This window comes from Phacochoerus africanus, chromosome 10, assembly GCF_016906955.1.
Source record: "Phacochoerus africanus isolate WHEZ1 chromosome 10, ROS_Pafr_v1, whole genome shotgun sequence".
Taxonomy (NCBI): domain Eukaryota; kingdom Metazoa; phylum Chordata; class Mammalia; order Artiodactyla; family Suidae; genus Phacochoerus; species Phacochoerus africanus.
Genome location: NC_062553.1, coordinates 71,377,343 through 71,520,853, shown reverse-complemented (window position 1 = coordinate 71,520,853; position 143,511 = coordinate 71,377,343). Strand labels below are relative to the sequence as shown.

The window sequence follows — 143,511 nt, the reverse complement described above, 5'->3', positions numbered from 1 at the left end:
TTCTTTAACATTGATACCGAACAGGGCTCTGTGGGGCTCCTCGGCACACAAACCTTTCTGCATCTTCCATTTCTTGTTTTAGGGACCAAGCTTAGGCTCCATGATCTTCCCTGAGTTCCAAAGGGCAGGTTCAAACAGTTGCTAATCAGGGAAGGGAGGAGATGCAGAGACCAGGGAGGAACAGCCAAGAGACAACAGTGCAGGAGTTTCTGATGTGGCTCAGCAGTAACCTGACTAGCAACCATGAGGATGCAGGTTCAATCCCTGGCCTTGTTCAGTGGGTTAAGGATCTGGTGCTGCCATGAGCTGTGGTGTAGCTCACAGAAAGGGCACAGATTTGGCATTGCTATGACTGTGGTATAGGCTGGCAGCTGCAGCTCCAGTTGGACCCCCTACCCCAGAAACTTCCACATGCTGCAAGTGTGGCCCTAAAATGACAAAAAAGAGAGAAAGAAACAATAGTGCAGCCTTGTGGCAGGGTCCTGGTCCCTCCTCAAGGAATATCGATAAAGATATCCGTGAGTTCTTCTGCAGAACTAAAACCCCCAACAAATGGAAGATGTCAATGAAGCATTCTTTATTCTGGAAAGAAGACCACCAGACCAGCTTTGAAAACAATGCAAGCTTGCCTCTCCTCTGATCCTTATCTACGGCCCTATTTTTCACTTCCAAAACTATAACTTCCCAATCTCTCCTAAGGGGGGGCACAGTCTTTAAGGCATAAGCCTGTTGTGACTCCTCTTTCCCTGGCAAAGCATTAAAGCTATTTTTACTCCTTTGCCCAAAACTCTGTCTCTGCCTTTCTGTTTGGCACCAGTGAGCAGAGGCAAGTTCCAGCCATAATATCATAATAATAGAAGGATAAGTTCTTCTACTTATCTCAAATACATCATCCATCCTCCCGAAGCCTTTCCTCATTCCTCAAAATGAACATGACCTCTCCTTGCTTTAGTCAGAACCTCCTTGTGCCCAGCCCAAGACTTACTTGTAGTACAATCCATTTCACTAAGTTCTGACCCCAGGAGAGAGACACAGAAGTATATATGTTTGGAACTTTTGTAGGGCTAATTTAGCTAGGAGATGCACCCTTTTGCTCTTCCCATCTTCTTTCTTCCAATTAATGTACCTGTAATAGAGACTTAATGGCTCAAGACTGGTGCTCAAGCTGCCGTCTGGACTACTAGAAGACTTTCTGCTCCAAAAAAGGAAACCCATATAAAGATATAAGTCAAAAGAGTGTGCCTCTTATGCAAACACAATTTAAAATAGCCTTCTAGTCTAGGGCCCTTCAGTAAAGAAAAATTTTAAGCCATTTGAATACAGTTATCATGATCCATTTTATAATTATAATAGGGCCTCTTTTGCAAAAGTATGAAGAATACTTTCTTCTCTAGAACAATTCCCTCTAGGTTAAAGATCATTTGGGCATGGAAAAAGATGGAAAGTACCTTTACTAATTTTTTTTCATTTTTTTTTTTTTAGGGGCTGCAGGTGCTTGTGGAGGTTCCGAGGCTGGGGGTGTCTAATCAGAGCTGTAGCTGCCGGCCTACACCACAGCCACAGCGACGCGGGAGCCGAGCCTTGTCTACGACCTACACCACAGCTCACGGCAAGACCGGATCCTTAACCCACTGAGTGAGGCCAGGGATTGAACCTGAAACCTCATGGTTCCTAGTCGGATTTGTTTCCGCTGCACCACGAGGGGAACTCCTACCTTTACTATTTTAAGACTAAATACAGCAATAGTGTTTTCTTGGTGTTGATCTGGATAATACACACTAAACATATGTACATTGCATTACACATAATATAGCCATTATTTAACATTTTAAAACTACATATGTATTTCTTTTACATTTTTTTTTGTCTTTTTGCCATTTCTTGGGCCGCTCCCACGGCATATGGAGGTTCCCAGGCTAGGGGTCAAATCGGAGCTGTAGCCGCCAGCCTACGCCAGAGCCACAGCAACGCGGGATCCGAGCCGTGTCTGCAACCTACACCACAGCTCACAGCAACGCCGGATCGTTAACCCATTGAGCAAGGGCAGGGACCGAACCCGCAACCTCATGGTTCCTAGTCGGATTCGTTAACCACTGCGCCACGATGGGAATTCCCTCTTTTACATTTTTTATTTCTTCTATTATAGTTGATTTACAATGTTCTGTCAATTAAAATACACATGTATTTAACTGTTCTCAGTCTTAGTATTCTCATCTATCAAAAAAAAAAAATCCTGCTTCAGGGTGTTTAGGGGTAAAATGAGCTGACCTATATACCCTTCTTAGATTAGCTTGTGAAGGCTTTTACCATCAGAACCAAATACTCTCACCTGACTCATTTTCCTCAGCATCTTCCCTGCCGCACTCCCCACCCCCAACCTTCAGTCACACCAGACTTTGTCAAGCATTTGCCCCTTTACGTTGGCTATTTTCTTTATGTAGAAGACTTTCTTTCGCTCCTCCTTTCAGAATTTCAATCTATTAGTACCATGACTGTAAAATTCTGATCCTCTGGGTTAGGATGTCTTCTCTATTGCTTCTACTGCTGTATTATAGGAACATGTTTATTCATTTTAAGAGTGTTTGTCTATTTCTCTCCTTTATTAGTTTCCTCAGGGCAAATGCCCATGCCTTATTTATTTTGTATTCAAAGCATTTACCCTAGTGCCTGATATACAGACTGTGAGTAAAAGCTTGCCACATGGCCTGAATATTTTATTCATAAGTCACATTTTAGTGACTTAGTACATAAGTACAACGTTCATAGTACATAAGCTTATGATTTTGATGGGAATTACATTAAATAATTTCAATATCTTTTGTTTTGAGAATGCTTTTTATCCTCACTGATCCAATCGACCAAATTTTTTAAATTTAAAATCTGAGTGGGCTTTTTTTAAAAAAAGATTTATTGCTTATATTTACACTTTAATAACCTCACAAGTACCTGATTCAATGATTAATAAACAAATAATCATTATCCAAATGTTGCTGAAAAACTCAACGTGGTTTGCACATTATTCTTGATTTTGCTTGTGCCTCCACGTGATTACTAAGTTGTCTTGTTTTTGGCTCATTCCAACGTGGCCACAGATGACCTGGACCAAAGCTGGTGTCTGTGAAATTGCTTATGTTAAGCAGGGAAATACCACTGTCCATCTACTGGTGCCAGACCAGCTTAGCAGCTGACAACTATCAGGCTACTTTTTTCTACAGGCTACAATCAAGACTGCCTGGATTGAACGTTCAGCTTCCTCACCTGCTATGAACTTAGACAGTCAACATGTTTGTGCCTGTTTCCTCATCTGCAAAGTGCAGATAATTATAGTGCTTATTTTAGAGGGCTGGTCTCAGGATTAAGCACAAGTCAAGTGCTTGGAAGAGTGCTTGACACAGGGTGAGTGATCAAGTGTCTATATTAACAACACCTTATTTCATTAATTCATTCCCCCAATACTTATCAATTTCTGCAATACAGAAGTGACCCGTCATATATAAATATATATATATATTCACATTCTTTTTCTCACATCATCCATCATGTTCCATCACAAGTGACAAGATACAGCTCCCTGTGCTATACAGCAGGATCTCATTGCTTATCCACTCCAAATGCAATAATTTGCATCTATTAACCAATAGCTGGTTTTTTAACTTTTTTTTTTTTGTCTTTTTAGTGCTGCACTCATTGCATATGAAGATTCCCAGGTTAGGGGTCAAATCTGAGCTGGCAGGCCTATGCCAGAGCCACAGCAACGCTGGATTGGAGCTGCCTCTGCGATCTACACCACAGCTCACGCACAGCAAAGCCAGATCCTTCACCCACTGAGTGAGGCCAGGGATTAAAACCCGCTAGTCAGGTTAGTTAACTGTTGAGCCATGACGGGAACTCCAACAGTTGGTTCTTAAATACAAATTCATTTAGCATTTTATTTTATTTTATTTATTTTTAGGTCTTTTTGTCTTTTTTGTTGTTGTTGCTATTTCTTGGGCCGCTCCCACGGCATATGGAGGTTCCCAGGCTAGGGGTCGAATCGGAGCTGTAGCCACCGGCCTACGCCAGAGCCACAGCAACGTGGGATCCGAGCCGCGTCTGCAACCTACACCACAGCTCACGGCCACGCCGGATCGTTAACCCACTGAGCAAGGGCAGGGACCGAACCCGCAACCTCATGGTTCCTAGTTGGATTCGTTAACCACTGCGCCACGACGGGAACTCCTCATTTGCATTTTAAATCAATGGACAACACTACATTTTACCCAGACCACCGTTTTCCCTCCTTGTCTGTGTCAGGCTGGGTAGAAACAATTAAAAACAAAACAAAAACAGGTATTTTAAATTATATAGGAAAACTAATTTACACCCCACATTGATATTTTTCCCCTTCTCTAAAATAGGATAGTGCTATCTATTCTCAACGGATATTTTTAGTTTCTAACTTTAAGGCTTTGGGATTTTAAAAAGAAAAAAAAAATCTATTCTCATCTGTCTGTTTCATAAGGAATGTTGGGATAACGAAATAAGTTACTGGGGGAGTTCCCGTCGTGGCGCAGTGGTTAACGAATCCGACTAGGAACCATGAGGTTGCGGGTTCGGTCCCTGCCCTTGCTCAGTGGGTTAACGATCCGGCGTTGCCGTGAGCTGTGGTGTAGGTTGCAGACGCGGCTCGGATCCCACGTTGCTGTGGCTCTGGCGCAGACTGGTGGCTGCAGCTCCGATTCGACCCCTAGCCTGGGAACCTCCATATGCCGCGGGAGCGGTCCAAGAAATAGCAAAAAAAAAAGACAAAAAAAAAGTTACTGTGTGAACAAAATATTCGCATTTCAGATTACTTAAACGCTAGATAGTAGCAGCCGTTGGCTGGGGCGGGGTGGGGGAAAAGAAATCTTGCATAAATCACAATGGAGCATTTCGGCACTGAGAGCAAGTTTGACACTCTGAGGCTCCCGTAGTCAAGCTCTCTTTAGGAACCAAGATGGCGCCTCCTGCCGAGCTTCCCATGTGCTGTTTCCGGTCATATACGGAAGCGCGATTCCTGGCGGTAGCTGAGGCGGTAGGCGGTTGCCAGCCGTGTGGGTTCTCTTAAATTGCTCGCTGCGTAGCCAGTCAGCAGCGAACATGTCTAGCAGAAACAATAATAAGCTGCCCAGCAACCTGCCGCAGTTACAGAATCTTATCAAGCGGGACCCGCCGGCCTACATCGAGGAGGTGGGAATGCGGTGCGGGGACGCTAGAGGCCCGGGCGCGGGTGGTAGGGACGCTGGCTGGAGGGAGGCGTGGAGCGGAGCTGGGATCCTGACTCGCCGCACGTTCTCTTATCCTCGAAAGGAGGAAAGGGATGAAGGGAGAGACGTGTTATAGTTCGTTCCTCACCTCTTAGAATTCTGCTTCTTTGGGTTTTCTACCTGCTCGGTAGACCTCGCTGTCACAGAAACACCCTTTAAAAGAACTCATTTTGCTTTAGGGGGAGAGCCAAATGGTCCACCCCCAACCTCTGACTTTCAGGCAAGTTTCTCAGCCTTTTCTTTTCTGAAACGCCTAAATCGAACTTGATGAAACTTAAGTTAGAATGCTTTTCGACCGACGTCTGTTTGCGGGAGCCCGCGCTGTTTCCAGCACTGTGTTGGGAGGAGAGGGATTCTCGGGTATTAGGGACAGGCCGGGAATTAGCATATCTAGTAAAAACAGAATTCAGTCTCATAGGAAGCTGGCATGACCTGGGCGTCGGAATTTATCTCTAGAATGAAGTTGAAAATTAGATTAGGTTCAGATTTTAAGAGACTTTGTATACCGACCGCATACGAATTGTGAGCATTAAGGGTGTTTGACAAAATGAACGTGGTGGCTTGGCAGGTACTTTTTTAAAATTTATTCACTTTAATTAAGGTATATTTGATTTACAGTCTTGTGTCACTTTCTGCTGTAACAGCAGAGTGGGCCAGTCATACATATGTATACATTCCTTTTCTTATATTCCTTCATGGTCTATCCCAAGAAACTGGCTATAGTTTCCTGTGCTATTCACTAGGACCTCATTGCTTATCCATTATAAATGTAAAAATGGCAATTGCTTTGTCAGGACACCTATTTGACAGGCATTAAAAAGATTTGCTGCAATTACTTGTCTGTGCTTCTTACTGGAATGTGATTTGTTCAATGGCTGACACAATTATTCTTTTTTCTTCTTTTTTGGCTGCCCCGTGGCATATGGAGTTCCTGGGCCAGGGATCAAGCCCAGTTGCCACATCTACAGTTGGGACCTACGCTGCGGCAATTCAGGATGCTTAATCCACTGTGCCAGGCTGGGGCCGGAGACTGCGCCTCAGAGACACAGACAATCCCATTGTGCCACACCAGGACCACAGTCATTCATCTTTTGATCGCCCTCTCCTCCGTATTTTCACATACAAATATTTATGTCAACGCTTTTTTTTTGTCTTTTTTTTTTTTTAGGGTGCACCCTCAGCATATGGAGGTTCCCAGGTTAGAGGTCGAATTGGAGCTACAGCTGCCAGCCTTCGCCACAGCAATGCCAGATCCAAGCCACATCTGTGACCTACACCACAGCTTACAACAACACTGGATCCTTAACCTGCTGAGGGAGCCCAGGGATCGAACCCCGCGTCCTCATGATTCCTAGTTGGGTTCGTTAACTGCTGAGCCATGAAGGGAACTCCATAATTTCTAAGCACCCAGGATAGAGTGATAAATAAGATACGAAAGCCTTCTTCTCTTGGGCTTATGTTCTAATGATGGTAGACATAGTGATAAGAATTATGAAGAAAGTAAAACTGGGTAGGAATACATTAGAATTGGAGGCTGTCTCTTTGGCTCCCTTGAACAGAGATAGCTTCTCTGCTATGATGATATTGAGACAGATCAAGAGCATTCTAGATGGGGGAACAGGAAGTGGAGCAACTGTTGGTGGAAAAGAAGTTGAGAGGCCACCATTGTAGCTAAAATATGGTAAACACGGAAAAGGACAGTGTAAGATGACATGGGAAATGCAAACAGAGTTGGATCATGTGGGGGCCTTTTTTTTTCTTCCTTTTTTTGCTTTTTAGGGCCACCCCTGCGACATATGGAAATTCCCAGGCTGGGGGTTGAATTGGAACTGCAAATGCCAGCCTACACCATAGCCACAGCAACTCAGGATCCAAGCCGCATCTGTCACCTACACCATAGCTCACGGCAATGCCAGATCCCTAACCCACTGAGCGAGGCCAGGGATCAAACCCACAACCTTATGGATATTAGTTGGTTATCCCACTGAGTCAAAACATGAACTCAAGGCGGAGGCTTTTAAAACATGGTAAGGTTAAGATTTTACTTAAGGGAGCCATTGAAGAGTTTTAAGCAAAGGTATAATCTGATTTATCTTAAGATTTACTCTCGAGGTGAATGATAGAATGAATTGTAGAGCAGCAAGACTGGAAGCAGGGTAACTGGTATAATGGCTGTTGGAATAGCTGAGGCGAGGTGTGGCGATGCCACTCAAATTACCAACATAAGTGGAGAGAAGTGAACAGACTGGAACTACATGAAAATAGAGGTAGTAGGACTTCCTGCTGGAGTGGATATGGGGGATAAGGAAAAAGGAAGGAAGGCAGGATGGGGAGGTCTTTTTAATTCTGCATATAGGTATGTGGCAGATATTATTACCTGCTACGTGTGAGGCACTGGGCTAAGGTAGTGAGCTGTACAGATAAAAACACATTCTCATTAAGTTACATTCTATCATCTAGGGGAAGAAATGGGATAATACAAAGAAATACTCATTCTCTTAGTGAGTGTCTCTTCTCCCTCTCCCTCCCCCTGCCCCTCCCTCTGTCTCTCTCTGTCTCTCTCTCACATGCTCACAGACACACACACACACTTTAAAGCCGTGGGCTAGGCTTGAAGAGTGGATATAGGGCATGGAGCTGAGGCCTGGTGAGTTCCAACATCAGATTGTTGGGCTGTTGTTAGGATTAAACATAATTAAATGAGACGATGTACATGATGAATTTGGCACAAAGCAAGTGCTGAATAAGTGGGAGCTGTAATTATTTTCGTGTGTCTGTTGCTTTTGCCTGTTAATACATCTAAAACTCCAGGATAAAATCTTTATTATTACTTAAAATGAGGGGAATTTGACTGAAGAGCTTTGTGTACTTGAGATATAATTTATGTTTTCTGACCCACTATTTTTCTGCAGCTGTCAGTGCTCTGTATACAAGACAATAGAGTAGGGGTTATTCAGGTAGTAGATGGCTGGTATAGAGCCCCATCTAAGTGTTTTTTTTTGTTTTTTGGTTTTTTTTTGTCTTTTTGCCATTTCTTGGGCCGCTCCCATGGCATATGGAGGTTCCCAGGCTAGGGGTCAAATTGGAGCCGTAGCTGCCGGCCTACGCCAGAGCCACAGCAACGCGGGACCTGGGCCGTGTCTTCGACCTACACCACAGCTCACGGCAACACCGGATTGTTAACCCACTGAGCAAGGGCAGGGATTGAACCCGCAACCTCATGTTCCTAGTCAGTTTCATTAACCACTGCACCACGATGGGAACTCCCCAATCTAAGTTTTTGATTCTTGTTTTACTGTACTACCTAAATTTCTAATGATAAGAGAATGGGTCTTTAGATTACCTGTGAAGTGCTCAGGTTTTTCAAAACTAATTTTGAGGAATGCAGATGAGGAAAATGTAGTGTTTCTTTATACCATGGCCGCATCCATATGGCTGTCAAAGATTTCTAGGTAATTTTTCATCCTCTCCTGAGAAAGTCATATAATAGAGAGTGACCAATTTAATTTTATTTTTCTACAGTTTCTACAGCAGTATAATCACTACAAATCCAATGTGGAGATTTTCAAATTACAACCAAATAAACCCAGCAAGGAACTGGCAGAGCTGGTGATGTTTATGGCACAGGTAAGACAATTTTTGTGTAAAAAAAAGACCAATTGTTACACACAACTTGCGGAAATTTTTTTCTGCTTACTCACAGCCTCATTGCATTTGAGAGTGGAAACTTCAAAAAGAATTTTTTTTCAACTTTCCTTTTTTGCATATTTTACTTTCTCCTTATGTTGAGGTAAAGGATTTTTTTAGAGCTTTTCACAGAACCAACCAGAGCAAGGCTTTCAAACTGTTTCCTTCAAATTCATCATAAAAGCAGATTCTAAATCATGTGTAATATGACTTATTAGACTAGAGGATATTTGAGAGGGATCAGGGCAATTAGCACGTAGAAGAAAAAGAGATGATCTAGAACCATCTACTTTTACTTTCCTTTTGCAGAACATCCTAAATATGTACATGTGAATAATAAGAAAGAAGGAAAACTTCAGAAGAGCCTTTGCTTTGTTACAGATTGGTCACTGTTATCCAGAACATTTAAGTAACTTTCCTCAAGAACTGAAGGATCTTCTCTCCTACAACCACACTGTCCTGGATCCAGATCTCCGAATGGTAGGACCAGTACTTGGATTGATAAATTGTGCTATGTTCATGTGTGCACGTAATAAATGTTTAGAGGAAAGCAGTCTTTCAGCTAAACATCTTTCTGAAACCTAAATCAGAATGTCACCTGTTCCTTGAAATCTTTCTCTAGCTTCTCATTTCTACGTAAAGTAAAACTCAGACTTATTAACTTAGCCTATAAGTCCCTACATGATTAGCTTCCTGCCTGTGTTCTTGACCTCATCTCCTTTTCTGCACACTCCTCTGATCTCTCTATTCTGCCAGCAAGCTGACCCTGCCGGGATGCTCTTTTCCTTCTTTTGCTTGGTGGTGCCTTCTACTCATTCAAATCTCATATGCACAAATAATCCTAATTACAACTTAAGAGTTTTTATAGGAGTTCCCATCGTGGCGCAGTGGTTAACGAATCCGACTAGGAACCATGAGGTTGCGGGTTCGGTCCCTGCCCTTGCTCAGTGGGTTAACGATCCGGCGTGGCCGTGAGCTGTGGTGTAGGTTGCAGACGCGGCTCGGATCCCACGTTGCTGTGGCTCTGGCGTAGGCCAGTGGCTACAGCTCCGATTCAACCCCTAGCCTGGGAACCTCCATATGCCATGGGAGTGGCCCAAGAAATGGCAACAACAACAACAAAAAGACAAAAAAAAAGAGTTTTTATAAAGCTTAATGTGTACATTTATCCATTAAGTAGCCATTGGAGCATTTAAACATTGTCACCTTAGTGGCAGAGTGTCACCCCCTCCACCAGGCCAGTGCTCCAGTTTCACCTGCTTGTAGGAAATGTTGGCTGCTAATGACCCCCAGCTGCCCTTTTTCTGGAGCACCGTCTTCAGCTGAATGGGAGCCCTAGCATGTGGGAGGTGGCCCTCCCGGGCCTCACCAGCCCGGAGATTCAAGAGCCCAAGCCCTTCCTACAAGGTGGGTCCAACTGTGTTTTGCAATTTATACTCCAGGTTTTCTCCATGATCAGACTAAAGCTAGTCTTCAGCCAAGGACATATCCTTGCTCAGCTTTTCTCTCCCTTAACCTGCTTCCTTTATTTCCCTTATAGAAGAGAGCATATCATGGACAAACCACTGTAATGAATTCGATTGTTGTGTTTTTTGTTTTTTGTTTTTTGTTTTTGTCTTTTCAGGGCTGAGCCCAAGGCATATGGAAGTTCACAGGCTAGGGGTCAAATCGGAGCTATAGCTGCTGGCCTATAGCACAGCCACAGCAACATGAAATCTGAGCTGTGTCTGCGACCTACGCCACAGCTCACGGCAGTGCGGATCCTTAACCCACTGAATGAGGCCAGGGATTGAACCCACGTTCCCATGGATACTAGTCAGGTTCATTACTGCAGAGCCACAGTGGGAACTCCCATACATCAGCTTTTCAAACACCTTTACAGCTGGTAAAACTTAGACAAATATTATGATCACAAAACATACTAATATCTGGAGTTCCCGTCGTGTCTCAGTGGTTAACGAATCTGACTAGGAACCATGAGGTTGCTGGTTCGATCCCTGGCCTTGCTCAGTGGGTTAACGATCCGGCGTTGCCGTGAGCTGTGGTGTAGGTTGCAGACGTGGCTCGGATCCTGAGTTGCTGTGGCTCTGGCGTAGGCCAGTGGCTACAGCTCCGATTAGACCCCTAGCCTGGGAACCTCCATATGCTGCGGGAGCAGCCCAAGAGATGGCAAAAGACAAAAAACAAAACAAAACAAAAAAACATGCTAATATCCTATGCTAAAACTTGCAGAAATGCTGTCTCTAGATTCAGGCTTGTTTCTTATTCTTATATTTTCCCAGGCTTTCTGTGATTCTTCTATTTTTATACTTCTCTAGGATTTTATTAATTTGATTAGCTCCCCCTTCCCGCAAAGAATATAATCTCAAATAAGCCAAGGTTTGGAGTCTCTGAGTAAATCTTTTGGGACCTGGGACCTTAGGCAGCACAGCCTAAGAGGCTTCAGACTTGAACCGTTACAGAAGCCTTTTCTTTTTTTTTTTTTTTTTTTGTCTTTTTGCCATTTTTAGGGCTGCTGCTGCGGCATATGGAGGTTCCCAGGCTAGGGGTTGAATGGAAGCTGTAGCCACTGGTCTACGCCAGAGCCACAGCAACTCGGGATCCGAGCTGCGTCTGCGACCTACACCACAGCTCATGGCAATGCTGGATCCTTAACCCACTGAGCAAAGCCAGGGATCGAACCCGCAACCTCATGATTCCTAGTCTGATCCGTTAACCACTGAGCCACGACAGGAACTCCAACAGAAGACTTTTAACAATGTCAAAGGACTTTTCAAGTCCTTGTGGGCCATACAGATTTGAGGTTTTGAGTGTAGAGACTTAGTGTCTTTCTAAGTAATTAGGTTTTCTTTAAGTTTTGTGTGGCTGACAATACCCAACCACACTGGTCTGCAGGCATTATTAAATAAATATATGTATGTGTTTGTTTCTCTATAGTGTTTTATGATGATTGGGGGGTTGCGTTTTTTTTTTTTTTTTTTAAGGGCCTAACCTGCGGCATATGGAAGTTCCAAGGTTGGGGATCTAATTGGAGCTATAGCTGCTGGCCTACACCACGGACACAGCAACACAAGATCAGCAACACAGGATCCGAGGAGTGTCTATGACCTACACCACAGCTCATGGCAACACCGAACCGTTAACCCACTAAGCAAGGCCAGGGATCAAACCTGTGTCCTCTTGGATGCTAGTCAGATTTGTTACCACTGAGCCACAAAGGGAACTCCCAGATTAAGTAGATTCTTAAGAACAGGAGATTTCTTTTGCTAGGAAACAGGATTGAATCTGTGTAATTAGCATTCCTCTTTAGAGGAATCATTTAGAACACAGTTGTGGAGCCACTTTTTAATTAGCTATTGTGATAATTACCAATCCTTAACAACCACTAGTCTTCCTTCCTTCCTGGAGTATTTACTATTTTTCCAGTACTTACTGAATCATTCCCCAATTTTTGTTTATTCTTTCCTATTTACATAGATATGAATGGACTATATTTCTTGCAGAAGTGGCACAATACCCATTTATATTAATATTTACTTAATAAAATCAGTGAAACAAAATTTTAATGTTTCTCTAACATTGTAATTACCAGAGTTCCCATTGTGGCACAACGGAAATGAATTGGACTAGGAACCATGAGGTTGCAGGTTTGATCCCTGGCCTCACTCAGTGTGTTAAGGATCCCATGTTGCCATGAGCTGTGATGTAGTTCACAGATGCTTCTTGGATCCACGATACTGTGGCTGTGGTGTTGGCCAGCAGCTATAGCTCCGATTTGATCCCTAGCCTGGGAATTTCAGTATGTCGCAGGTGCAGCCCTAAAAAAAAAAAAAAAAAAAAAAAGCAAAAAAAATTGTAACTACCTTTTATGTACTTTTTAAAAATCAGTTTCTTTTTTTCTTTTTACAGCTGCACCTGTGGCATATGGAAGTTCCTATAGCATGTGAAAGTTCCCAGGTCAGGGGTCAAATCGGAGCTGCAGCTGGGGGCTATGCCGCAGCCACAGCAATACCAGATTTGAACCGCACCTGTAAGCTACAGCACAGCTTGTGGCAACACTGGATCCTTAACCCACTGAGCAAGGCCAGGGATCAAAATTGCATCCTCAGGAGTTCCCGTCGTGGCGCAGTGGTTAACGAATCCGACTAGGAACCATGAGGTTGCGGGTTCGGTCCCTGCCCTTGCTCAGTGGGTTAACGATCCAGTGTTGCCATGAGCTGTGGTGTAGGTTGCAGACGCGGCTCGGATCCCGCGTTGCTGTGGCTCTGGCCTAGGCCGGTGGCTGCAGCTCCGATGAGACCCCTAGCCTGGGAACCTCCATATGCCGCAGGAGCGGCCCAAAGAAATAGCAAAAAGACCAAAAAAAAAAAAAATTTTTGCATCGTCAGAGACAAGGTTGGGTCCTTAAACTGCTTGTTGCCATCTAGCCAGTCCTTTTCGCAGTGCTCCTGATTTGTTTGAAAGCATCCTTGCATTCTGGCAAAAATAGTTCTAAACCCTTTCTTACTGTATTTCCTTCCCTAAGACTTGAAATCAACTATTCTTCAAAGGCTACTTATTCCATGCAATGGAGAATAGTGTTAGAGGCCAAAATTTGAGAGGCGGGTACTCATGAAGCAAGAGTGCTATACCTGCTGTCCGACCATTCTTATTAGTAATAATACTTCAAAGAAGGCCTTATAAGCTCACAAATTCAGGTTGATTGTTCCAGTTTAGTGTGTTATGTTATTGTTACCCACATTTCTTATCTCTGTGGATTCTCTGATCTCTAGGGTTTTATGACATGTTGGCACATCCTTGACCTCTGTATAAAGGAGCCCTCCCTCAGTCACTACATATCAATCACATTACCCTGTTTTACTGCCTTTGTATCTGAGATACACCTGTCTTCATGCTTACTTGCTTGTCTGTTCCCTCCTTTGTGCCACCCCCAGCGTAAGGTCCATGAGGGCAGAGCCTGTCTGTTCTGTTCCGATGCCTTGAATAGTCCTTAGTTAATAGAAGACATTAAGCACTTTTGGGATATACTTGCTCCATTTTCTCATCTTACTTTCTCATCATCTTATAGTATGTTTTCTTTTCTTTCCCGAGACATTTTGCAAAGCTTTGATCTTGCTGAGGAATAAGAATCTCATCAATCCATCAAGTTTGCTAGAACTCTTCTTTGAACTTCTGCGTTGCCACGATAAGCTCCTGCGCAAGGTAAAGACCAAAATTGCCTTTTTCCCCCATATCTCATTCTTCCTTGAAGTGACATAAAACTTGTAGAGTTTGGAGTCTTGATGCTCTATATTATTGGGTACAGTTAAGAATAATTTTTATAGGAGAAAACATCGACCATTGTGTGCATGCAATATGATGGTAATCGCTAACAGTTATTATCGAGTGTTTCATTTTTGTCAGGTTACCATTCTCAGAGCATTTTATTGGTTCCTCACAAAGCACTCTAAGATAGAGAAGATGATGATGATAATGATAGTGATGATGATGCTTATTTTATAGATTAAAAAGGCACAGAGAGGAGTGTACTCCTGAGTCACAGATTTTGAATAGCGAGGCAGGAACATAAACCCAGCAGTCTGGCTCCAGAATCCAAGCCCTTTTCTTCTGCACTGTACCGACTAGCTAAATCAGAGCATAGACTGGGCACTTGTGGCTATAACTTCTCCCACCATCTCCCCACCAAAACTAACTTTTTGTTATTAATATTTCCTTATGACTTTGTGTTTGCTTATATATAAGACAGACCAGAAGCTGAAAGTTTATGAAAGAATTTTAAGAAAGAGAAGCTAACATTTACATTCATTCATTAACTTAATTATGAGACTACAACCATTTAATCTTGGCAGTTGTACTTCTTGGTCTAACTCGTGGAATAAAAGTGGTCTGGGGTACCAATGATATATGTATAAGTCCCAGCATTGTCTCACATGCAGCTAGAGCTCAATAAATGGAATGACTTTCCTTTAGAAAAAAAAGAAAGAGCTATAATTCACATACAATTGATCCATTGTAAGCTTACAATTCAGTATTCTTTAGTATATTCACAGAGTTTTGCAACCATCGCCACTGTCAATTTTAAACAGAAAACCGCATTCCCATTAGCAGTTACCTTCCATCACACATCTGTCCAAGCCCTAGGCAATCACCAATGTACTTTTGGTCTCTATAGATTTGCCTATTTGGGATATTTCATGTAAATGGAATCATATAATATGTGACTGCGTATTGTGACCAGCTTCTTTCACTTAGCATAATGTTTTCAGGGTTCATCTATGTTGTAGCCTGTGTCAGTACTTCATTTCTTTTTGTGGCCAAATATATTCTATTGTCTGGTTATAGCACAGTTTTTTATTCACTCATCAACTAATGGGGGTTTGGATTGTTTTCATTTTCTGGCTGTTATGAATAATGCTGCTGTAAGTATTCGTGTGAGCTTTAGTTGGAAATGTATTTTCTCTTGATTATCTGAGTGGAATTGTTAGGTTTTTCTAATTCCACTTTTCACCTTTTGAGGGTAACTTTCCTTTTGCTTTAACTGGTTTTGGTTTACTTGTTTTTGGTCTCTTTTTTGATAGAATGAAAAGTGAGTAAAATTAAAGCCTCCTGTGCATTTGTACTTTTCTTCAAATTAAGCAAGGTTAGAAATGTTGGTTAATGTGTATATGTTTTTCTTTTCCTCAGACTTTGTATACTCACATTGTGACTGATATCAAAAATATAAATGCAAAACACAAGAACAATAAAGTGAATATAGTAAGTACCCTTTTCTTTTCCATATTGGCAGCATTTTACCATCAGTATATTAAGTCTTCTTTTTCATCAGGTTTTACAGAATTTCATGTATACCATGTTAAGAGACAGCAATGCAACTGCAGCCAAGATATCTTTAGATGTGATGATTGAACTCTACAGAAGAAATATCTGGTAATAGATACGCACTTGCCTCTTGAGAAATCATCTTTTATTCATTTGTAATTACCACAGAATATATGCACAAATATTTTTTAAGTTTATTAACTTGATAGAAATGAGCTCATGCACTATGTATTTTCAGAGGCTTGCTTCTTTTCTTTCTCTCTCTCTCTCTCTCTTTTTTTTTTTTTTTTTGTCTTTTTAGGGCCGCACCCATGGCATATGGAAGTTCCTAGGCTAGGGGTCAAACTGGAGTTTCAGCTGCTGGCCTACACCACAGCCACGGCAACGTGGGATCCTAGCCACATCTGTCACCTACACCACAGCTCATGGCAACGCCAGATCCTTAACCCACTGGGTGAGGCCAGGAATCGAACCTGCATCCTCATGGATACTAGTCAGATTTATTTCCACTGAGCCACGATGAGAACTGCCACAAATATTTTCTTGGTCTTGCTCTATCGCTGCTATAGATTAAGTTAAAAGTAAAATACAGGAGTTCCCATCGTGGCTCAGTGGTTAGTGAATCCAACTAGGAACCATGAGGCTGCGCGTTCGATCCCTGCCCTTGCTCAGTGGGTTAAGGATCTGGCATTGCCGTGAGCTGTGGTGTAAGTTGCAGATGTGGCTCAGATCCCACGTTGCTGTGGCTCTGGTATAGGCCGGTGGCTACAGCTCCGATTAGACCCCTAGCCTGGGAACCTCCATATGCTGCGGGAGCGGCCCAAGAAATGACAAAGAGACCAAAAAAAAAGAAGAAAGTAAAATACAGAGGCAATCCAAATAATAGCATTGGCTACCGTTTCTTGAGCACCTGTACTATGCCTTACCTTTTTCAACCTTCGGAACAGTGTAATGGAGCTCAGCTGGGATCATCCCCATCTTACAAGTAATGAAACCTATTCCTAGTAAAAGGCAAAGTTGAAATTCAAACCAGATCTGTCTGACTCTGAAATCCAAGTTCTTTCTACCCTGCCTCTCTGAAGATTTTCAAATCATTTTATCCTCTGTACACAAATTAGTCTTGTTTCATAAACTTTTACTTGGTGGTGCAGTGCCCCCAACTCATGTCTTTTGCTTTGCTTTTTCACTATTTTTTTTAACATGAAAGTAATATTTGTTGCAGGAGAAAATTTGGAGAAATCTGAAAGTTTTTTTTAAATTAGTGAAAGCTCCACTACCTAAAGATAATCACAGTTAATGTTCTATGACATTTCCTTGCATTTTCAGTGTGCATTTTAAAATATGATTGGGGAGTTCCTGTCGTGGCACAGCAGAAACGAATCCGACTAGGAACCATGAGGTTGCAGGTTCAATCCCTGGCCTCGCTCAGTGGGTTAAGGATCTAGCGTTGCCATGAGCTGTGGTGTAGGTTGCAGAGGCAGCTCAGATCTGGCGTTGCTGTGGCTCTGGCGTAGGCCAGTAGCTGTAGGTCTGATTAGATCCCTAGCCTAGGAGCCTCCATATGCCATGGGTGCGGCCCTGAAAAGACAAAAGACAAAAAAAATAAATAAAATATGGTTGGAATTTTGCTATATTGTAGTTTTTATTCTTTTTTCCCCCTCAGTTATCTTTTTTTTTTTTTTTAAGGGCTACACCTTCGGCACATGGAAGTTCCCAGGCTAGCAGTCAAATTGGAGCTGTAGCTGCTGGTCTACGCCACAGCCACAGCAACGTGTGCTGTGAACCACATTTGCCACCTACACCACAGCTTATGGCAACACCGGATCCATAACCCACTGAGCAAGGCCAGGAATCGAACCCATATCCTCATGGATAGTAGTTGGGTTCATTACCACTGACCCACAATGGGAACTCCTCCGCCCAATAATCTTGAGTAGGATGGTATGTCATTAAAATTCTTCAAAAAATCCATCTTAATGGCGGCATGATTTTCTGACACAAGACTGGACTAAAATTGAATTATGTGTTTACCTGTAGTTGATTATTTAGCAACCTGTAGCTTTTAGAAATACTATAAACTATGAATTGTAACATGTTAGAAATATTTATGATATTGTATGTTTTGTGCCATTGTCTATGCTATCAAAAACAGTAGAATAAAAATTTACATTAAAACACTCAACTGTCTTCCCCTAGGAATGATGCCAAAACTGTCAATGTGATCACAACAGCATGTTTCTCTAAGGTCACCAAGGTGAGCGCCTCTAAGACTGCTTGGCTCTCGTGTGAGTGGTCTGCTTCTCCCACTAGAGGGCAAGGATGGCTGTGCCAGGAAGAGGTGGTGTGTGAACATGCACACCATTCTTTGGCTTAGGTTGCTTCCCTGGTTTATCTGTGCTTTAGCGGAATCAAACAAAATTAAACGAGTTTTTAAAATACTTGGTATTAAACTATAGCCTTAGAATTTATTTTATGTTTTCCCTTGTAATTCTTGACTGTTCTTTTATCAGGCGCAAGTGCAGGACGTGTTTAGACTTTCTGTTAGAAGGGCTGTAATATCACTTTTCACTTGGGGGAGATAGAAGTTCTTGACTGTCTACTTGAAAGATAACTATGGGGTTCCCATTGTGGCTCAGCAGTAACAAATCCAACTAGTATCCCTGAGGACGCAGGTTTGATCCCTGTCTTCATCAGTGGGTTAAGGATCTGGTGCATTGCTGTGAGCTGTGGTGTAGGCCAGCAGCTGCAGCTCTGATTTGACTCCTAGCCTGGGAACCTCCATATGCTGCAGGTACAGCCCTAAAAAGACAACAGTAAGTAAGTAAGTAAGTAAGTAAATAAATAAATAAATAAATAACGAAAGATAATAACCATGAAGAGCTTGGCTAAGAAAAATGAGCCTAAATCACACCACTCTTGGTTTTTTTCCTTCAGCTCCTAGTTCATATGTATGTATCAAACACAGGCAAAAGTATTTATTCTTTGTTGTAAGCTGGAATGAGTAATTGGTTTTGTTTGAACTGGTCTTCAGATATTAGTTGCTGCTTTGACATTCTTCCTTGGGAAAGACGAAGAGGAGAAACAGGGCAGTGACTCAGAATCTGAGGTTAGTTTAACCACAGATGCTTCTGAACTTTACAGTTTATCAGATTTTATTATTGGGTTCTCAATAGAAATTATAAAATCCATGACTACTCAAATTAGAAAGAAACTTAGATGCTACCTTCATCCATTATTGTGTTCCGCCATACAGGGATTTTATTCTATTTAGCATTTATCACTTATATTCAGTAAGATTAGTTAAATAATAAAGCTTAGATTCATTCAGCCTTGTTCTTAGTGCTAAAGCTATACCTATCTCTCACTGTATAACCTTAGAATAAAAATTATTGCCAGCATTTTTTGAGGCAGAGTGTCAACGTCATGGAAATTTAGAGTAGAGGAAGGGAGAAGAGTAGTATAGCAGCTTTAAAAGGAGAAATCAAGGTTTAAGATATCATGAAATTTCCTTTATTAAAAAATATTTTTTTGGGAGTTCCCATTGTGGTGCAGCGGAAACAAATCCGACTAGTAGCCATGAGGTTGCGGGTTCACTACCTGGCCTCGCTCAGTGGGTTAAGGATCTGGTGTTGCCATGAACTGTTGTGTAAGTCGCAGACATGGCTTGGAATCCCATGTTGCTGTGGCTGTGGCGTAGGCCGGCGGCTACAGCTCCGATTAAACCCCTAGCCTGGGAACCTCCATATGCCGTGGGTGCGGTCTTTAAAAATAAAGTATTTTATTAATAAAATTATTTGTTTTATGAATAAGATTATTTTCTTAATATTGTTTTATTTTTAAAATTAAAGTTATTTTAGTTTAGTAATTTATTAACGCAATTATTGTATTTATTAATATTAATTTCATTAATAGTTTTATTTTTATTTTTAATTTTTATTTTATTGATATTTTTATTAAGATTTAAAAATTCTAAAAAAAGCTCCCTTCTCACTTGCTATCACTAGCATTTTGATAAGAATACTGGAATATAGAATAACAACTTTTTTTTTTTGTCTTTTGTCTTTTTTGTTGTTGTTGTTGTTGTTGCTATTTCTTGGGCCGCCCCCGTGGCATATGGAGGTTCCCAGGCTAGGTGTTGAATCGGAGCTGTAGCCACCGGCCTACGCCAGAGCCACAGCAACACGGGATCCGAGCCGAGTCTGCAACCTACACCACAGCTCACGGCAACGCCGGATCGTTAACCCACCGAGGAAGGGCAGGGACCGAACCCGCAACCTCATGGTTCCTAGTCGGATTTGTTAACCACTGCGCCACGATGGGAACTCCAAAATAACAACTTTTAAGTTGTTTTAAGTTTTAAGTTGTTATTACTTTATTAAATGATTTACAAATAATACATTCTTACTGTAAAAAAATTCAGATACTACAGATAAAATAAAAATTTTCTTGTCCTTTTCTTATTTCCACTTCCCAGTTTCTTCCTTATAGATAACCATTTTGTTTCCCATGTGTTTATATATGATGTGTGCATATATTGTCTTACATGTGTAGTAGTGTTTTAAAATAGATATAAATAATATACGATTTTGCAGCCTGCTTTCTTTGTGGTGACATATATAGATATACCAGTGCATTTAGATATTCTTTTAGTGCCTATAGATCTGCCTCATTCTTTTAACATCTATATAATATTTCAGAATATGAATGTACTATAATTTAAGCATTTCCCTATTGATAAATACTTATTTACAGTTTTTTTCAAATAAAAACAAATTTGCATTCTTCCTCTATTATACGTCAATAAAAACTAAAAGCAAAATATAAAAGCAGAACTCAGTGCTGCAGTGAAAATCTTTGTATTTGTGTGCCTGTTCATGCACGTGGGTGAATATTTTTTTTAATAGCTGCATGCAAACAGTGTAAGTACAAAGAAGTGATTGAAAGAATTACTCTTTGCTTCCATGCAGATTTTCCTTGTATACAGTTTTACAAAGTAGTTTCTTCTTCAGGATGACACACCAACAGCAAGAGACCTGCTGGTGCAGTATGCCACAGGGAAGAAAAGCTCCAAAAACAAGAAGAAGTTAGAAAAGGCTATGAAAGTGCTCAAGGTGAGACTTCTACCTGGAATATGAAGTAGAGATCATTAGAATGCAGAACATGTGGTCCTTAGGGAAAGCTTTTAAGAATTTAAAATAAAATAGCATTTTTGAAAGACTTAGAAATGTGTGATGAAGTTTAAGCACTAATTTTTAAAAATTTTATTTTTATCAGAGTGTAGTTGATTTACAGTGTTGTGTCAATTTCTGCTGAACAGCGTAGTGACCCAGTCATACATAGATACATTCTTTTTTCTCATAGTGTCTTCCATCATGTTCTATTCCAGGAGACTGGATATAGTTCCCTGTGCTGTACAGTAGGACCCCATTGCTCACCCATTCCAAATGTAATAGTTTGCATCCACCAATGCCAAACTCCCAGTCCATCCCACTTCCTCCCTCTCCCTCTTGGCAACCACAAGTCTGTTCTCTATGTCTGTCTATTAATGTTTTGTAGATAAGTTCATTTGTGCCATGTTCTAGATTCCACATATAAGCAATATCATATAGCATTTTCTTTCTGACTTCACTTAGTATGAGAATCTCTAGTAGCATCCATGTTGCTGCAAATGGCATTATTTTGTTCTTTTTTATGGCTGAGTAGTATTCTAAGCACTAATTTTCTTGGTGAATAAATGTTCTCAGCTCTAGCAAAACTGTGACTTGAATAAATTAATTGATGAATTTTTAACTTGTTTTGATCAGAATATCTTCTCAGAAGAGTATACAAATGAAGTACATTTTTTTATATTTTGCAATGATTATTTGAAGGTAATTTGGCCTTTTGTGTTTTGGTGTGGGGGGGGTTCCTTTCTTTCTTTTTTTCGTTTTTGGCTGCCCCTAGGCATGTGGAGTTCCTGGGCCACGGATCAGATCAGCAACGGCAATGCTGGATCCTTTAATCCACTGTGCCGGACTGGGGATCAAACCTGCATCCTTGTGCTGCAGAGATGCTGCCTGTCCTGTCCAGCCCTGGTGTATTTCGTAATGTTTGTATTTCCAGATCTCTTTAGGTCTCACAGGTGATAATAGCTGGAACTTTCCCAAGATTTAATCTTAGAGACAAAAAACACCTTTAGTTCTAGTTGAAAGAAAGTTTTTTGAAACAAAATTTTTTTTTCTTTTTAGATAGTATGGCAGCCTTGATAACAGCCTTTTGCAGTTAATTCCATGGGCTTCATCACTGTAATCCAGAATATTAGTGTTTTCCTCTCACTTTCTTTCAGAAACAAAAGAAGAAGAAAAAACCAGAAGTGTTCAACTTTTCAGCGATTCATTTGATTCATGATCCCCAAGGTACTGTAATTATGACCTTCCAAGTTCCTTGTTGGCTTTATCTGCCTATTTAGCTTGCTACCTTCAAGACTACCAGGGAATATAAAATCCCCTGCACTTAATAAACAATCAGTAAATGCTTAGTTGTTACTAGTTAGTTGTAGCCTAGAGACTTACGTGTTAAAGCAGTGATTTTCACTCTACAGCAAAACTAAAAAAAAAAAAAAAAATGGAGGAACCACTCTCTTTGCAGTTCATGTCTTTAATTATACTATAATGGTAGGACATCATACTTGACCAAATGAACTGGTTTGTGGAAACCAAAAGTTTGGGAAACCTTGTTCTAGAACACCACTTCTCAAACTTGAGTTTGAGAAGCACATTGAAATCACTTAGGAAATTTATAAAACTCTGCTGGTACTTGGGTCCTATTATCCCCGCAACCGCTTAGTTTAGTGTGGGGTATGGCTGGGCACTGGCTATATTAAGTTAGATTATATTAATTTGAATGTTCTCGGTATTCTAATTTGCTGACTCCTCTAAGTCGGTGCTTGTCAAAGTTTAAGGCACATACAAATTACCTTTGGATCCTGTTAAAGTACAGATTCTGATTCCGTAGGTCTGGGGTGGGACCTGCAGTTTAGTATTTCTAACGTGCTATTGGGTGGGCAGCTGCTGGTGATCTGCAGACCACGTTTTGAGAAGCAAGGCCCTAAGGAATGTTAGTGGAGCATCTGTCAAACAGTTATCAAGATGTTGATGCTAAAAACCTTGGGAATTCTTAAGGCCTACCTTTGAGCACCATTGAAGGCGTATTCAGCTGTGTGTAAGGCTTGTCACCTGCTGTCATGCTGCTGTTTTTACCATCCTGGTTCAGCAGGGTGATTTCAGGCACAGCTATTTCTGAGTCAGTGATCACTCTACCTTTGGATAATACTGTACAGACCATGGGCCCATATATTTTTCTGATATTCTCCTTCCCAGATTTTGCAGAAAAGCTACTGAAGCAGCTAGAGAGTTCTAAGGAGAGGTTTGAGGTGAAGATGATGCTCATGAACCTCATCTCCAGATTGGTGGGAATTCACGAGGTTGGAATTACATTATGTTTATCTTGGTAAACTTACAAGTAGAATTATCCTTGGTAAGAAGAAAGCCACTGGGATAGAGCAGTGCTTAATTTTATCCTCCCAAACCCTTTAAACCCATACAATTTATGAAAGAAGAAAATCTTGTCGCTCTGAAAAGAGCTGCTTTTATCACTCTGCTTTCTTATCACTAAGTATGGAAGTTAAATTGTAGATATATTCAGTTTATGGACAGGCTGTTCTACTCTATTTAATTAGTTTCACGTGTGTATTTTTCTCAGCCAAGATAGCCTATATATTTTTATCAGCTACTACTGCATTTTGCATTTTGCCCCTTCACAGCTTCCTGACTTCCAGCCCACTCTAGTAGGAGATTGTCAGGTTTGCAGAGCTGAATTCTTTGGTTATCCATTTTATATTAAATTAGATTGCAAGAGCTCCTTAGATGTTGCTGAATAAATTGCTTTTTCTCCATGGGCTGCATTTCTAAAGCAGGATTGCCAGGTCAGTTCTTGTTACATGTGTGCAGTAATCTCAAGTCACACCTGAATTTGAGCTCAATAGAAAAGCAAGGAGTTCCCGTCGTGGCTCAGTGGTTAACAAATCCAACTAGGAACCGTGAGGTTGCGGGTTCGGTCCCTGCCCTTGCTCAGTGGGTTAACTATCTGACGTTGCCGTGAGCTGTGATGTAGGTTGCAGACTCGGCTCGGATCCCGCGTTGCTTCGGCTCTGGCGTAGGCTGGCAGCTACAGCTCTGATTCGACCCCTAACCTCCATATGCCGAGGGAGCGGCCCAAGAAATAGCAAAAAGACCAAAAAAAAAAAAAAATAGAAAAGCAAAAGTGATTTGCAGTTGAAGCATAGTTTGATGGAAATGACACTGGAGTTTCACACATGACTACAGTTGAGCATCTGTCTTTATACTGAACCCCCGTCTTCTCTTTCAATTATCTGGCCCTGGTTTTGCTCTGTGGCCAAAATAGGATTAAAAAAAAAATTTGTTCTCACAGGATGAACTTTGAAAAAGACTAGGCCATTTCCATAGTTTCTCCTCTTGAAGTTAAAGATTATAATTGCTTTGGTAACCAGATCTTTGTCACCTTTATTTAGGTCGACTCCAGAGTGTGTGTTTTCTGTCTAAGATATGGAGCCCAGAGTAAATCCTCCAGTGTGGTTGGACTGGTATCCAGGAATAAAACTAGAACTGGGGGGGGTTTGGTGATAAAATTACTCTAGGTGCTATTTAGATTTGGATTACTATATCTTTGGAGATTAAAAAGTTGGTTCTGCAGCTCTACCAGTTTAAAAGTAGAAGAATGTTGCACTTTTTTTTTTTAGCATATAGTTGATTTACATTGTTGTGATAGTTTCATGTGTGCAGCAGAGTTATTCATTAACATATACTTTTTTCATCTTCTTTTCCATTATTGGTTATTACAAGATATAAGAACGTTATATTTTGATTGCCTTTCCCCCCTGGTTTATTCTGCATCCACTTTCTTCTTCTTTGGCATGATGAGGATAGCAACGTAGCCTTCCTTTCCTTGGTTAGGACATCACATTGAATCATCCTGGGGCTTGAATGCTTGAGAAAAAAACAAAAGTAAAAAATGATTCCCAGTTAGTTGAGCTCAGTAATACAGTTGCATTATGGGGAAATGAAACTCTATAGCTTAGCTATATAAATATTAAAAACCAGTGCCTCTTCTTCCCACAGCTTTTTCTCTTCAACTTCTATCCCTTTGTGCAGAGGTTTCTGCAGCCCCACCAAAGAGGTAAGCTTCCCACTTGCCACGTTCCTTTGGTAGCCTTGGAGTTAGAATAACCATTCAGAGTCTTATTCTGTAATTATTAGCAAGAGTTAGGAGTAAAGTGTGTTCTGTTTCAAAAACAAGGAGAGAGAGTAGTTCCTTCATGGGTCAGTGAGTTAAGAATCCAGCATTGTCGCTGCTATGGCTCTGGTTACAGCTATGTCATAGGTTCGATCCTTGGCCTGGGAAATTCTACATGCTGCCAGCACAGCCAAAAAAAGAACAAAGACCAAGGAGAGAAACCTTTATGTTTTCTTTCCAGATTCTGTCATGAGGTAATTATTCTGCTCATCAGCTTTAAGAAACAATTATTTTTTGGGGAAAAAAAACACCAAAACAAAAAACTGAGTTCTCAAAGCAAGTTTTGTTTGTTTGCTTTTTGTTTTCTTTTTATGGCCGCACCTGCAGCAAATGGAAGTTCCCGGGCTGGGGGTTGAATCAAAGTCGCAGCTGAGGCCTGCGCCACAGCAACAGCAGATCCAGGCTGTATCTGTGACCATAGCTTGTGGCAGTCCCGATCCTTAACCCACTGAGCGAGGCCAGGGTTCGAACCCGCATGCTTGTGGATGCTAGTCGGGTTCTTAACCTGATGAGCCACAACGGGAACTCCAGCAAGTGTTTTAATACCATAAATATTCATGTGGAAAATTCTAAAAAATAATTTTGACCTTTTACTGTAACTTTAAAACAGATACCAGGATTTTATCTTACTGCTCTCATTGCCCTCATTTCTATTCTTAATTAAAAACAACATAAAAAAAAAAAAGAAGGTGTTCCCATTGTGGCTCAGTGGTTAATGAATCTGACTAGGAACCAATGAAGTTTCGGGTTCGAACCCTGGCCTCGCTCAGTGGGTTAAGGATCCGGTGTTGCCATGAGCTGTGGTGTAGGTTGCAGACGTGGCTCGGATCCAATGTTGCTGTGGCTGTGGTGTAGGCCAGCAGCAATAGCTCTGATTAGACCCCTTCCCTGGAAACCTCCATATGCTGAGGGAGCAGCCCTAGAAAAGGCAAAAAGACCAAAAAAAAAAATGACATCAAAGTGGGAAAGAAGAGATGGTGGTTTTTGCCTTTGGACTTGAACCAAAGTAGGAAGAACATTTATTGAACATCTGACATGAGCCAAGCACCGTGCTAAGTGCTCTATATACATCATCTCATTTAATCCTCACTTCAGTCTTGTGAGGTGCGGAGAGAAAATAAAAGGCCAGAGTCACTCAGCCAATAAATGGCAAGTTAGGCTTTTCTTCACTTATTTCATTTGCCAGAGGCCTTCTTTATATATACTACCCCTTTGGAGGGAGAGTGTGTTTATATAGGTATGTTTGTGTTTATTCATTTATTTCATGATTCCTAGCTGAGTACTGCCTTAGACACAGGTGACCATAAAGTGACGTCCTTACCTGCATAGAGCTTACATTCTAGAGAGGGGTCCACACTATAGCCAGGTGAAGATAAGTTTTTTGAGGAAGAAAGAAGCAGGTAAGGGCAATAGAGAGTTCCGAGATGGGTTCTATTTAGATTATGTTGTTGGAAAGATAATTTGATTAAGGCAACAGTTGAGCAAGGACCCGAAGGAATGGAGGCAGTAACCCATGCCGACGTCTGAGGGTTGGGTGTTTGGTGGGGCGAGCAGCAATAGCACTGGGGCTGGCTTGTGCTTGCCGTGTTTGTTGTGGTTCTGAGAGGCTGAGCAATAAACGGACCGTGACCCTTCTGATCTCTTACATTTTTAGAAGTAACAAAGATCCTTCTGTTTGCTGCACAAGCATCTCATCACTTAGTACCTCCAGAGGTGAGAGCTCTTAACCTTACTTCTCTCTGGATCTCCGTACCTGCATAGCAGAGCCACTATTAAGTATATTGTGGTGGCTTTTCCCACAAGGGATTACTGTCCTTCCCGCCTTTCACAAATTGAGTGGAAGAGGCACTACTTCTTAAGGAGATAACATGTAAAAGTTTAGTTAGAGAAACAAAAAAATTTTATCACAAAAAGTAAAATTTGGAGTTCTTGCTGTGGCATAAGGTGATCAGCAGCATCTCTGCAGTGCTGAGACACAAGTTTGATCCCCAGCCCAGCAGGTGGGTTAAAGACCTGGTGTTGCCGCAGCTGCGGCATAGTTCGCAACTGCGGCTTGGATCTGATCCCTGGCCCAGGAACTCCATATGCCGAAGAGCGGCCAAAACATAGAAAAAAGAGAAAGTAAAGTTTGCTTTGGACAAATCGTTGAAAATTCTGGTTTTGTTTAATTGCAGAATTTTATAGCGGGGAAGGCAGGAACATCAGTGCATCTGTGGTGATTATTTTTCAAAGCTGGTGAATCCTTTCTTTGATTAAAACCCTGTTGGATTACATTGGGTCAAAGCAATTTTTAAATCCATATTGAAAACTAATATTAAAGGAGAACTAAATTTAATCTGAGCAAAGCCAAGAAGAAAGCTGACACCCAGAGTGGAGTCGTTCTCTTTCTTCCTTCCTCAGTCCTGATCCTTCTGACTCCCAAACCGAGGGTGGAGCAAATAATCTATTGTCCCTTTGTCACCCGGTGTGTGAGTAGGTGTGGATGTGTTCCAGCACTCATGTCTCCTTTCCCTCCCATTCAGATCATCCAGTCTTTGCTCATGACGGTGGCCAACAACTTTGTTACCGACAAGAACTCTGGGGAAGTCATGACCGTAGGGTATGTAGAGTGTGGCTGGAGGCTGCGGATGTGAGTTTCGGTACTGGGCTCGCTTTCCATTAGTGCGATGTAAAATCTCAGCTATAATGTGCCCTCTGGGAAAACAGTTCAAAATATACTTCAGTCTTCTCAGGAGGCTTGGTCCTTTTAATTTACTGGTCAAAGATACTTGTCCTCCTAATCAACATTTTGGTTTTTTTTACTGGCTTTGTTCTTTCAAATGAATGAATGTGTAACAATCTCAATGTTTTTCTCCTGTCTCCTACCCTGAATTCCTCTCTTCCTTGGCACAAATGATTTGTTATTGAATCACTTTTTAATCCCAAGACAGTTGGGCGGCTCTTGTGATTAATTCAGAAATACTTATGAGTGTGAGCACTGGTTTAGGGATTGTCTGATCTGCCCTGACAACTAGGCAGTATGAACAGCTATTTTTTATCTCCCTTGGAAAATATTGCTAGGATAACAGCCCTGAAGACTTGCAACTTTTCCTTGTTTAACCAGTACCATCTTCCTGGAGTTGGCAAATAAATGCTGCCTATTGTTTATAGGCATACCTTCTTTTAGGGGTGGGGGCTGTGCCCAAGACATTCAGAAGTTCCCAGGCCAGGGATTGAACCCGAACCACAGCAGTGAAATGCCAAATCCTTAACCTCTAGGCCACCAGGAAACTCCTAGACATACCTCCTTTTGTTGCTCTTCTCTGTATTGCTCTTTGCACATACTCTGTTTTTTTACAAATTGTGGTGATTACAACCTTGTGTGGAGGAAGTCTGTCAGCATCATTTTTCTAACAGCATTTGCTCACTTCGTGTCTGTGTCACAATTTGATAATTCTCATAGTATTTCAGACTCTCTGCCAGCAAAAAGTTACACTTTGCCGAAGGTTCAGTTGAAGGTTAGCATTTTTTAGCAATGAAGTATTTTTAATTAAGGTAATACATTTTTTAAGACGTAATGCTATTACACAATTAATAGACTACAGTATAGTTTGAACATAACTTTTATATGCACTAGGAAACCAGAATTTTTGTGTTACTCACTTTATTGCAGTGGTCTGGAACCAAACCTGCAGTATCTCTAATGTATGCTTTACTTTGCCGCACTGACACTGTTCCTTATTCCACTAGTAAAGGAAAGGCCAGTTAACTGTCTGGAATCAAAACTCTTTGAGGCTGCTCACCCTCACACTCTGCTATGCTGCAGTTTTGGAGACCTAAGCCATATGAAACCCAACTTAGATTCCTTTTGATTTAGAAAATCTTGTCACGGATGCGCCTGGGATTTGGCGTTGCTGTGGCTGTGACTGTGGTGCAGGGCGGCAGCTGCAGGTCTGATTCAGCCCCTAGCCTGGGAACTTCCATATGCCGTAGGTGCGGCCCTGTAAAGAAAAAGGAAAAGAAAAGAACATCTTAGGTGGAACCACATGAAACCGTGATGAAACTGAATTTTTTTTGGGGGGTGGGGTGGGGTGCCATGCCTTCGACCTGCAGAAGTTCCTGGGCCAGAGATCGAACCTGTGCCACAGCTGAAACTAGAGCCACAGCAGTGCCAATGCCAGAACCTTAACCTGCTGAGTCAAGAGGGAACTCCCTGTTTTGATTTTTTTGTATTTTTTGATTTTTTTAAATTAATTTTTTCCTTTTCTAGAATCAATGCTATAAAAGAGATAACAGCTCGATGTCCTCTAGCTATGACTGAAGAACTTCTCCAAGACCTGGCTCAGTATAAAACACACAAAGATAAGAGTAAGTAGTGTGTTATTCTCGGATAGATCAAAAAGGATAGAGTAACTCATTTTTACCTCAAGAGACCCTGCTCTGAAGTTTCTGATTATAGGTATTGTTTTCCAGATGTGATGATGTCTGCTAGAACTTTGATTCAGCTCTTCCGAACACTGAATCCTCAGATGTTGCAAAAGAAATTCCGGGTAGGTGAAGCATGCATCTGTTGATCAAGGGTTTGGTCTCAAAAAGTGAGACTAATTTCCTAGAATTTAGTAGTGTTTCTCATGCTTCCATTAGGAGTATTGGTGATACATGTAGGTTTTTTTCTTTGTTTTTGTTTGCTTTCTCAGGGCTGCACACAAGGTATATGGAAGTTCCTAGGCTAGGGGTCGAATCGGATCTACCACTGCCAGCCTACACCATAGCCGCAGCAACTTGGGATCTGAGCCGCGTCTGCAACCTATACCACAGCTCACGGCAATGCCGGATCCTTAACCCACTGAGCAAGGCCAGGGGTCGAACCTCCATCCTCTTGGATACTAGTCAGATTTGTTTCTGCTGAGCCACGATGGAAACTTCCCAAGTTTTATTCTTTAAGCTCAGAATAAAATTGGTTGAATACTATTGCTTAAATATTTTGTAGTCGGTACATGCCTTTTGATGCTGGCTGAGTGTTACAGACCTGTTAAACTGGTTCAAGTCAGTAGCTGATGCCAGTGCTGAACAGGCTATTCCCTCACTGGACACTGCCTCTTTTGAGTTGGGCAGGAAGGGAAGTGCATGTATGTAAGAGAGAGATGATGTGATCTCAAGGCTTAAAAATCCAAGTTTCCTGATTTGAGTCAGAAGAAAGCAGGAAAACAAAGTTTTCTTTCTAGGCAAAGTTCTGGCTGGAGGATTTACCTTGACCCAAGACATAAGTGAGCTGTCTTTGTCATTCGATTGCTTCCACTTTTTGTGACTCTCCCTCTGAATTCAAAATCCTAGAGAATCCTTTTCATGAAGAGTGTTTTGCAATCTAAGCACCTGATTGAAAACTAGATTCTTTCCTTTAGGGTAAGCCTACAGAGGCGTCCTTAGAAGCAAGAGTGCAAGAATATGGAGAACTAGATGCTAAAGATTACATTCCAGGAGCAGAAATCCTGGAAGTTGAAAAAGAAGAAAATGCTGAAGAGGATGGAGGTTTGGTTTTGTTTCACCATTATCTGGACAGAATCAGTCCTCTATTTGTTTTGGTCTTGAAATTTCATACTGTTTGGACATCCATTCAGCAGGTACTTACTGAGTAATAACTCTATGGCCGGCACTGTCACAAGCATTGGCGGTCAAGTGAACATGGTTCCTGCTCTGAAGGACCTTTCACCCTAATGTAGGAAATGTCTTTTCATGTCCTTCAGAGTGGCTGCCCCTTATCAAGGGCATACTGTTTGACATTTGGGAAAGATAATGGGTTTTTGTTTGGTGCCTAGAAAAAATGAGGCAGATTAGCCCTTAGCAATCCTCCAAAAGCAGAATGCTCGCTGAACTTGTTGAAGAATGCTGAGGAACTCTAATCTGATTTCAGGCTTAGCATTGATTTTGTTGGTTGCCAGGGTCCTCTCTTCTTCCTCTTCCTTCTTTATTTCAACAACACTTTCATAAAAATTAGCTAAGAGCCAACCACTGTCAAAGCCAAGATGAAAGATATGGTTCCTGCTCTTGAGGGTCTTTCATAAGCAGCTAATAAAGCATTAACAAGGCTTATGATTGGAGGAGAAGATAAGGGCTGGAGAGAGGTCAGGTCTACCTTAGAGGTTCAACAAACCCTTTAAGGAAATAGTGACCCATGAGCCATATTTTGTATAATGAGCGAGCGATGGTAGCATAGTGGAGACTGCCCAAGCAGACTGTGAGCAAAGTCCTGGAGGATTTAGGAGATTATTAGAATATAGTCTGCAAGGTGATGCATAGCAAGCTCTGAGACTAGAGATAGGGTTAGGCCTTACCATGAGTGGCTGTGTTGTGTGTGCCATACCTACAAGCCAGGATGCTGTCTTACAGAACATGGGCATCCACCCACAGACAGCAGGTATCCTTGATTTTGAAAGTTTACTGTGGTGACTCCATTGGGAACTCTGATACCTCTTTACTGAGGATCTTGCACACCTAAAATTTTCTACCTAAGTTCTCTGAATGACTTGTTTCTTTTTTGGCCACGCCCATGGCACGCTGAAGTTCTGGGCCAGGGATCTAACCCACGCCACAGCAGTGACAGCATTGGATCTTTAACCTGCTGAGCCACTATGGAACTCCTAAATGACATGTTTCTAATTTCTCAAACGTGTAGATATGCTTAGACTAGTTAGATAACTTGCCATGTCGTCAGTGTAAGTGTGTAAGTCCAGTTTTGTTTGTTTGGTTGGTTTTTTGTCTTTTTCAGGCCTCATTGGCAGCATATGGAAGTTCCCAGGCTAGGGATTGAACTGGAGCTGCAGCTGCCAGCCTACACCACAGCCATAACAACTTGGAATCTGAGCCTCGTCTGTGACCTGCACTGTAGCTCACGGCAGTGCCAGATCCTTAACCCACTGAGTGAGGCCAGGCATCAAACCTGGGTCCTCATGGATACTGGTCGGGTTCATTACCTCTGAGGCACGACAGGAACTCCTGTAAGTCTAATTTTGATGGACACAGTTGGTTTGGTAGCAAGAACATGGGCTCTAGAGTCAGACATGATTTCTCTAATTTCAGCATAGGCTGCATTTCTAGTAATATAGTCTGAGATAGGTTATTTAACTCGAGAATCTGTTCCTCTTTTGTTGAGTCATGAGGGTTGAAGAACAATTGTAAAGTTTTGGCTCATGGTAGACACTTGGTCAGTGCTTATTCTTCATTCCTTGACTTAGTTAAATTGATACTGTTTATTTAACAGTAATATTGCACAGTTCTTGGTGAGCATCTGTTTGAGGTTCATTACCTGAGTTTTCTTTTACTTGATACATCTCAGTGTATCGTGAGCATTCCCGTGAAGTGGGTGCTCACGGTGCGCTCGTTTTCCCACAGACGGGTGGGAGAGTACCAGCCTCAGTGACGAAGCAGACTCCGATGGTGAGTGGGTTGACGTGCACCATTCTTCCGATGAAGAGCAGAAAGAAATTGTAAGTCCTGACATTGCCCTTTCAAGTGATGGGGGCTACGCTCTCCCTGGAGTTAATAGCTGTTGACGCCTCTGTTGTGTACCTTCAAGTCCGAGAAGCTGAACAGCATGCCTTTGGAGGAGCGGAAAGCCAAAGCTGCAGCCGTCAGCACCAGCCGGGTCTTAAGTCAGGAAGACTTCCAGAAAATCCGAATGGCCCAAATGAGGAAAGAACTCGACGCGGCCCCCGGGAAAGCCCAGAAGAGGAAGTACGTGGAAATAGACAGTGACGAGGAGCCCAGGTAGGACGGCGCGCACCCCAGGTCCGCAGTCAGCTTGCGTGATTATGAAAGTATCGGGAAAAGGAATTCCACCCTTGTTTCATGTTATGTTCTTTTCTTCACCCCAGAGGTGAGTTACTTTCTCTTCGGGACATTGAACGCCTTCATAAAAAGCCAAAGTCTGACAAGGAGACAAGACTAGCAACTGCAATGGTGAGTGAGGCATGTCGTTCCCTAGCTCTTTAAATGGAAAGCACATGAAGTAAAATACCATCCAGGACCCGTATAGGCACAGAACTGCAGTAATTTAATGTTTTAAATCAAGGAAGAGTTAACATAGAATACAGTGCGCAGATATGAGCTGTTCTGTTAGATGCATTTTAACCGCTTGGTAGGCATGTAACCCACCATCCATGGCAAGTTCTAGAGCACAGAAAGGCACCGTTCTATGTGCACGGTCTCAGGGAGGCTCAGTACAACAATCCAGGCTATTAGAAAAGCAAGGGAGTGTTTACAGCCGTTGATGAAAAGCCAGTCGGGTGGAGCCTGCCTCGGGCAGGTGCTGTGGCCGGCTGGGATGTCCCCTGCCTGCCTCTCCAGCTTCATTTTCTCCACCTTGTTTCAGCACGATTCCGATGGGCTCCACGTCTGGGTTCCATCTGTACTGGGGCTTGTTCCCACGTCCTCTCTCCACCATGCCTTTGCATGTATCATCCCTCCTTCCTGAAGTGCTCTGCCCTTCTCTCGTTTCCCACCAGGAAGGCCTTCCTCCTGTGAAAAAACAGCTCATGGGTCTCTTTCTCAGAGGCCCCCCTGTGCTTACCAGGCGGAATGAACACCTTGTCTCCCACGGAGCTCCCCTTGCCTCATCACAATTCATCATGGTCCCTTCTCCCCTGATTGACCTGAGTTGCCGGGGAGCCGGGCCTGTGTTCCCTTCACCTTGGTGTCCTTGGCATCAGTAGAGCTGGCACAGGGGAAATGTATATGTCGATGAGATAACTCCTGCCGTGGTATCTGTGTGTGTGTGTGTGTGTGCTGATAGGCTGGAAAGACAGACCGGAAAGAATTTGTGAGGAAGAAGACCAAGATGAATCCATTTTCCAGTTCCACAAATAAAGAGAAGAAAAAGCAGAAGAACTTTATGATGATGCGGTATAGTCATAACGTCCGGTCCAAAAATAAGCGTTCCTTCCGAGAAAAGCAGGTGAGTTCAACTTGAAGATTGACTGGGTTGAGTGTATCATCATCTACGACTTCTCCACATGTCAGTGGAGCTGTGTCTTCTGAGATCCTTGTACTTAGGGTTGATGGGGGGATTGTGGGGAGCATGGAGAGGTGGAAAATGGTCAGTGTGTGTAAATCCTTGACCTGACTTCGTGAGATTCAGCTGTATGACCAAAGGCAGTCCCTTTTCCTCCTCTATAAATAAAGGAGTGCAAGCTGAATAATCACTAAGGCCCATTCTGCCAAAATTCTCTTGCATCTGTGAAACATAAAAATTATATATATATATACACACACATATATAGTCTTTTTACGGCCACACCCACAGCATATGGAGGTTCCCAGGTTAGGGGTCAAATCAGAGCTGCAGCCGCTGGCCTACACCACAGCCGCAGCAATGTGGGATCCAAGTTGTGTCTGTGACCTACACCACAGCTCATGGCAACGCCGGATCCTTAACCCACTGAGCAAGGCTAGGGATTGAACCCGCATCCTCATGAATGCTAGTCGGGTTCATTACTGCTGAGCCCCACAACGAGAACTCCAAAAATTAACTGAATAATAATTTTTAAGTGCCTGGCCCAAAGAGCAGTAAGTATGTGTGGCAGTATTTCAGAAACAGTTTTAGGAAAGGGGTACAAACAAAACAGTTCTGTTGCTGGCGTGATCCGTCCTCTGTGTACGCTTATACAAAGCCTTTCTGTTTATAGGTCTTTAGGATTTCATTTTATCCATTTTCAGTCTTTGATGGGTAGTCCTGTGCTGCTGTCTTGGCTTGCTTATTTCATAATTCACTGTAGTAAAACAAATTTATGTTTTTGTATCTTGCTCTACTGGAAGTGTACCAGAGTATATAACGAAATGTATTCGGAGGAATCTCTAGGAAGTCAGGTCAAAGGTGAAGTAGTGTCACATTCTGAACCAGCATTCCTAAACTGCTAGCCAAGGACGAGCCTGCCAGGCCCGAGTGTAACAGCCAGCTCTCCAGGGCAGTGCTCTGAGGTCTGTGTGGGAACTGAGTCAGTATGAACTGAATTAAGGTACCTCTTAAAGCATACCTTGCTGTGTGACCTTTTTAGTTCTAAACCGTTCAGCAACATTATGTAAAGTAATAAAGTACAGTGTTTTGAATAAAAGTGGAAAGTGGAGGTGAAAGGAAAGGTGCTATTTAAGATTTTAAATAGTCTGAATTTGCCAATTCAGTTTAAATTCATAGTTAAAGCGATTCAATCCTTTAGTTTGTCCTTTTCCTGCCCTTTGTGAGAGTTTAGTTTTGAGGAAATAGTAACCACCCTGTTGACAGGCCTTGCTTCGTTGTGAGTTTTTTGTGGACTTGCTGCATTTTAGGTAGGGGTGTTCCCCCAGCCCTACTTCCTCTGTGTTTTAACAGCATTTTTTTCTTTTGGCACAACGGAGAAGCCTTACTTTGTTCCCGTCAGCACCTTGTGAGGTATAAAATATTTCTCTCAAAGATTAGAGAATTTTTTAAGATGAGGTTAAAAGCTCATTGGATATATGCACTCGTCAGTTCAAGAATGCTTTCTCCTTCTCCAATTTTCTTGCCATTTATTAGAATTTCGGTGTTTGTTTCCTTGCCCTATATTTTCTTTCAGGTCTCTTCATTATAAAACTTGACTCCAAGCCTCTAAGTTTTTCCGTTTTCTCCTTCACTCTAGGCCAACACCATCCAATAGAAATATAATGCAAACCACATATGTAAAATTAAAATCAAAAAGTAGAAAGAGGTGAAATTGATGTTAGTAAAATATTTTATTTAACTCAGTATACCCAAAATAGTATTGTTTCAGCATGTTATCAATATAAAAAGTCCTCCTGAGATAATTTTACCTTCTTGTTTTTGAGTTAGTTGAGATCCAGTGTGTCATACACGGTGGCACATCCCAATTTGGACTAGTCACGTTTCAGGGCCCAACAGCCACATGTAGCAGTGGCTAATGTATCAGACGGTACAGCTGTAGAATGTCACCACAAAGAGATGAGACTAGAAAAGGAAAGCAAAGCACATGATAAGAGAAAGAGAGGAGACCCTCCCCCGACCTGTCGCCTTTGGTAACCATAAATTTGTTTTCAAAGTCTGTGGGTCTGTTTCTGTTCTGCAAGTAAGTTCCTTTTGTATCCTTTTTTTAGATTCCAGATATAGGTGGTATCATGTGATATTTGTCTTTCACTGTCTAACTTCACTTAGTATGATAACCTCTAGGCCTACCCATGTTGCTGCAAGAGGCATTATTTCGTTCTTTTTATTGCTGAGCAATATTCATTGTATGTATGTACCACATCTTTATCCATTCCCCAGTGTTCATTGCAGCACTGTTTACAGTAGCAAAGACATGGAAGCAACCATAATCTTTTATTTGATACTCTGTTTATTTTCTTTTAGGAACTATAAAACTTGGTAGGAATGTTCATAGGTTCACTTTGGACATTGGTCCTATGGTCATGTTTACATATCTTTTTCTTTATCTTCCAGCTGGCACTACGAGATGCACTTTTGAAAAAGAGAAAAAGAATGAAGTAACTTCCAAGCAAGTTTTCCATTCCAAGAAGAATGCTAACCTTGTGTCATGACTCTGAAAATTAATAAATTAAGAATGTTTGTTTACTGTAAAAAGTCTAGAAGCACCATATTGTGAAAACCATAGTAAATGTGGTAGCTTTTGGTGGTGTTATTTTAGAGATGGGTAGTGGTGAGAGTGTTTGAAATGTTAACAGCAGCAGTGTTGTAAAATCATTTTCATTTAGTGTTTATGCGATATACATATTGCACTAAATGAAAATGGTTATAAATACATATACAGTGTTCATTATATATATACACATATAGAGAGAGTGCCTTTTAATTGTCATTGAAGATATAAAAATAGAGGAGCCGTAACTCCTCAGTCAAGGCATTTACAGCCTGTTTGTGGGATGGGTCGAGGGACAGGCGTGCATATGTTTGTTTACACTGCAGCATACATGGTTCTCTAGTAGAGAAAGGTCCATGACTCTGTGGGGTCACCAAGTCCTTATGCACTAACTCTGCAGGGCATGGAAGTTACATATTCTCTTAAAACAGGACACTGTTACAAAAGCAAGAGGATCTTACTTGTAAATAGGCTTACATGATGAAAACAGGTCCCTGCTGTACAGATTTTGAGTAGACAGTTAGCTTTTTTGGTCTATTCATCCAAAAGATGTAAATTTTTTAAGGCCAAGTACCAGCTTTTTGGTTAAGACCTTGCTTTTTTCCTTTGGTCTTTTTTTTTTTTTAGGGCTACACCCGTGGCATGTGGAGGTTCCCAGGCTAGGGGTCAAATTAGAGCTGTAGCTGCCAGTCACAAAAATGAGGGATCCAAGCTGCGTCTGTGACCTACAGCACAGCTCACGGCATTGCCAGATCCTTAACCCACTGAGTGAGGCCAGGGAGCGAACCCAAGTCCTCATGGATACTAATCGGGTTTGATGACCACTGAGCCACGACGGGAACTCCCAACTTTGCTTTTAAATTGCCTTAAGTATGTAATTTTTTTTTTTTTAATGCCAAGTACAGGCTTTTTGATTAAGACCTTGCTTTTAAATTGCCTTAAGTAATCTTGGAATGGCTTTAGTTCATCATTTGGGCTGCCCACTCTGCCAGAGAGGAAAAAGAGATCAGATTGGTGTCCTCAGCCTTCCTTCATCCTGTAATATTTTCAGCCCACTGTTTGCCCTGTCTCAGTAAATCTTTTCTGGTGTTAAATAGGTGCTCTGTGTGCTGAGTGGGGTGTGTTGTGTCCCTTTCCTAGGCATGCTTGAGTGGATTCAGGGCCATGAGAACCATGGTCCGTCAGTTTGCAAGTTGTATTTGGAAATAATTCGGTACCCTTTGTCCCTGATTTCTTAGATACTACTTGTTAGTTGGGAAAAAATTGCTTCAAACTAGAGTCAAAGACAGTTTTCCGCTTACTCAGCAACTTCTAAAACCACTTTTCTTATTCCTCTTCCAGCATCTTCTGTTCACTCTCTGAGTTCAACTTCAGTTTTATTTGAATGAAACTTTGTACCTTTCTCTAAGATGCCCTGTACCCGTGGAGATTCGTTGTGAAGACCTTGAGGCTTAATGATTAAATTGCACTGGCCTAGTGAGAGGAGCCGTCAGTCAACCCCCAGCAACGTTAGTGTTTCTCAGGAAGTGTCTGATGCAAATTTGAATGTTTTAGAACTGAAACTGCTCCCTTTTCTTTTGCCTGTTTGAATGAAGCATCTCCAGATGTATCTAGCTCCAGGGAGAGGTGAATAAAATTCAGAATGGCCTAGCAGCTAGTATCTACAGCTTTGCCGTGTGAACTGTGTTGGTGCCTGGAACTTCTGTCCTTCCCCTAAACTTGCCCAGCCCACTTAGTGCCCAGAGGCCAGAGTCCATTCTGTGTTCTGATGGTCGTTCGTCTATTGCTCTTAACTGAGGTTTATATGGAAGCTAGGTATCTGGCTTAAAAAGCTATATATATAGTCTTTTACTTCTTTCATCCCATACTATCATCTTCCTATCTGATTCCTTTTTTTATGTTATAAGCCCTCTTGAGAATATTTTGTTTATTCTAAATCTGGAGGTCAGATCCTCGTAATGTTGGATGTTACCAGCAAAGGTAGAGTAACCTTCAGGTTGACTTTAACCTTGAAGAAGTCACTAGGGTGTGAGCTTCAGCTTTTTAATCTCAGATTTTTGTCAGCATTGAGAATGGTTCATTTCAGGGATGAACTTCACATTATCCAAGCTCATAATATATATCAAGTAATGCCTAAATCTAGAATGCTGATGTATATTTCATCTTAGCAAGTTCCACTAGACATAGACAGTAAGCTCCACTAAAGTCAGAGTTTGTTCTATGCTGCATCTCCAGGGCTAGTTCAGTGCCCAGTACATCGGTACTCAACAAATATTTGGATACCTGCTATAACCCCCATCTGTCAGTCTTCTCTCTATAAAGAACATACCACCCACCTCCTTGATTATTTTGAGAATTTTGAGAACTAATGTTTATAAGCACTTAGCGTGGTATTTGCCAGAAAGTAAGCATTCAGTAAATTTCTTATTAAAGATTAGATATCTGTTTTTATTTTATTTTTTGCTTAATTTGCTTGAAACAACAGTTGCAGTTGCTACAAATATTTGTTGTAGCCCTTACCCATTTAGGGGGAACTAGTTTGAAATATAAAGGTGTATATTGAATGTTGGCTGTGTACAAAGCACTCTGCTAGAAGCCATGTTGGTTGCAAATACAATGTCCACGCAATAGAGAAACGCCTAATCCAGGAAAGGAAATAGACTCACAAAATGACTACACAAGGCACAGCACAGGGCTAGGGCCGTCTTGGGAAGGGACAGCTGAGCTGGCAGAAGGGTGAAAGGCCTGTTTGCTGACACCCGGATACTTCTGATGAACGAGGCAGCAGTAGCAGAGAAATTCCTGAATCACAAAAGAAAAGAGTTTGAAAGTTGCATTAGGAATTCCTGTCGTGGCACAGTGGTTAACGAATCTGACTAGGAACCATGAAGTTGCAGGTTTGATCCCTGGCCTTGCTCAGTGGGTTAAGGATCTGGCGTTGCTGTGAGCTGTGGTGTAGGCCGGCAGCTGTAGCTCGGATTTGACCCCTAGCCTGGGAACCTCCATATGCTGCAAGTGTGGCCCTAAGAATCAAAAAAAAAAAAAAAAAAAAGAAACTGAAAAATGAAAAAGAAAATTTATCATCTATGTACAAGGTTACATGGCAGCTCAGTAGCACACCAGAATATTTAACCAGTCGGGATATTCTGTTCTTCAGACTATTTTAGGTAAACACATTTTTAAACTGTTCTACCAAGTGACAATACAGTTCTACCAGGTGACATCCTTTCATTGTATAGAAATAAAACTACAAATTAACTATTGCTTATATATCTTTATAATGTATGTTATGAGATTTTAAGAAGATCTTGCATATGAATAGGAAGGTAAGGCACTGACATGGAGCTTTTTTTAAATAAGAAAATGACCTTTTCCTTTCTATTACAGAATCTTTGACATGCAAGCAGGAACAGAGAGCACAGCCAATTTCATACTATTTAAACAGCATATATTTTTGTAGGGTACTCCCTATATGATGATTTTACTTCCTCCTGCAGATTCTGCTTTTGTTGTTTTGTCAATCCAGTCTCAACATGGAGATGGTTAATTGATTTATCCACGTGATAGAATATCACGCAGTCACTAAAATGTTCACAATAGGAAATGTTTATTATAAATGAGAAGAATGAAATACAAAAATATTTATAGTATAATCCAGTTACCCATGTGAGAAAATCAGAAATAATAAAAGCCCAAGAGGAATGCTACCAAATATTAAAGGGGTTTGCTCTGGCATTGGGATCATGTTTGAGGCTTTTTTCTATCTACTTTGCTTTCTCCATCTTTTACAGTGTATATGTTTTTATCTGTGTAATTACATAAGAAACACTAACTTATTTGAGGCTGGGGAATAAAGTACCTTAAGACTCATGAAAAAAAAAAAAAGTTTTAAACCACGAGAGGAATGCATCTAAACCAAGGCAAGGGTTGGTTTGAAGTTATTCTGGAGGAGTTGTAATCCTACTTTCTAATTACTCTCTCTAGCAGGTGTGGCCCTAAAAAGCAAAAATTAATTTCTTTCTTAGAGTCTAGTCAAAGAAAATGGTAGAAAATATGGTAAAAGATATGTTTGGGACTCTTTCTGCTGCAAGTTATGCATCTAAAAATAGTCTAATTGGAATCTCACATAAAAAGTCTACAGGTAGACAGTTGCTGGCCTGAGCTTTTCTGCTCTGTCATTCTAGTGTATTGAACCCAGACTCTGGATTTGAAGGCTGACAGTTAAACGACCACAGGCAAGTTACTCAACATTTCCGTGCTGAGGTCTCCTTGTCTGTAAAAGAGATGATAATGGCTTACTTTCATAGACATCTCTTCCAAGTTTAAGGGAACAAAAATGGGCATCGCCATGTCTATTCCTTTTTTTAGGAAAGCAAAAATTTTGGCAGGATCCCTCCAACAGCCTTCCCTTATGTCTCATCAGCCAGGACTGGGTTATATGGCCAAGCTACCAACAATGGAAGCCAAGAAACCAGGAAACAGGATTGTTTCCAGGAACTGGGCTTCTGTTGACAATGCAGAGAGGGAAATAGGTTTGGATTGGCCACTAGCAATGTCTACCACAGGCTAACTGCAGGGAAATATTCATTGCAAAAATAAAATACTTGAAGTTCCCGTTGTGGCGCAGTGGAAACGAATCTGACTAATAACCATGAGGTTGTGGGTTTAATCCCTATCCTTGCCTAGTGGATTAAGGATATAGTGTTGCCATGAACTGTCGTGTAGGTCACAGACGCGGCTTGGATCCCACATTGCTGTTGCTGTGGTGTAGGCCAGCAGCTGTAGTTCTGATTCGACCCCTAGCCTGGGAACCTCCATATGTCACAAGTGTGGCCCTAAAAAAATAGCAAAAAATAAAATACTCATTTTTAGTGGCAAAAATGTGTACAAGAGAATATCTCAAAATGGGTTAGGCAATCTGGGATGGAATATTCAACTATTAATCACTGATCAAAAATTATTTTAAACAAGATGTAAACACTATAGCAATGTGAGAAATATTGTGCCATTATTTTCAAAAGCAAAGTATAATATGGTTTTAAAACAAACATTTTTCACATTTATTTTTTCTTATTTTTATTTATTTATTTATTTATTTTTTTGCTTTTTTAGGGCTGCACCCGTGGAGTTCTCACTGTGGTGCAGGGGGTTAAGAACCTGACTGTGGAGGCTCAGGTCACTGTGGGAGTGCGGGTTTGATCGCTGGCCCAGGAACTTACATGTGCCATGCAAGTGGCCAATAAAAGGAAAAAAAGAACAGAACTAGAGGTGTTTTATATTTTTTTTAAAAATGGGCCATTGGCACTCCTGATTCTCAGGTCTTCAGACCTGCACTGAATTACACCACTGGCTTTCCCAGTTCTCCAGATTGGAGACAGCAGATCAGAGGGTTTTTCGGCCTCCATAACCTCCTGAGACAATTCCTATTAAATATAATCATATACATGGGATATATACATATATGCACACACACACATATCCTACTGGTTGTGTTTCTTTGGCGAACCCTAATACATGCTTTAGTATGTAGAGAAAAAGAAAACTCAGTGATATTCCCGTCACACTATTTTCATATGCATATACTTTAAAAATTTTAAGTTGTAAGAAGTTCTATTATTTTATGTATCTTAAAGAGAAATTTGCTGACATTTGAGCTACAACACAATGCTTTCTTATTAGAATTTTTTTTTTTTTTGTCTTTTTAGGGCCGCACCCACGGCACATGGAGGTTCCTGGGCTAGGGGTCTAATCCAGGCTGTAGCTGCTGTCCTTTGCCACAGCCACAGCAACACTGGATCCGAGCCATATCTTTGAACTACACCACAGCTCACGGCAACGCTGGATCCTTAACCCACTGAGCGAGGCCAGGGATTGAACCCGCAACCTCATGGTTCCTAGTCAGATTTGTTTCCACTGCGCCACAATGGGAACTCCCTTATTAGAATTTTAAAATGTATAGGTATTTAAAGAGTTGTAAATTTTTTGTCACAGATATTTAAAAATCAAATTCCTACACTTGTAATGTTTAAAAAGGTGAAAATTTAGTGAATGTATTGCAAGATCTTTGCAATCAAAATAAAACTCTTGGAGTTCCTCTTGTGGCTCCATGGGTTAAGAACTTGACTAGCATCCATGAGGATGTGGGTTCGATCCCTGGCCTCACTTAGTGGGTTAAGGATCTGGCGTTGCTGTGAGCTGAGGTGTAGGTTGCAGACATGGCTCGGATCTGGCATTGCTGTGGCTGTGGTGTAGACCGGCAGCTGCAACTTCTATTCGACCCCTAGCTTGGGAACTTCCATATGCCATGGGTGTGGCCCTAAAAAGACAAAAAAAATTCTTGCCTCGATTGACATTTTTGTACATGTCTCCTTGGCATATGTCTTACAGTTTTTTCTTTATCCAAAGTTTACACAGAAGCCTAGAAATGGAATTCCTCCTGGGTTATAGAGTCCATGTGTCTTCCACTTTGCCAGGAAATGCTGAGTTGCACATTCCTACCAACTCATATGAGTTCCTATTTTAGCACATCCGTGTCAACACTTGGTGTTATTAAACTCTAAAATTTTCATCTGTTGTAATCTGTAATCTGTTGTTGATGAAATGGTATCATTGTTTGCATCTGCATTTCAGTGATTACTACTGAGATTGCTTCACATGGATTTTTGCCTTTTGGTTTTCCTCTTTCTATAGTCTTTTTTAAAAAATTGACTTGTAGGAGGTCTCTGTATATTCTGGATACCAATTTTTGGTCTTTGTCAATTACTTATGTTGCAAGCATCTCCACAGATGAGCAATACCATCTGTGTGATAAACTATGTTCCCATATATACTTTGGATCTGGGAATTTTTAAAGCAGCCCTGGATTCTTTTTTTTTTTAATAGAATATTTTTTAGAACAGTTTTAGGTTCACAGCAAAACTGAGCAGAATGCAGAGTTCCTGTATACTTCTGCTCCTCCCACCTTGCAGAGCTTCCCCCATCATCAGCGTCCTCCACTAGAGTGGTACATGTGTTACAAGTGATAAATCCGGCACTGACACATCCCAAATCCCTAGTGTACATAAGGGTTCACTCTTGGTCGCTCCATGGGTTTGGATGAATGTATAAAGACATGTATCCACCATTATAGTATCATACAGGGTAGTTTCAAATGCCCTAAAAATCATTTCTAACAATTCATCCCTCTCTTCCCCTTAATGCTTTTTTTTTTTTCTTTTTTGGGGCCGCAGGTGCAGCATATGGAAGTTCCCAGGCTAGGGGTCAAATCAGAGCTACAGCTCCTGGCCAGAGCCACAGCCACAGCAACATGGAATCCGAACCGCATCTGCAACCTACACCACAGCTCATGGCAATGTCGGATCCCTGACGCACTGACTGAGGTCAGGGCTTGAATCTGTATCTTCATAGATCCTAGTCGTATTTGTTCCTGCTGCACCACAATGGGAAACCTCCTCCCCAACTCTTGACAACCACTGATCTTTTCACTAGAGATTTGCCTTTTCTAGAATATCATAGAATTGGAATCATAATAGTATGTACCTTTTTCAGATTGGCTTCTTTCACTTGGTAACATGCCTTTGGGTTTCCTCCATGTCTTTTCCTGCTTTGATAGTTTCTTTTTAGTGGCAAGTAATATTCCTGTGTTTGGATGTACCACCATGTATCCATTCACCTGGTTGTTCCCAAGTTCTGGCAATTATGATTAAAGCTGCTGGATCTGAGTTTGCATCTCATTTGGGCAAATACCAAGGAGAGTGATTGTTGGATTGGATGGTGAGAGTAACTTTAGTGTTGTAAGAAACCACCAAACTATCTTCCTTCTACCTTCCAAAGCCATATCCACATTTTAGGTATTTGATACCACTCCACTCATCGTGACCCACATCTGTACTAGTTATCCATTGCTGCATAACAAAATACCAAAAAATTTAGTGGCTTAAAGCAGTGAACATTAGTTCACAGTTTCTGTGGGTCAGGAATGGCTTAGCTGAGGCTAGAGAGTCCACTTCCCAAATGGCTTACTCATATGACTATTAGGAAAGTGCCTTGGTTCCTCTCTGGCTCCTGGTAGAAGGTCTCAGTTCCTCAAGTTAGGGACCTTTTCGTAAGACTTCTCCCTCTCCTCCCCCCCCGCCTTTTTTCCCTCTTGGCTGCACCCACGGCATTTGAAGTTCCCAGGCCAGGGACTGAATCCATACCACAGCAGTAACCACAACAGTGACAACACTGGGTTCTTAACCTGCTAAGTCAGGGAACTCCCATAAGACTTCTCTATGTCTTCGGAACATGACAGCTGGCTCCCTTCAAAGTCAGTGAGCTGAGAGAGAGGACGCAAGGAGTCCAAAATGTCTTTCGTGACCCAGTCTTGGAAGTCAGACACCATGACTTCTTCGATACTATAGTCTATATGTTAGAAGCAAGTCACTAAATATAACCCATGGTCAAGAGGAGGAGAATGAGTCTCCACCGTTGGAAGGGGGATGTATTGAAGAATATGTGGATCTTTGGAGTTCCCATTGTGGCACAGCAGAAAGGAATCTGACTAGGAACCATGAGGTTGCGGGTTTGATCCCTGGCCTCGCTCAAGTGGGTTAAGGATCCAGCGTTGCTGTGAGCTGTGGTGCAGGTCACAGACGTGGCTTGGATCTAGCATTGCTGTGGCTCTGGTGAAGGCTGGCAGTTACAGCTCTTATTAGACCCCTAGCCTGGGAACCTCCCTATGCTGTGGGAGTGGCCCTGAAAAAACAAATGACAAAAGACAAAAGACCAAAAAAAAAAAAAAAGAATATGTGGATCTATTTAAAAATTACTACACTGCTTTTAAACTGAACAAAATGAGATGCCAGCTATAAAAACATAACATTTTATGTTACATTTTATAATATAACAAAATACATTATAAATGTATAAAAATGTATAAAAATACACACCTGCATACACGCACACCCATACGTATATTTTTTTTATACCGCACCTGCAGCATATGTAAATTATAGGCTAGGGATTAAATCAGAGATGCAGTTGCTGGTCTACGCCACAGCCACGCCAGATCCAAGCCTCATCTGTAACCTATGTTGCAGCTTGTGGCAATGCCAGATCCTCAACCCACTGAGTGAGGCCAGGGATCGAACCCACATCCTCACAGACACTGTATTGGGTTCTTAACCTGCTGAGCCACAACAGGAAATCCTATATCCCCTATTTCTGATATAATCCTCTACCTTCTTATATTCTTGATGTTAGTATTTTCCAAACTATACAATCTGTTCTATAGATAAGCCATGAAATCAGCATACAGCAGCTCTCAAATCTGCACATTATAGAAGCAGCAGAAAGGACAGGGCTCAAAGTTTTGTATTTCCAGAACTCCCTTTTAATCTTTGGTGTATTTATGTTTTTATTTTTGTCTTTCTAGGGCTGCATCCAAGGCATATGGAGGTTCCCAGCCAGGCTAGGGGTCTAATCAGAACTTTAGCTGCCAGCCTATGCCACAGCCACAGCAATGCGGGGTCTGAGCCGTGTCTGCAACCTATACCACAGCTCACGGCAACGCCGGATCCTTAACCCACTGAGCAAGGGCAGGGATCAAACCCACAACCTCATGGTTCCCAGTCGGATTTGTTAACCACTGAGCCACAATGGGAACTCCTAATCTTTGTTTTAAGGTGTCCTGTAATGTGTGTATAATGTTTTAGTAGTAGAGGAATAGATTATATGAAATTATTTTTAGTTAAGCTTAATTGTAAAAAACACCTGTTTTACCACACCATAGATTTGGTAATAACCCAATACATTTTTACTATGGTTGTTTTAAAAAATTCCATATTTGCTTTACATTTTTATCTTTTTAATAACACTCTTGAAATAATGCATGCACATCTCTTTGAACACAGCTAATTGCTTCTTTGTTGATTCTCTCAATGTACCTATGGCTTAAGAACACATCTGCTGTTATTCAGGCTTTACAAATAAGCAAATTAAGACCTGGGTCTAAAGTTAAATTTTATAGAAAGATCAAGAAGAAATGGGGATTGGAGTTCCCGTCGTGGCTCAGTGGTTAACGAATCCGACTAGGAACCATGAGGTTGCATGTTCCATCCCTGGCCTTGCTCAGTGGGTTAAGGAACTGGCGTTGCTGTGAGCTGTGGTGTAGGTCACAGATGCGGCTTGGATCTGGCAGTTGCCGTGGCTGTGGTATAGGCCGGTGGCTACAGCTCCGATTAGACCCCTAGCCTGGAACCTCCATATGCCGTGGGAGCGGCCCGAGAAATGGCAAAAAGACAAAAAAAAGAAAGAAATGGGGATAGAGGCTTGACACTTTAACCCAGTGACATGTAGGCCACAAAAAAGGAAAAAATCAGTGAAATCTAAAATATGACAGAGTTGGAGTTCCTGTTGTGGTTCAGTGGTTAATGAATCTGACTAGGAACCATGAGGTTGCGGGTTCAATCCATGGCCTTGCTCAGTGGGTTAAGGATCTGGTGTTGCCATGAGCTGTAGTGTAGGTTGTAGACATGGCTCAGATCCTGCACGATTCGACCCCTAGACTGGGAAACCTCCATATGCCGCGGCAGCGGCCCTAGAAAAGGCAAAAAGACAAAAAAATATATATATATTATACATATATATATACACACACACATATACACACACACACACATGACAGAGTTCCCTGGTGGCCTAGCATTTAAGGACATGACATTGTCACTGCTGTGGCATAGGTTCGATCCCTGGCCTGGGAACTTCTGCATGTCTGCCAGTGTGGCCAAAAATAATAATAAAAAGCAAAATAAAATATGACACAAACGAACCTATCTACAAAATGAACAGACTTACAGACATACAGAACAGACTTGTGGTTGCCAAAGGGGAAGGGAGTGCGATGGACTGGGAGTTTGGGGTTAGTAGATGCAAACTATTACATTTAGAACGGATAAACAACGAGGTCCTCTTGTATAGCACAGGGAACTATATTCAATATCCTGTGACAAACCATAATGGAAAAGAATATTTTTTTAAAAGAATGTGTATATGTATAACTGAATCACTTTGCTGTACAGTAGAAATTAACACGACATTGTAAATCAACTAAACTTCGATTTAAAATAACGGGAAAAATCATGTGATAGACTATGATGGAAGATAATATGAGAAAAAAACGTATCTATGTATGACTGGGTCACTTTGCTGTACAGCCGAAACTGCCATAACATTGTAAATCAACTATACTTAAAAATGTTTTTAGGAGTTCCCGTCGTGGCTCAGTGGTTAACTAATCTGACTAGGAACCCTGAGGTTGTGGGTTCGATCCCTGGTCTCGCTCAGTGGGTTAAGGATCTGGCGTTGCTGTGAGCTGTGGTATAGGTCACAGACATGGCTTGGATCTGGAGTTTCTGTGGCTCTGGTGTAGGCCAGCGGCTATAGCTCTGATTAGACCCCTAGCCTGGGACCCTTCATATACCGTAGGAGCGTCCCTAGAAAAGCCAAAAAAAATTTTTTAAAAAAAGTATTTAAATAGGAAAAAATCAGAAATAATGATAATGTATTCTAGTTGTTGGGGGTGGGGATGAGGAACTGAAAAAAGAGAGCTTTCCAAGTTTCCTCTACATATTTTAACACACACTCAGCCATGCTAACCATTAAAGAAGGTCTCAGCTTGTCTGGTAACTTTCCTAATACTTAACACGTTTGCCTGCCATATAAGAAAAGCAAAAAGCTGATGTTTCAGGTTAAAGGCTGTGAAGGTGCAGTTTGGATTCTGACAGCCTGACTGTGAGGCTAGTTCACCGGCTGTGACCTCGAAGAAATCATGTAACATTCCTTCCTCATCAGGAAAATGGGGACTTGTGAGCCGAACCTATTTGTTGGCTTGTTTTGATGGTTAAATGAGCGAGTGGGTGAAAACACTTGGCACGTAAATATTGGCTTTTTGACTTTTTAAAAGAGACCGAAAAGAAGTGCGAGTGTTGAGCTGAAAAAGCTCTCCTTCCCCTTTAAAATCCAGATAAACCTCTGAAGAATTTAAATAAGAGCAAATGAGGTTCGGGTGGAGTGTCCTTTTCTACCACAGTAGGTCCGTCCTGGTTCCCTCTTTGCAGCTGAAAATCATTTGTTAAACCCCCTCCAGGCCGCCGTTTGCAAGCTCGCGGACCACGTGGGTGGGGTGGGGCGGGGACTCGGGGGGGGTAGGGGAGAAGCAGGCGGCTGTACTTATTTCGCAGCGCCCAGGGATCCCGGGCGGGTTAGGACTCGTGGCTGCGGTGGGGGTGCGGTGGATGAAGGCCCTGGGGCGGGAAGCGCGGATGCCTGGAGCGGGAGGCGGCTCTTCTCATGATTCCAGATCGGGGGCGACTTAGCCCGTCGAGCCGCTCGCGGACTCCGCCTCCAGCACCGCCACCCTCGGCTCCGCCCCCTCCTCGAGCGCTTATTCCAGGCACTGGCAGGGGCCACAAGGGTCCAGTTGTGGCTGCTCGAGCTATGAGGGCTGAGGCCCCTGGTGCGCGCCCGGCCCTGGCACTGCTGCTGCTGTTGGCCGGGGCCAAGGTATCGGCCGCCGACTCGCCCACCGCCCCGCCGCTCTTCAACGTGAGTCTGGACGCGGCCCCGGAGCTGCGCTGGCTCCCGGTGCTGCGGCACTTTGATAAGGATTTGCTGCGTGCCGCGCTGGCCCAGATTGTCTGGTGAGAGAGGCCAAGGGGCGGGGATTTGCGGGGACAACGGCTGCGGGAGGCGGAGTGAGGGAAAGCCCAGACGCCTACTGCCCAATGTGCTTCAGTCCAAGACTCTTGCCTCCTTTCCTCCCTCTGTGACAGCCTTGTCCTGCACCCCATCCCCTTCATCCCCAGCGTTTGGAGTGTGCAGGGGTGGCGGGGATCAGAACGGGCATTTGCTACTGCTTTAGGCAGTGTCGATGTTGGGGATGATCCGGTGCAGCTGCTTTGACTTTCAAGTTCAGTGTCACCAGTGGCACGCCCGTCCACCAGCCATTCTGGATCAGAGTGGTGCTCAGTCGCCCCAGCTGTGTTGTGGGCTGCTCAGCCCATCCACTCCTAGCGGGTCTCCTGAGCCCCTAAGCTCGCTCCTTTGGGGATCACTCTCGGCCGCCCTACTTCCCTCTCTCTGAGTGTTCTTTTCTCTTCTGGACTCTGAGTTTTGGAATGTCTACTCTCTGGGGAAGGGAGACACCTGGAACTCATCCCTAAGGATGAGAGCTTTAGGAACCCCTTACCGCCCCCCCCCCAACACTCGCATTTCCCTTCTCCTCTAAGCAGATCAAACACCCTCGTTGTTGTTCTTCTAGGGATAATGTCCCCGAGTGGGTCCTCACACTGATCCGAAAGGCGGTCTGGGAGCTGGAGTTCTTCCTGCCCCAGCCCTTCATCGACGAGATCCGCGGGATGTGCGACGCCCTGGACTTCAGCCTGGGCGACTGCATCCTCCTCAACCTGGCCTACGAGTCCACCGCGTGAGTGCCCCGCGCTGGCGCGGATTAACTTGAGACTTGGCAGGGATTCCTGCCACCCCTGAGTGGGAGGAGATAGGTTTTCAGTGTGACGAAATCCGGGTGGTGACAGGGCTCCCCAGAAAGCTCCAGTGCTTCCTCTTTGCTTCTCTGAGCAGCTTATGAGCTTAGAAAATGAAAGCAGTTTCCCTGACCTCCGTCCTGACCTGTGCCTCTTCCTGAAGCCCCCTTTCTCCTTGCATCAACCCGGGTAGCAGCCCACTTTCAAATCTCTGCTCCATACATACTTTTGCGGGACGTTTCTGGAACTAAGCTCACTCTCCGCTGGGCCTTCTATTTAACCCAGTGACCCTCCAACCTTATAAGGCAGGGAGTTGTCCCCCTGTGTTTGTCCCGCCCATGTTCGTCAGGGCTAGCGATCCCAACCGTTCTTCCTGAGCCTGTTTCTTCCAAGGCTGGGGTCCCAGGCTACACTGTTCTGGCTGATAGATAGGACCAGCCAGGGTTCAGTTGACAGAGTGGGGTGATGACCCCTGGAGTGCACAGGTGAAAGCAATACCAAGCGTGTGGTTGATCCCACAAAGTGCAGGGGGAGCCTCAAGCTCGGTGGTTCAGTAACAGGTCCTGGAATTAAGAGACATTGGACTTGGTTTCTGTCTTCAGGACTTAACAGTTTTTACCACCAGACCAGCCTCATCTAGTAACATCTTGTAACTCCCTATAGCTTCTGGCTGCCCAAAGATGTTAAAAAATAAATATTTTTCCTGTATCATGACATCTTCCCAGAACACCTTGGCAGAATAGGTTAAAAAAACCACTGACTGCGGTGAGCTGTGGTGTAGGTCACAAATGCGGCTTGGATCCCCAGTTGCTGTGGTGTAAGCGGTTGGCTACAGCTCAGATTTGACCCCTAGCCTGGGAACCTCCATGTGCTACAGGTGCAGCCTTTTAAAAAAAACTGCTATAACTTGCCTTGCTCACCTTCCTCTTCAGGGAACTGTTTTTAAGGCGCAGATAAGACACACGTGTTAAATGCTAGTGCTTTTCGTTTAACCTAGTTTTGCCATGCTTCATCTCCTATCCATCTTTTTCCTATTCTGTCATGTGGCTTTCTCAATGAAAAAAATCAATTATTTTTCATTTTTCACCTACTTTGCTTGGAGTCATTGTATTCAAACCGACTAAAGCAAAAGTTTGAGTGAAAATATTCTAACTTTTGGATTTGATATTAAAGTATATATTAGGAGTTCCCGTTGTGGCGCAGTGGTTAGCGAATCCGACTAGGAACCATGAGGTTGCGGGTTCGATCCCTGGCCTTGCTCAGTGGGTTAAGGATCCAGGCGTTGCCGTGAGCTGTGGTATAGGTTGCAGACGTGGCTCGGATCCTGCGTTGGTGTGGCTCTGGTGTAGGCCAGCTACAGCTCCGATTGGACCTTTAGCCTGGGAACCTCCATATGCCACGGAAGTGGACCAAGAAATGGCAAAAAGACAAAAAAATAAATAAATAAATAAATAAATAAAAAATAAAAATAAAGTATATGTTAAATTGCCTGACATGGAAAAAACACTGTCAGACTTCACTAGCATTAACAAAGGACATGTTTTGACTTTATTTCTGATATCGGTCTTTTTGAATCAGATGAAGACTAGATACAGTTTCTTGAGCCTACTGGGTATGAGACACTGGAGATTTCAGTATTACCTCTTGTGATGCGGAAACCAAGTGTCCAAATGGGGTCAGTTTGCTGAAAGTCAGGTGTATGGTGAGTGTCAGAGCTGCTACTAAAATCACCTATCTCCGGAGTTCCTGTCATGGCTCAGCAGAAACAAATCTGACTAGTATTTGACACAGGTTCGATCCCTGGCCTCACTCAATGGGTTAAGGATCCAGCATTGCCATGAGCTGTGGTGTAAGTCACTGATGTGGCTTGGATCCTGTGTTGCTGTGGCGGTAGTGTAGGCCAGCAGCTGCATGTCCCATTGGACCCCCAGCCTGGGAACCTCCACATGCTGAGGGTGCGGCCCTAAAAAGATAAAAATAAATAAATAAAAACTTGTCACCAGTGCCCTGTTGTGCCTCTCTCAAAGTAGAGCCCAGCTCCCCACTTATCCCCTGTGTTTGTGTCATGCCCACATGCTGTTTCCCCAGTTTTGAAAAATCCCCTTTGAGAGAGAGTCTCCAAAATTTAGCTACTTTCAGTGTTTTATCAATGCATTTCTTGACATTTCCAGAAACCTTGGAAAAAAATTAAAACCCGATCAAGCTTCCTTTTCACTTTTAAAAAATTTTTAAATTAAAAAAAATTCTTTTTTAGGGTCCCAGTGGCATATGGCCTATGGAGGTTCCTAGACTAGGGGTCAAATTGGAGCTGCAGTTGTTGGCCCGCACTACAGCCACAGCAATGCAGGATCCAAGCCCTGTCTTCGACCTACACCACAGCTCACAGCAACACAGGATCCTTAACCCACTGAGCAAGACCAGGGATCAAATCCATGGATACTACTCATGGATAGTGGTATGCTCATGGATACTACTCGGGTTTGTTACCACTGAGCCAAAACTGGAACCCCCAAACCTGATCAAGCTTCCTTTATAAACAAAAAGTAAGTACCTTTTGTTTTCTCTTAATTATAAAAAGTACTGTGAAATCATAGAAAATTAGTAAATGCAGGAAATTATAAAGAAGTTTTAAAGAAGTTTAACTGCAATCTTGTTACTCAGAAATGACCATCCATCCTTCAGGATATTTCCTGTCAGTGTCTGTGTGTGTACATACATACATTTCTTCTTTCTCCTGCCCTAGAGTTAGACATGATGTTTCTAAGTATTTTTTCATGTAACATTACATATTCTCAGAGGATATGGACATTTATACATCTTAATGTCTTCCTCTTTTCCTCAAAATACATCTCTCTGGCTGCGAATTCCTTTTTTTTTTTTTTTTTTTCCTTGCCTGTGTCATGTGGAAGTTCCCTGGTCAGGGCTCAGACCTGAGCCATAGCAGTGACAATGCCAAATCCCTTAACTGCTAGGCCCTCAGGGAACTCCTCCCTGGGACTTCTTAAAAGATCCTTTTCTTTTATTAGCATTGTGCAGGGAGCTCTCAGGAGACAGAAAAAGTGCCAAGCCCCTAGATAGTGCACCCTTTTGCCAAGGAGACAAAATGAAACAATTTGTAGAACAGAATCGTTTGGTGCCATTGTACTTGTTCTGAGAAATTCAGAGAAGAGAGAGTTGAGCTTGGACCAGCTTTGAGTGGTATGTTAAATACACTGCGTATTGCCAAGCAGAGGACCAAGCAAGGCTCTGTGGTCTAGAGATGAGCCCAGAATGGGTCTCTTTCAGATTGAGATTTAGGATGAAATTCTCATTTAGTACGTTTTCAATGTCTTGTGTGCTGTGGGCAAGGTTCTAGTCACACTGAACCAATACTGTTGTGTTCAGTTGTCTTTTTTCATCTTGAATTATGGATCCGTTTTCTTGGACAAGAATTATGTAGCATATTTGCTATATGGGGAAGAAAAAACTGTTTTGAGGACTTATTTTATTTTTGCTTTTTAGGGCCACACTCATGGCATATGGAGCTTCCCAGGCTAGAGGTCGAATGGGAGCTGTAGCTGCCTGCCTACACCACAGCCACAGAAAGGCAGGATCCGAGCCTCATCTGCAACCTACACCTCAGCTCACGGCAACACCAGATCCTTAACTCACTGAACGTTAAGGCCAGGGATTAAACTCACATCCTCATGGATCCTAGTCGGGTTTGTTAACTGCTGAGCCTCAAAGGGAACTCTGAGGACTTATTTTAAAAATGAAAAACTCTGGAGTTCCTGTCGTGGCTCAGCAGTTAGTATCCATGAGGACATGGGTTTGATCCCTGGCCTGTGCTCAGTGGGTTAGGATCCTGCGTTGCTATGGCTGTGGCATAGGGCTGGGAGCTACAGCTCTGCTTCGACCCCTAACCTGGGAACCTTCATATGCTTTGGATGTGGCCCTAAAAAGCCACCCCCCCAAAAAAAAAACCCCACCTCATTTCCTTTTTCTTGCTTTTCATATTCATTCATGTTGGATTTTTCCCTTTTCCCAGATTCTGCACGAGTATTGTGGCTCAGGACTCCAGAGGCCACATTTACCACGGCCGGAATCTGGATTATGTTTTTGGAAGAATCTTACGCAATTTGACTGTGGATGTGCAGTTCTTAAAGAACGGGAAGGTATGGTCCTTACAGTGTAAGATTCAAAAATCAGGGAGACTTGCTGACCCAAACCAGCCATCATTTGGGTGGTCTGCAGTTTAAACATGTTATCAATTTAAGATAACATCAACCACAAGAAGGGTTTACATAGAAAAACAAAAACCACATCATGTATGCTTATAGAAAGAAGGGTTATTTATTATTATTGAGCATCTACTTAACAGAGGCCAGTCAGCTTTCCCTATGGAAATCTCTGGGGAGGGTCTGATCAGTTGCTCGCTTATGCCAAGTCAGCTCTTTTCCTCTGCCTGCCTGCATTCAGGCTGCTTCTCGAATAGGGAGGAGCTGAGTGGTGTCATGTCTGGGAACGCCTAATTGGGGGATCTGGATTTGAATCTTGTGTCACTTCCTTTGTGAACTTGGGAAATCGTTTAAACCAGTTTTGCAGATGAAAACTCAGGTTAATACTTTATGGAGCTATAAAGATTAAATGAAGTAAATGAAGTAATCTACGCAAAGCATGTGGTAGATACCTGATAAATAGTGGCCAAATAATAAATGGTCCTTCACTCAAGTATGATGAACCCACACCACTCTTTTTTGTATGATCTTTAAGAAATTATACTTGGATCCTTTTATTCTCATTATAGTTCCTTTACTACAAATACGTACTATTGGCACATTTCTGTGTAAATATCTAGAGAGACAGCATTAAACAATGTTGACACAAAGCATGTCACTGCCATGAACCAGCATGCAAAAGTCTGATCTTGGGAGTTCCCATCGTGGCGCAGTGGTTAACGAATCCGACTAGGAACCATGAGGTTGCGGGTTTGGTCCCTGCCCTTGCTCAGTGGGCTAACCATCCGGTGTTGCCGTGAGCTGTGGTGTAGGTTGCAGACGCGGCTCGGATCCTGCGTTGCTGTGGCTCTGGCGTAGGCTGGTGGCTACAGCTCCGATTCAACCCCTAGCCTGGGAACCTCCATATGCCGCGGGAGCGGCCCAAGAAATAGCAAAAAGACCAAAAAAAAAAAAAAAAAGTCTGATCTTGGATTGGCACAATGTTATAAATCAACTATACTCTAATAAAAAAAATACAAAATAAAGTCTGATCTTGGATTTGGGGGACACTTTGAAAGGACTTTATTTCATTTGTTCTTTGCATTTAAGGGTTGTATCTCAAATACTAGAATCTCACATACCTAATACTCATTTGGTCATCTGCTTTTACAAACAAAAACTTTCTCATAGAACATTCACACAGTACAGAAATATTTAAGGTGAATGTTTCTTCTTTCGTAGTTTTATTCCTTTTTAAATTTTTTTATTTTTTATTTATTTCTTTTGCCTTTTTAGGGCTATACCCCTCAGCATATGGAGGTTCCCAGGCTAGGGGTCTAATTGGAGCTGTAGCTGATGGCCTAAGGCACAGCCACAGCAACTCAGGATCCAAGCCATGTCTTTGACCTACACCACAGCTCCCGGCAACCCCGGATCCTTAACCCACTGAGGGAGGCCAGGGACCGAACCCACAACCTCATGGTTCCTAGTCAGATTTGTTTCCACTGTGCCACGACGGGAACTCCCCAGTTTTATTCCTTTACTTCACCACCATTACCAATTTGATTCTAGCTGAAGGTGTACTTCAAAATGGTTTTAAGTGGTGGCAATGACAGAATATACATGAAAATAGATTTTGACAGGATATCTGCTAAAGTGTTAGTAATTATTACTGAATGAGAGGACAATAATTATTTTCATTTACTGCTTTCTTTCTTTCTTTTTTTTTTTTTGTCTTTTTGCCTTTTCTAGGACCGCACTCCCAGCATTTGGAGATTCCCAGGCTAGGGGTCTAATTGGAGCTGTAGCCACCAGCCTACACCACAGCCATAGCAACGCAGGATCCTAGCCGCGTCTGCAACCTACACCACAGTTCACAGCAACGCCGGTTCCTTAACCCACTGAGCAAGGCCAGGGATCGAACCCACAACCTCATGGTTCCTAGTCAGATTCGTTAACCAGTGGCGCCATGATGGGAACTCCTTCGTTTACTACTTTATGCTTTTCTCCATTATTCTATAGTGAGCAGAAGTTATTTTTAAAATGACAAAGGATTAAATGCAATTTAAAAAGTACTTCACCTGTTCCCTCTAGACTCTCCCTAACTAGCAGTGTTTACTTCATTTGTTTCTGTTTATCCCCCACGGGAAATGGTCTATGCCGTGTAGCTTTTCTCTGGGCTCAGGCTATTATTACAAATTTTAACGGTTTGCATTTAGGCACTGTCTTTCTGCTGCGGGCCCATGGCCAATAAATTGTTTTGCTTTAATTAAGAACAGATTATCCAACCAATAATTTAGCTCTTATTCTTGTCTAGTGTTCATAATTTTGTGTTTTCAGGGGTTCCCATTGTAGCTCAGGGGTAACGAACCTGACTAGGAACCATGAGGACTCGGATTCAATCCCTTGCCTTGCTCAATGGGTTAAGTATCTGGCGTTGGCCATGAGCTGTGGTGTAGGTCACAGATGTGGCTCACATCCTGAGTTGCTGTGGCTGTGGTGTAGGCCAGCAGCTGTAGCTCCAATTAGACCCCTAGCCTGGGAACGTCCATATGCTGCAGGTGCTGCTGCTGCAAAAAAAATAAAAAACAAAGAAAAAAGCAAAAAAAAAATATGTATATATATTTTTTCAGATCTAGAATCTGTTTTGATCTTCAGGGCTGGCAACCGTGTGAGGCAGGCTGAAGTCAACATTTTCATCCTTCTTTTCCAAATGAAAGGGCTGGGCCTTACAGAGACTTACTTGCTCCACATCACATGGGGCAATGAGGCAGAAGTGAGACCGAACCCAGGCCTTGAGGCTCGGAGACGCTTTTCCCCCCAAACTCAGACTATAAATTAGAGTCTCTTGCTCTACAGTTAAGGCGTACAGTTAATGTTTATGTTAAATGACCTGGCACATGCAATTGGAAAGCATAGACATTTAGAAATATAATTTTTTTCAGAGTTACAAGGTACAATGTCTTAGAAATTATATCTGATTATTCCATATTACAAGATGTCTTGGAACCGACAAGTGACTTTGATTTTCATAATTTTAATTTGCTGAGCTCGTCAAAGGTGACACCTGTGTGAGGATCAGCGTATCGCGTGGATGGAGTGACCACATGATTACTCCCCGCCCCCCATTGTTATATTTTGTAAGGGCTTTAGTATGAGGTAGACTTAGCCCTATTTTCCTGCTGTGAATGGAAATAGGGAGAATTCATGAAAGGCTCTTAGTGAGTCTCAGGGAAGAGGTCATTCATAAAATTAAGGCCCCTGCATTTTCCCCTTGGACTGTAAAGTTATTTCACTACCAAGATAGTAACTTCTCACTTATTTCTAACTTGAAATTCAGTTTTCTAGGAAAAAATAACCTTATGCCCATTCAGTTCTCAAAATATAAAAATTTTAGTTTACCTTGATTGAACCACATGAGCTGGACACTCTCCTAAGTGCCTCTTTGAAAAATGAAATCTGGTGTCTGAAGTAATTGATAGATTTTTCTCACCAAGGATAGAGTGGGATCTTGCAGTCATTGGAGCTCATTTCCTTAATTTAAAGTGAAAGTGACCCCTATAAGTCATGGAATAATCATGAGGATTAAATGAAACATGTATGTATAAGAATTTATATTTAAAATTTAAGTTTGATTAGTACTGTAACCAGTCTTACTGGAACTCCCTTCAGCTTGTAAGATACATGATATTTATCCCTATAACCAAGACAGTGGAATTTTTTTCGTTTTTTAAAGCTTTATTGAATATAGTTGATTTACAAGATTGTGATACTTTCTGTTGTACAACAAAGCAATTCAGTTTTACATGTACATATATCCAATCTCTTTCAGATTCTTTTCCCACATAGATTATCACAAAATATTGGGTAAAGTTCTGTGTGCTATACAGCAGGTCCCCTTTGGCCAATCATTCCATATGCCTCAGTGTGCATAGGCCAATCCCAGACTCCCCAGTCCATCCCTCCCCCACTACCTGTCCCCTTTGTTAAACATACATTTTTATTTTTTATTTTATTTTGTCTTTTTAGGGCAGTACCCACAACATATGGAAGTTCCCAGGCCAGGGGTCACATTGGAGCTGTAGCTGCTGGCCTACACCACAGCCATGCGGGATCTGAGCCACATCTGTGATCTACACCACAGCCCGTGGCAACACCGGACCCTTGACCCACTTATCCGGCCAGGGATCACACCTGCATCTTCATGGATACTAGTCGGGTTCATTAGTGCTGAGCCATGGTGGGAACTCCTCAATATACTTTTTCTTAACACACTAACTGGTAAAATTTAGCAACAGGTCTAATCACTACCATAAACTCAGCGTAGCGATAGGTATGAATGCTGTTTCTGGCTGTGTAATGTACATCCTATCAAGACAGGTAGGATGCCATCATGAATGTGAAAACATCCGTGCTTTCTCCCAGTGACAGAATCCCAGGCACTGCCATGACACATGAGTCCTGGCGTGCATTCATCACGGAGGGAGTGACATTTCAGTTAGAGGTTAGTGAAAATAAAGATGTCCCATTTTTCACCCATCCGGGGTCCTAGATCCACTGATGACTATCCACAGACGCCCCCAGGTTAAACTTTCAGAAGGCTGTTTCAGATTTTTATTCTCTTATGTTGGACTTAGAGAAAAAAAAAAAATCGGTGAAACTGTGGGACAAAACAGCTGATTCACTGTACATTCAGTTGGAATGATGACATGTTTTTTTCCCTCTTGATTTCAGATTGCATATACAGGAACCACTTTCGTTGGCTATGTAGGCTTATGGACTGGTCAGAGTCCACACAAGTTCACGGTTTCCGGCGATGAACGAGGTAATCCAGACACACTCCCAAGCATTTTCAGCCGTGTCCCTGCTGGGTTTCATCCAAATACTTCTTCACTCACCTGCGAGAACATTCAGCGCCACACTTAGCCCTGCCTGCTTCTGTGCAGTGGGGGGGGGGGGGAGAGAACGGGACAGTGTGCATGGTAGCGGTGAAGATGGTTCCAGGCAGTGACAAGGGCTGCCAGGCAAGTCAAACAGGCAGATGTGCTGGAGAACGAAGGAGGGATTGGAGCGGTTGCCAAAGGCACAGGGTCTGGGAAAGCCCGGCTCCCGCGATCCATGTCTGCAGAAGCTGGGGCAAGACCATTCCTGGAGGTGGCCAGAAACAAAAGCCCGTGGTGTGCTCACAGCATAGAGTAGGGGGTGGGGGGTGACCTTAGAGATGGAGCGGGGGGCTGAGGCCACGCTGCAGGGTCATGAGGAGCAGCTGGGGTTTTAAGCCAAACTGAGACTACGGGAAGGTTATAGGCCAGGCAGCGGGCAGAAGGGATTCACTGGTATATTCTTAACTAGCATTTGGCTGCTCTGTAGATACTAGATGGTATTGGGATGAGATGGAAGCAGAAGACCGTCTGGAAGCTCTTGCAGAAATCAGAGGATGGTCTTATACAAGCAAGAGCTGTAAAGCCCTTGAGTTTTCTGCACACTTATTCATAAGTTTTCTCATTAGACCCTCACAACACAACAGTCCTAGTCCTACCGGGTCATCTGGGCTGATGTTATTAACCACATTGATTATGAAAAGAGGAAATGGAGGCTGGGAGATGCAGAAGCAGCAAGTAGATGGGGGAGGTGAGTCTCAATGGGATCTCCTGGGTCTCTGCCCCCGGGCTGTCTTGTACAATACCCCTCCCCCCAAAAAAAAAATCCCAGGGGACACTGCTCAGTTCTCCAGTGTGTGGGGAACCCAGAGATAAACCAGTTCTGGCCTCAGAAATTTGCAGCTGAATGAAGGAGAAAGATGTGTATAAGGAGTCTCTTTATAGTGTAGTGTCGGTCATCTGATGATCCCCTGGTCAACTTGTTTCCTTTTCTTACGCTTATCTTTGCACATAGCCTTGATCAGGAAGACACTGGCTGAGCAGGTATCCATGTCACAGTGGTCACTTCTTTATTCTCATGCATTTTTAAAAATATATATTTTCTAGGGCCTCACCTGCGGCATATGGAATTTCCCAGGCTCGGGGTCTAATCTGAGCTGTAGCTGCCAGCCTACGGCACAGCCACAGCAACACAGGATCTAAGCCAAGTCTATGACCTACACCACAGCTCACGGCAACGCCGGATCCTTAACCCACTGAACGAGCCCAGGGATCGAACCCGCAACCTCATGGTTCCTAGTCGGATTCCTTAACCACTGAGCCACAACGGGAACTCCTCATGCATTTCTTCCACATTTTCTCAAATATCAGCTATGAGTGAGACTGGTTCTCCACCAGTGGTCCCCAGGCCACAGCATGACAACTACTGAGGTTTTGCACAGAATGACTAAACATGCATGTATTTATTAATATATATGTTATAGATATTTATATATTCTATATAATATATATTTATAATATATTATTGTATATATTTATTAAAAATTATTTCCATCATTTTGTGACTCAAATTATTTAACCAATTAGAACTCAGATACCAGCAGTTTAGAAATGAGTTAATTTTATAACATACACATTTAATCAAACACTGACCGATTGCTTTCAAAAGAACTTTTTTAAACCTTATTCTAATGAAAACCAGTTTGGCCTTCAGTCAGCCAAGACAGTTAAAATGCCTGAACAATTAGATAACATCTCTTGGTTCACAGATAAGATCTTCAGTTAAGTTTCTGGATCTTAGGAAGAAGGCCAGCAGTGCCTCTAGGACAGGAATAAGAATCAGGGAGTGAGGGAAACTAACAGATGGTGTGGGTGTAGGAGGCTTAACCACCTGCGGGCAAGGTCACAGACTCCAGAGCCAGCCTGCCTGGGGTCACACGTTGGTGCTGTCACTTGCTAGCTGGTGGTCACAACCAAAGTGCTTAACCTCCCTGTGCTTCAGTTTCCTCATCTGGAAAACAGGATAATAGCTGCCACCAGGATGAAATGAGTGCATGTACATAAGGTCCTCAGGGCAACACCTGGCACAGAGTGAGGCCCATAGAAGCCTTTGTTGTTCTTGTCACATCCTGCGGCTGGACCTTTTCTGAACCCCAGGATGAAGTATCCAGCCGCCTCCTCAGCCTCTCCGCTCAGATGTCTCCCAGGCATCTCAGACTTAACAGGTTTATGCAAATCTCTTGCTGTGTTCTTTTCCCCTTTTCTTGTCCTTACGCCTCCTCTACCCATATTTGCTCTTCTCCCGATTTTCCATGTCTCAGGAAGTGGTGCTTCTCCTCAGCCAGTTGCTACCAGACCTCTCTGGCCACCCGCAGTCCCTTAGTTTCATCAGCTCTGCCGTCAAGACGAGGCTCTCCCGGTCCTTCTCTACCTCCACCGCCAGGCTGACTGCCATCACACCTGAGTTGCCGCAAGCTCTTCATCTGGTCTCCCTGTCCCTGTTCTCACCTTCCTGGACACCTCCTTCACCCCCCAGCTGCCCGAGCCCATCGGTCCCCTGCTGAAAACCTCCCGGGACTGTCCATTTGACACAGCAAATCCAGAGTCCTGACTCCGACCTCCAAACTCTACACGCTTTCAACTCCTGCACCTCCTTTCCTGCCTCTCCTCCTCCCTCTCTCTGCCTGCCCCTCACTAGCATTTTTCCTGGACATCTGCTGAGGCTTAGGGCCCTGCTACCCACACCATCTATCTGCAGTGCTCTGTGCACCTTAGCTAGGTGTACACAGCTCAGGCTGTCCTTACACGCCCCTGGAACGGTGTCCTCTCTCCCCACTCATGGTTACGTTATTGCTTTACTATCTTTATTACAGTTATCAAAACCTTGTTTATTTAATGGTGCAGTAATTTCTTCTGTAGACGGTTAAATTCCAAGGGTCTGGACCCCATCTGGATACTATCATAGATGTCCACTGCGTGTTTCTTGAATGACATGTTTTCTTAGGAAATAAAATATCCCCAATATATAATTTTAAAGATGTCAAAAAGCATTTAAAAACAAAAAAAACCAAACCATGAGGCATTCCTGTTGTGGCTCAGTGGGTTCAGAACCCCACATAGTGTCTGTGAGGATATGGGTTCAATCCCTGGCCTCACTCAGTGGGTTGAGCATGTGGCATAGGCCGGCAGCTGCAGCTCTGATTCGATCCCTAGCCTGGGAACGTCCACATGCTTTGGGCACAGACCTAAAAAAAAAAAGAGTCCAAATCATACTTAAAGTTCTGAGAGATACACGTGTTCCAGAGTCTTCCTAATACTTAGTATTACTGAGAAGTATCACTTCTTTTGATAGCTCCATAATTTTATCTTGCCTGAAGTAATAAGTAGAATGATTGCCTTCAACATAATTGCTTTTCCAGGTAAAAGATTGTATCTATCTATATAGAATATGTATACACACAGACATGAAGTATATATACATATATGTACACTCACACATATGCAGACACATGTTTATCACTCTTCATCCATCACCCTTTCTTCTCCATCACCTTGTACTATGGGGAGGAAAGACGATTTAAAGAATTTTAAGAAGTGTCCTTGAAGTTCCTGTTGTGGCTCAGCGGTAACGAACCCGACTAGTATCCATGAGGTTGCGGGATCTATCTCTGGCCTCGCTCAGTGGGTTAAGGATGCAGCGCTGCCGTGAGCTGTGGTATAGGTCGCAGATGTGGCTTGGATCTGGTGTTGCTGTGGCTGTGGTATAGGCCGGCAGATAAAGCTCTGATTCGACCCCTAGCCTAGGAACTTCCTTATGCAGTGGGTGCGGTTCTGGGGCAGCATTTGGGGCCGATACTCACTGTTCCATCCTCAACTTGGCAGATAAAGGCTGGTGGTGGGAGAACGTCATTGCTGCCCTTTTTCAGAGACACTCACCAATCAGCTGGCTTATCCGCACCGTGAGTATGTTTACTGTCGGGCCCATCCCACCTGAATGTCACAGATAAAGTCGGACACTAGTTAAAGTTGTAAGGACAGATTTTTTTTTTTTTTCCCCACTGTACAGCAAGGGGGTCAGTTTATCCTTACATGTATACATTACAATTACATTTTCCCCCCAGCCTTTCTTCTGTTGCAACATGAGTATCTAGACAAAGTTCTCAATGCTATTCAGCAGGATCTCCTTGTAAATTTATTCTAAGTTGTGTCTGATAAGCCCAAGCTCGCGATCCCTCCCACTCCCTCCCCCTCCCATCAGGCAGCCACAAGTCTCTTCTCCAAGTCCATGATTTTCTTTTCTGAGGAGATGTTCATTTGTGCTGGATATTAGATTCCAGTTATAAGTGATATCATATGGTATTTGTCTTTGCCTTTTTGGCTCATTTCACTCAGGATGAGATTCTCTAGCTCCATCTATGTTGCTGCAAATGGCATTATGTCATTCTTTTTTATGGCTGAGTAGTATTCCATTGTGTATATATACCACATCTTCCGAATCCAATCATCTGTCGATGGACATTTGGGTTGTTTCCATGTCTTGGCTATTGTGAATAGTGCTGCAATGAACATGCGGGTGCACGTGTCTCTTTTAAGTAGAGTTTTGTCCGGATAGATGCCCAAGAGTGGGATTGCGGGGTCATATGGAAGTTCTATGTATAGATCTCTAAGGTATCTCCAAACTGTTCTCCATAGTGGCTGTACCAGTTGACATTCCCACCAGCAGTGCAGGAGGGTTCCCTTTTCTCTACAGCCCCTCCAGCACTTGTTATTTGTGGATTTATTAATGATGGCCATTCTGACTGGTGTGAGGTGATATCTCATGGTAGTTTTGATTTGCATTTCTCTTATAACCAGCGATGTTGAGCATTTTTTCATGTGTTTGTTGGCCATCTGTATATCTTCTTTGGAGAAATGTCTATTCAGGTCTTTTGCCCATTTTTCCATTGATTGATTGGCTTTTTTGCTGTTGGGTTGTATAAGTTGCTTATATATTCTAGAGAGTAAGCCCTTGTCGGTTGCATCATTTGAAACTATTTTCTCCCATTCTGTAAATTGTCTTTTTGTTTTCTTTTGGGTTTCCTTTGCTGTGCAAAAGCTTTTCAGTTTGATGAGGTCCCATGGGTTTATTTTTGCTCTAATTTCTATTGCTTTGGGAGACTGACCTGAGAAAATATTCATGATGTTGATGTCAGAGCGTGTTTTGCCTATGTTTTCTTCTAGGAGTTTGATGGTGTCCTGTCATATATTTAAGTCTTTCAGCCATTTGGAGTGTATTTTTGTGCATGGTGTGAGGGTGTGTTCTAATTTCATTGCTTTGCATGCAGCTGTCCAGGTTTCCCAGCAATGCTTGCTGAATAGACTTTCTTTTTCCCATTTTATGTTCTTGCCTCCCTTGTCAAAGATTAATTGACCATAGGTGTCAGGAGGACAGATTTTTTTATCAGTAGTATAATCTTGCAATAGGGGAAAATTTTCAGCATGAATGGGACTCAACTTTGATTTGTCCAGAGGTGACTGGGTGTTTTAAAGGAGAATGAGGGGGGGAGTTCCCATCGTGGCTCAGTGGTTAACAAATCCGACTAGGAACCATGAGGTTGCAGGTTCCATCCCTGGCCTTGCCCAGTGGGTTAAGGATCTGGCATTGCTGTGAGCTGTGGTGTAGGTTGCAGACGCAGCTCAGATCCCACATTGCTGTGGCTATGATGTAGACCAGCGACTACAGCTCTGATTAGATCCCTAGCCTGGGAACCTCCATATGCTGCTGGAGCAGCCCAAGAGATGGCAAAAAGACCAAAAAAAAAAAAAAAGAGAGAGAATGAAGGGATGGGGCGGGGGTGAAGGGAGCACGGTGGAGTCAGGTGACAATTAGAAACAGTAGAAAGGAGGAGTGGTCCACATGAGGTCAGCTAGCCTTGCCTGCCCGCAGAGACCCGGACACTGCGGCCCTCGCTTCAGGTCCTAGCTGTGTTGACTGAACAACAAAAATGCAGGTTGCAGTAGCTGTAAGTTGTGTTTGGGGCAAAAGGAGGTGATAGCCCGGGACGTAGCATTACTGATAGCTCCGAGGAACTGCTCCGAAGAGGTGGGGAAGGTCAGTGTCCATGTGATTTGGGTGAAGGAGGTCCCTGTCATCAAGCACAGGTTTTTTCAGAAGGTCACTGCTGGTGTCATGAAGGTTACTGCTGGTCACAAGGAGCAGTTGTCACCATGAAGGATGTTAGCGCTTTTTGAGATACAAGGAGATGCAAGAATGGGGCTCATAAAATCTTATCCCGAAAAGATCTAACTCTCTCAAGTCCTGTTCTGCCAGTTTTCCCAGAGCACAGAGTGCCTCCGTCTGGGTCTTCACCCTGAGCTCCTTTCAGGGGGCATCGAAGGTCAGCGGCTGCAGCGGCTCATGATTTAATCCTTATAGAGGCAGATGGCAAGTGCCAGTTTTTACCTGGCAGCTGTAAGTCCTTTGGGAAAGCCGTGAGTCTTTCCAAGCAGGTGCTGTAAAGGGATTAGGATCATCTTAGGGAGGCGACCTTGAGCTGTTAGAAGCTCTGAGAGTTTTGTCCAAGTCTTTATAGGCTTGAGTTAAGACAGGGTTGAGGAGAGAGCTCCGAGGAGCCTGGCTAGAGGTTGATCAAAGAGAGAATCTTTGTCACAGGCTAGAGTTTCCCCCAGTATCTGATTGAGATAAGACATAATGGGCATTTCTGCAGATATATAGATGTGCCCTCCTTTCAAAATCTTCATTGCAAATATCTTGTTTTTTAATCATAGTAGAGTTGATTTACAATGTTGTGTTAATTTCTGCTGAACTGCAAAGTGATTCAGTTATACACATATATGTACAAATATATATACATTCTTTTTTATATATGTTTTTTCCATTATGTTTTATCACAGGTGTTGAATATAATTCCCTGTGCTATAGAGTAGAAACCAGTTGTAGCAAAAATCTTAATCTCTGTTTGCAGGTATCTGAATTAGCAAAACAAATGCATGAGAAAGTAGCTCCTTGTGCAACCAAAGGAACTTCAGCTTTCCATGACCTGTTAGCAGAGTTCCAGACCGCATGTAAATTGCAGTCTGACCATAGAAAGCAGATTTTCAGGAGCACATCTCTGGTGCAAGGATCTGGCCCAGCTCAGCTTTAGCCATTTTAGCCCTTCTTTGTCCTGTTCCAAATGATCAGTCCGCTCTGGGCTTGAAACTCTCCTAAACTCTTTACTTGAATACTCCTAAAGATGGCGACAAACTGCCTCCTTCACACTTTTTTCTTTTTTCTTTTTAGCGCTGTACTCATGGCATGTGGAGGTTCCCAGGCTAGGGGTCGAACTGGAGCTACAGCTGCTGGCCTGTGCCCCAGTCCCAGCCACACAGGATCTGAGCTGAGTCTTTGAGCTACACCACAGCTCACGGAAATGTGGGACCCTTAACCCACTTAGCAAGGCCAGGGATCAAACCCACATCTTCATGGATACTAGTCGGGTTCATGACCACTGAGCAACAATGGGGACTCCCCTTCACACACTTTTTTTTTTTTTGTCTTTTTTGCCATTTATTGGGCCGCTCTCGCGGCATATGGAGTTCCCAGGCCAGGGGTCCAATCGGAGCTGTAGCCACCAACCTACTCCAGAGCCACAGCAATGCGGGATCCGAGCTGCATCTGCAACCTACACCACAGCTCACGGCAACGCCGGATCTCCAACCCACTGAGCAAGGCCAGGGATCGAACCCGAAACCTCATGGTTCCTAGTCGGATTTGTTAACCACTGTGTCACGACAGGAACTCCTCCCCTTCACACATTTTTAAGATGACTTCTAAAGTGTTTTATCATAAGGTTAAAAGGCTGCAAAAAATAATCTAGTGTATCATACATGTTGACGTTGAAGAATAAAACTGTAATTTAAATCTACCCAGTGGAATCTAAACACCAAAATGATTTTTTTAAAGGAGAGTTATATAAATAAGACTGAAAAAAAGTTCATGTGTTTAGCTACTAGTGTGTGAGTACCAGTTTTCAGCTGGAAGAAGATAACTCAACCAGGAGAATGCATTTGGCAGGTTGTGTAGAGATTTCTCAAGAGGACACCTAAAGGAGATGTTGGGATTTTTTTTTTAGGTTAAACTATCAATTTTTAGTTGCTGTGAATATTATATGTTAGATGTGTACAATATAGTGATTCATAATTTTTAAAGGTTATACTTCCTTTGGAGTTATTATAAAATATTGGCTGTGTTCCCTATTATATAAAATGCCCTTATAGCTGATTTGATACCAAAGGAGTTTGTTCCTCTTACTCCCCTGCCCCTATACTGCCCCTCCCCCTCCCTCTTCTCAAAATGATTTTTAAAAATCTTAGATACATTTTACATACAGTGAAAAGCACAGATACTAAGGGTTTTTAGTTCAGTGTGTTTTGGCAGTTGTACACACCCATTTAGCCATCCATGGAACCACCAACAAACTAAGATCCAGAACATTTCCAAAGGTCCCTGGAAATTTCCCTCGTGCTCGTTTTTAATCAATTTCCAGCCTCCTCTGATACCCCACCCTCCCCCCAGGAACCCCCTCTTTGACTTCTATCACCACAGAAAGTTTTGCTTTTCTAGAATTCATGTACATGAAATCATAGCCTATGGACCCTGTCTTTCACGGAACGTAATGTGTTTCAGATTCATCTATGCTGTTTGTATCTCTAGCTCAATCCTTTTTATTATTGAAGAAGATTCAGTTGTATGAATATGCCACAATTTATCCAATTTCTTATTGATAGACGTTTGGATTGTTTCTAGTTTATGGCTATTAAAAATAAGGCTGCATAGAAATTCTTGTACAAGTCTTTTTGTAAACATGTACCATTTCAGTTGGGTAAGTACTTAAGAGTGGACTTGTTGGATATAAGGTAGATGTATATTTAATGAGGAAATGCCATAACATTCCTCTATTTAAAGTATACTACTCGGAGTTCCTGTTGTAGTGCTGCGGGTTGAGAACCTGACTAGTATCCATGAGGATGCAGGTTCGATCCCTGGCCTCCCTCAGTGGGTTAAGGATCCAGCATTGCCATGAGCTGTGGTGTGAGTTGCATACTCGGCTCGGATCTGTAGTGGCTGTGGCTGTGGTGTAGGCCGGTAGCTGCAGCTCTGATTCGGCCCATAGCCTAGGAACTTCCATATGCCGAGGCTGTGGCTTAAAAAAAAAAAAAAAAAAAGAAGTATATAGCTCACAGGCTTTTAGTATATTTGCAGAGTTGTGGAACCATCACTACAATCAGTTTTAGAATATCTTCATTCCTCTAAAGAGAAACCCTGTGCCCACTAGCAGTCCCTGCCTGTTTCCCCCGTTCCCTGAGCTAGATAAAGTACCTGTCTTCCCCTGAGCGTGCCACTTGGGTGAATGAAATCAGTCACCACTGCCTTCGGTATTTCTTATGATGTTCTTTTGCTTTGTTCTCATAGAATTCTGTTAGACGTGATGGATTCTTTGACAGTAGGTGGGGGATGTTACAGGTGACATAATCCAAAACATATTCCATCCCCTCCTAGTGCCTCTCCTAGAATGTGGCTGAGTTCAGAACAAACCAACCCAAGTCTAACTACCCTAGCCTGACGGCAGTATGTGTAAGGCAGGGGAAACGCCGCATAGCTTGCCATGGTTAATGGTTTATGGCATTGAATGGTGGCACCTTTGCAGACACCAGTGTTTTATTTATTTATTTATTTTTATTTTTTTTTAATTATTATTATTTTTTTCCCACTGTACAGCAAGGGGGTCAGGTTATCCTTACATGCATACATTACAATTACATTTTTCCCCCAGCCTTTCTTCTGTTGCAACATGAGTATCTAGACAAAGTTCTCAATGCTATTCGGCAGGATCTCCTTGTAAATCTATTCTAAGTTGTGAGACACCAGTGTTTTAAATCATCCTTTTGTTGGAGCCTCTCCCCACCCTTGGCAGCGTGCCCCGCCATCACTCAGGAGGAGTGAGCAGGTTGGCTGTACTTCCACAAAGTGGGTGGAAGAGTGTTGGTGAAGGTGCAGGTGGGAGGGGGCCCTCTACCCAGGACATGCTTGAGCAAAGCAGCTCGGGGAAGGAGTACACATGGGAAATGAAGATTTGGAAAGTGACCCCTTAACCCTCCGTGCTGCAGACCCGCGGAAGTGTTCGTGGAGCCCAGCTCAGCACCCCACCCTGGTGTAGCCTGCTGTCCCTTTACCTCTGGCCCTTTGCCCATCTCTCGCATGGAGCTATGGTTCTTCCCTGCTTCCATCCCCACCCCGCGGCCAGCGCTTTCACTCTTCTAAATTCTGTTTGTCTCTCTGACGTTAGCTCACGTGACGCCTCCCTGGGAGGCCTCCTCAATGGCCTGGGTAAGGATGGGTCCCCTGCTGTGACTTGCACAGCATCCCCTTCTCTGTTGACACTCAGGACATTTGTCACCATGGCCTGTTGACGTTCATCCTTGGACGTTTGAGGAGCACAAGCACTGGGTCCATCGTATTCACGGCTCTATCCCCACACCAGCACAGTGCCTAGCACATAGTAGGTGTTCAAGACATAGATGCTGAAGAACTTGTGAGTGCAGAAACACAGGGGGACCTTTGTGAGGGTGACTCGCCTTGAAATCATGCAGCCTGTGTTTGGTGAGGCGAATCTCTCACCAGAGAGAACATGTCAACGTTCTCTCTGGTGAGAAAAATCCTGGTGCTCTCAGCTCTCCATTGAGGCTTCCTCCATCTCAGGAGCCCTGATGACAAGAAAATGAGGTCAGAGCCGTTCAAGGTGATAGCCTTGGTCTCGCAGAGCCGGAGAGCGTGCTTTGGACCCCGTGTCCTTCAGTTGCGTGGATGACTGCCGCGCATGGCGATGCTCATGCAGGTTTGTCTTTTTGTTCAGACCCTGAGTGAATCAGAAAGCTTCGAAGCTGCTGTTTACAAATTGGCCAAGACGCCCCTTATCGCTGATGTTTATTACATCGTTGGTGGCACGACCCCCCGGGAGGGAGTGGTCATCACAAGGAACAGACGTGGCCCAGCGGACATTTGGCCTCTAGATCCTTTAAACGGAGCGTGAGTAGAACGAGAGGCTCTGGTCATTTTTTTTGTATCAAGAGTCTGTCTTTTTTTTTTTTCCTTTTTTTGGTCTTTCTGCCTTTTCTTGAGCCGCTCCCATGGCACATGGAGGTTCCCAGGCTAGGGGTCAAATCGGAGCTGTAGCCGTTGGCCTATGACAGAGCCACAGCAACTCAGGATCTGAGTCTCATCTGTGACCTACACCACAGCTCATGGTAAAGCCGGATCCTTAACCCACTGAGCAAGGCCGGGGATCGAACCCGCAACCTCATGGTTCCTAGTCGGATTCGTTAACCACCACACCACGACGGGAACTCCTGTCTTTTTTTTAATTGCTGAAACTAAAGGTTGGTTGGTTTGTTTTGCTGTTTAAGGGCTGCTCCTGCGGCATATGGAAGTTCCCAGGCTAGGGGTCACATTGGAGCTACAACTGCTGGCCTACGCCACAGCCACAGCAACACCAGATCTGAGCAGCTTCTGTGAACTACATTGCAGCTTATGGCAACGCTGGATCCTTAACCCGCTGAGTGAGTCCAGGGATTGAACCTGCATACTCGTGGATACTAGTCGGGTTCATTACTGCTGAGCCACAATGGGAACTTCCTGTTTTATTTTTAGAAACTTTAGCTATGTCCCAAATGACCTTGGCTAAGACTGGATGATGTGCTCTGCTGCAGGTGGTTCCGAGTTGAGACAAATTATGATCACTGGAAGCCAGCGCCTAAGAAAGATGACCGCAGGTGGGCTCTACACCCCTTCTGTTTGCAGCATTTTCCTGTAGTCGGGAGCGTGTGCCCCTCTTAGAGGAGGAACTGCAGCGGACTACAGGCGCTGTCTCCTCCCAGAAAATGTACCCAGGCTCCTGGCCAGGATGGAAGAGTGCAGACTGTGGTGGCGAGCATGGCCAGGAGCTTCTGGGCAGTTGACTGAGTGTTGGGAGGACAAAGCTGGTTCTGGCCTCAGGGTCAGGAGCTCAAGAGTCCCCCACTGGCTCTGCTCGTGACTCACTAGCTGGCCTCTTGGGCCTCTGTTCACCCATCGGTAAAAGGAAAGGATAGAACCAGATTCATGGTTTTCTATGTAAGACTTTTTTGGAAGGAAAATACCTCCCCACACTTAAATACACAAACTGTTCGGGGGCTTTAATTTCCCTTCTAATTTTGAAAATTTATAAGTTGGTGTGTCCCCAAAGAGCAAGTAGTTATATATTTTTCCTTGGCCTTGCTGACCCAGGTGTTTGGTGGCAGTTAATTCACAACACCTATTTTTTTTTCTTTTTTTCCTGCTGTACAGCATGGGGACCAAGTTACACATACATGTACACATACTTTTTCCTCCCATTGTTGTGTTGCGATGTAAGTATCCAGACATAGTTCTCAGTGCTACACAGCGGGATCTCATTGTAAATCTGTTCCAGGAGCAATAGTTTGCATCCGTTAACCCCAAGCCCCCAATCCCTCCCACTCCCTCCCTCTTCCCCTGGCCAGCCACAAGTCTGTTCTCCAAGTCTTTTATTTTCTTTTATGTGGAAATGTTCATTTGTGCTGTATATTAGATTCCAGTTATAAGTGATATCATATGGTATTTGTATTTCTCTTTCTGACTTATTTCACTCAGTACGAGAGTCTCTAGTTCCATCCATGTTGCTGCAAATGGCATTATGTCATTCTTTTTTATGGCTCAGTAGTGTTCCATTGTGTATATATACCACATCTTCCTAATCCAATCGTCTGTCAATGGACATTTGGGTACAACATCTATTTTCACCATCCTGGCTTCCCTGAGCAGATGGGGCCACTGGGCCAGGCTGTTGAATTAATTCCACCATGGGGGCCTGGGACCAGGCAGGAAACAGCTTTGGGGCTAGAATCTGTTTTGGGGAAAGGGAGAGAACGAGGCTAGGCCTTGCACAGAGCCTCCTAAGATGAGAGCTGGTGGGATTCAGGCTTTCCTGAAGTGCCGAGTGACCTTTGACCATTGTCTGTACAGAACACCTGCCATCAAAGCCCTTAATGCCACAGGCCAAGCCAACCTCACCCTGGAGGCGCTCTTCCAGGTAACTGTGTCATGGTGTCCAGGTCTTACCCGGGGTGTTTGGTGCCTTGTCAACGGTGATTTTAAAAAGACTTCTCCCCTGAAATCAAATGTGATAGATGAAAATGTTAAAGTTTTTCCTGATTGAAAACATTTAAAAGAAAAGCCAGATGGCATTTTCTGAACTGTAACTATGTAGGTTAAGTGATCCATCTTCACCTGTTTTTCCTACATGTTTGTTTGTTTTTTTAAAGTCATTGTTGTAGCATATATTTACTCATTTCAAAGAAAAAAAAAGGGATTCAAAAGTCTGACTCCGTCACCCCAAGGTTAGGTGGTTATTTTCTTTCCTATAAATATTCTGCATGTATTTCTCATCCCTTTTTTTTCTTTTTTCCCTTTGGCTTTTTAGGGCCACACCCGCAGCATATGGAGGTTCCCAGGCTAGGGGTTGAATTGGAGCTACAGTTGCTGGCCTACACCACAGCCACAGCCACGCCAGATCCAAGCCACATCTGTGACCCACACCACAGCTCACAGAAATACTGGAACCTTAACCCACTGAGCGAGGCCAGGGCTCGAACTCACAACCTCATGGTTCCTATCGGATTCGTTTCCGCTGTGCCATGATGAGAACTCTTTTTTTTTTCTCTCCTCCCTTTTAATAGTCTTTATTATTTCATCAAGGTATAATCGATGTACAGTACTATATGTTTCAAGTTTATAACAGTGATTCACAATTTTATAAAGATTATATTCCATATATAGTTATTATAAATGGCTATCGTTCCTGTGCTGTATGATACATCCTTGTAGCTTATTTTATACATAGTAGTTTGTATCTCTTAATCCCATACTCATAATTTGCCCCTCCCCTCTTCCTTCTCCCCCACTAGTTTTTTCCCTATATCTATGAATCTGCTTGTTTTGCTGTACCCATTCATTTGTATTATATTTTAGATTCCACATAGAAGTGATGTCATATCGTAGTTGTCTCTTCCTGTCTGACTTATTTCACTAAGCATATTGCCCTCCAAGTCCATCCATGTTCTTGCAAATGGCAAAGTTTTGTTCTTTTTTATGGCTGAGTAGTATTCCACGGTGTGTGTGTACATATATACAACACATCTTCTTTATCCATCCATTGATGGACACAACAGGTTGTTTCCATGTGTTGGCTATGGTAAATAGTGGTTATGAATATTCATGTATGAATTTTTCATAGTCTTTTAATATGATTTTTCCTCTGCAGGTTTTATCAGTGTTTCCAGTTTATAACAAGTAAGTGGTATGTTAAGCATATCTGTTCATACCTCCCCCAGTCATTGTAGGCTCTCTCAGGTGCTCTGGCTCAGCAGGGATCTGAGGGCTCCCACAGGGCAGGCTTTCTAGGTGCCGTGGATACAGCAGTGACAAAACAGTCTCTGCTCTCCTGGGCCTAGTATTCTACTGGTGGGGGATGGGGAGGAGGCAGGGAGGGGCAGATGGACAGATGTATCCTAAGTCAGGTGAGAAGTCCCTGGGGCAAAACACAGGTAAGGAGGATGGAGTGATCCAGAAGGAGGAGGGTGTGACATGTCCATCCTAAATCCGCTGGCTGGGGACAGCATTTGCTGCTTGTGAGCTCCTTAATTTCACCATAACAACTCAACTTCAGATGCCTTTGGCTCTCCTTCATTTTCCTGGGGAGTTTTTGCGGCCCCTGTGCTCTTTTCACAGATGATTCAATGCCTAAGTTAATATTTCTCTTTTAGGGGGTTCCCTGGTGGCCTAGCAGTAAAGGATCTGGCATTGTCACTGCTGTGGCACGGGTTCAATCTCTGGCCCAGGAACTTCCATATGCGATGGATGTGACATATATATATATATGTATTTATTTTGTCTTTCTGTCTTTTCTAGGGCTGCACCCGAGGCATGTGAAGGTTCCCAGGCTAGGGGTCTAATTGGAGCTGTAGCTGCGGGTTTACACCACAGCCACAGCAATACCAGATCCGAGCTGCGTCTATGACCTACACCACAGCTCACAGCAATGCCAGATCCTTAACCCACTGAGCAAGGCCAGGCATCGAACGCACAACCTCATGGTTCCTAGTCAGATTCGTTAACCACTGAGCCATGACAGGAACTCCCTATATTTATTTCTTTTAAAAAATATCATTTATTTATGAATATATATATGTGTGTGTGTGTGTATATATATATATATATATATATACACACACACACACATATATATATTTCTCTTTTAGTCTGTGCCCTTGCTAGTAGCACGGCTTCAGGGATACAGCCTGGGATTTTACCCACCTACTTTTCTGAGGTGAACCCTGAGCCATGGCTCCCCTGCCACAGGAAGCTCATAGTTAAACTTGCCATGCAGCCCCTGAAAACTCATACCGGAAGCTCTGAAGGTCCACAGTCACCACCACAGCAAGGCCAAAGAGGCCAACAGCCCACCTTCATGGCCCCATCCCCATCAAGGTGTTGCCTGATGGCCTTGTCCATACCCAAGACCAGCTCACTAGGAAGCTGCTTTTGCTTAGTGAGGGAGGGCTTAATTTGCTAAAGTAAAAGAGGAGGCAGGTCAGTAGAGAGTCTGTCTCCTCCTTTTACTGCAGTAAATCCCAAACCCCAGCATTTCCTACTTTCTCATCCTCCTCACTTCTTTTTCCAAGTCAAAATGATACTCTTCAAGAACCAGCCAATTAGTTCAATAAAATTATAAAATAAAAGTATTATTTATTTACTTTTTAGGGCCACACCCACAGCATATGGAGGTTCCCAGGCTAGGGGTCAAATCAGAGCTGTAGCTGCTGACCTACCCCACAGCTCACTGCAATGCCAGATCCGTAACCCGCTGAGCAAGGCCAGGGATTGAACCTGCGTCCTCATGAATGCTAGTCAGATTCATTAACAACTGAGCCATGATGGGAACTCCTAAAAAAATTTTTTTTTTCTTTTTGTCTTTTTAGTGCACCCACGGCATATGGAGGTTCCCAAGCTAGGGGTCTAATTGGAGCTGTTGCTGCTGGCCTACGCCAGAGCCACAGCAACATCAGATCCAAACTGCGTCTGCGACCTACACCACAGCTCACTGCAATGCCGGATCCTTAACCCACTGAGTGAGGCCAGGGATCGAACTTGCAACTTCCTGGTTCCTAGTTGGAATCGTTAACCACTGAACCATGATGGGAACCCCCTACAAAGTATTTTTTAAATTAAGAAATATGCTAGTACAGGTAAAAACTTATGAAGTGACTTTCGTTTCGAATACCCAATTGATGTTTTTCTTTGGAATGATCCTTTTTTACACAAATGTTAAATAGTAGTTTTCTTGACAGCCTCTAGAATGACTTCTGTATATCTGGGTGCTTTAAGCCCCAGCTGCAGCATAGGTTGCAATTGTGGCTCAGATCTGATCCCTGGCCAGGAAACTCCGTATGACACAGAATGGCCAAAAAAAAAAAAAAAGAAAGAAAAATAAAAAAGATTCCTTAGATAAAAACAGTATTTTCAAAACTAGTATTACTCTTTTCTCTTTAAAATTTTTTTCTTTAAATATGCCATATAAGATTATTGCTAAAAAGTTAATTCCATAAATAATAGTCTTAACAGCCAAATACAGAAAAATAAGTTAGTATTTTCCCACTCTAACAGATGAACTGTTTGGCTAACAAATGATACCCAGTGCTGTGCTAGTGAACTTGGCTGGCAGAGAGAACAAAAACAAAAGACTCTCCCGATTTGCAGCATTTATTGACTTCCATGGTGTCAATGCCCATGCCTGGCCTATTTCAAACTTACAGTTGGCTCATAAACTTCCTGCATATTTAACCATTGGCTCTCACCAGTCTCTTGGAATCTGCTCCAACCCACCACTGACCTCTTCTAATAGGGCACAGACTTGCCCTTTCAATATTCATTTAAAAAATAGATAAAAACTTATTTTTGTGTTCTTACGGTTTTTTTTTAGTTACATAAATGATGAATATTTCTTTTAAAAATCAGTAGTATAATCAAAGTTTTAATACTTATTTGTCTTTTTGCCTTTTCTAGGGCCGCTCCCACGGCACATGGAGGTTCCCAGGCTAGGGGTCGAATCGGAGCTGTAGCCGCCGGCCTACGCCAGAGCCACAGCAATGCAGGATCTGAGCCATGTCTGCAACCTACACCACAGCTCACAGCAATGCCAGATCCTTAACCCACTGAGCAAGGCCAGGGATCGAACCCGCAACCTCATGGTTCCTAGTCGGATTCGTTAACCACTGAGCCACGATGGGAACTCCAAAGTTTTAATACTTATTTTAATCAAGGATTTTCCATGCTGTGAATAACCCTAATAATTTTAGATAACTGCATTATAGCCAATTGAATGTAGTATAATTGAGTTAAACAGTCTATAGTTAGTTTTCCTCTGTTAAAACTGGAGTAAACATATTTGTACATTCCCCCGTCTCCCACTTTTGTATTATTTTCTTTGGCTGAATTCCCAGAAATAGGATTTCTGAGTTAAAGGCTATGAATGTTTAAGTGGCATCTGAAAGATTTTGTCAACATGGAATTGTTAGAAATTATGTTCAATTGACCATAAAGCGTTTTTTCCCTATTATATAATTGAAAACCCAGGAGGAAGTGCATTGAAATGATAATCATCACTGAACCAGAATTAACCCACCTCCCTGACTCTAAGGCCCTTTCCATGTAATGATTGCTGTCCGCTGAGGCTTTTCAATATGTGAATAGAAATAACAGAAGGAGTTGTCTCTATGCTGCCCCCTTGTGCTGGGCTACAAAACTACACTCCCTTGAAGTACAACCCTAGCCTCTGCTGTGGCTGTAAGCAGAGAAAATATTAAAACAGCGATGGAGAATAGGATTATGAGCCCCTGTTCAGGGAACCTTTATTCTCCTTGGATGAGCTCTGCACGTGCTCAAAGCGCTGTCTTCAGCTCAGTGTATGACTCAACTGGGGTGTGCCAGCACCTATTCCTAAACAACCCTGCTCCCGATGCCTTGAAAGCATCCCAGCTGGGGTCTGGGGCAAAATGTAGATAAGGAAGTGATGGGGACCTAGTGGGTGTGCGTGTGTGCACAAGTTATTTGGGTCTCTTGCTCTACAGAAAATTGAATAAGTGACATTGTACTTTTCATCCTCAGATCTGGGAAAGCAGCTCTAGGGACTCCACCCCCCTCCACCCTGGCCTTCCTCTGACTCTCTCATGATAGAAAGAATTCACACAGAGTCTGGCCCAAGTGCCCAGGACCCCGGAATTCTCAGCCTGAACTGCACCAAAGCCCTTCCCAGGGCCTGTGTGGTCCCTTCCGGGTGGTGTCTCCTAATGGCAGCGCACAGCCGTCTTGGACATCCTATGCCTGGGGGGTGGCCAAGGGAGGGGCTGTTTGATGGGAGTCATGCATGAAACCTGGATGCGAAGGCCGAGGGTCCATCTGTGCCCCTTGTGGGGTAAGCAGAGTAAGGCTGAAGGTCAGGGCCAGCTCTCTATGACTCCCTGGAGCTCTGAGGCATCTGAGAATTTTTTTTTTTTTCTTTACTTTTTAGGGCTGTACCTTCAGCATATGGAAGTTCCCAGGCTAGGGGCCAAATCGGAGGTACAGCTGTCTGTCTACAAAACACATCTCATGGCAACACCAGATCCTTAACCCACTGAATGGAGCCAGGGATCGAACCCACATCCTCATGAATACTAGTCGGGTTCATAACCTTCTGAGCCTCAGTGGAACTCCCAAGTCTGAGAATTTTAAATTTGAACTTTGCCTTCCACAGTGTTGTCAAAATAGGAAAGAACATTTTGTGTGGCTGCTTGAATTTTAAATTGTAAATATTCTGAAATATGTGGGTCTCAAGTTGTCTTCCTGTCTTAGGTCCCAAGTGTTAGGGAAGGGCTTAGGATTTTTTCCCTCTTTGGAATATTAGAGAAAATGGTATGTATATTGAAGTTCCCTGGTGACCTAGTGGTTAAGATCTTGGCGTTGTCACTGCTGTGGGTCGGGTAACTGTTGTAGCTTGAGTTTGATCTGGGAACTTTGGCATGCCTCAGGCACGGCCAAAGGGGGAAAAAATGTGTATTTAAAATTCCTCTCATTATTTTCAGCTACACAATTTATACTACGGTCATGAGTGCTGCCAGCCCAGACAAGTATATGACTAGGATCAGAAACCTGGGTTAAAAGCAGAAGAGTGACTTCACCTATGCTGTGAAAGGTTTGCTCAAGTCTGGTCTTTTGGTGAGGGGGATGGGGGGTGAACACGTGCTGACCTTTCTCCTAGAAGATAGAAGCATCCTTAACATTTATACACTCATGATATTTTCTGGCAGGCATTCAGTGGTTGGTTGTCATTTGCATCAGGTTAATGTCACCATTAGGTATTTGTTTTGGATTGTTTGTATAAAAGGTTATCCTCTGGTGCCCAGTGCCCTTTGCCCCTTATTAAAACCCACTTTCGGGGCAGAGCGTCACCCCTTCACTTAGACAGAGGGGCAAACATCTGGGAAAGCTTAAGTGTCTCCAAAGCAAGAGTGGGGCAGGCCTCACTCCTTTGCAGCATCACACAGATGCCAAAGGACGAAGGACACTCTCAGAATTTATTGTGGGCATCAGTGTGTCCATAGGTAAGAGGAAAGATGTGAGGGAAAAAGCAAGAGTCCTTTCTGTTGTCCCTAAAATCCAACCTCTCGGCAGCCACCTACTGACAGGACACCTTTCCCTATTGCAAAGATCTCCTGGGTTTATAAGCTGAGCCTGATGGTCATTCACTTATGAGGATGTTTAAGTGCATTTATTTATTTTTTTCCTTACAGATGATTTTTTAATGGAATTTTTGAAGAGCTGCACTTTAAAAAATAAAGTGCAAAGGTTGTATTTTAGGCTCCTTCCTCATTAAACTTTCCAACTTCTGAGAGTGGGGCAGGAGGATGACTTTGGAGCTTGTTTTGGAAAAGTGGGTAACAGGCTCTTGGATTCACATTCTTCCCTCAAGGTTTGCCTTGACCTTCTCTTAGCTTCTGCATCCTGGCTTGAAAAACTCAGAGATAATTGGTCTCGGAGGACAAGCCGTACCCTCTGGCTCTATTCAACACTTTTCACCCTCAACTATAGCAACATACGTTGTCATAAAACTTCAGCTTATAAACAAATGAGCAGGCAACGACACCTCAGCTGGAGTCCTTCCTGCTCACCTGGTTTCATCTTGGTTTGTGGAGGATGATGTCATCCCTTATATCTTGTCGTCTGAGATCACCTTAGCTAAGGAATTGTGGAATTAATTGAAGAAACCTCAGTTAAAATTGCAGCGGAGACAGGCCTAGAGGGGAGCTCTCCCCCAACCCCTGATTCCTCCCCAAGCATCATCAGTTACTCAAACCGGAAGAGCACATGCACACATCTCAGCCAGCACGGCACAGTGAGTGCTGCCGTCCAACCGGAAGGAGAAAACGCCCGGTCTGACAACAGCCCAGCCAGTCAGACTGTGGCTGTCCAACCAATGAAAAGCCTCCATACTTCGGACTCCCAGCTTCTTCCAATGAACTGTTTGTTTTTATAATCCCTCTCAATTCCTCACTTTTCCCTGTAAAAGCAAGGCCTTCTGCCTTGTTTTCTGGATTTGCCTGTGGTCCGCAGTAATTCACCGACCCTGAATTGTAATTTCTGTGGCTAGTCCTAAATAAACTTGTTTTTGCTGGCAAAACAAGTGGCTGCTCTATTACTGAAGTTGTCTGAATCTTATGATGCTGTTGGGCAGCTATCGCTTTAGCAGTGGTGTCAGCAGTTACTCCGGGTAATAAAAGGATAGATTTCTAATCATACGCTCAGTGGTGCGTCCTCCAAGCCAAGGAAGGAGGAACCATCTGCCAAAGGGACAAAACCGGAGTCGTGGACCCTATCAGGTAGTTAACGTGAGGTTTTTTGATGTAGGCTTAAGGGTTGTTTTTAGATGCATAGACATGTGAAACAGCTTAGCTCTCCTAATGGGCATCGTCCTCCCGTTCGTCTGCTGTCTAGACATTTACAAGCCCAGGGATGACGTCATCCTCCACAAACCAAGCTGAAACCAGGTGAGCAGGAAGGACTCCAGCTGAAGTGTTATTGCTAGTGAATTTGTGGAGATGGAACCATTAGCACTTGTCAACCAGGGGTCAGTCAGTGATTTTTTTTTTTTTTTTTTTTGGTCGCACCTGCAACATGTGGAAGATCCTGGGCCAGGATTGAACTCACGTCACAGCAGTGACAACCTCGGATCCTTAACCCCCTGCACCACAAGGGACATCCAGGGGTCAGTGATGTTTTGAGAGCATTTTGGAAGGATCCCTCCAAGCCGAAAAGACCATCCTTTAACGTGACAGGGTATTTGGATTTCAGTTGTTTTGGGGACAAAGGTTATATAAAATGTAAGGGTGTGGTGGTTGTAGTAGAGTCATAATTTTAAGTTTACCTGGGATGATACTGCCATTGCTACAGCTGGTGGGGGTGTTCAGGAAGAAACGGGGTGTGAGGAGGGTTTTTGTTACTTTTTTGTTTGGGCTACACTGCCACATGTAGAAGTTCCTGGGCCAGGGAAGGAGCCTGTGCCATGGCAGTGACAACGTTGGGTCCTTAACCCTGTGTACCACCAGGGAACTCCAGGAGGGATGGTGACAGAAGTTTCACTCTGTAGCTGATGTTGAGGGGAGTGAAATTAGCAGTGGCATTAGGAAAAAATGAACAATTTATGACTGGATGGACTAGCGAGTCACTGCTGTCATGTACAGATTGGAGTTTGTGGTGGCAAACCCACCATCAGATGTTTCCCCTTTTGCAATATATTGAGAAGTGCAGATAAGCGCATTGTCTTTCCAAGAAAGAAAATAAAGTAACAAACACTGGGGAAAAGGTATACAGGCCTGTCTCCTTCAACCATCATCTGTTCAACTCCTAGAAATCTTTACTTTCAGGTCAGCAGTTGGTGTGCAGTCAGGGTTTGGGGCTTCTTTATTTTTTTTTTTAATTTTTACTTATTTATTGTTTTGCATTTTAGGGCTGTACCTGAAGATATGGAAGTCCTCAAGCTAGGGGTCAAATTGGAGCTGCAGGTCCCAGCCTACACCACAGCCACAGCAACGCCAGATCCAGGCCGTGTCTGTGACCTACACCACAGCTCATGGCAATGCCGGATCCTTAACCTACTGAGCGAGACCAGGAATTGAACCCACAGCCTCATGGATACTAGCTGGGTTTGTTACTGCTGAGCTGTGATGGGAACTCCATGGTGCTTTCTTGAAATGTGATACATGGATCCAAATGTTTGTTCCCTGGATCTCGTCTGCACACAGGTTGCTAAGCGACACTTGGTAAGATGAAATCTCTAGGTTGTAAGGGATGATGCTTAAGGCCTTGGTGTCCTGGGAACATCCTGTGAAAAAAATTGTTCTACTGAATCATGGTTATTTCCACAAGAACAATTAGGTCTTTACAATGTTGAAGTAGAAATGCTTGTATTCTCTGTAGATTGAGAGAAGCGGGTGGTGAGTGCATTGAGCATTCTATGAGCATGTCAAAGCGTGAGAGCTTATGGGTTGCAAAAAGGGTAGATAGACCTAAGATTTAGAAGGACCAAAGGCAATGCCTTTGGCCAGAGTATTTGAAGGGGCTCTACAAATTTTGCCAATAGGGCCTTAATGGTGCTATTCATGCATTTGTCTAGCCTAGAGGATTTTGGCTGGTAAGCACAGTGAAAGCATAGAACTGGCCAGACTTGTCCAAGCACCTGATTGGTGAAGTGAGTTCCTGGTGGGTGTGGGTTTGAGGTGGGATTCTCTGGGTAGGGATAAGCTTTTGTAATAGAATTTTAGGCACAGAAGAGACTGTGGCTTATCTACAAAGGAAAACATCAGTTCCGTGAGAAAACATACAACCATTGCCAAAACATATTTATGTCCATGAGATGGGGAAGCTGGAGAATACCCACTTGCCAAAACTCGAGTGGTCTATTGGGTAATTTAAAGTGTGCTGGGGTAGTACAAATAGGCTTCCCGAGACTGTATTTTGTTTTCGTTTTTTTGGTCGCACCTGTGACACACAGACTCCTAGGCCAGGGACCGAACCTGCACCACAGCAGTAATGATGCCAGATCCTTAACTGCTAGGCCACCAGGGAACTCTGCCCAGGATTGTATGTTGGATGGATGTGGCAAATCTTTAGTGTGGATACTTTTAGTGGAATGTTTTTCCACCAGTATTAATTCATAAAGTTTTTCGCTTCATCAGTAGACCAATGATTCAATGCATGTATAGGACAGTAGACCCTTGAACAACACAGGGAACCGACCCCCAATCCATACAGTTGAACATCTGTGTCTTCAACCTGCAGTTGAGGTTCTGCAGCTGCCAATCGTGGATCGTGAAGTACTGGAGTTTGTATTTATGGTAAAAAATCCAGGTAAAAGTGGACCCATGCAGCTCAAACCTGTGTTGGTCAAGGGTTAACTCTAGTCAGTAATGGCAATTTTAGAGTTTCTGGCAGGCCTGAATTATCATTTGGTCCAAACCGGAAATCTTTCTTTCTATCCTACCAACAGTGGTAGATTTCTGATTTTTTTTCCCCTTTATTGGGGCCAATTGTTGAGCATCTCCAATCAACTTTTCTAGTTTATCACTTGGAGAAACACCTGTTTGGGCCATGGTAAAGGTTTGGCTGCTGGTTCCTGTGCGAGCAGCATCTTTAGTGGTGATATCAGGAAGGTCAGTCCCTTTAGTTTCCAGGGAGTCCGACTTGACTGCCCAGAACTTTAATAATAGAGTGTGAGTTCCCTTGGTGGCGCAGTGGTTAATGAATCCGACTAGAAACCATAAGGTTGCGGGTTCTATCCCTCATCTTGCTCAGTGGGTTAAGGATCCGGCGTTGCTGTGTGCTGTGGTATAGGTTGCAGACGTGGCTTGGATCCCGTGTTGCTGTGGCTGTGGTGTAGGCTGGTGGCTACAGCTCTGATTAGACCCCTAGCTGGGGAACCTTCATATGCTGTGAGTGCGGCCCTAGAAAAGACAAAAATATGTGTATGTGTGTGTGTATATATATAGAGAGAGTGGCTGGTAGAAGGATAGTGTCTAACAAATCTTGAATATACGGGCCACTGAAAATTTTATCCTTGTTAGAGATAAGGAACCTTCACTCTTTCCATAATGTTCCAAGGCTACTCCAAAAGCTTATCTACTGTCTATATAAATGTTTGAAGTCTTGTCCTTGTCCAAAACAGAGGCTTGAGTTAGAGTTTAGAATTCAGGCCATTGTGCTGAGTAGCCAAGCCCAAAGGTGCTAGCTTGAAGACCTCAGAAGAAGTTGCAGTTGCATACCCAGCACAATATTTACCATTTTCATCTTTTAAATAAGAACCATCAGTAAACCATGAGAAAGCAACATTTCTCATGGTTTAAGCAACCCCTTGTTAAAGGGGTTTCCTGCAAGTCACAAGGGGGAGTCAAGAGATGGTCTGTCAAAGTTAAATGGTCATGAGGAGTTTTCTCCATAGAGCGGAGGGGAAATGGGGGGCAAGGTTAGGGTTATTACAGAAAGCAAGAATGATATGGGGTGCAGTCAACAGGAGAATTTCATAGGGAGTAGGATGTCTCATTGAAAGATTTGGCTATGATTGGAATTCAGATGGGCTTTCAACAGCATGAAGAACAAAGACAGTGTGGAATCAATGATTATTTCTTGATGGCCTTTACTAAAAGGGCAGTGGCAGGAATGGCTCAGAGGAAGGTGGATATCCTTGAACCACAGGGTCAAGCTGCTGACTGTGATATCTTCTTGGTGGTGGAGACCTTCATGTTTCTAAGTAAGCACCCTGAGGGCATTTCCTTCCTTTTCATAGACTTAGAGGAAAAGGAGGAGTTGGTAATTAGTGTCCAAGGGCAGAGGGATTCATTAAGCTTTCCTTCAGGATTTGAAATCTAGATCATCCTGATCTTTTCAAATACTAGGATCAGGTTTAGTGTTTTTCAACCACATATAGGGGTTGGACTAGGGGAGAAGAATTTGGAACCCAGTTATAACAATAGCCAGCTAACCCAAGAAAGCCAGTAATTGGCATTATTTGGGGTCTTTGGGAAATTCAGGATGCCATGAAGCCTGTGTGGATCTATGTATAGTCCTTGTCGTGAAATCATATGTCCTAAATAGCAAACTTGAGTCTGAACAAACTAGCTTCTCCTTAGAGACCCTATGTAGCTTTGAGGCTAAAAGCTTTAACAGGTACATACTGTCCTCCTGTGAGGAAGCCCAGGAAAGGGGAGCAGAGAAGTGGGTCATCTACATATTGCCATAGATTAGAGCCTCTAGGAAAGCTCATACCATCTAAATTAGCTTTTAGGCTTTCTGAGAAGGAAGGAAGACTTTTTAGTTAAACCCTGGGGCATTGCTGTTCAAGCGTATTGTTGTCCTTCCCAATTAAAAGCAGAGAGATATCAATGGCCTTATCCACAGGGATGCTAAAGCAGGTACTACAGGGAGTTTCTGTTGTGGCTCAGCAGGTTATGAACCGAACTAGGATCCATGAGGTTGTGGGTTCGATCCCTGGCCTCAGTGGGTTAAGGATCTGGCATTGCCGTGAGCTGTGGTGTAGGTTGCAGATGTGACTCAGATCCCATGTTGCTGTGTACTGTGTGCTGTGGCTGTGGCATAGGCTGGCTGCTACAGCTCTGATTCAGCCCCTAGCCTGGGAACTTCCTTATGCCGCAGATGCAGCCCTAAAAAGACAAAAAAAACAAAAAAACAAAAAAAAAACAAAAAGGAGAAGAAGAATGTACTACAGAAATCAGTCACAGGGGGAAAACTTGCTTTCAGAGGAATGGTAGCTGATAAGGTGTGAGGGTTGCAGGAACAGGGTGAAGAGGGTTACAGTGACATTGTTTATGGTGTGGAGGGCATGGACCAATCTCCATCCATGGTCGCTGGGTCACCTGATGGGTGGAATAGGGGTGTTGTAGTGACTGTTACTGGGGGTTATAAGTCCTCTATGATTGGTCCGATGCCCTATAAGCCCTCTTTATTTACAGGGTGTTGATTAATTCTGGGGAGAGGCTTTGAGGGATCAATTTGGATTTTTTTTAGCCCTCGCTTTATTTTTAAATTAAGATACAGTGATTTATAATATTATATGTAAGTATTAGATATAAAACCTAGTCACCATTTGTAAAGGTCATGCTCCATTTATAGTTAGTATAAAATATTGGCTACATCGCCTGTGCTGTGGCTTATTTTATTATTAGTAATCTATACCTATTTGATTTGATTAATTTTAATGGGCCACACCTGCAGCATATGTATGTTCCCAGGCTGGGGGTCAAATCAGAGCTGAAGCTGCCACCCTACACCACAGGCACAGCCCAGCCAGATCCAAGTTGCATCTGGGACCTGCGCACAGCTCATGGCAACGCCAAATCCTTAACCCATGGATCACAGCCGGGGATCAAACCTGCATCCTCATGGATACTAGTCAGGTTCTTCTCTGCTGTGCCACAATGGGAACTTACTTATTTATTTAAACCAGATGCATGGCATATGGAAATTCCCAGGCGAGGGGTCAAATCAGAGTGGCAGCTGCCCGCCTGCACTGCAGCCACAGCAACGCAGGATCCAAGATGACCTACACTGCCGCTTGCGGTAGCACTGGATCTTTAACCCACTGAGTGAGGCTATGGATCGATCCCACATCCTCACATAGACAATGTTGCAGGTGCTTAACCTGCTGAGCCACAATGGGAACTCACATTGAGAACTTTTGGGCAGGCAAATGGTTCAGGTAATCTAACTTTCTTGCTGCTCTTAAGATCTTTGTCCTTTGTGCCATGTGGTTTGACTCTGATGTGTCTGGATGCAGATTTCTGTATAATTATCCTGCTTTGGAGATTTGTTGTGCTCTCCAAATTTCAAATTTATGCCTTTTATTCAATTTTGGAAAATACTTGGTTGTCATCCAAGAATTGCTCCCCTACATCCTCTTGCGTCTTTTCTCCTGACTCCAGGTATGTGTGTTACACTTTCTATCCTTTATATCTCTTAGTCCTTCTGGTATTTTGGGGAGAAAGTAAGAGGAGTGACTTTCTCTTTCAATGGTATTTTCCAGATAATTTTAACGACTTTTTTCCCTGTAAATCAGAATTTTTTTCAATGGATTTATTGTTTTTAATATTGAATTTAATTTTTAAAATTTTAGATGGTCTATTGGTACTTTTTCCAGCCTGCCAGGATCTTTTTTTGATTACATTTTGTTCCTTGCTCTGGTATGTTTTGTTGAGCTTCTTAACCTGTATTTTTTTATGTTCTGCTTTAAAATTCCATCATCAATTCCTGAGGTGTCTGATTTTACTGTTTTTTGTTGACTCTCCCTCATGAAGATTTCATAATTTTGGATTGTGAGCTTTGGTTCCCCCGGGAATCCTGAAGGCCTTGGTTGGCGCTGTGCCTTCCAGAGAGAATGTATGTTTGTTAATTTTTCAGGTTATGGTTTCTTAGAACATTCAGGTAGTGTAAAACTAAACCTCAGTTTACATCATGTGGGGCAGGCCTGTGCTTATAAATTCACAGAGAAGAGGAGTTCCCATTGCGGCTCAGTGGGTTAAGAACCTGACTAGTATCCTTGAGGATGCAGGTTCAATCCCTGGCCTTGCTCAGTGGGTTAAGGATCCAGCATTGCTGGGAGCTGTAGTGTAAGTCAGAGATGCAGCTTGAATCCAGCATTGCTATGGCTGTGGTGTAGGCTGGCAGCTGCAGCTCTGATTTGACCCCTAGCCTAGGATGTGTCGAGTGTGTGGCCCTAAAAACACCAAAAAAAAAAAAAAAATCACGGAGAAGAGCCTTCCCCCCTCCTGAGACATTTTAACCCTTGACCTTATAGGTACCCAAGTCCTTGTCCCTTTATCTTTCACCTCCCAAGGCAATTGTCCAAGAACCCAAGGTTCTAGGCTCCTGGGACCAGCAGTGTCCTCAGAGCCACCCTGTATTCAGAGCCTCCCAAGTTTCCTCTTAATTCCTCTTCTCTTTTTACTCCCTTATTCTCTACAGTTTTACTTCCTCTCTTGCAAGCTCAGCTAGGCATTATGCATTTAAGAAAGATATTTGTTTGTCATTTCTAGGTTTTTAGTGGGAATCTTTTTCAGGATATTTATTCCTCTAAAATATCCAGAGATGAAAAAGCTGTATGAGTAATTTTTTTTTTTTTTTTTTTTTTTTTTGCTTTTTAGGGCCACACTAGTGGCATATGGAGATTTCCGGGCTAGGGGTCCAATCAGAACTACAGCTGTCAGCCTGCACTACAACAGGCTGTGTAATAACATCGGACTTAAGAGCCTGTGTGAAAATATCAGGCTTTAAGAGATTTCAGAAAACAAATACAAAACAAAACAAAACAAAAAAACAGGAGTTCCTGTCGTGGCGCAGCAGAAAGGAATCTGACTAGGAACCATGAGGTTGTGGGTTCAATCCTGGTGTTGCCATGAGCTGTGGTGTAGGTCGCAGACATGGCTCGGATCTGGCATTGCTGTGACTCTGGCGTAGGCTGGCAGCTATAGCTCCGATTAGACCCCTAGCCTGGGAACCTCCATGCGCCGTGGATGCGGCCCTAAAAAAACAAAAGACAAAAAAAAGAGAGAGATTTCAAAGGCAAAAGGGATTAGAAGGGCAGAGTGATATTTTATTTTGACAAGTCACCTTCTACCAAGAAAATAGCCATAAACTTTCATGTATTATATAATTTCTAACGTCAGCATTTGATCTAATATTTAATAACATAGCTTTAAAAATATAATGCAAATTTCAGACATATAGGAGCTCCTGTCGTGGCATAGCAGAAATGAATCCAACTAGGAACCATGAGGTTTCAGGTTCGATCCCTGGCCTCGCTCAGTGGATTAAGGACCCACTGTTGCCGTGAGCTATGGTGTAGGTCACAGACCTGGCTTGGATCTTGTGTTGCTGTGGCGTAGGACCCCTAGCCTGGGAACCTCCATATACTGTGGGTGTGGCCCTAAAAAAAGCAAAAAAGAAAAAGATTCAGACATACAAAGAGCGATTACTAAACCTGTATGTACAGTAGAAATGTTTAAAACATTTCTTTCAAAGATGAGCAGGTCAGGAAGAATAAATAAGGATAAAGAGGATTTGAACAATATAGTTAACAAGCCTGACCTACTAAATACACCTAAGTAAACAGAGGATGCATTTTTTGTTCAAATCTCCCTGGAATATTTCCTACCTACCAGCACACACATAAGCATCTTAGGTTTGCTGAAAAAAAGTAAGTTTTCTGGGAACAGTGATTAATATTTTAATATATGAATAGTTTAAGTTAAAACCTAAGGAGAAGGTGTCCAAAGTGGGAATAAGCCAGAAAAGGCAGGATGTTTCAAATCAAGTTTTGCAAACAGAGAGACATTGGCCACAGGAAGAATGCCTTGGCTTTCTGCAGGGGCTCCAGCTGGGAGCCATGACTCAAGCTCTGGAGCCATGACTGGAGCTCCCAGGCCCATCTGTGTTGCCAGCCCTCTTCTATTTCTAGGTTAAGGAGCTCAGCTGTCTCAGACGTGTCTTGAGACGCATAGCCTCCTAATCCGGGAGAGTAAGAGGACTTAGGAGAGGAGACGGGGCAGGGGTGAGCAGCAGAGAGGCTGCCTCCAGGAGGTGGGCCTGGGTGTCAGGGAGACACCCCAGCTGAGCAACATCCCCTTCAAATCCTCTTTGCAGCCCTGATCTGACTGAGGTCAAGGGCTGCCTACCACCCGGAGGCTGGGAGCCCTCGATGCCTGGCCACAGCCATAAATATCATCACGGTCTTTCTGGGAGAAGGCCTGTACCTTCTTCATCTGACTCTAGAGCTGGAAGAAATCAGATCAGCCCAGGAGCCTTCAGCCAACTCTGGGGACAAGATGGATCGCACCTGTGTGTGAAAGATGTCCCTGCCTCGTGGTGGCCCAGAGTGAAAAATACCAGAGAAGGTAAGAGCTTTCTTTCTAGCCTGAAGTACAGAACCGAATGAGACCAGGAGGGTAACTACTATTTCACACAGGAAACAGATGCAGGTTTGGCCTGGGGACAGAAGTCGGAGAAAGCCCCTTTGTTATCTCATCCACTCACGTGGGGAGGGTCCTTGCTGTGTGGGTTTTGAGGTCAAGTCCTGGCTGATGGATATTCCTTCCATGTCTTGGGTTCATGGAGTAAGTGGATAAGCAATTATCTAAATTTTTTTTAATTCATTTTTGTCTTTTTTAGGGCCAACGCACTCGTGGCATATGGAGGTTCCCAAGCTAGGGGTCAAATCGGAGCTGTAGCTGCCGACCTACACCAGAGCCACAGCAATGCGGGATCTGAGCCGCATCTGCGACCTACACCACAGCTCATGGCAATGCCGGATCCTCAACCCACTGAGCAAGGCCAGGGATTGAACCCGCAACCTCATGGTTCCTAGTCGGACTCGTTTCCGCGGTGCCACGAGGGGAACTCCCAATTATCTAAATTTTAAAAAATGATAATATCAGACATGGATGATACTGAGTCACATCCTAGGAGGACAAAGACTCTCACCCATGTGGTGTAGATGTGGCAGTTGACTGAGAAGATGGCCCAGCTGGGGCATCACCAGCCATAGAAGCAGTGAGTCATGGCCAAAAGATGCTGATTCAGCACTCAGAGGCCATGTCAAGCTCAGTTTTCATTTCTGACCTTATGAAGTTTTCACTTTTTCAGTTTTTGCCCTGAGAATTATTTTACTTCTTGCTATTCTGTGCACTTCCAAAACCCCAAACATTTTAGTATACAGCATGGCTCTATGACAAGTTACCAATGGTCAAAGCGAGTTGTAAGTGAGTCATTGGTTGACACAATTGTGGCCGAAGTTCCTTCTACCTCTAAAACTGCAGGTTTCTAGGGGGAGTTTGGTTGGTTTGGTCCTGATGGCTTCTCATTTTACTCCATGCTCAGATTCTGACTTTATGACACCTCTTACATCTGGGAACCATTCATGGAACAACAACAAAAAATAGCATAGTGCTTTTTTCTTTGATTATTTCTTTGTTTATTATGTTAACCAACATAAGCAAGGTGAAGCTTTCATTCTGATTTGCAAAGGAAAAGATAACAAGTCTTTGACAATCCCTGATACAATAACCTTCAAAAATAGAGGAAGGAGAGTGGGGTAGAAGTAAGGGAGGGAAGGAGTTCCCATCACGGCGCAATGGTTAACGAATCCAACTAGGAACCATGAGGTTGTGGGGTCGATCCCTGGCCTCGCTCAGTGGGTTAAGGATCCGGTGTTGCCGTGAGCTGTGGTGTAGGTTGCAGACGTGGCTCAGATCCCAAGTTGCTGTGGCTGTGGTGTAGGCCGGTGGCTACAGCTCCAATTAGACCCCTGGCCTGGGAGCCTCCATATGCAGAGGGTGTGGCCCTAAAAGGACAAAAAGACCAAAGGAAAAAAAAGAAAAAGGGAAAAAGTGTAGACGTGGAATCCACAGTCAACATCTAGTTGGTATGTTTCACATTGCTTCCTGAGGAAGAGCTAGAGAAAGTTTCATCTATGTTGTGTACAATTAAATCTGGCATAAAGGTGATTCAATTACCACTTGATGAATCTCCACTCTGTATCAGGCACTGTGCTAAGTCGTGGAGGTGAAATGATGAATTTGCTTATATACAAACTTTGCTCTCAAGGAACTCAAAATCTAATGATAGAGAGACACAAAATAGAAAACGATAACATGTTATTTATTGCAGTGGTGAAAATGTTGACTAAAATTAACTATCAAGAAGGGGAAAAAAGGGAATTTTATCTGCGCCAAACTGAGGATTATAACTTGGGAAGGAGATTCTCAGAAAGCTCTGAGAACTGTTCCACCTGTAAGAAGTTGAAGGCACAGTCATACACATTTTGGAGACAAAAGATCATACACCAAAATGCCTAGTAGAATGCTTCGCAAGGACTCATAGTCAATTGTAGGTTATCCAATAGGACTTCTGTCAGTTTTACTCTGCATATGCCTTGGGCATGCCTATTGTTTTTATGGATCTATAGATATGATAGATAGTTCCAAGTCATTTCAAGACATCATTCTTTTAGTTGAAGTTTTGAATATACATTGAGAGGCAGAAGAGATTATTACTCTGTACATGAAACAGGACATAATCACTATCGCCAACAACAATAGCAAAGTCAGAAGATTTAAGCCATGAATCCCCAGGGCTTAACCACTTACCCAGGATTTCATTTAGACTAGAAAGGGGATTTTTCAATGCAGAAATCTGACTTTTTTCATTTTTCATTTTCTGATTTTTTCATTTTCATTTCTTCATTTTCTGATTTTTAAACAGTTATATTAGAGGACTATGTGTTTTCTTTTCTTTTCTTGTCTTTTTAGGGCCACACCTGCGGCATATGGAGGTTCCCAGCTAGGGATCCAATTGGAGCTGTAGCCCCCAGCCTACACCACAGCCACAGCAATGCCAGATCCGAGCCACGTCTGTGACCTACATGCAGCTCACGGCAACGCTGGATGCCTAAGCCACTGTGTGAGGCCAGGGATCGGACTTGTGTCCTCATGGATGCTAGTCAGATTTGTTTCTGCTGAGCCATGATGGAAACCCCAGGACTACCCTTACCCTGGTATGAAAGCACAACATTCAGTCTGGATTATAGAACAAGTTTCCCGTTGCAAAGTAGTTCTAAAAATCAAGAACTGTTTGGTTTTGTAACATTGCTTTCCCATTATAGAAACTTCAGAATTGGGTAGATTGATCACATTTGGTAAACAAATCGGGAGATCTAGGCTGACAGGGAAACACTTTCTAGAGTACAGGAACATTTGACAAGTCAGTGAGAGTAATTATGAGGGGCCTATATCCACCTTTTATTGACCGAGGAATTTGATGACAGATCCAGCAAGTGGTTAAATTGCCTCCAGGAGCTATACCTGTGACAACTTTACTAAAGAATCTTCCTCCCATCTTAAACATTGGAGCAAAAGGATAGCTAGAAAAAAAAATGATAATTTAAAATTTTGCGAGGTGGATAGGTATTAGGTAAACAGTACAATTGAACTGGTAGCATGGGTCTTACAGGCCTGGTCTGGACTGTTGGGTTAACTGTCTGTTATCCTCTTCTTACCCTAGCTTCATAATGCTGGTCTTAGTTGAAGCCAGGTGTTAGGAACGAGAATCAAAGTCCATCCAGGTGGAGGTGCCTTTTTAAAATGAGATGTATGGAGTTCCCGTCGTGGCATGGTGGAAATGAATCTTAACTAGTATCCATGAGGATGCAGGTTCGATCCCTGGCCTCGCTCAGTGGGTTAAGAATCTGGTGTTGCTATTAGCTGTGGTATAGGTCACAGACGCGGCTCAGATCCTGCGTTGTTTAAGGATCATTGCTGTGGACTGTGGCGTAGGTCTCAGGTGTGGCTTGGACCTGGCGTTGCTGTGGCTGTGGCGTAGGCCTGCATAAAAGGTGGAAGTCCTTTTGCTGAGTTCAATTTAGTTTTGGAGCATAAACACAAGTCATTTACAAGTATTTTTGTAAAAGCTGCAGAGTAAGGCAATAAACTGTCTATAAATGACAAAGGATTTAAAAAGTGTGGTTCAAGTCCTGATTATAGTACAGTTGTCAAGGAAATCTGGCTATTTCTGTGATATACAAAGTTTTAAGATAATGACTAGAATTATGGCTGACAACACACCAGGACATTTCAAATTTTAGGAATTTCATATAATTTGTAGGACATTTATATTAATAAATGTTTACCCACCTAGGATAACTTAAGAAGGTTTACCATTATTCGGGAATTCCCGTGTGGCTCAGCAGAGACGAATCCAACTAATATCTATGAGGACAGGGGTTCGATCCCTGGCCTCGCTCAGTGGGTTAAGGATCCAGCATTGCTGTGAGCTGTGGTGTAGGTCAAAGACGTGGCTTGGATCCAGCATTGTTGTGGCTGTGGCATAGGCCAGCAGCTATAGCTCTGATTTGACCCCTAGCCTGGGGACCTCCATATGCTGAAGATGTGGCCCTAAAAAGCAAAAAAAAACAAAAAACAAAACAAAAAAAGTGTTTGATTTATGAGCACTTACTTTTAAGTCAATTAAGCAGAGCTCTTTTACAAATTAATTTCGATAACACCATCTGGAGGTAGGGTTCTCTTGTATTTATAACATGCACACAGACATACATCCACCCAGATAGACACAGAGATCTCACAGTTTTCTAGCTTGAGTTTTAAAACCACCTACCCCCTCTTTTTTTTCCTTTTAAAATTCCACTAATTGAGCCAAGGCTGTGGTCTCTATCAGTGTGAGCTGTGTTTACATTTTAAGGACATGATAGGAATTATAACTTTAAGCTTTCTCTTAGGAATACGTCTATTCCCTCAGGGACAGAATTTTGGAGAGATATTTTATCAAGCTAGCTTTCTCTACAGTTTTGGAATGTTAACATCGTGGCCATTTAAGAGTTGAGGGAATTCATGTTGTGGCTCAGCGGTAATGAACCTAACTAGTATCCATGAGGACGCTGGTTGGATGGCCTCGCTCATTGGGTTGGGGATCTGGCATTGCCATGAGTGGTAGTGTAGGTTGAAGATGTGGCTTGGATCTGGCGTTGCAATGGCTGTAGTGTAGGCCAGCATCTGCACCACTGATTTGACCTCTAGCCTGGGAACCTCCATATGCCTTGGATGTGACCCTAAAAAGATTAAAAAAAAAAAAAGGAGTTAAGTGCTTGCAAGCATTGGCTTTGTTCCAGTTGTACAGGAAGCCAGCAGGTAGCTGCACATACGGGAGCCGTTTAGCCTTTGAGGCAGTTTTCCATTATTAACTTGGTTGTGTAACTCTATGATCTGAACAATTTTCTGAGGGCAGCGTGATGGATTGAATGTATACTGCTTCTATCTCTTCAAGGAGTTCCCCTTGGGTCTGTTTGACCATCGTACGTGTCTGGGTATCTCCCTCCAGCAGTCTAAAACTGGGTGCTCAGAGCACTAGGTGATCAGCCTCATTGTGCCCTCCAGTAGGCAGAATTTCTTTGTCATTGTAGTGGAGTCCCCTGTAAAGAATGCTGCATGTCATGAGGACTGAGCCTCAGAAACTTCTGCCACGTTCTCAGTAACCTGAGAACACGTTATGGCCAGAAAGAGTAACGTCCCTTTTCTTCAAAGCTGAGCACTCTCAGTCTCTCATTTTATTGGCAAACAGCTTATTCAGACCATCTATATGTAATCTTTCCAATTTAAGCCAAATTAAAAAAAAAAAAAAAAAAAGACAGCTGAATCTGTTTTCTCGGAAGTTCTCCCTAGGTCCCTGCCTAGGAAATATACTGGTATCTCAAGAAAAACAGCTCAAATCAAATTCACTGTCATAGAGGCTTAATTTCCAAAATATACGAAGAGCTCATACAACTCAACAACAAAAACCAAACAACCCAATCAAAAAATGGGCAGAAGATCTAAATAGACATTTCTCCAAAGAAGATATACAGATGTCCTATAGGCACACGAAAAAATGCCCAACATCTCTAATTATTAGAGAAATGCAAATAAAAACTACAACAAGGTACCACGTCACACCTCAATGTGTATGAGGTTAATATTAAGAGGTCTACTAGGAATTCCTGTTGGGGTGCAGCGGAAATGAATCCAACAAGGAACCATGAGGTTGTGGGTTCAATCCCTGGCCTCGCTCAGTGGGTTAAGGATCTGGTATTGCCGTGAGCTGTGGTGTAGGTTGCAGTCGAGGCTCAGATCCTGTGTTGCTCTGGCTGTGTTGTAAGCTGGCAGCTATAGCTCCAATTCGACCCCTAGCCTGGGAACCTCCATATGCTGTGGGTGTGATCCTAAAAAAGCAAAAAAAAAAAAAAAAAAAAGGAGAATAAGTCTACTAATAACAAATGCTGAAAAGGGTGTGGAGAAAAGGGAACCCTCCTACATAGTTGGTGGGAATGTAAGTTGGTCGGTCACTGTGGAAAACAGTATGACTATTCCTCAAAAAATTAAATTTACAGCTACCATGTGATCTAGCAATCCCAATCCTGGGCATATATCTGGATAAAAATGTAATTGAAAATATACATACACTCTTATGTTCATAGCAGCACTATTCCCAATAGCCATGACATGGAAACAACTTAAATGTCCATTGACAGATGAATGGATAAAGAAGATGTGGTACATAAATACAATGGAATACTACTCAGCTATAAAAAAGAATGAAGTAATACATTTGCAGCAGTGTGGATGCAATTAAAGATTTTCATACTAAGTGAAGTAAGTCAGAGAAAGACAAATACCATATGACTTATATGTGGAATCTAAAATATGACACAAATGAACTCATCTAGAAACATGAATGGACTCAGACATAGAGAACAGACTTGTAGTTGCCAAGGGGGAGAAATGGGTGAGAGATAGATTGGAAATTTGGAGTTAGCAGATGCAAACAACTATATCTAGAATAGATAAGCAACAAGCTCTGCCTGTATAGCACAGGGAACTGTATTCAATATTCTATGATAAACCATAATGGAAAGAATGTGAAAAAGAATGTACAGATATGTATGTATAACTGAATCATTTTGCCATACAGCAGAAATTAATACAACATTGTAAATCAACTATATTTCAACTTTTAAAAATTCAGGACATCTTTTTTAATTTTTTATCTTTATTTTTTGTCTTTTTTTTCTAGGCATATGGAGGTTCCCAGGCTAGGGGTCCAATCGGAGCTGTAGCCGTCTGCCTACGCCAGCACCACAGCAACACCAAATCCAAGCCGTGTCTGTGACCTACACCACAGCTCATGACAACACTGAATCTTTAACCCACTGAGCAAGGTCAGGGATCGAACCCACAACCTCATGGTTCCTAGTCGGGTTTGTTAACCGCTGAGCCACGACAGGAAGTCCCAGGATGTAATTTAAAGCCATGATGTCTGGTATCAGGAGAACTCCCCAAAGCACCTGAGAAATGTTGAGACAGGATTGGGGCTCAAAGGGCCCATGCTGGTACCAAGCACTGGTTCAGGGGAGACTCCAGTTGTCCTCTGCTGGGCATCTCTGATATCCTGCTGGCCACCCCAAGAAAATGTTGGCAGAAATTCAGCTTAACTATCATGTTAAGAAACAGAACAAAGCAAATTTATTTATTTATTTATTTTTCTCTTTAGGGCTGCATCTGTGGCATATGGAAGTTAGGGGTTGAATCAGAACTGCAGCTGCCAGCCTATACCACAGCCACAGTAATGCGGGGTCCGAACTATGTCTGCAACCTAGACCACAACTCATGGCCATGCCAGATCCTTCCAACCCACTGAGCGGGGCCAGGGATGGAACCCACATCCTCACAGATACTAGTCAGGTTCTGAACCTGCTGAGCCACAAAGGGAACTCCCTTTTTTTAAAAAAGGGAATTTCACTTGCTCTAAACCGAGGATCATAACCCAGGAAGCAGACTCGCAGAAAGCTCTGAAAGCCATTCCGCTGTCAGAAGCTGAAGGTGCAATCACCCCCATTTTGGAGTCAAAGTCATTCATCCATATGTCACACTGATATTTTACATAAAGTTTTCATCAGAGATATGAAGTCCAAGTAAGTACATGCAACACCAGCAGCAAGCCACCATGACCCCCTGCAGAGCTGGGAAAGAACTCTTCTCTTTTGGGGGGCCATGCCCATGGCAAGCAGAAGTTCCAAGGCTAGGGATTGAACCTGCACCACAGCAGCAACTGGAGCCTCTGCATCGACAACGCCAAATCCTTAACCCACTGTGCCACAAGAGACCTCCAGATCACTCTTCTTTTAAGAAGTTACATGGCTAGCTCAGAAGAAAGGAAAAAACTGATCTTTGTGGTTGAGTGGGCACTGCCGTCCTTGAGAAGCTCTGGTTCATGTGTCATGTAGATGCACGCTGTACACTCAAAGAGGGACGGAGGTCCCAACAAACATAGAGAAGTTTCGGAGTTCCCGTTGTGGCGCAGTGGTTAACGAATTCGACTAGGAACCATGAGGTTGCGGGTTCGATCCCTGGTCTTGCTCAGTGGGTTAAGGATCCGGCATTGCTGTGAGCTGTGGTGTAGGTTGCAGACATGGCTTGGATCCCACATTGCTGGGGCTCTGGCATAGGGCTGGTGGCTATACCTCTGATTAGACCCCTAGCCTGGGAACCTCCATATACCGTGGGAGCGGCCCTAGAAAAGGCAAAAAGACCAAAAAAAAAAAAAAGAGAAGTTTGTGTTTAAGTTTTCTTGTCCTGTCTCAAAGTATAGATATAATTTCATAAGAGAAGGGACTTAGCTATTCCGGAGCTCAGGGGAAGAGCATGTCAAGCTGGCTTCTTTGGGAAAGATGCCTGTGGTGAGCCTTAAGGAATGAGTAGTTTTCAGTCAGAGGGTGAGGCAGGTAGAACATTTCAGGTCAGAGCAGAAATGCAGAGGTCATGGTGGCCTAGGTGTAGAGTCGAAGAAAGGAGGAAGGAGAGAAGAGGCTGGAGGAGGAAGTTTTGGGGAAGATGAGTTCTATTTGGGTTACATGGAGTCTGTATCACCCCAGTGAAAATTTAGCAGGAAGCCGGGTGTGTGGCACTGAAGTTTATAGGCGTAATCTGAGATGGAGATGGAGATTTAAGAGGGAGGAAGTGATAGCTGAAAACATGAGAGCGTTGATTGAATCATCTAGGATACATGTACAGAGGAAAGCAGACATTTGAGACTAGAATACAAATGAAATGGACTTTTAGGAGTTCCCGCTGTGGTACAACAGGATTGGCGGCATCTCTGCGGCGTCGGGACGCAGGTTCGATCCCTAGCCGGGCACAGTGGGTTAAGGATCTGGCGTTGCCACAGCTGTGGAGTAGATCAGAGCTGCTGCTTCGGCGCAGATCTGATCCCTGGTCTGGGAACTCCATATGCTGCGGGGAGGCCAAAAAAAGAAAAAACAAATTATGGGTAGATAAAAAAGAGCTCAAGTAGGAGAAGGAATAAATAGAGAGGTGGGAGCAAAGGCAAAAGAGTCTGGCATCATGGAATTCCGTGGAGTTGAGTTAAAATCAAGGTGTGACATTGAGATGAATGGCCTTGCTGTTCTGGCAAGGTAAGCACTGAAAAGGTGAAGGCATTGCAAACATCCGCATGAAAAGTTTGGATCAAGAGTGAGAATGAAAAGCATGGTGTTAAGAGGAATGAAGCTGAAGATAAGTGGTCTCCTTGAGAGAAACCTGGATGAGAAAAAAGAGGTTGGGGACCCAGGAGGTCAAAGGATGAGGCTGACGCTGAATTGCTTGGAAAATTCAATAGGGTTTTAGACTGAAAAGGAAAAGCTAGTAGAAGGGTTGAAAACATAGGAGAGAGAGGAGATGACACACGGGGGGAATTTTCAGGGGAGGAAGAGCTCACGCACTGAGGCTGGGGAGCTGGGGGGAAGGGTGCTGCCGAAGGATAGCCTTGCATTTTTTTATGATGTGGGAGACAAGGTTCCTAGACAATGAACAAATATTCTGTGCAAATCTCCCTACTGCAGGTCCCCTCTCTTGTCTGCAAAGAATTCACTCTCCCTTGGACCAGCCATCTGCATCCTGCAGAAACATTGCACTTACACTATGGGAAGCGGCACCTCGAACCCACATCATTTTACCTTCCAGAACGCAGAGAAAGGTACGTGCTTCCCCGAACATATCGTGGGTACCCCAAAGCCTATACCGTGTAGGGAGGAGCTTCTCAGTGTAGGCAGGACATCATTACATTTCTGCTCATGTTGACTGGAAAATCAGCTTCTCCTCCTTGTGCCATGAGAACCAGAACTCTCAGCTGAACACGCTAGGACTTGGTCAATTATACTTAACAGAATTAAAATTTGCTCAAGGAGTCAGTGTGGTCCATTGGGGTTTATCCCAGATAACACCTTTATAAGTAAATGAAGTAAGATTGGGCAAAAGGGGGATGAATGAGCATTCCAGGAGCTCCCATTGTGGCTCAGTGGAAACGAATCCAACAAGGAACCATGAGGTTGTGGGTTTGATCCCCGGCCTCACTGAGTGGGTTAAGGATCTAGTGTCGATGTGAGCTGTGGTATAGGTCACAGACATGGCTTGGATCCTGAGTTGTTGCGGCTGTGGTGTAGGCTGGCAGCTGTAGCTCCAATTCAACCCCTAGCTTGGGAACCTCCATATGCCGTGGGTGCAGCCCTAAAAAGCAAAAAAAAAAAAAAAAAAAAAAAAAGAAAAGAAAGAATGAAAGAAAGAAAGAGCATTCCAGATAGAGGATACAGAAGCGGTGGAGTAGCAAGAAGAGAGGCATATTCAAGGAAAGAATGGTCTGAAGTGTCCAAGCTGGAGGATGGCGTGACATGAGGCTGCTGAGATACGCAGAACCCAGGTCACTCAGAAGCTTGTAGGATTTTAGACTTCATCCTAAGGGCATGAAGAACCATTGGAGAATTCAATACAGGGTGTTCTAGAATAAGATTTACATGTAGAAAAAGCCCTCCTGCCTTCCATGGGGGGATGGGTAAGAATATAAGAAGAAAGAACAATTTAGAAAATACCCAAGTCATCTAATAAAGAGATGACGCCTTGGTTCAGAGTTGGTGGCAGTAGAGATGGAAAGAAGAGAGTGACTTTCAACAGTATTCAGGAGGTGGAGTTGACAAGATTCATTTGATTACATGTTTGGAGTGGGGGAGAAAGATGAATCAAGAATGACCTCATTGGGAGGTCAGCCCTGAGGAGCCCTGAGCAGCTCTAGAAAAGGCAAAAAGACAAAAAACCAAAAAACAAAAACCTTTTTCCCCTAATGATATTTATGAGGTATTATTTACTTTGTCTTACAGTATTTTGTCCTACACTTATTTTTGTCCTAAAATTATTTGAATAAGTTTTATTTTTATTTATTTATTTTTTGTCTTTTTTGTTGTTGTTGTTGTTATTGTTGTTGTTGTTGTTGTTGCTATTTCTTGGGCCGCTCCCGAGGCATATGGAGGTTCCCAGGCTAGGGGTTGAATCAGAGCTGTAGCCACCGGCCTACGCCAGAGCCACAGCAACGCCAGATCCGAGCTGCGTCTGCAACCTACACCACAGCTCACGGCAACGCCGGATCGTTAACCCACTGAGCAAGGGCAGGGACCGAACCCGCAACCTCATGGTTCCTAGTCGGATTCGTTAACCACTGCGCCATGACGGGAACTCCTGAACAAGTTTTAAATTATTCTGAATAAGTTTCAGAATAATAATAACAATGCTATTATAACAATATGATTACTGTAAACCCCTTAAGGTTTCTTTGTAGTTCTTTTTGTCCTTTGGATATAGCCTCTAGGGATATACAAATTACTGAATTTTCAAATCATTTGAAAGAACTCCTTTCTGTGTGGTTATGCCACCAACTTATACAAGGTTAGATCCACTTGTTGAACTTTTGCTTTTGATTTTTAGAGATTGATTTGTTTGCATTCTAATTTAAATTCGTTTTATAATTTCATAAGACATTTATACAATTCCCATTCCAATTATCTAGTGCTGCATAACAAACAATCCCACAACTTTAGTGGCTTCAGACAACCATTTTATCATGCTCACAATTTTGTGGGTCAGGAATTTGCAAAAAATTTGCAAAGGAATTTGCTGGATGGTTTGCCTGTGATCCTTGGGGCAGTTGGGGCAGGAGGCTCTGCTTCCAGGACAGCCCTTTGCCCCATATCTGATGTCTCAGTACCCCTTGGACTCTGTCCCCCATGTGGTTGCCTTGTCCTTAATATGGACTTTTAATAGCCAGGTGTGTTTATCCCAGGTGTACCCTGGGATCTAGGCTGCACGAAGCTGAGGAAGAGGAGTCTAAGCCTATCACACTGCATTGTTGGGAAGGGGAAGGGGTAGAGAATCTTAAACCATCTTACACTGCACAGCACCCATCTCAATTAAAGGTAACCCAGGAGCTCCTGTTGTGGCTCAGCGGGTTAAGTACCCGACTAGTGTCCATAAGGATACAGGTCTGACCCCTGGCCTCACTCAGTGGGTTAAGGATCTGGCGTTGCCACAAGCTTCGGTGTGGGTCACAGTCTCGGCTCAGATCCAGTGTGGCTGTGGCTGTGGCTGGCAGCTGCAGCTTTGATTCAACCCCTGGCCCGTGAACTTGCCTATGTCACAGGTGCAGCCCTAAAAAGAAAAAAAGAGAAAAAATTAGAGATAACGCAGGCTCTAGACAGAGGGCTGGAAGGGAAAAAAAGGGAGAAATAGACGCATTGCCTGCTCTCCCTGTCCTGAGTCGCTGAAGCAGTAAAGAAGATGTAAGTATATCTAGTTGGCAGCACTTGCTGTAAAAGGCTTGAGGCTGGGCGTTAGCAAACCTTTTCATGGACATGGATGGCAGTGATATTTCTCAGCGTTGCTTACACTTCAGCACAAGGGAGAATCGTGCGTGGGTCTTGTTAAGGCTGCAGATTCCTGGGTTCCCAGATGTTCGTCTAGGGTGAGGTGAAGATGTCTGTGTGTTTCCTGTGAGTTCCCAAAGAGTCTTTTTTTGGATAAGTAGCACCTCCTCTGGGCGTTTCACTCAATCCTCTGAAGAGGGAGTTACAGAATTCAATCCCCCTCGCTTATTATTTTGTGAGTGCCTTGGGAACATACTTACACTATGGCATTTTTTTCCTCACAGAAAATCAAATGCAGCTTTGCTTAAACTCCTCTCACATTCTCTTTTCCTGCTCCGCTACTCTACCTCCTCTTAGAGAAATCAGTGAGAATTCCATCAGCTCTCTAATGCAAGCTAAACATGTTAAATCAATCTGCTGTTCACGAGGTTGATCCGAGTGAATCTGCAGGCTTTCCCTGTAATCCACAATAATCCACAAAGGCTCCATTCACCACCAGCCGCACATTCGGGCCCTGGGGGCTTATTAAGGAGAAGCTAGTTGCTCATGAGGACAGCTCCTCTCTTCTCTGGCAGCAGTCCTTGACCGCAGCTTCTAATGTCAGAGGAAGAATTAGACCTACTCACGCCATCCTGGGCTGCACAGTCACCCAGCACCTAGGTCCTGGCAGACAGAGAAGCCCCAAGGCTGCCCTTGGCATTGGACAGTCAGTGCAATGACAGATGTATTGTGATGGGGACAGTGAGCCACAGGGACATAAGAACATGGGGACAGCAGCACTTACCAGCACGTGACATGATGGTATGAAGTCATATGTGTGTGTGTGTGTGTGTGTGTTCTTCCCAGGTATATTCTAGTTTTTTTTTTTTTTTTCCTGAGGACACAGGTCTAGGAAGGTGACTTGCCTGAGGCCTCATAGCTTGTCAGGGGCAGTTCTAGGCCTGGAGCCACACTCCTGACATCCTGTCTGTAGTTACAGTATCAAAATGTGCTCTCCACCCTCTGACTCCTGCGTCATACCACCCGTTTTTGTTTTTGTTTTTGCATTTAAGCGTGTTTCTTTTCCAACACAATTTTAAAGGTTTCTTTCCATTTACAGTTATTGCAAAATGTCAGCTATATTCCCCCATGTTGTATAATATGTCCTTGTAGCTTATTTTAGACCTAATAGTTAGTGCCTCTTATTCGCTTCCCCTATCCTGCCTCTCCCCCTTCTTGCCACCTCCCCCTGCCCACTGGTAGCCACTGATTTGTCCTCTATGTCTGTGAGTCTGCTTCTTTTTGGTTACATGCACTAGTTTGTTGTAGTTTTTAGATTCCACAAGTGTATCACACAATATTTGTCTCTGTCTGCCGTCTTTCACTTAGTACAATGCCCTCCGTGTTGCTGTATGTGGCAAAATTTCCTTATTGATGGCTGAGCGGTACCTGCAACATCCTACTTTCAAGGTGCCGCGTCCCTCGCTCGGCCTCTCCACTTTACATTTCCTTCTCAGAATCCAACCTTTCTACCTCCACGCATATAAATCTTTTCATCAAAAAGTGGGATTCCAATGAAGGAGGAGAGCTGGGGGGTTGGGGGGTGAGGGTGAGGGATGCTGAGCCGCCAAGGCAAGTAGGGACACTCGCTGCCCCCTCCCGGTTGGCTTTCTGATGAGTTGTGAGGTGCCCAGTGGGGGCGCTCACTGACTTAGCCATTATTTTCAACTTTAAAAGTTGGCAGGAGCGACGGCAGAGTTGTTGCCTCTTTGAAGCGATCAATTCTGTGTGCTAAACTATCAGATGAATGGTATTTATTGGGTTTTTGTTTGTTTTTTGTCTTTTTAGGGCCACACCCACGGCATATAAAAGTTTCAGGCTAGTGGGTCAAATCGGAGCTATAACTGCCCACCTGCACCACAGCCACAGCAACAGGAGAACCAAGCTGCACCTGCGATCTACACCACAGCTCACGGCAACCCTGGATCCTTAATCCCCTTAGCGAGGCCATGGATCGAACTCCATTCTCAAGGATGCTAGTCAGATTCGTTTCCGCTGAGCCAGGAATGGGAACTCTGAGAAAAATTTATTGTTTGTTCCCACTGTGTCCTGTACCGGGATTTCTTAATGGAAGGTAGTTTTATTACTTATGTCCAGAACGATGAAGTTTTGAAAGAAAAGTTTTAAGTTGAACTGACATTATTCTGCCCACTTGCTAGGATAAGTTGATTAAAATTTATGGTATGAAATCGCTAAAATGAACCTTTAAATCAAAATAAAACATTTGGAAGAAAGAAAAAGTAGGAATTCTCATAACCCTCCAGTGATATTAGGATAACTAATAGCTAAGAATGGAGGAGGGGTGGGGCGCGGATGCGGAAAGGGAAAGGAGCGCTTTCCCCACAATCATGTCCCCGCACTACAGTGGGAGAGGCACCTCCCCTCTCCACCGCGCCTCCGAGCCCAGAACCCAACACTCAGCCTTGCTTTTCCATCTGTGTCACAGCCTTCAAGGCAGCGGCCCTGATCCAGAGGTGGTTCCGGCGCTACATGGCACGCCTGGAGATGAGGCGGCACTGCACCTGGAGCATCTTCCAGTCTATAGAGTACGCCGGGCAGCAAGACCAGGTCAAGGTGCGAAGGGATGGGGCGGGGCCACCTCCAGCTCCACGCCTCCTGGGGGGGGGAAGAAGGGGGGAAAAGATGGGAAGGGCGGAAAGGAGGGGGAAGGGTGGGGAAAGGGGGAGGGGGAAGGGTGGGGGAAGGGAAGGGAAAGGGGGAAGGGAGGGGGGAAGGGGTGAGGGAGGGGGGAAGGGGGTGGGGGAAGGGACGGGAAAGGGGGGAGGGGGGAAGGGAGTGGGTGGGGGAAAGGGGGAAGGGGGGAAGGGGGAAGGGGGAAGGGGAGAGGGCGGGCGGCCGGGGCGGTTTGGCCGCTCTGGACCCCTCCTGGGTTCTCTTTGCGTCTCTACAACGACCTTGGATTCTTCCATAGCTCCATGATTTCTTCAGCTACCTGGTGGATCACTTCACCCCCAGCAGTCACGACGAGAGTGAGTATGAACTGCCATAGGGCACGCCGTTCCATCTCAGGGTCAAAGATGTCGGGGTGAAGTAGGGGGTGCACCCGGAGTGAAAATGTGGATCCGGTGACAGCCAGGGGATGCGCGAGGAGGCTGACATCTGGTTCTGCTGGAAGCACACCTGGAGACAAGGGTTTGAGGGCAAAGAGGGTTTTTTAGTAAATACAGGAAACACTGGGGGTGGGGGAGGGAGTGGGGGAGGGATTCAGGAAAGGGGAGGCCGGCAATAAAGGGTGGGTGACTAAAGCTGCAGTTTGACTAGGAAATAGTGCAAAACACACCCCCTGCCGGCCGCAGTCTACCCCAAGGTAGAGGGAACTTGTCAAGGCCTGAGAATCTTTGGTAGAAGGCTGCTGGGAGGGGCTGTAGGAAGAGAGAGATTCATGCATTTCTGGCCTGCAAGCAGGGCTCTCTGCAGATCCAGGAAAAAAAGCCCTTAGCTAGAGATGCAGGGGCAGGCATTTGAAAATTAATTGCCAGCAAGTCTAGGGCATCTGCCACGTGCAGTAACTACACCAGAAATGTCTGTGAAAAAAATTTTTTTACCATAGTTTTCCCTTTCTTCCTGCTTATAAGCCTAGGCCCCTAAACTCTGTACTTTCTAAGTCAATCTTTTAAAATAAAAGTGGAGGGAGTTCCTGTCATGGCTCAGCGGAAACAAATATGACTAGTATCCATGAAGACACGGTTTGGATCAAAGCACCTGGCATTGCCATGAGTTGAGGTGTAGGTCGTAGATGCCGCTCAGATCTAGTGTTGCTGTGGCTATGGTGTAGGCCGGCAGCTCCAGCTCTGATTTGACCCCTAGTCTGGGAACCTCCATATGCTGCAGGTGTGGCCCTAAAAAGACAAAAATAAAGTGGAATGGAAATGACAGAGCAGCATTTTTCTCCTTCCTATCCTCATTTGTCATCACTCTGCCCTTTTTCTTTTTTCTTTTCTTTTCTTTTTTTTTTTTTTTTTTTTTTTTGCTTTTTAGGGCTGAACCTGCAGCATATGTAAGTTCCCAGGCTAGGGGTCAAATGGGAGCTGTAGCTGCCAGCCCACTGCACAGCCACAGCAACACAGGATCTGAGCCAAGTCTATGACCTACACCACAGCTCACAGCAACACCAGATCCTTAACCCACTGAAGCCAGGGATGGAACCTGTGTCCTCATGGATACAAGTCAGGTTTGGAACCTGCTGAGCCACAACAGGAGCTCGCACTTTGCCCTCTCCTTTGTCCTCTCCTGTGTTGGAGCCGGTGCTATACGTGCCAGGTCCCATTTCACGTATGGTCCAGGGAATGAATTCAGCATCGCCTGTGACTGTAGGTCTGGTCATAAGCCAGTCACCCTTTCTGTCCTGACTAGCGGATTTCCTGAACCGCATATTCACTGAAGAGAGATGCCCCCAGGACTCGGAGATGGAGAACTGCGGTGACTACGAGTCCATGGAGGTGCCGGGCAGTTACACGGGGCCGCACCTCTTCTTCCCGCTCCTTCCCGAGCACGCAACCGCCCTGGTGGAAGCTTTCAGACTGAAACAAGTAAGCTCAGCCAGGGGACCTGGGTCACTACCAGTTCCATGTCCTGTTACCAGGAGAGCAGACCCAAGGCAGAAGGAATGACCCTGGATTTAGGGTGTTTGTATCAGGGATCCACTAGAGAGATATGACTCGCCCTTATTTAGGGTGGGATGTTGGGGTCGTTGAGCCAGTTTTTAGGTCTTGAAACCCTCCCTCCCCATCACGTCATCTCTTTGTTCACTCATCGCACAGGCGATTGCTAAGTTCTGCTGTATGTGAGCTCTGTTTTAGGCACTGGGGATACAGCAGTGAGCAAGACAGACACAAATCTCTGCCTTCATGGGGCTGAAATTTTAGTGGGGAGCCAGATAATAAAGAGAAAATAACAAAGATATAAATTATGGAATATATGAGAAGGTGATACGAGCTGTGTCAAAGCATCAGCTAAGTTCACGGTGAGAGAGGTGGCAGTTTTGTAGAATGGTCTGGGAACCACCACTGAAAGGTGACTTCTGTGCCACAAGGATGCCTGGGGAAAGTGTTCTAGGCAGAGGGAGCAAGTGCTGAGGCAGGACCATGCCAGGACTGCTCGGGGACATCAGGAAGTCCACTGTGCCTGGAGAGGAGGAAGCCAGGGGACAAGGATTAGGAGATGGAGGCTCAGAGGTGAGTAGGGTGGACTTTTGTTTTTCTGAAAGAGGTGAGCACAGGAATGATATAACCCAGTTTTGTTTGTTTTGTTTTGTTTTTGTCTCTTTTTTTTTGCCTTTTCTAGAGCCGTTCCCTCGGCATATGGAGATTCCCAGGCTAGGGGTCTAATCAGAGATGTAGACACTGACCTACGCCAGAGCCACAGCAACGCAGGATCCAAGCCACATCTGTGACCTACACCACAGCTCACCACAATGCCGGATCCTTAACCCACTGAGCAAGGCCAGGGATCAAACCCACAACCTTGTGGTTCCTAGTCGGATTTGTTAACCACTGAGCCACAATGGGACTCCCAGTTTTCGTTTTAAAATAATCATTCCATTTGCTGAACAAAGTGTAGGAAACAAGGGCTGAAGCAGGGAGAGAGACCTTTCAAGAGACTACTGCAATAGTCCAGGCAAAAAGTGATAGTGGCTTAAAACCCTGCTGGTAGAGGCAGAGGTGGTAAGAACTGGTCAGATTCTAGCTCTTATGCCAGACTCCAATCCTTCCACTTATATATGTGTGTGTATATATATATATATATATTATTATTATTGTCTTTTTAGGGCTGCCCCTGCAGCATATGGAGGTTCTCAGGCTAGGAGTCAAATTGGAGCTGTAGCTGCTGGCCTACACCATAGCCACAGCAATGCAGGATCCAAGCCGCATCAGCAACCTACACCACAGTTCATGGCAATGCCAGGTCCTTAACCCACTGAGCGAGGCCAGGGATCAAGCCTGCGCCATCATGGCTACTAGTCAGGTTTGTTAACCACTGAGCCACAACGGGAACTCCCTTTCCTCTTTTTACATGAAGATAATTCATTGCAGGAGTTGGGATGATTTTTCCAGTAATCATAGGATCACTCATTCCATGGACATATGTGCACTTATCCATACGTTGCTGAGATAGTCATGTGTTTCTCCCAAGCTAAAGGCAAGGAACGATTACATAGAGTAGGTAGGAAAGAGAACATCGGTTCAGTATTTGGGGCCATAATGAAAAGCACAAAGGCAGAAGATGGGTGAAAAAGAAAGGTTCTGAGCACAGGCTCCCAGGAGCAGTTTCCCAGGGTCCTGAAGCAGTAAGGTGAGGCCCATCTGCCCTCATGAATTTCTGCTGTTTTGCCTGCTCCCTCCTCTTCCTGCTAGGAGAGGCTCCACGCTCGCTACGTCTTGAATCTTCTACATGAAGCCAGGAAGCATCTGGTACAACTGCCAAACATCAACCGTGTCTCCACCTGCTACAGCGAGGAAATCACAGTGTGTGGTATGAGCTCCTCAGAAATTATGTGCTGGATACAAACAGAAAAGTCTGCCTGTGATGGGCGTGGTGGGGGAGGAGGGCTGGAGGGCACCTGGTAGCCATGTGATGGCCACAACGCAGGCAGGCCAGGTGCACACCTTGACACTAATTACATTTACATATTTTCTCCCCATCACTTAAAAGCGGGGGTGGTACCGAGAAGGAGAACTGTGGGTTGAGCGGGCTCAGCCTCGGCTATTTTTTTCCAAGCGATTCAGATCTGACCCCAAACTCATGCTCTCCATTCAGAACAAAATTCCTGCAAAGAACCAGACCTTCCCTTGAGAGATGACAGTTTATTTATTGTACTCGAAAAAGCCTAAAAGCCTAGTGAATTGTTCCTTTCTACATTTATTCTTCTGCAGAGAGAAATCCTGTTAACGATAGTCTTTTCCATCTCCTTATGTTTTCAGCGATGTTTTAATATCATAGACTGATGCCCCACACTTGAACTTAGGGGAGACCAATACACCAGAGATTGTAAACTGGCGCTTCCAGGGCCACATGCAACCTGCACTATCTTGTTTGCCCCAACATGTTGTTACACTTTTTTTTTTTTTAGGGCAGCACCTGCAGCATATGGGAATTCCCAAGGTAGGGGTCAAATTGGAGCTGCAGCTGCCAGCCTACACCGCAGCTCATGGCAAGGCAGGATCCTTAACCCACTGAGCGAAGCCAGGGATTGAACCTGCATCTTCTTGGATACTAGTTGGTTCTTAACCTGCTGAGCCATCACAGGAACGCCTGTTCTTACATTTCTAAAGTTTCCAACATTTGAACTTGGAGGATTTCATATTAAAATCCAAATTTCCAACATCTTGAAAAATCTTGTTAACACTGACCTCTAAGTGATCCTACTCGAGTTGCAGCAACAGCCTCTCCAGTTCTCATCCGGGTTTGGGAACCTGCACTGCTCTGTCCTGTCTTGGCTGCACTGAAAATAAGTCATTTAATGTTTATGATGATCACGGAGAAGAAACATTGTGCTTTCTGCTTTTAGTATGAACTATCCCTGCATCAAGGGAGGTTAATAATTATCCCTGTCCTACATATGGAAAGGTGGATAACTAAGTTTCTTTGTCAGGTTTTCCTGGGTATTTTCCCTTTTATTTAAATTGAAATATAACTGATGTAATATTGCATTAGTTTTAGGTACACATTAGGTGTTTTCCTTTTTTACAGAAGAAATTAGAAAAATGGTGAAGACCAATCAAAACTGAAATTTTTTCTCCAATCAAAACTGATATTTTTTCCATTTTTCTCTTTCTTAGGAGATTTACATGGCCAATTGGACGACTTAATATTTATATTTCATAAGGTATGAATGCTCAAATTAAGTTCCTGTCTTGCTCTGAGGCTTAAAATTCAAATACAGTATTTTAAAAATGCTTAAGTATGACTTGGGTTTTAAACTATTAGAAAATAATATTTGTAAATAATATGTAGCAAATATGTAAAGTCATCACTGGATTACATTTTAGGGTTTTTTTTGTTTTGCTTTTTAGGGATACACTTGTGGCATGTGGAAGTCCCCAGGCTGGAGGTCAAATTGCAGTGGCAGCCACTGGCCTACACCACAGCCACAGCCACACCAGATCCTTAACTCACTGAATGAGACCAGAGATCAAACCTACATCCTCATAGATGCTAGTCTGGTTCTCTGAGCCACAACACAAAGTCATAATTTAGTGTATTTTTTGTAAACTGTTTAAAAAATACAAAATCAAGGGTTAATAAAGGGAAAGAATCATTATTTGGAAAAAAGAAAATCACTAAACAGAGGGAATTGTTTATTATTAAAGCAACCAAAAGCTATTTTCATATCTATTTTTAGTTATCAAATACAGAGCATAGATCGAGGTATATAAATATTTGATTAATGCAATATTACTTTTTATACATATATCCTGCACTTCTCAAAGCATTTGCTAATATATTGTTTAATCCCGAGACATCTATGGCAGCTATTGTTACTATTGCTAGTTAAACACAGAGGGGCCGGACTGCTCACAGGGCTTGGAATTGCAAGTGTAGTGCCCTATGCACACGCCACATGTCGATACTGTGGCTTGGGATAAAGTGTTTATTTTCACGAGTGTGTCCTAACCTCAGCCTGGCTAGAAAAGAGATATGAGACCAGTAGAAAATATTTCCATCTTTTATTGACATTTCATGTTGGGAGGAGAGCAGACAGCACAGAGTTGGCTTTTAGGGCTGGGGTGACTGTCAGATGCACACTGGCCTGACCTCACTTCCTCTTCCGTTCCTTCCACTGCCTCTCCTTGGACTCGCCTCCTTCTCGGGAAGAATGGCCTCCCGTCACCAGAGCGGGCCTATGTGTTCAACGGCGACTTTGTGGATCGAGGCAAGAATTCAGTTGAGGTCCTGATGGTTCTTTTTGCCTTCATGTTGGTTTACCCCAAAGAGTTCCATCTCAACCGAGGAAACCATGAAGACTATATGGTGAACCTACGGTACAAACCAAAACATGCTTGATGGTTTGAGCTTTACTTGTTGCAGGTGTAAACAGTTACTTTGCCAGAGCTGCTGCGTTGTTACTAGAAGTCTCCCAATTTTATATATTGGGGTACACAATATATACCATTTTAAAAGATTTTTTTTAAAGGTATACATTATCCTACTATTCTTTTTTTTTTTTTTTGTCTTGTTGTTGTTGTTGCTATTTCTTGGGCCGCTCCCGAGGCATATGGAGGTTCCCAGGCTAGGGGTTGAATCGGAGCTGTAGCTGCCAGCCTACGCCAGAGCCAGAGCAATGCAGGATCCGAGCCGTGTCTGCGACCTACACCACAGCTCACGGCAATGCCAGATCTTTAACCCAGTGAGCAAGGGCAGGGATTGAACCCGCAACCTCATGGTTCCTAGTCGGATTCGTTAACCACTACGCCACGACGGGAACTCCTATCCTACTATTCTAATAAAGCCATTAAATTTGTTTTCACACATCCATATACTTAATCACATAAACAAGGGTTCACTAGAGAAAAAGTAGAAAATACAGATAAACAGAAGAAAATTAAAATATCTCATAATTTCTCTACCCAGAGATAATGCTATAATTGTAAACATTTCGGCAATTGTTTCTGTTTCTTTGCCATATATTTAAGTAGATGCATATAGAATCTGCATTTTTATAAAAATGCAATCATGCTCTAACTAATGTCACTAAATTTAATATGTTTCTGCTTCTCATTCTAGCTATGGTTTCACCAAGGAAGTGATGCAAAAATATAAGGTATGCTGCCTTTAAAAGCAAAAGTTTCTCTTAGTTCAGAGAAGCTCAGTGAGTTCTTTGAAACTTAATATCATATTGATATCATTTTTCAGACACATGGCAAGAAAATACTAAAAATACTGCAAGATGTGTTCTGTTGGCTTCCGCTGGCCACTCTGGTTGATGAGAAAGTCCTGATTCTTCACGGTGGCGTGTCAGACATGACTGACTTGGAGCTCTTGGCCAAACTAGACAGACATAAGGTACTGAAGTAGTGCGGATTTCACCATAATGCCCCATGTCACTGCCAGCATAAGACAAATGGCATCTTGACTCCATGCTGACTCCAGTTCACCAATAAGGGCTGTTAAGAGAAGCCATTAAATCATTGACAGGAGGAGGACTGGGAGTCCACAGCTGGAGCAAGTGTGCTGTGATGAATTAATATTTGCCATGGGCATGACAGTGGGGAGAGGCAACTAGTGCCATCTGTTTGCTGTCCCTGATCTAGGTACTTCCAACCGCTACCCCTCGATCACTGCCACCTACTATGCCTCCATTTCTTAAATAATTCAGCTCATTGTCAGTTAAACTCGAATGTGTACTGAGTGCCTACTTCATGCAGGGTGCGTGTTACAGGCAAATACACAGATGATGATCAGTTGCAGTTAAACTCAACAACTATGGGAGTTCCTTTCATGACTCAGCAGTTAACGAACCCAACTAGGATCCATAAGGATTCGGGTTCGATTCCTGGCCTCACTCAGTGGGTTTAGGATCCACCGTCACCATGAGCTGTGGTGTAGTTCGCAGACAAGGCTCAGATCCTCCATGGCTGTGGCTGTGGCATAGGCCAGAGGCTGTAGCTCCAATTTGACCCCTAGCCTGGGAACCTCCATATGCCGTGGGTGTGGCCCTAAAATAGCAAAAAAAAAAAAAAAAAACCCAAAAACTCAACAACTATGTTGGTGTTGGGGTTTTTTTTTTTTTTTTTTTTTGAGGGTAGGTTGGGTTTGGCCAGGCCTGCAGCATGTGGGAGTTCCCATGCCAGGGATCAAACCCACATCACAGCAGTGACTGGAGCTACTGCAGTTACAATGCTGCATCCTTAACCCACTGATCCGCCAGGAAACTCCTAACAACTATGCTTTAAGTGCTTACTATATGCAAGGAATGTGCTAGCAGAGATACAAAAATAACCAGGGATGGTGCTTGCCCTAAAGGAATTCTACCATAACCAGCACAGGGAGGGGGAGAAAGGCAGAACACATTATACCCCAATATGAACAGGTCTCTATTTTTTATTTCATTTTAGAAGTGGAAAACTAGAAAGCAAAAATTCTATTTCTTTTTTTTTTTGTCTTTTAGGGCCACACCCATGGCATAGGGAGGTTCCCAGGCTAGGGTTCCAATCGGAACTGCAGCCGCCAGCCTATGCCAGAGCCACAGCAAGGCAGGATCCGAGTCCCATTTGTCACCTACACTACAGCTCACAGCAATGCCAGATCCTCAACCCAATGAGCAAGGCCAGGGATTGAACCCCCGTCCTCACGGATGCTAGTTGGTTTCACTAACCGCTGAGCCACTACAGGAAGTCCCTATTTTCTTTTAATCATAGACCCTCACATTTGAATGGTACCTTTTAGCCTTTCTCCTCTAACTGCCCATTCACACAGGACTCCCTGCTGTGACATGCTTGACATTGACATCCTGTGACATCCAAGGACAAAGAACTTCTTATCCATAAGCCAGTCTACTTTGGGCAACTCTAATTGATATAAAAGTCTATGTTATATGAGTGACAAATGAAAGAACGTGGCTTTAGAGTCAAACAGACCTGTGTTTGAAGCGGGGAACACGCACATCCTGGCTGGTACGGCCGCTTTGTTGTATTAGATTGTCCAAGGACCAAGGCTCCTTCTGTCTTGTTCCTCTGCCATCTTTAGGGTGTAACTCCCATGCCCTCATTTGCAGAGCCCAAGATGGCTTGTCACCACATCTGTGTTCTAAGCAATAGACAGAAGAAGGAAGGGAAGAAGAGGACTCTTGTTCTTTGAAGACACACGGGAGAGGTTGCATACATGTTTTCTCCTCTCATCCTGTTGATCAGAATGTCATACATACCTGTACACAGGGCATGGTGGCTTCACTGATCTCTGTGGGAACAGCTTAATTTCAGTGTGATGGGTCCATGGCTTAGTTCCCTTCAGCTTCGCCAGGGAAGGGGCACACAGAGCACCTCATAAGGTTCAGTCCAGCAAGGATGGAGCTCCTCTTCTAGAAGTTTATTGTTCCAAGATTTCAGTAGGACCTAGTCTCCAGGACAGAAGTGGCCCAAGCAAACACCTGTAGGAAACATTTACGGGCTAGAAGCAAACTTAGAGCAGTTAGAGTAGCTCCCAATGATTCTACATACCTGACGGTATTTAAGTTCCTTAATGTGTGTTCCTTCCAGATCTTAAACCATTTCTGGGATACAGGAAGGGTCTCTCATACAACTGTCTTCGGGGTTCAACTGGAGCTTGCCTCAGGGCTGGCGATCTTCACTCCAAGCAGGGCAACTGGGGGAGCTTTAACCCAGGTTAAATTAATTTCCTGACAAATTTGAGCTATAGCCTTTTAAGGAGTGTGATCCATCTTTTCAATTTTGCCAGTAGCTCAGATCCACCAAGAAGCATGTAGTGTCCAAGGAAGGTTTAAGGTTCCAGATGCTTGAGTTATTATTGCTATAACATCCCCTCCCTTGTCACTTGGAATGGACCTAGGAAACCCAAATATAGGAATAATTTCTTTTAGTAGAGCTTTAAGAACCTCAAGTTTTTGCAGACCAGCAGAGGAATGCCTCTGCCCAACCAGTAAAATTATCCACAAATACTAATAAATACCTAAGGTTCCTGTGGCTCTTAGCATCACAGTGAAGTCATCAATCTTCTCTCAGTCCAGCATTTGGAGTCTGAGCTCCTTGGATTAACGGCAGTGGCCCAGTTTAAGGATTATTTTTAGCACATAACATGTACCTCTATATCACCTTTTGTATTGTCCTTTGCATGTCTGGTCCTATAATGAATTTTTGTTTTTTTCATGGCTGCCCTGGAGGCACATGGAAGTTCCTGGGCCAGGGGTCAAATCATTGCTGCAGCTGCTGGCCTATGCCACAGCCACGGCAACACTAGATCCCAGCCGCATCTGCTACCAATATTGCAGCTTGTGGCAACGCCGGATCCTTGACCCACTAAGTGAGGCCAAGGATCAAACCCACATGCTCACAAACTATGTCGAATTCTTAACCTGCTGAGCCACAATGGCAACTCCTATAATGAATTTCTGAATCGGCTGGAGGGTGACATCTCCCACACGGTGGGTACTCTGGTTTATATAGTGTGTTACATCTTCCCTAAGGCATTCAGGTACAAGGATCTTGCCATTTCTGTTATAAATCCACCCTTCCTAGGGTCAGCATCCTGAGAATGGCCGGGACTCAAATCCGATCCCCATTCACTGGCCACATCGTCTTCAGGAAAATACTTTGGATAGCTCTTGTTAGATCCACATCAGGGATCAGGGCCAATACTGGGGAATCTTAGATATTTTAGTCCTGGCTACTAACTTTGCTGCTTGATCTGCTAGATTAATCCCTCAAGCAGTCAGTCTGATTTCTGATACCCTGGAGAGTGGACATGAATTCTTTTGGCTCCATGACAGCTTCTAATAAGGTTAAAATTTCTTTGGCAGGGAGTTCCCATTGTGGCTTAGTGGGTTACGAATCTGACTAGTAACCATGAGGATGTGGATTTGATCCCTGGCCTTGCTCAGTGGGTTAAGGATCCAGTGTTGCCATGAGCTGTGGGCCAGGGATCGAACAGATGAGGCTTGGAGCTGGTGTTGCTGTGGTTGCGGTGTAGGCTGGGGAACTGCAGCTCCAATTTGACCCCTACAGGAAACTTTCATATGCCGCAGGTACAGTTCCAAAAAAACAAAAAAAAGGCAAAATTTCTTTGGCCAATTGTTTCCTTCTTCCCTGCAGTTAACAGTCTCTTTCTCCAAATGGCCCCATGGGCATGGACCACCAAGAAAGCATATTTAGAATCAGTGAAAATAGTTGCTCTCTTATCCTTACCTAGATGGGGGGGCTGTTGTCAGGAGCCGGAAGTTCCACCTTTTGTGCAGAGGCACCCGGGAGAAGGGCTTCCACTTCAGTGTCTTTCAATGAGCCACCACCGCATACCCAGCTTTGCACTGTTCCTGGTCCATTCTAAAGCTGCTTCCATCCGTCAGCACTGCAAGGTCTGGGTCCTCCAGTGGCCAGTCTGTCCAGCTGAACAGGACAGCTGGAAGTGACCCATTCAGCTCTCTGAATACAGTCATGCTTAGGCGCTTCAGTGGCAGGATTCAAGGTAGAGGCTGCTTTGAGGAACATGGGGATTCCCCAGTAATACAGCCTGATATTTTCCTAAGCTTCCTGATGTTAACCAATATCCCCCTTCTGTTCGGGGTCAGGGGGGGGAGTACACAGTGAGGGGATGCACCGTGATCGGATGTCTTAGGGCAAACGCCTCTGCTTCTTGTATAAGCTCACAAATAGTTGCTGTGATCCAAAGACCAACTGGCCCTTAGTAACTGTAACTGCTGAGATATGCAGCAGGTCTCCTTACGCTGCCTGGGTTCTCCATCAGGACTCCAAGGCTGATTCCTTGTCTCTCTCATAAACAAATAAGTCAGCCCAGCTTCCTGATCTCTGGAAGACCTAAGGACCTAAAGCTAGCAGTTTTTCTTTGATAACCTAGAATGCCCTATGGCACTCCCTAGTCCAGTCCAGAGAGTTACCGTCTCCTCCTTTAAAAGCTTCCTAAAGGGATTTTGCAAAGAGTCTGAAGCTGGGGACCCAGAAGCTGCAGAACCCAGCCTTTCCCAGGAGCCACTGTAGTTGTCTGTTGGTTGTGGGTGTGGGAATGGCAACCCTGATGAGAGCTTCCTCTGTCAGGGAGCAAGTCTCTGTGGTTGTGAGAGTTCAAAACCCAAATATGTGGAGTTTCCGTTGTGGCACAGCAGAAAGCGAACCCAGCTAGTATCCATGAGGATGGGGGTTCAATCCCTGGCCTTGCTCAGTGTGTTAGGGATCCAGTATTGCTGTAAGCTGCGGTGTGGGCCACAGACACAGCTCAGATCCTGCATTGCTGTGGCTGTGGTGTAGGCCAGCAGCTGGAGCTCTGAGTCGATCCTTTGCCTGGGAACATCCATATGCTGCAGGTGTGGCCCTAAAAAGCCAAAAAACAAACAAACAAACAAACAAACAAAAACAAACCTAAATATTCAACAGAGGGCAGAAAATTGCGCCTTTTTCTTGGACACCTTATAGCCTCATTCCACCAAAAAGTCAAAGTCAAAACCATATTCTGATCTGAGATATTCTTTGTCTTACAAGCAATCAGAATATCATCCACATACTGGATCAAGGCTCCCTTGCTTAGTTGAGGGTCCCTCAAATCTTTTGCCAGGATTTCTCTAAATATTGTGTGTGGTGGGTGGGGTGGGGGTTGAGGGTGGAGACCTTTAAATCCCTGAGGAATTACTATGCAGCAGTACTGTGGTTTAACTTTTGAATCTAGATCTTACTATTTGAAAACAAACCACTGCTGGGATTCAGAACTCAAGGATGTACAAAACAAGGAACTCCTTTAGCTCTAAGACAGCCAACTAACAAAAATCTGCAGACAAGCAGTGAGCCAGGTGTAGGAGTTGGAAGCTACTGGATGAATATCTCCTAAAATTTAATCGCTCTTAAAGTTGTGTACCAACCGATACTCATCTGTGCCTGGTTTCTAGACCTGTACAAGTGGATTGTTCTAAGGTGATGACAGGAGCATATTAAATCATGTTTGAGGAAGGCCAGTAGCAGGAGTTGAATTCCACACTGTGCCTTCTCTTTCTTCCTCTGTTGTTCCCTTTTTTCCTGAACCTCATCTCAGCCATTATAAACTTTAAAGGCAATTTCAACAAGCTGAGACCTCAGCATCCCTAAAACCCCTTCCACCTTTTGCAGTTCCTTCTGTACATTGGGGATGCTCTGACCCATACAAGCTGCTTTGGTACCCCTCTTCCCAATCCTGCAAGAATGCAATCTCAATAACATTCAAGTTTTGGCCTCTCTCCAGCATTCACATCCCAATTAAGAGCCTCTGTTGCTACTGCTACGCTTGCTGCAGCCCGGACCAGGTGGCCAGGGGTGTCTTCATGAAGCCACCTGCTTCCTCCCTAGCTTTATCCAACACCATCCTACCTTCTTCTGAAATGAGGACTGTATTTACCACTTTTTGAACATCTGCCTACCTTGGATTGTCGGTTGCAAAAATTGATGAAAAAATATTTTCCATTCTCTTTGGATCGACTCTATTAGTTGGCATAGTGTTATTTCAATTAAATAAATCTGAAATTGAAAAAGGCAAGTGAAGGGGGATAAATTAGGAGTTTAGGATTAACATATACACACTATTATACATAAAATAGATAACCAACAAGGACCTACTGTAGAGCACAGGGAACTCTACACAATATTCCATAATAACCTATTGGGAAAGGAATCTAAAACGGGAAGAATATAGGTATAACAATTACTTTGCTGCACACCTAAAACTAACACAATGTTGTAAAGCAACTATAGTCCAATAAAATTTAATACAATTTAATAAAATTGAAAAATAAAAAGGGGAGTGGACCCAACTCAATCCCATCAGCTGCCTGGTCTCAGCACTCACACTCCAGGGGGAACTTAATAGATATTGTCCCTCCTGAGTCTGGGTGGTTGTCTGACTAAACTGAGGACACTCACCAGTGTGAGAGGGGGAGATCATTCCTATTTCTGGATCCTCAGAGACAGGGAGCAAGAGGCAAGCCTGAGGCTATGGCTCCAGTGCTGGCAGTGAAAGCAGCACCATCATATATGAATGGAGGAGGAGCAGTCAGTGTTTGACTGAATTAACAGCCTTTTCATCAGAATCAAGCAAAACATGTTTCTTTGCCTTCCTTTCCTGTTGGACTACAGTCTTCCATTTTCTTTGCACAGGTTTATTCTTTCTTTTTTTCTTTTCTTTTTGTCTTTCTAGGGCCAAACCCACGGCATATGGAGGTTCCCAAGCTGGGGCCAAATTGGAACAGTCACTGTATCCTACACCACAGCAATGCAGGATCCGAGCTGCATCTGCAACCTACAGCACAGCTCATGGCAATGCCGGATCCTTAACCCACTGAGCAAGGTCAGAGATCGAACCCGCAACCTCATGGATGCTAGTCAGGTTCGTTAATCACTGAACCAGGACGGGAACTCCAAGCACAGGTTTATTTTGATACAATAACATAAAAGGCTATATGTAAGGTATTTTACCTTATTTTTCTTCCCATTTATCAAATACATCTAGCTGCAAAATTGTATTGTAACTTAAGGATACATTCAGGCTATTTTGCTCCAGAATCTAAAGGCTATCGTGACCATGCAGCATTACCAAAAAACAAACAAAAAACCCAAAACATTTCCCATGGATTCATGACTGAAAGTCTCCCAGTTTTGGAGAATGCTGCCTACAGGGAGGGCTACAAAGGGAACTGAATGAAAGCCCAGTTCCATGCTGAAGGGGCTTTGTTTTCAGATGGTTGCAGCAATGAAATCCTTTCTAAGCATCTTTGCCACAGTCACCAGGAAGTTGAATCCCCAATTGCCAACTCTTAACAAGACAATCATAGATAGATAGATAGAGGCAAACAAGAACAAGCAAAACCAAAAACCAGATCTCCAGGCCTTTAAGCCAGGCACATTGTTAAGATTGCCAAGTGATCTAAGTACAAGTGCATTGCTTTTCTTTTTTTTTTTTTTTGTCTTTTTACCTTTTCTAGGGCCACTCCCCATGGCACATGGAGGTTCCCAGGCTAGGGATCCAATCAGGGCCACAGACGCTGGCCCACACCAGAGCTACAACACCACCAGATCCGAGCCGCATCTGCGACCTACACCCCAGCTCACGGCAACGCCGGATCCTTAACCCACTGAGTGAGGCCAGGGATCGAACCCGAATCCTCATGGTTCCCAGTTGGATTTCATCCACCACTATGCCATGACAGGAGCTCCACAAGTGCCTTTCTTTAGTGAAGTCACTCACCAAAAGATGTCTTCCAAGCCTAAAACCATCTCTTTGCTGCAAAACTAAGCACTGAAGTTCTTCGGCAACTTGCAAGGGCCGCCCCTGGAACAAAGAGACCAGGCAGCTGCTTGAACTCATCCATAGGCTCTCAACACTGGCAAGGGGCCAACCAACCATGGGCAAAAGTTCTGTCTGGATTTATCTCCCAGCTGGTTTGCTGTATTTGTTACTGAACAGGGTTCTTTTTGCCCAATTCCACCAAGTAAGTAGATGGAGAACAAATCTCAAACCTGCCTCCTTAAAGGCAAGAGACTCGGGGTGTTTACAGGTAAAGCAGCAGGGCTATCTGAGGTGCAGGGAGGGTGGGGATGGTGATTGGAAAAATGTGCGGTAATCGTGGTTCTGCACAAGCCTCTGCTTATTCCAAAAGCACTAATAGGACCCTCATGGATGCACAGTTGAAGAGTTAACAGTCCTGGGAGTTCCCAGTGTGGCTCAATGGGTTAAGAACCCAGCATGCTCTCCCTGAGGATGTGGGTTTGATCCCTGGCCTCACTCAGTAGGTTAAGGATCTGGCATAACCGTGGCCTGTGGTATAGGTAACAGATGCGGCTGGGAAGTGGCATGGCTGTGGCTGTGGTGTAGGCCGGCAGCTTTAGCTCTTATTTGAACCCTAGCCTGAGAACTTCCATATACCGTGGGTGCACCTGTAAAAAGAAAAAAAAAATAGTTGTTCCATCCAGTCTTAACCAGCTCAGTTGGGACTAGACACAGCCTACTCCGAGTTCCTGGAAAACAGCTCAGGCACACATCTTATTGCCGAGGCTACATGCTTCTTGGAGCCTTTTTGTAGCAACGATTAAAGTGACCTTGATTAGGAGTTCCTGTTGTGGCCCAGAGGTAACAAATCCAACTAGTATCCACGAGGATGCGGGTTCAATACTTGGCCTCGCTCAGTCGGTTCAGGATCCAGTGTTGCCATGAGCTTCGGTGTAGGTCAAATGTGGCTTGGATACGGCATTGCTGTGGCTGTGGTGTAAGCCAGCAGGTGCAGCTCCGATTCGACCTCTAGCCTGGGAACTTCCATATGCTGCAGGTGAATACAAGTTAAGGATGTCTCTTGAAAATAATCCTTGTAAAGTTACCTGAAGGTCGGGAGGGGCAGGGCCATGGACTGGCCCTCACCTCAAGTTGGCAACAAGGAGGGGAGGAGGTTGTTATGAGTCTGTCCTCATTTTGTAGACTTTCACTCTCTACGTCCAGGCCTGGGACTGCCTAGGAAGTAATTAGCGCTTGTCCAGTGTTAGAGAATAATCTCTGTTCTATTCCCTTCCATCTGGACCCCTCTTCAGACATCAGTCCGTTACAGCTGAGCCACTCTGAGCATCATCTTTGTTCCCGCCCACAGTCAGTCCACACCACACCAGGACACAGCTTGGTCATCTTTAGATCTTTTTTTTTTTTTTTTTTGTCTTCTTGCCATTTCTAGGGCCGCTCCCATGGCACATGGAGGTTCCCAGGCTAGGAGTTGAATCGGAGCTGTAGCCGCCGTCTATGCCAGAGCCACAGCAACATGGGATCCGAGCCGCATCTGCAACCTACACCACAGCTCACAGCAATGCTGGATCCTTAACCCACTGAGCAAGGGCAGGGATCGAACCTGCAACCTCATGATTCCTAGTCAGATTCGTTAATCACTGAGCCACAACAGGAACTCCATCTTTAGATCTATTTTGTCCTTAGATCTATTTGCAGAAAGTTCTGGCTCCTTGATCACTGCACTGAGTTCCGTGTATGAACCAGAACTTTATGTTGGTATCTTTGTGGACGGTGCCCCCCCTCAGTGCCCCTGGTGGCCCTCGAGCACACCAGGAATGGCTGCTCTCTCCTTTGGCTGTGCTCCGTGGCCTGACCCCCCTCTATGATTAGAATTCTTCTTGCTTGTGTCCTTTGTGTTGCTGGCTTGGTCCCAGTACCACGCATGGTGAATGTGAGGCAGGGGGACCACACAGTCCCTTTGGCAAGAAGAGTATCTTTCTGATTAGGTCCAGGCTGAAAAGGCTCCCTTCCCCGTCCCATCCTTCCTCCGCAGGCACGAGGGCACTTCTCTAAACGGCCAACAAGGGCTGCCTCACCCACAGCAGGCATCAGGTTTATTCCATTCCAACACTGCTCACTGTTAGGCTCCCTTTCTTCTCTGTTTGAGCATCTGTGGAACAGCAGGAAAGGGATCAAGGGCCCCTCCCTTCCGGAGGAAGGTGCCCTTTCCCATTCTTGTCTAGAAATCGCTAGATTCCCAGAAACAATGACCTATATTAGCCCTTCTCCAGCGATCTGTGGTGGAGGACCAGGTTTCATCAATTTGTGATTTGTTCCGGATTAAAATTTTTGTAAAATAAATGTGAATTACTAGAAAAATGAAATACAAACAAAAAATATAAGCCCAATGCTCACGTGTGTGAATGGCAGCAGCATCCAGTTGCTATAAAAGCTCCTAAACGCTGACTGGCAGTTCCGTGCTGACCCTGTCACGGGCGGAGCCCAGCGTGGGGGGCATTGACTTAACCCCAGAGAGCTGCTCAAAAAGGACCCATGGCTTCATTCAGCATCTGTATCTCTTCTGGACATTTTTAGATTGTTTCCACCTTGAGATACAAAACGAGAAAGGAGAATAAGAAGCAGGCGGAGAAGAAGGGGAAAGCCACCCAAACAAGCTCTGCTGGGAGACCTTCCCCGTGGTTCCTCCCCCAAAGCCACTCTTTCCCCTCCTCACCCCTGCATCCCAGCGCCCACAAAGCCCACAGAACCGGGCGCTCATCCAGCGTCCCCTGTAGCCTCCCTCTGGACCCCAAGGAGCTCTCCCGGCGGGTGCGGTGCTCAGTGGACCTGGAGCTGGAGAGGTGCCGGCAGCAAGCAGGCTTCCCAGTGATCAAGGAGAAGGAGGAGTCATCGCTCTCGGCATCAGAAGCGGATTCGGATGCTGACGAGTGGCCCGAGCCCACTCAAGAGGAGTGGAGGCAGGTGCGTGTGGCCAGGTGCTACTCCCTGTGATTTGGAGGCATCTGGACTGACCAAGGGTTTCAAAAACCGGAACCAGTCTCCTCCTCCTGTGTAAATTCAGAGTGGGGGTTTTCCCCTGCCCTTTTCTTTTTCTCCCTGAGGTTAGAACACCCCAGAAGGCTATTAGTATTTGCCTCATGACTCATATACTTTAGAGTTTTATAAAAGAAAGGAAGATGTAGATAGGGGCTTTATTGCCTAAGTAAACTTGGCTTAGTGCCCTAGCATCTTTGGGGTAGGAAAGTAAGCCACAGTTTATATATGGCACATATGTCCTATTTCTGACACACGTACAAATTTCTGACATATATAGACATATGCATAGTATATGTTTTTTTTTTCTTCTTTTTTTTTGGTCTTTTCAAGGCTGCACCCAAGACATATGGAGGTTCCCAGGCAAGGGACTGAATCGGAGCTACAGCTCCAGGGATACACCACAGCCACAGCAATGCGGGATCCGTATAGCATCTGCAACCCACCCAAAGCTCACGCCAACGCCAGATCCTTAACCCACTGAGCAAGGCCAGGGATCAAATCCGTGTCCTCACAGATTCTACTCTGGTTTATTACCCCTGAGCCATGAACTGCATCACATGGCCACCCATAGCTGCAAGGGAGTCTGGGAAACACAGTATTTAGACAGGCGCATTACCATGCCAAACACCCTCAGTGAGAGTTCTGTTAGCAAGGAAGGAGATGGATTTTGAGTAGGCACACACAGTTCTTGCCAAGGCAGCTGACTCTGGCAGCCAAATGAGGGACCATTTCACTGGGGCGAGATTATGGCAGGGTGACTGTTGTAATCCAGGTGGGAGATGACGCAGGTGATCTCACATGGTGTTAATGGAACCACATGAGCTTGCTTTTGGTCAACCATTTTTGATCTACAAAAATGGCAACTTCTCAGGCTTGACTCTGAAGAAAAGGAGAAGTTACCATATGGCACAAGGGAAATCTACTCAATACTGTCTAATAGCCTATACCAGAAAAAAACTGAAAAGGAATGGAAATTTACTTTGCTGTGCATCCAAAACTAACAAAACTTTGTAAGCCAACTATACTCCCAATTTGTTAAAAAATAAATGAAAAATAAATGAAACATTGTACATAAAATTTTTTTAAAAAGGAGAGATTTCAGAATTGCTTGAGCTAAAATTAGCAGAACTTGCTCATCGTTTGGATGGAGCGTGGTGAGAAAGTGGAGGAATTGCAGAGGCTAGAAACAGAGAAATAGTGAGTTTGGACTACATACTCCCTGAGTCACAATCCAGACGTCACCATCAACTTAGAACTGAAACTTTAAAATGTAGGTCTCTCCTTGTGCAAAATATGACTTAATAACAATGCGCTGATGTTAATCAAATGGAGTTTTTCTTAAAAGACAAGTATCAGGTGTCAACAACCGCAGTACATCCAGTTACTTCATGAGTTGAATAAGACTATCAGTGTTTTCCTGAGTAGTCAAAGTAGAGTAGAATCTGCATTGCTAGAAAAATTGCTCGGCTCTTTTGCAAATTCTTTAAACTTTGGGGCAGTTACTTCAGGAAGAGCCCAAACGCACTTTCCCAGGACCACATCTGGGCCGTGTGAATGCTGAGTAGAGGCTGTCTTGCCAGTCCCAGGACATCTGCCTTGTCTTTGGGACAAAAGTCCAGGAGCCTGGAGCACAGGTGCTGCCTGAGGAGTTCTGGCTGTGGTCCAAGCTTCTACCAGAGCTGCTCCCTTTTTGTCTGTTTCAGGTGTTAAGTTTCATATATGATTTATTATCAAGACAGTGGATACATACTTGTCAAGCAGTGTGCACACAGACACACTCACGTTGTAGGCAATAAAAAATTCTGGCGAGTTCCCACTGTGTTGCAGTGGGTTAAGAATCTGACTGCAGCAGCTCGGTTGCTGCAGTGGCATGGGTTTTATCGCCAGCCAGTGCAGTGGGTTAAAGGATCTGGTGTGGCCATAGCTGTGGCATAGTTTGCAGCTGTAGCTCAGATTCAGTCCCTGGCTTTGGAACTACTATATGCTGTGGGTGTGGCCATTACAAAAAAAGTTCTGGAACCTCAGTGGTCCAGAATAGAAATGTATGCCAAATATTGACTGCATGGAAATTTACTCATTTTTATTCAGATAGTTTCCTCTTCATCGTCTCTCTCCTCCTCCTTCCTCTTTCCCTAGGAGTGGTTCTGACTCCCTGACTAGTTTCTAGAAAGGAACTTCCCCCCACCACCCCCAGAAAAGAAAAGAGCCCATGTCTCATCTCTCCAGGTGGTGGATATACTGTGGAGTGACCCCATGCCTCAGGAGGGCTGCAGGGCCAACACCATTCGAGGAGGCGGCTGTTATTTTGGACCTAATGTGACAGAATGGTTGCTACAGAAATACAACCTGCAATTCCTGATCCGCTCACACGAGTGCAAACCCGAAGGCTACGAATTCTGCCACGGCCGCAAGGTGGGTGGACCTCTGGGCTCTCACCCTCCTGGGTGTGGATGAACTGATACTCTCGGCGCCTCACATTCAGCTGTGTCTTGTAGTTGTTATCCATTTACTCCAAGCGACTGGGTCCTTTATGTCATTTATCCTTGAATTTCGGACTCAAAAACTGTTTAAAATTTGATTTAGGCAACTACTTTCGCAGAGAGGAAAGTAAGAACAGATAAGGTCCCATTTCATGAATGGAAATAACAGCCCCATCTTTTCCCAGCCACCTTGTTCACCATCCCAAGTCTCAAAGTCTATGACAAGGTAACAGGATCTCTGTTCTGTGCCCCAGGCAGGGACTCGGGATTGCTTGTCTTCTCAGTAGCGTCATTAACATCCCATCTAAATCTTTGGGCATCTTCAAATCTTAGGATGTTCACTTAGCCTAATGCACCTCGGATGAGCGTGTTTCCAAGAATCCTAACTCTGCAGGAGAATTACAGCTTTACATGCTGGGAAAAAGGGTTGGAGATCAACTAAGATAAGAAATGTTTGACGGGAATGTTAAATAGTTGCCTAAGCTTCTTTACTGCAGCACTTCTGAGAACCCTTTCTTTCCTATATTCCTTGTAAAGCTCCAAGAAGAGATACAATAGCTAGCTTCTCCCATTGTACTGACAAGGGAGACACTTTTTTCACAGAGCATCTCAGAAGGCCCAACACTCTGTAGGAAGCTCTGCTCTGAGGCTTCACACTAGCTTTAATAATTGGTCTGCCTACTGGCTGGAATGGCCAGCCCAGCTTATCAGACTTCACTTGCCTCTGAGTTGAACCAAATGCAATGTTTTCCATACCTCTGCTATGTCTCCTTGCGATAAAAATGTGAAGAACACATAATACAAATTAAAAAAAAATTAATGTGAAGAAAATATGTGGGTGTCCTATCAGAATTCAAATTTTTATTACTTGAGTCACAACTCCTGTCCTATTAGCATTAATGACTTAAAAAATAATAATAATAGACAAGGTTAAGGAGGAGCAGCCCTGAAAGCGGGTTGAGCCCTATAGGACTGTGAAGAGTGCACCTGAGTGCCTGTCTCTTCTGTTTTGATTTAGGTGTTAACCATCTTTTCTGCCTCCAACTACTACGCAGTCGGCAGTAACAGAGGTGCCTATGTCAAACTGGGGCCGGCCTTGACCCCTCACATCGTGCAGTTTCAAGCTAACAAGGCCACCCACACACTCACCATGAGGCAAAGGCAAGACTTTTCATTGAATGATTTTCACAAAACCAGAATCCTAGTGTTTGTGGAATCTTTGAAGCCCAAATGTCATTACATTTATCCAAATTCTAAGTCAGAATCCAAAATTTAACTATATCCGCTGTAGCATCTAGGATAGACCTCATAAAGGGTTCTTCTTTCTCTTCCACACTCTCTGAAATCCCTACCTACCCATCGTGAATGGAAGTGACCAATGTGTCTCCTGCAGGAATCATTCTCAGTGGGATGCCTTGGGTGAAAGTCCATGTATCAGACCACTAAACCTTTCCAGGGTCACTCTGCTATTTTTCTCTCATCTGAAAGTGTTTGTCATACCCCATCAATCACAGACAAAGCTTTTCTCACTCTCTGGGAGGATTTGGCACATGGATTTCAGTGCACACACTTGGTGACAATGCTCCTTTCTACCTGAGACGGAAGCATATTATATCCCTTCGATGGCTTCTGTTGAGACGATTCAGAGCTCTCACCTCAGTTGAGTTCTCTGTACCCTAAGTGCTGTTTTTTTTTGGCCACACCCTTGGCATTTGGAAGTTCCTGGGCCAGAGATCAAACACGCACCACAGCTGTAACCAGAGCCACAGAAATGACAGCAGCAGAATCTTAATGCACTGAGCTTCGAGGATCCTCACCCTAAGAGTTGTTATAAAGAATTCATACATTGTTTCTCAATGAACTGATGAAATATACACAGTGTGGCAAATTTCAGATTTCTAGTTGAGATAATTATGGAACAGAGGTCAAATCAGCTGGCCATTGGTTATACAGCTAATAAGGGGTGAAATTTAAGCCTTGACCCAGGCAGTCTTATGTCAGAACCCACGTACTTAACTCTATGATACTGCCTCCCACGGAGAAGATGGCCCCGGTGTATATAAGCTGCTAAAGGATACTGTTGTAGTGCTGCTGAACAAAGCTTCTTTAATTATCAGACAAACTAAATGATAAATCAAAACAAAGCATAGATCTAGTGGGAAAAGAACCCAGTGATACTGAGCATCTGCCTTGTGTGCGTGCTATAAAAGTGCATTATTTTAAATCGCTCTAGAATTATTGAAGACTCAAGAGTTATTAGACACTCAAGTGATGACACAGTCAAGGCCAGCATCACTCAAAAAGAAGTATTACATGAAAATCGAAACTCATCAAATGATAGTCAAACCTACTATGCAGCAGAATCGTCTCTGGAGCTTTATTAAAAAATCAGCTATCAGAGCCTCATGCCAGCCTTCCCAAACTAGAATCTCCAGGGTCATCTAGAATCTCCCAGGCACCTAGAATGCCATGACTCCATGTGAGATTTAGGTGTCGTCACTACAAAAGAAATCACTGTGGGGAATCGTATAACTAACGTATTTAATGCCGTATTTACAGAGCACTCAGCTTGTTGATATATTCATTGATTGCATTAAAGCAAATATAACATCCCCTGATTTACCCAGAAGTCACTTGTCCAACAACTTCAGCTTTCCAGACCATAACGGAGAACTAAGAAGGAAAGGGGGGAAGTGTCTTTGACCAACCATCATTGATGCCTCAGTGTCCATAAACTCAAGACCATGTTTTTCCTAGAGGAACCCTCATTCAGAATCCATTTACTTTTGGTTTAAATCCACTAAACTCAAGACCATGTTTTTCCTAGAGGAACCCTCATTCAGAATCCATTTACTTTTGGTTTAAATCCACGTCTCCTGATAATACTTTCACCAGCCTGGAGTCTACCTGTCGAGAGTGATTCCTGGCCCCACCCCTTATTAGCTCTGTGGCCTTGGGCTAGTGACACAGCAATGGGCCTAACAGTGGAACGTACCTCAGTGGGTGTTGGAGGATTAACCAGATGATCCATGTGGAGCTCAAAATGTGCCGCTTGATATCGGGGCAGAGAGCCCTGTGCAACCAAGCAGTTTTCAAGGACGTTGCTGTACTCCAGCCCTGCGGGATAAACCATCCATGAACACAGTTTACTAGAATAGTTTAAATGCTTTGCCAAACCAGTGGTTCTTAAACTTCTGAGGAGTCGTATACTTCCTACAGCCTCTGATAAAAAGCAATGAACTCTCTAGAAAAAGCACATACACTCACATATCTATGAAATTTGGGGTGAGCTTTAGGCAGCTCACACTTTTCTGGGGGTCTATGGAGACCATCATGCTAAGTACTTTAAACTTCAAGGAAGAATTTCATCACGATTACAACTTTTTTTTTAAGGGAAGTTCCCAGGCCAGGGGTTGAATCGGAGCTACAGCTGCAGCCTCTACCACAGCCACAGCCATGCCAGATCCAAGCCGCATCTGTGACCCACACTGCAGCTCACAGCAGTGCTGGATCCTTCACCCACTGAGTGAGACCAGGGATCAAACCTGCATCCTCATGGAGACTAGTCGGGTTCATTTCTGCTGAGCCATGACAAGAACTCTGTTTTTTTTTTTTTTTTTAACTTTTAGCACTTGAAAAGATAGGTTATCTGGTCATCATTTATAGAATGGCTGCTTCCTCAAGGACACAGGACAAAGAATACACTTACCTTTTATCTCTTTTTATATTCTTGTTCATCCAACTACAGATATTTATTGAACATTTCTTTGGGGCTGAGTACTGCACCCGGCATTATTTGTTGACCCAGTAAGAAGAAGGAAACTAAATGAGGGTTGTTTTGGTATTCATAAATCCTGCCTTGTAACTGTTTAACATAATAAATTACAAGGAGAGCATATGATTATAACAGATCTCACTTGTGAAGTGCTTTCTAGGTGCCAGGCTTTATTCCAAGTGCTCTATGTGAATTTACTTCATCTTCACAATAATCCTATGAGCTAGGTACCATTTTGTCCCTATGTTGCAGAGGGAGAAAATGAGGTACAGTGTAATGAGATAACTTTATCGCAAAGGAGGTGTTTCTCTAGAACTTCTGCTGTAACCACTGTCCTGCACTGGGAAGGGCAGCAGCTTTCCCCAGACCCATCTTACCTGTGCACAACCCAGCAAAGCAGGGAGCACTAGGGAGAAAGAAGAGATGCAGCTCTTTCCTCAAAACCCGAGAGCTCTTGGGAGCTTGAGATGTTAAGAGAGAGAGAAATGGAGTAAACACCCACGACTGTTTCTTCTCTGCTAATTTTTTGTGTGTGTCTTTTTGCCTTTTCTAGGGCCCCTTCCCTCGGGATGTGGAGGTTCCCAGACTAGGGGTCTAAACGGAACTGTAGCCGCCAGTCTATGCCAGAGCCACAGCAATGCGGGATCCGAGCCGCATCTGTGACCTACACCACAGCTCATGACAATGCCGGATCCTTAACCCACTGAGCAAGGCCAGGGATCGAACCCAAAACCTCATGGTTCCCAGTTGAATTTGTTAACCACTGAGCCATGACGGGAACACCTCTGCTAATTTTTTTAAATGTTCATTGTCTTTTTCTTTTCTTTTCTTTTTTGGTCTTTTTAGGCCTGCACCTGCAGCATACGGAAGTTCCCAGCCTCGGGGTCGAATCAGAGCTGCAGCTGCCAGCCTGTGCCATAGCCACTCTGGATCCTTAACCCACTGAATAGGGCCGGGGATCAAACCCCGTGTCCTCATGGATACTAGTGGGATTCATTACCGCTGAACCACCACAGGAACTCCCTAAAAATGTTCTTTTTCATCTCCTGTCCCAGGATTAGCAGAGTAGAAGAGTCAGCTCTGAGAGCCCTGCAGGAAAAGTTCTTTGCCTATTCCTCAGACCTTCTTGTTGAATTTAAGAAGCATGATAAAGATGACACTGGTAAGACTAAACGAGTAAAATATTCATAAAGGAAGCTGGCAAAAAAAACAAACAAACAAAAAAAACAACCCACTCTGTCTCACAGCCATTAGCAAATAAATATTTGGTGAAGGACCAAATCATCAGAAGACCTCTTTGATGGAGTCAAGGGAAGAGGGACAAAGCCAGAAGTAGGCAAAAAGTTGACAGGAAATGGGTTACAAGAGGAAGAACGAAAGAATAACAAAAGATCAATGATTTGGTTTCTCACCATGAAGTGTGTGCCACTCTGTTGAATGCTCTATCATCCAAGTTGGAAATTTTGTCTTTTCTCAACTCAGTGGAATGTCTAGCAGACATCGATTCCACGCAGCCCTCCCAAAAAATAGCCATAACTGTCATAAAGCCATAGCACTATCTTTTTATACACACAGAAACAACCAAGGCTGAGTATATGCGGGTGTCTATTTATAGATTTAGATACATGTATAATATATGTTTTTTATATTGTTTACAAGACTCTTGTGCCACTTCCAGTAATATTGCCAGATTTGGCAAATAAAAACCTAGAATTACAGAGAGACAAGAAATAGTTTTTCAATATAAGTATGTCCCATGCCATATTTGGGACATACTTATGCTTTGCGGTCTGTTTGAGATTCAGATCTGCTGGCCGTCCTGTATTTCAGGTGGCAGTCCTACTTTCTAGCCATTTCTACCATGACCAACAAAAACAGTGACAGCATGTCTATTACTTACAGATAAAAGAATGTCAGGATAAAAACCTGAGTGCTGGAGTTCCCGTCATGGCGCAGTGGTTAACAAATCCGACTAAGAACCGTGAGGTTGCGGGTTCCATCCCTGGCCTTGCTCAGTGGGTTAAGGATCCGTCGATGCCATGAGCTATGGTGTGGGTTGCAGATGTGGCTCGGATCCCTTGTTGCTGTGGCTCTGGCGTAGGCCAGTGGGTACAGCTCTGATTCGACCTCTAGCCTGGGAACCTCCATATGCTGTGGGAGCGGCCCAAGAAATGGCAAAAAGACAAAAAAAAAAGTGAGTGCTGTTGGGCAGGAAACCAGAATTATAGGTGATGAGGCAACAGGTTAGCTCTTTCTTACAGGTCTAATCACACTGAGTGACTGGGCAGTGGCCGTGGAGTCTGTGTTGCATCTGGGGCTACCCTGGCGGATGCTGAGGCCACAGCTGGTGAACAGCTCACTGGATAACAAGCTGGAATACAAGGCCTGGCTGGGGAACGTGGCCAAAAAACAGCTGAGCCACCAGGTAAGGGTGTGAAAAACGGTGGATGAGGGCCTACTGGGGACTGGATAGCCCCTTACGGAGAACCCTGATTCAGAAACAACCAAATGTTGAGCACCCCAAAGGGAAGATGAATGGAACAACCACTTATGGCATTTCTGTGTGTCAGACTTTGTGTTCTGTGACCTACCTATGTTGCCTGGATTTATCCTCAAAACTACCCCAGGAGGTAGAGATAATTAGCAGCACCATAACCCAAGAGAACATCCCTCACAGGTTTTAGATACCTGCCTCGGATAATAGAGCTTCTAAGTGTTAGAACTGGAATTCAAACCCAGGTCTGACTTCCTTGATGCAAGGCTGCTCCCCACACGTCAAAAGGTATTTGTTTAGTAATTACGTGTGAGAAATGTATGTGGCACCTTGGGTTCTGGGCTTTAAAAAAAAAAAGCTTTCTTGGAGTTCCCGTTGTGGCGCAGTGGTTAACGAATCCGACTAGGAACCACAAGGTTGCAGGTTCGATCCCTGGCCTTGCTCAGTGGGTTAAGGATCTGGCATTGCTGTGACCTGTGGTGTAGGTTGCAGAAGCGGCTTGGATGCCGCATTGCTGTGGCTCTGGTGTAGGCTTGGCAGCTACAGCTCCTATTCGACCCCTAGCCTGGGAACCTCCATATGCCATGGGAAGCGGCCCTAGAAAAGAAGAAAAAAAAAAAGCTTTCTTGCAATATAATTCATGTATCATGCAGGTCATCCACTTAAAATGTAGAGGTTGGTGGGTTTTAGTACATTTGCAGATCTGTGCAGCCATTGCCATGGTCAATTTTAGAACATTCACCATGGGCGAGGTACTGCTTAAACCATTAGAGTACTTAGTCGGCCGAAGGGGGTGGGGGTGAGGGGAATCGGAAAACATCTTTAGGTTCTCTCAAGAGTCTTATTGTTAAGGTTGATTGTGTGTCAATTATACATTAGGAGAAGCCTAAACCTAAGAGAAACGATAGAAGGAAAATGAGTTTTTTTCTTGCAGAACATACAGTCAAGTTTGCTGGAAACGCTATACCGAAATCGATCCAACTTGGAGACGATTTTTAGGATCATAGACAGTGATCATTCAGGTAAAGGCGCTCATTGTCCTGTCACTTCTGACACCTAACAAGCCTTTGACCTCCCCCCTTTTAGTCTCCTTGCTGATTATTTAGCTCTCAAGCCCTTTCAGAGCAAAATTAGTGGTGATGCTTGAAAAAAGGCAGAAACTAGGAAAATACTTGTGCAATATGAGCTGTTCACATAGAAGAGGGGTTGGATAGAGAAGAATGAAGACAAACTGATGAGAATGTCTTAGAGAATTATTATTAGCTCTGATGTCCCTTATCGTTCTATCAAGACAGCCACCAAAGGAATGAAGAGTATCTAGAACAGAAGAAAGGCTTTTGCAGTCTAAAAACCTCTTTAAAGGTTTTTTTTTTGTTTGTTTGTTTGTTGTTATTTTTGACTGCCCTGCAGCATATGGAGTCCCCAGGCCAGGGATCAGATCCCAGCTGCCATTGCAACCTACACAGCAGCCATGGCAAGGCAGGATCCTTAACCTACTTTGCCGGGTGGGGGATCAAACCGATGTCCTGGCACTGCAGAGATGCTGCCAGTCCCATTGTACTACAGTGGGAACTCCCAAAGTATTATTTTTAAATTTGTAAAATGTTTAAATAATTAGATTCATGAGGAGTTAGAAAAAATGTACAGGGAGGTTCTGTATACCTGCAGCCTGCTTTCTCAATGATCCAATGGCCTTTTCAAATATTATCACTTTTTTGGAGATATAATTTACATACCATACAGTTTGCCCATTTAAATTGTGCAGTTCTGGAGTTCCCATTGTGGCTCAGCAGTGATAAATCCGACTAGTATCCATGAGAATTTGGGTTTGATCCCTGGCCTAACTCAGTGAGTTAAGGATCTGGCGTTGCTGTGAGCTGTGGTGTAGGTTGCAGATGCGGCTTGGATCCCGTGTTGCTGAGGCTGTGGCGCAGGCCAGCAGCTGCAGCTCTGATTTGACCCCTGGTCTTGGAAGCTCCATATGCCGTGGGTGTGGCCCTAAAAAGACAAACAAAAAAATAAAATAAAATGTGCAGCTCTGTGCTTTTTTTGGTGTATATGCAAGCTTGTGTAACTATTATCACCATCTAATTTTAGAACATTTTCATCACCTAAAAAGATGTGCCCATTAGCAGTGAATCCCTATTCCCTGCTCCTTCTCCACCAGTCCCTGGAGAATATTAACCTTCTTTCTGTCTCTATGAATCTGCCAGTTCTGGACGTCTCATAGAAACAGGATTGTCTGACATACTGCCTCTGGTGTCTGGCTCCTTAGCCTGTTTTCAAGGTTTACCCATGTTGTAGCATGGATCCGTTTTTTATTTCTTTTTAGACCTGGATAATATTCCATTATGGATATGCCACATTTTGTTTATCCTTTCATCAACTGATAGATATTTGGATGGTTTCCACCTTTTGGCTGTTATGCATAATGTTGTTATGAACATTCAATTACAACTTTGTGTGTGAACATATGTTTTCACTTCTCTTGGATGTATTCCCAGCAGTGCAACTGCTGGGCCATGTGGTAAAACTATGTTTAACTTTTTGGGGAACTGCCAAACCATTTTTCCGCAGGGGCTATATCATTTTACATTCCTGCTGACAATGTAGGAGGGTTCCGGTTTCTCCACATCCTCACCAACACTTGTTGTTTTCCATTGGAAAATATTTTATAGCCATCCTACTAGGCGTAAAATACCTCATGATGGTTTTGATGTGCATTTCCTTAGTAACTAATGGTGTTGAGCATCTTTTCATGTGCTTGTTGGAAATTCGTATATCTTCTTTGGAAAAATGTCTATTCAAATTCTTTACCTGTCTTTTAATTGAGTTTTTTTGTTTTGCTTTAGGGCCACACCTGCAGCATATGGAGGTTCCCAGGCTAGGGGTGTAATTGGAGCTGCAGCTGCCGGCCTACACCACAGCCACAGCCACGCCAGATCTGAGCCACGTCTGTGACCTACACCACAGCTCACGGCAATGCTGGGTCCTTAGCCCACTCAGCAAGGGTGGGGATCCAAGGCCAGGGATTGAACCCATTCCTCATGGATACTAGTCAGGTTCATTACCACTGAGCCACAATGGAACTCCTGCGTTGTCTTTTTATCATTGAGTCATAAGAGTTCTTTATATATTTTAGAATTTGGGCCATTATCAGATATACGATTTGCAAATTTTTTTCTGATTTTATGGGCTATCTTTTCACATTTTTTGTAGTATCTTCTGATATACAAATTTTTTTTAATTTTAAAAAAGTCCAATTTATCTTTTTTTTCTTGTCGTTTGTGTTTTTGGTGTCATATCTAAGAAGATGTTGTGTAACTGAAGGTCACAAAGATTAGCACCTATGTATTCATCCAAGAGCTTTAACAGTTTGAGCTCATAGGTCTTTGATCCATTGGGAATTAATTTTTGTTCGTAGTGCAAGGTAGGGGTCTAGCTTCAATTTTGCCTGTGGGTAACCAGTTGTCCCCTACCATCTGTTGAAAAATTATTATTTTACCATTGAATGGTCTTGGAACCATCATAAAAAAATCAAATGAGGAGTTCTCATTGTGGTTCAGCAGGTGAAAAACCCAACTAGTATCCATGAGGACGTGGGTTTGATCCCTGGCCTCACTCAAGGGTTAAGGATCTGGCATTGCTGTGAGCTGTGGTATAAGTTGCAGACACAGCTAGGATCTGGTGTTGCTGTGGCTGTGGTGTGGGGGGGCAGTTGCAGCTTCAATTCAATCCCTAGCATGGGAACTTCCATATGCCATGGGTGTAAGCCCTAAAAAGACAAAAAGAAAAAAAAAATCAAATGCCCACAGATACATAGGTCCAAGGGCTTTTTATACACAGAATAAATAAGCATGTGTTTAGGATGATTTACTGCAGGGTTTCTCAGCAATGGCACTACTTACATTTTGCCTTGAGTAATTCTTTCTTTGGGGCCCCACCCTGTACCTGTTAGGATGCTTCATAGCCTCTCTGGCCTTTACCTGCTAGATGCTAGTAACACCCTAGCCGCACCCCAGTCATGACAATCGTAATTGTCTTAAACCATTTCCAAATGTCCCTAGAAAGAGAGGAGCAAAAATTGCTCCCAGCTGTGATCTGGTGATCAAGTGGTTTAAATGAGATCTTCTTGGGAATTTAAGATCTTCTTGGGAGACTAGGCCTTAGGTGTCTTTCTTGAACAGTAGGGAGCAGGTGTCCTTGCAAGAATGTCAGAGGAAGTGAGCACTGAATACTAGACTGACTCACTAAAGTAACTTGCTGTCTCTGATAAGGGTTCATCTCGCTGGACGAGTTCAGGCAGACTTGGAAGCTGTTCAGCGCTCACATGAACACTAATGTCACAGACAACTGCATCTGTGACCTTGCCCGAAGCATCGACTTCAACAAGGACGGCCGCATTGACGTCAATGAGTTCCTGGAGGCCTTCCGCCTTGTGGAGCAATCCTGCTCAGAGGCCGATGCCTCAGCTTGCCCTCAAGCCACAAGCATTAGCAGTGGTGACCACAGCAGCTCTGGCGCACACTAAGGCCAGCCTGGTCTCCAAGGTGCCTTGGAAGTGATGCCAGGCTCATTGCAAGAACATTTCCCTTATTCTCCATTGAGCTATGGAAATTTATGCGGAGAATTGGCCTACCCATATGCACCTGTATATTTGGGGATAAAGGGTGAGGTTACAGTGTGTGTATATTTTGAAATACATAGGTGCCCTAGCCCCATCTCAGAATTTTTGCCAGGTAGGACCCAAGCGTAAATATTTTAAAATTCTGAAGTCTACCCTAGTTAAGAACCCCTGATAATTCAGCCCCTTCATTGTTTCCACTGAATACTTTTTACTGTTTTTATTTTTATTGCTTTTTAGGGCCCAACCCACAGCACATGGAAAGTCACAGGCCAGGGGTCTAATCAGAACTATAGCTGCTGGCCTACACGACAGCCAGCAATGCAGATCCAAGCTGCATCTGTGACCTATACCACAGCTCACAGCAACACCAGATCCTTAACCCACTGAGCAAGGCCAGGGATTGAACCCAGGTCCTTATGGGTACTAGTCAGGTTTGTTACTGTTGAGCCACAACAGGAACTCCTACTTATTGTTTTTATAATGTCTTACTGGTAAAGTTATAAAATATGGTGTAATCCCATGACCCAAACATATGGGTTCTTTTCAGTATTTACTTTTGCTTATTATAACTATTATGTTTATATAATTTAATGTTCTGCTTTTTTATAAGCACTAATCTATGTTGCTACATAGTCTTCATGATTATTCATTTAATGGCTACATAATTTCAAATGGATGCAGTATAATCTAGCCAGTCTCCAGCTGTTAAACACGTGCATTGTTTCCACTTTTTTATTATTATAAATAACATTGCAGTTAACAACTTCGTGCATATAGCTTGGTTCATAAAAATCTTTTTTTTTTTTGGTCTTTTTGGGGTCACACCTGCAGCATATGGAGGTTCCCAGGCTAGGGGTCTAATCTGAGCTACAGCTCCTGGCCTACACCACGGCCACAGCTACATGGGATCTGAGCCTCATCTGTGACCTACACCACAGCTCACGGCAAAGCCAGATCCTTAACCCACTGAGTAAGGCCAGGGATTGAACCCTTGTCCTCATGGATGCTAGTCGGGTTTGTTAACCACTGAGCCACAGTGGGAACTCCTCATAAAAATCTTTTGAATTATACATTTTCTTAGAATAGACTCTCAGAAATGGGATTCCAGAGTTCCCATCATGGCACAGTGGAAATGAATTCGACTAGGAACCACGAAGCCTTGCTCAGTGGGTTAAGGATCCAGCATTGCCATGAGCTGTGGTATAGGTCACAGATGTGGCTCAGATCTGGCATTGCTGTGGCTGTGGCATAGGCCGGTGGCTATAGCTCTGATTAGACCCCTAGGCTGGGAACCTCCATATGCCATAGGTGCAGCCCTAAAAAGGACAAAAGACAAAAAAAAAAAAAGAAAAAAAAAGAAAGGGGATTTGTTTGTCAAATGTTTATAAAAATATGTCCTGCATACAGAAAAATCAATACAGAAACACAGGCCCTGAATGAAGCTTTAGGCCATTAACAGATATTTATGGGACATTCCATCCAAAAGCAACAGAATACACATTCTCCAGCGCACATGGAACATTCTCTAAGATGGATCACATCCTGGGCTACAAATCAAACCTCAGTAACTTGAAAAAAATTGAAATCATATCAAGCATCTTTTCTGATTACAATGCTGTATGACTGGAAATCAACATCAAGAAAAAAACTACAAAAATCACAAACACGTGGAGACAAAACAACATGCTACTAAACAACCAATGGATCACTGAAGAAATCAAAGAGAAAATCAAAAAATACCTAGAAGCAAATGACAAGATATGACACTCCAAAACCTATGGGGTGCAGCAAAAGCCATTCTAAGAGGAAAGTTTATAGCAATACAAGCCTACCTCAGGAAACGAGAAAAGCTCAAATAAACAACCTAACTTTACATCAAAAGCAGATGGAAGAGAGAAGAACAGACAAGACCTAAAGTTAGTAGAAGGAAAGAAATCATAAAAATCAGAGCAGAAATCAATGAAATAGAAATGAAGAAAACCATAGAAAAGATCAATGAAACTAAAAGATGGTTCTTTGAAAAGATCAAAAAAATTGATAAACCCTTAGCCAGACTTATCAAGAGAAAAAAAAGAGAGAGGACTCAAATCAATACAATGAGAAATGAAAAAGGAGAAGTAACAATGGACACCACAGAAAATACACAGGATCATAAGAGACTACTATATGCAACTATATGCCAATAAAACAGAAAAACTAGAAGAAATGGACAAATTCTTAGAAAAGTACAATCTTCCAAGACTAAATCAAGATGAAATAGAAAAGATGAACAGACCAATCACAAGAACTGAAATTGAAACTGTGATGAAAAAACTTCCAACAAACAAAAGTCCAGGACCAGATGGCTTCACAGGCAAATTCTACCAAACATTTAGAGAAGAGCTAACATCTATCCTTCTGAAACTATTCCAAAAAATTGCAGAGGAAGGGACACTCCCGAACTCATTCTATGAGGCCACCATCACCCTGATACCAAAACCAGACAAAGATACCACCAAAAAAGAAAATTACAGGCCATTTTCACTGATGAACGTAGATGCAAAAATCCTCGACAAAATACTAGCAAACTGGATCCAACAATACATTAAAAGGATCGTACATCATGATCAAGTGGAATTTATCCCAGGGATGCAAGGATTCTTCAATATCTGCAAATCAATCAGTGTGATACAGCACATTAACAAACTGAAGAATAAAAACCATATGGTCCTCTCAATAGACGCAGAAAAAGCCTTTGACAAAATCCACCACTCATTTCTGATTTAAAAAAAAAAAAAACCCTTCAGAAAGTGGGCATGGCAGGAACCTACCTCACCATAATAAAGGCCATATATGACAAACCCACAGCTAACATCATTCTCAATGGTGAAAAACTGAAGGAATTCCTACTGAGATCAGGAACAAGACAAGGATGTCTGCTCTCGCCACTACTCTTCAACATAGTTTTGGAAGTCCTAGCCATGGCAATCAGAGAAGAAAAAGAAAAGGAATGCAAATTGGAAAGGAAGAAGTAAAACTACCACTATGCGGATGACATGATACTATACAGAGGATCCTAAAGACTCTACCAGAAAACTGTGAGAGCTCATCCATGAATTTGGCAAAGCCACAGGATACAAAATTAATACACAGAAATTGACTGCATTTCTATATACTAACAATGAAAGATCACAAAGAGAAATTAGGGAAGCCATCTGTTTACCATTGCATCCAAAGAATAAAATACCTAGGAGTAAACCTACCTAAAGAGACAAAAGACCTGTACTCTGAAAACTATAAGCCACTGATGAAAGAAATCAAAGATGACACAAATAGATGGAAAGACATACCATGCTCTTGGATTGGAAGAGTCAATATTATCAAAATGACTATACTACCCAAGGCAGTCTACAGATTCAATGAAATCCCTATCAAATTACCAAGGACATTTTTCACAGAACTCAAACAAAATATTTTAAAGTTTGTTTGGAAGCACAAAAGACCCAGCATAGCCAAAGACATCCTGAAAAAGAAAAATGGAGCTGGAGGAATCAGGTTCCTTGACTTCAGACTATACCACAAAGCAACAATCATCAAAACTGTATGGTACTGGCACAAAGATAGAAATATAGATCAGTGGAACAGGATAGAAAGCCCAGAATTAAACCCACGCACCTACAGTCAACTAATCTATGACAAAGGAGGCAAGAATATACAATGAAGAAAAGACAGCTTGTTCAATAAGTGGTGCTGGGAAAACTGGACAGCCACATGTAAAAGAATGAAATTAGAACACTCCCTGACACCATACACAAAAATAAGCTCAAAATGGATTAAAGACCTAGATATAAGACCAGATACTATAAACCCTTAGAGGAAAACATAGGCCAAACACTCTCTGACATAAACGACAGCAGCATCTTCTCAGATCCACCTCTTAAAGTAATAACAGTAGAAACAAAAATAAACAAATGGGACTTAGTTAAACTTAAAACTGCACAGCAAAGGAAACCCTAAACAAAACAAAAAGACAACCCACAAGAATGGGAGAAAGTCTTTGCAAATGAAGCAACCGACAAGGGATTAGTCTCCAAAATACATAAATACCTCCTACTGCTCAATACCAAAGAAACAAACAACCACATCAAAAAATGGGCTGAAGATCTAAACAGACGATTCTCCAAAGAAGACATATGGATGGCCAAAAAACACATGAAAAGATGTTCAACATCACTCATCATTAGAGAAACGCAAATCGAAACCACTATGAGGTACCACCTTACACCAGCCAGAATGGCCGTCATCAAAAAGTCTATAAACAATAAGTGCTGGAAAGGGTGTGGGGAAAAAGTAACCCTATTACACTGTTGGTGGGAATGTAAATTGGTGCAACCACTGTGGAAAACAATATGGAGATTCCTCAGAAAACTAAAAACAGAATTGCCATTTGATCCAGCAATCCCACTCCTGGGCATCTATCCAGAGAAAACCATGACTCGAAAAGACACGTGTTCTCCAGTGTTCACTGTAGCATTATTTGCAATAGCCAAGACATGGAAACAACCTAAATGTCTATTGACAGAGGAGTGGATCAAGAAGATGTGGTACATATATACACAATGGAATATTACCCAGCCATTAAAAGGAACGAAATAACGGCATTTTTGCAACATGGATGGACCTAGAAATTATCATACTAAGAGAAGTCAGTCAGACAATGAGACACCAACATCAAATGCTATCACTTACATGTGGAATCTAAAAAAAGGACACAATGAACTTCTTTGCAGAACATATACTGACTCACAGACTTTGAAAAACTTAATGGCTTCCAAAGGAGACAGATTAGGGGGTGAGGGGATGTACTGAGGGTTTGGGATGGGCATGTTGTAGGGTTTGGTTGTGATGATTCTTGTACACCCATACATGTAATAAAATTAAGTAAAAAACAAAAAGAAAGAAAGTAAATTAGTAGTTGTCTGGCCTGGGGCATTAAACTGCTCATGGTATCAGGTTTATTTATGGGATAAGGAAAATGTTCTAAACAAATTTTGGTTCATCGCACAACTGGGAATACACTAAAATAAAATGAACTGTATACTTTAAAAATAAAAATAGTATGTCCTTTTAGTGAAAGTTGTCCAGCAACAATTCCAGAATCATCTTTCCCCCCCTCCTGCATTTCAAGTGCCCCCTTCCTCATGTTCTCTGTGGTCCTGAACCACCCTGTGATGCTCCGTGTTTTAGAGTCCATTGAAAGGTGATCGGAGGGGCAGTAAGGAACAGAGAAAGTGAAGAAGCTTCTGAGGGAGAAAATATTTTTGTTTGGTCAATTTTGTTACCAACAAAGAAACTACCATTAACCTTGGTCAAAATGGATGAAACAGCAGTTTCGTGGGAAGCATTGTCATCTGTGCAAATGTCCACATGCACAAGCCAGGTCACCTGGGGTAATGGGCTGATCACCACTGGACAGAGGTGGGAGGGGCACCTGCCATTCTCAGATGACATATAACAAATTGGACATGGATTTTATTTTCACTTTTATATCATGATGGAAAAATTGCAGAAGGAAAACAATAAAAAAGTCTCACAATTCACAGAAAAATAAATAAATAGATGTCCTATAAGACTCACATGATAATGGAGGCTGAGACGTTCCACTCTCTATTTCAGTCAGCAAGATGCAGATGCAGGGAAGTTGATGGTGGGCTTCCACTCTGAGTCTGAAGGTAGGACAAGACTGATGTCCCAGCTTAAAAACTGTCAAGCAGAGAGAGAATTCTTATTCAGCCTTTTATTCTATTCAGGACTTCAATGGGTTAGCTGATTCATGCCCCCCACCCCCCGGCCACTGGGGAGGGCAGTCTGCTGTGCTCCACTAATGCCAGTGTTAGGCTCATCCAGAAACAACCCCCAGATACACCAAGAAGTAATGTTTAACCAAATATCTTGGCGCCCCAGGGCCAAGTTGATACATAAAATTAATCATCACAGTGTGGGAGTTTCCATCGTGGCTCAGTGGAAATGAATCTATCTGACTAGTATCCATGAGGATGTAGGTTTGATCCCTGGCCTCGCTCAGTGGGTTAAGGATCCGGCATTGCCACGAGCTGTGGTGTAGGTCGCAGATGTGGTGTGTGGCGCAGATCCTGCATTGCTGTGACTGTGGTGTAGGCTGACAGCTGCAGCTCCAGTTCCACCCCTAGTCTGGGAAGCTCCATAGGCTGCAGGTGTGGCCTTAAAAAGACCAAAAAAAAAAAAAGTTCAATCTAATCATCACAGGTGTGAACATTTTAATGGCAGGTAGCTTTTCAGAACTGAGCATCCTAGTTTCACCATGAACTCATGAACTTAGAGGGCAGTCATTTCTAATTTTTGCTCAAGGCGAACAATGGCGCTTCCATGCTATTTTAATATGCATTTCTTTGATTAGTGTTTCCGGTACCTCGTTTTATGTGCCAAGTATGGAAATTGAGGTCCAGATGCATATGTGCTCTAGTTAAGACCAGAATCCCTGGTCCACGGCTCCTGCCCGTGCCTTTTCCAGTTTTTTTCAGGACAAGAGCATCTATTTGGTTTGACTCTAAGTAACCCCTGGTTCTCTTGCCCTCTTTCCTTGTTTGGCAAACAGACCGTAAGGTGGCCCTGGCCCCCAATGACGGCCTGCCTCTGGGCGTTCACGCCTTTGTCTGAATCCCCTCCCTGTAAGTTCTGGCAGGACCTGTGACTTGCTTTTGATCAGTGGAGTATGGCAAAGGTGATGAGGTATTACTCCTGTGATTACTTCACATGATATAACATGCCGTGTTAGCAGCATAGAGCAGGCGATTCTTTGTTGGTCTGAGGAAACAAGCAGCCATGTAGAGAAAACCCACACGGCAAGGAAATTTGGATGACCTGTAGGACCTGCAGACAGCTCCCAGCTGATGGCTCCAAAAAGCCAGGGCCTCCAGCCATCCAAGGAAATACATTTTTTTTAGGGCTGCACCTTCAGCGTATGGAAGGTCCCAGGATGGGGTTTTAATCGGAGCGGCAGCTGCTGGCTTACACCACAGCCACGGCAACACCAGGTCTGAACTTGCAGCAATGCATGATCCTTAACCCACTGAGCAAAGCTAGGGATGGGACCCACATCCTAATGGATAGTAGTCAGGGTTCGTTATCACTGAGCCACGATGGGAACTTCCAAGGAAATAAATGTTGCAAACAACCTGAATTATTCTGGAAGCAGAATCCTCCAGGTGTAGTTGAGCCTCCAGGTGAGAATGCAGCCTGGCCAACACCTTGACTGCGGGCTAGTGAGACCCTGAGCTGA

General features: G+C 43.6%; 3 protein-coding genes and 1 long non-coding RNA gene across 5 annotated transcripts; 3 read left to right on the top strand and 1 right to left on the bottom strand.

Moving 5' to 3' along the window:
- The first annotated feature begins 4,963 nt into the window (after positions 1-4,963).
- SDAD1 (SDA1 domain containing 1) lies at positions 4,964-36,723 on the top strand. 2 transcript variants are annotated; one of them, XM_047798409.1, is made up of 22 exons: positions 4,964-5,208; positions 8,808-8,912; positions 9,354-9,452; positions 14,064-14,174; positions 15,657-15,728; positions 15,799-15,899; positions 17,988-18,045; positions 18,823-18,897; positions 20,801-20,902; positions 22,117-22,186; positions 23,150-23,253; positions 24,968-25,025; positions 26,797-26,855; positions 27,665-27,741; positions 29,392-29,489; positions 29,595-29,671; positions 30,524-30,650; positions 32,511-32,605; positions 32,695-32,885; positions 32,993-33,077; positions 33,910-34,071; positions 36,583-36,723. In XM_047798409.1, the coding sequence occupies exons 1-22, from the start codon at positions 5,119-5,121 to the stop codon at positions 36,628-36,630; spliced, it is 2,064 nt and encodes a 687-aa protein (XP_047654365.1). In that variant the 5' UTR covers positions 4,964-5,118; the 3' UTR covers positions 36,631-36,723. The 2 variants fall into 2 exon arrangements, with proteins under 2 accessions (XP_047654365.1, XP_047654367.1); XM_047798411.1 differs by lacking the exon at positions 4,964-5,208 and having other exon boundaries at positions 9,282-9,452.
- A 12,219-nt stretch (positions 36,724-48,942) lies between these two features.
- NAAA (N-acylethanolamine acid amidase) lies at positions 48,943-80,148 on the top strand. Its single transcript, XM_047798917.1, has 11 exons — positions 48,943-49,419; positions 50,040-50,204; positions 54,290-54,416; positions 59,193-59,283; positions 63,221-63,297; positions 70,234-70,406; positions 71,087-71,149; positions 72,399-72,465; positions 73,696-73,724; positions 78,554-78,663; positions 79,262-80,148. Exons 1-10 carry the CDS (start codon positions 49,070-49,072, stop codon positions 78,627-78,629), a joined length of 1,218 nt encoding a protein of 405 aa, XP_047654873.1. The 5' UTR covers positions 48,943-49,069; the 3' UTR covers positions 78,630-78,663; positions 79,262-80,148.
- An 8,538-nt stretch (positions 80,149-88,686) lies between these two features.
- PPEF2 (protein phosphatase with EF-hand domain 2) lies at positions 88,687-136,420 on the top strand. Its single transcript, XM_047799416.1, has 17 exons — positions 88,687-89,425; positions 98,971-99,104; positions 104,300-104,427; positions 104,786-104,843; positions 106,228-106,403; positions 108,228-108,345; positions 109,653-109,699; positions 110,689-110,855; positions 111,598-111,634; positions 111,727-111,876; positions 122,377-122,763; positions 125,065-125,250; positions 126,337-126,479; positions 130,149-130,255; positions 131,355-131,518; positions 132,522-132,609; positions 135,865-136,420. Exons 2-17 carry the CDS (start codon positions 99,050-99,052, stop codon positions 136,116-136,118), a joined length of 2,265 nt encoding a protein of 754 aa, XP_047655372.1. The 5' UTR covers positions 88,687-89,425; positions 98,971-99,049; the 3' UTR covers positions 136,119-136,420.
- Positions 110,799-114,417, bottom strand: LOC125138152 (uncharacterized). The gene is made up of 3 exons (XR_007137586.1): positions 113,738-114,417; positions 113,451-113,619; positions 110,799-110,850 (listed from the first exon to the last, which is right to left on the bottom strand). It is a non-coding gene; the product is annotated as an uncharacterized LOC125138152 (long non-coding RNA).
- Positions 136,421-143,511: the final 7,091 nt, after the last annotated feature.

What these genes read in the sequence shown, in the direction of transcription:
- NAAA (XM_047798917.1), top strand. Translation starts at nt 49,070, where the DNA reads ATGATTCCAGATCGGGGGCGACTTAGCCCGTCGAGCCGCTCGCGGACT. An exon ending in GCGCTGGCCCAGATTGTCTG is followed by an intron (nt 49,420 to 50,039) that starts GTGAGAGAGGCC and finishes TTGTTCTTCTAG; the next exon opens with GGATAATGTCCCCGAGTGGG. An exon ending in GGTTTCCGGCGATGAACGAG is followed by an intron (nt 59,284 to 63,220) that starts GTAATCCAGACA and finishes TCAACTTGGCAG; the next exon opens with ATAAAGGCTGGTGGTGGGAG.
- SDAD1 (XM_047798409.1), top strand. Translation starts at nt 5,119, where the DNA reads ATGTCTAGCAGAAACAATAATAAGCTGCCCAGCAACCTGCCGCAGTTA. An exon ending in GATTGGTGGGAATTCACGAG is followed by an intron (nt 23,254 to 24,967) that starts GTTGGAATTACA and finishes TTCTTCCCACAG; the next exon opens with CTTTTTCTCTTCAACTTCTA. An exon ending in TAAAACACACAAAGATAAGA is followed by an intron (nt 29,490 to 29,594) that starts GTAAGTAGTGTG and finishes ATTGTTTTCCAG; the next exon opens with ATGTGATGATGTCTGCTAGA.
- PPEF2 (XM_047799416.1), top strand. Translation starts at nt 99,050, where the DNA reads ATGGGAAGCGGCACCTCGAACCCACATCATTTTACCTTCCAGAACGCA. An exon ending in AATTCTGCCACGGCCGCAAG is followed by an intron (nt 125,251 to 126,336) that starts GTGGGTGGACCT and finishes GTTTTGATTTAG; the next exon opens with GTGTTAACCATCTTTTCTGC. An exon ending in ACACTCACCATGAGGCAAAG is followed by an intron (nt 126,480 to 130,148) that starts GCAAGACTTTTC and finishes CTCCTGTCCCAG; the next exon opens with GATTAGCAGAGTAGAAGAGT.